General features: G+C 45.7%; 1 protein-coding gene across 9 annotated transcripts; it reads right to left on the bottom strand.

Annotated features, from left to right (window-relative positions):
• Positions 1-1,393: 1,393 nt before the first annotated feature.
• On the bottom strand, positions 1,394-103,380 carry LOC144718682 (protein phosphatase 1 regulatory subunit 12A-like). Of its 9 annotated transcripts, XM_078594131.1 has the most exons (27): positions 102,644-103,380; positions 71,078-71,208; positions 67,932-68,050; positions 56,851-57,010; positions 56,048-56,192; positions 55,428-55,502; positions 54,639-54,718; positions 53,013-53,140; positions 51,243-51,286; positions 51,030-51,116; positions 48,994-49,311; positions 47,627-47,763; positions 45,474-45,569; positions 42,203-42,394; positions 36,757-36,847; positions 35,335-35,517; positions 32,948-33,113; positions 31,977-32,104; positions 26,771-26,863; positions 17,183-17,199; positions 16,050-16,118; positions 13,882-14,044; positions 12,873-12,977; positions 10,045-10,095; positions 7,690-7,740; positions 6,440-6,451; positions 2,805-3,001 (listed from the first exon to the last, which is right to left on the bottom strand). In XM_078594131.1, the coding sequence occupies exons 1-27, from the start codon at positions 102,896-102,898 to the stop codon at positions 2,915-2,917; spliced, it is 3,183 nt and encodes a 1,060-aa protein (XP_078450257.1). In that variant the 5' UTR covers positions 102,899-103,380; the 3' UTR covers positions 2,805-2,914. The 9 variants fall into 9 exon arrangements, with proteins under 9 accessions (XP_078450252.1, XP_078450257.1, XP_078450249.1 ...); XM_078594123.1 differs by having other exon boundaries at positions 51,030-51,286; XM_078594127.1 differs by having other exon boundaries at positions 26,783-26,863; positions 51,030-51,286.
• Between the last annotated feature and the right edge of the window lie 3,876 nt (positions 103,381-107,256).

The raw sequence follows: 107,256 nt of genomic DNA, 5'->3' as shown, positions 1-107,256 counted from the left end.
CAAAACGTTTGGTACCGTCACGTTACATCTCAAAGTCTCCCTTTCTCAAACACGCCTTGGCATTGTGCCAGACCATCAGTGGAGCGGGCAACCCATAGATCTACGATCAAGACGAGGCGCTAAAGACGTAACATTGTGTTATAAGGGCAGTTGTTGACCGCCACGTTTTTGGGATGCGTTAGGATGCGACGGTTGGGTTGTGGACAGCATCAGCGACAATGGCCTTGTGCGGACTATGACCACCCAGTGACGCCGTGGAAGCTCCACATTTCACTCGATATTGGAGAGCCGACACTAAGCACGACCACTGTTCGACTTCCCCCAGGTAACGCGTTTTAATAACCAGAGGGATTATGGGATGTGTTCATCCCTATTTGGGATTTGTAATCTACCAAATAGTCGAAGCGCTACCTCTGCTGATCATTTATCCATGAATAATGCAATAATAATAATAAATCCTATTTTGTTGGCCAGGAATTTGTCCAGAAAAAAGTTATTTCTGAAGGAAATCACAAACTTCAAAATGATATATTTTTTTACTAAACATCACGTGGCTAATGTTGACTTTTAACAAGTGATGGATAGCATGCCCAGGCAATAATGTTGCGTAGCAGACCCCATCTATTGCCCGTCTTGAGAACTGAACTTGGCCGACATGAACAGTTCAGTCACACCAATGATACCAGTGTTCAGAGCAATGCATTCACACAGCTTGTTTGCACCGTAAGGCCGACAATCTCTTTTTTTTTCGAACCGAATGCAATGTACCACACAGACTGACTTCATGCCTTGGCCTCCATCTGTCAGCAGAGCCAAATTTTTTTTGAGCAGATTCTCCAATTTATATTGGAAGATTGTCAAACATGCAACAACAACAAAAATTGGCGTTTGCATTGTTCCCACCAAATGTTGGTGGAAAGTTATTTTCTGCAGACACATACACTGAGCTCCCCCCTCCTCCCCCCTCTCATACACCGAAGGTAAAAAAGGCAGTGTGTCATTGTTTGTTGGAAAAGTAGCCAGGACAGCAGTTTCAACCAACCCATGAATCAGGCCCAACGTGTTTTGGGAAAGATTAGATACAAAAAATAAACAAACAAAACCAAACTAACAGCTAATGAGGTCTGCAAAGAGGCTGCTGTGGAAATGTGGTTCAAACTTCATGTGTGACAACACATTTATAAATCTGGGTTTCTTAATTTAAAAAAAAACGTGGTTTTCTTCTGCCTAATCTGGCTCAACTGGTGCATGCATTTCCTAAGTTGCCCATGGACACGCAAGCGCATTCTGTTGCCGGGTCACCGATGTCAAAGCCCTTTTGCCCTTTAGAAATGTATTGGCGGACATAAGAGGTCAATGCACCGACTGCGTTAGCATGGCAATCTGCAGGATATAATGTTACGTGCCTTTTATTTCAAGTCGACAAAAAAAATATATAACATGAGCATTAAAATAACGTAGCAGATGTAACGCTCGCAAGCTGGGGGGCTTTACTCGAGGCTTCGGGGTTATTCTCGTTCACACTCAGCCGAGCAGATTTTTTTGTTTTATTGAACCCTCACAACCGTAGGCCCGACCGAGTGGCAACGTGCCGAGAGGGGGGGGGGGCACGCTCGACCCGCAATGGGAAAGTCGCAAAACTCAAATCCAGATCGTCAGTTGAGACTCGGTCCCATCATTCCCCCTAGAGTCGATAAGAATTCAAACGGGTACCACTTTTGTGGGAAGTCAACAGAGGTCACACATCCTCCTATAGGACAAATCGGAATAATGGTCACGTCGAATTTCCCCCAATCAAGCAGGGCCACCAAGGAGAGTAAAGTGTCAACTAATGCTCTTTTGAGCAAGGAGATGCTCAGACCGTAACGGTCTCTGGTCACCCAGCCCAAAGTGGCTGTGCGCGCAAATGTGAGCTTTACACACGAGTTGGCTTGGCGGACATTCTCACACGGAGCCAGAGAGAAATGCCCCCGGCCACCTCTTTAACCTGACCGTACGAGTGCACACTTGGTTGGGTAACATACACAGTGTCGTGACCTCCTCTCGGGAAGGGGGGGGGGGTGCACGGGTGAGTAGATAGTGGTTCAATGCCAAAGGTGATTTGGGAGCAACCGTGCAAGCCTGAATACGCGATGCTGTAATAAAGCTGTTTCGTTCGTTTGCTCATTGCCCTTAAACAAACAAGTGACCATAGATGGGACAACACGACACGAACGGTGTACTCAATGGAACGGGGGAGGGGGATTTGGGTATAATATTAAAACAAATAAAATATCAATAGTGATAAGAATGGTAAAATGAACGGAATGGCACACACAGCCCCTTTCCTGTCCCCTTCCCTCTCTCTCCCAACCTTTACGCCACAAGCTGAGAAACACAAATCACATGTACCCCCCCAGCGGCTACACAGAGCACACACACAAACGCCTGCACAGGAAAAAGCAATCGCAGTCTCAGACCGCGATGACCCCCCCCCTCTCCGTCTGTCCCCCCCCACCCCAATCACTCGGTCAACACCGCGCACACTCGGCAACGCAACGTGGTTTCTTGTAAGGCTAATCGTACGCATGCACGCGCATGCGGCTGCATTAACCGGCATGGACTGTCGCCACTGCCCCCCCCCCCCAACCGTCTTCGGTGCGGCAGGTTCTACCGCCTTTGTAATTGGCAGTGCAGAGTGGCATCCGGGACGTGTGTCCACGTCAAGTCTCTGAGCCAGGGTGGAGGGAAGTGGAGGGGGGGGTAAGCAGTAGTGGTGGTCAGTGGAGGACGATGTCCACCAGCGCCGGGAGCAGCCAGCGGACGGGTTCACGGATGTGCTTCGCCATCCGGCTTGCGGCTGTCTCTCCCGCTCCCCCCTGCGTGAGGGCGACTGGGGAGACTGGGGCGACTGGGGCGGGGGAGCGGATCGCTGCTATTTGGACAGCTTGCTAATCACCCTAATCAGCGCAGCGTTCTCGTCCTTGAGTCTCTGGTTGTCGGCCCTCAGGTCTCCGAGACCCTGCACGGCGGGCGAAAAATAAAACACAGCGACAAGACAAACAAAACATTGAGAAACGTCAGCGCTTCGAAAAGCTCCGAGCTCAAGGCATGAAGCGCAACGAAAATTTTACGAACAAAAAAAAAAACTGTGCGTCCAAGTAACACACAAAAAAACGTGGCCGCTTGGAATTGAAACCGGGCCGTTTTCATCTCTTTGAAGGCGCTCACAAATCACCAATCGGTTTTTGTTGTGTCAACATTTGTGCTCAGAAGGGCTTTCAGGCACTCGACGAAAGAATTCCGGAAGAAATGTTTGTTGCCTCGGCAAAGTCCACGACGTGAGCGGCGCTCGGACGGATGGGATCAAACGGGGACACAACAACAAAGATGACTTTAAGCGAGGAATTAGCAACGCGGCTTTGCACCGTCGTCGTGCTTCAAAGACCAAGCACGTGCCACACAACAGTTGCCTCAATAATAGTGTTCGACGTGTTTTCCATCATTGGAATCCGCAATTTTGTGCCGGAGACTCTGGAAAGTTAACAGGTGACAAAACACTCGTGTAAATTACAAACCAAAAAAACTGCAAAAATTACACTCGAAAGCACGGAAAATTAAGAAGTCCACGATGTTCATTCATCATTTAAAAAGCACCCAGAAGAACCACACAAGGTTAATCACACGCAGCTTTGATCAGCAGTATGGACCGGCAACCAATTTCCCATGTGGCTACATCAAGTGCTGCCAATAGGTCGATTGAGCACCAACTTTTATTTAACAAAATGAAACCAAATTACACTTTACAGTGGAGCCCCTGGAGGAAAGGCCCTCACTAACGACCAAAAGGCACATGGACTGCATAACGTTCGAGCATGCGTGCTGATTATACTAACAATAGAGTTAAACTATCTGCCTGTTTAAACGATCATTGTTGGCCGCTCCACGACAGTGGTGGACATGATGCTTTCCCATGGTGGAGGGATAGTCAGCTCCTGTTGGCTTCCTACAGTGACAGTTTACTAGCCCTGGATAGATAGCCCGATATTGATAATCAAATCAAATAACCAAAGCGATAATAATTGTCATTTCTCTCTCCTTCACCATCACCCTCTGCTTAAAAAAAAGCTGATTTATACTTGGTTATATTAAGATGGGTATACGGAATTTCAGGCTTCGAATAAGCTGTATACGCGATTGCCCAACCCACCACCTCGGCTCGTTAGTGTCTACTTAAGCCTCCTGCAATTGTGGGGAAATTTAAGACTAACAATGTTCCTTGATTTAGTTGAAAGTCGAGTGTTGTCATGAGTTAAGGGATAATGCAAACAACCCCCCTCCCCCACAGGGATGTAGTACTTGCGTTAATTCATAGACGTCCCCGGCCACACTCCAACTCAGAACCTATGAACTGGAATAGTTATTCATGGTGACGGGTGGGAGGGGACCGGTGGAGCCCCCAGCCACACCAGGTGACCCCTCCACCACCATTCTATCAAGTCGCATTTCTATCAACAGCTGAACACGGATGAGGAGACCAACTCTTCCACCCTACATCCTACACTGACAATGGTCCAATATGATCAACATGAACATTACCAACTGGTAACTAACACTTTCTCTAACGTGCGTGCACATGTGTACCCATGAATACAGAAACACCGCTTGCACAAAAACCTTTGCGGGCAAAGGAGCATGCTGCGTGATCGCCGATGAAAATCTGGATTAACCCAAGTACTAAATCTCTCTTTTTTCATATGGCGGTCGGGGGAGAAGGGACACACAGTCTGAAGCGGAGTGCGTGAACCTGTTAAGAGGTCCCCTGCACGATAGGCGGCAGGGAAGTTTCTCGTTTTTTTAAATAATTTATCTTCCGTCAATCACATCGAGCTTGGCGAAACTTGGGTCAAATGGGATTAGCCAAACGCAGCTGGGGAGACACCGCTCCACGTGGGAATGGAGTTGGTTTGGTCACACCTGCTGGCCCCACCAACTAATTTCTGCTGATCAAAGTGGGGGTGTAAACAGATCCCCCCCCCACCCCCCACTGCACACGGTCCAACGGCGGCATCGCAGCACGAGTGCCGAGCCGGTGAAGCCGTGCCGTTCAGGACTGAACACATTGGACTTGGGGTAATTCAGCAGTAGGAAGGGAAAAGGGGGGAAACAGGGGAGGGGGGGGTAAAAAAATACAGAACAATTGGAGACAAGGGATGAATTTCACTCCAAGATAGTTTGCAAAATTGGTTATCCCAGACTTCATATCTGACACACGTGGGGCATGCCTTCAAACCGATGTTGCAGTCACAGAGAGTTGGTCTTAAATATTACAGTAAATATTCTTTATCTAGGAACAAAAACCGTGTCTTATTTAGTGATCTAAAATTCCCATGAAGAGTGCACCTTCCTTGTGCACTCCGGCTGGATGGGGTCAAGTGGCCATGTCAGCCTGGCCCAACATAGCGGAGGAAATATTTGAAGAGAAATTGGATTAATCTACGTTCATCGAGATACATTTATCTTATTTTTCTGATTCATTATTACGGATGCCTTCATTTTAATATCTTCAATTCCTACATGTTTTTATTTGCAGGTTGAGGTCGTGCCATTCTTTGCCTCGATCTTTCCCTGGGTTCCCTGGCAAGAGGGTGTGGGTGCGAGCTGGGCCTCCCAGCCTCTTAATTCATTGTACGTGGACAAGGACAGTCGTTGAGATTAATGATTAAGGAAAGTGCAAATGTGTTGCACAACACAATGAAGTTGGCACTAATTAACATGGAATAAAACACATTTCAACACTGCAATCAAAAGTCAACTCAGGAATGTTACACCATTAATTTAAGCTAGAGAGTTAAGGTTATGACTGTGGATAGGTGGAAATATGCCATAACTAAACTGGATATTCAGTTTGCGTGGCCCCAATACATGCGGTTTCCAGAACAGCGCATACAAATTACGGCGCTCCATCTGCAGTTTATCTTTAGTAAAGTTTCCATTCGTAAAGATCCCAGAAAACAGTTGAGAAGCAGTGGGCGTACGCGAAACAATGAAACAAAGACGTCGTTATACGCTGCACGCCCACGAGGGTAGCCCTCTTTGGCGCAGTGGCATTTGAAAGCTCGAGCCTTGCGTGCGATTCACGTAAAAAAGGGAGCACGCCTAGCCCCGGCTCCCTGTTTTGCAAACCAAAGTGGAGTTTAACTCATCCCTTTGGCTTGAAGAGTTGATGCAAGACACCTGCCTTAGTCGGGAGGAGGAGTGGGGGGGCAGGGGGCAGGGGGCAGGGGACAGGGGGGGGGTGGGGGGGCTAGAGGTCTACGGGGTGGAGCTGCCGCGGCTGCCGCTGCTGCGGCTGCCGGGCCCAGGAGCCCGACAGATTCGCCACGGCGCGCGTCAGGGCCTTGTTCGCGGCCAGCAGCCGCTCGTTGAGCTGCCTCAGAGCCCGCACCTGCTGCATTACCTGCTCCAGAGGCTGCCCGGGTCAACCGCCCGCCCCACCGTCGAGACAGGGGGAGACAAGACGGGGAACAGTGTGCCAAGCGATGCAGCCACGACAAAGGATACGGCGCGGAAGCATGCGCACGTACGCAGACACGCGCAAGCACGAACACACACACACACACACACGAACGTTGGCAAGCACGAACACACACACAACCAGGCACGCACACGTTATTGAGGCGCACGAATGCGTACACAGCCACGTGCGCACATGCAGTCACATGCACAAGCACATACACACACGCACAAGCATGCGCTCGCACAAACATACATACATGCGTGCGTACACGTATGCACGACCCCAAAACATGCATGCCGGTACACAGCAACATATGCACGTGCATCCACACGCACGTACACGCACAAGCATGAGTACGCACACACAAATAAGCAAAAACGTACACAAACGCATATGTATGCGTGTAAACACACACACACAAGCGTGCACACACAAAAACATAACATGGAGACACGGCATCCACCACACGCATGCATCCCCACAACACCAGCAGCCACACAACACACATTTGCGCACAACCACCAGTGAGACATCGAGCGGAGGCAAGCGAAGCCAGGGGTGCCACAGAAGGACGAAGAGACAAATACAAGTACAGGAAGGGGGAATTGCACAAACAGGGAGTGCAAATAAGACGAGGCACGTATGAAGAGGGAAGCAGAGCGGTGGTGAGAACAGTCACAGATGATGAGCATTGATCGGGGTTGGAGGAGGAGGAGGACATGTAGCATTGAGGAGCAACACCCCACGTGGAGGGACCAACAGACGGAGGAAGCATTTAGAGGTGGAGGGGCGGGTGAAAGAGAAGGAAGTGACGAGACATTGGCGGGCAACGTCGAGGAGCGCAAGGGTCGTCATCGTGGGAGTGGAGCGTGGGCCAGCGCAGGGATCGGCCGGGGTGTGGACAGCGATTCGTGAGCGTTGGCAGGGAACAGGTGCGGGGGGGGGGGCAGGGGGGCAGGGGGTGAAAAGCAAAGAGAACAACATGAGGTCGTGATCGTAGTTACAAAGTACGCCAATTTAAAAGGGTGCCCGTAATAGACAAATAGCAACAGAGTGTGGTATGGGGTGAAGGAGGTGGGAGGGGCGGGAGGGTAGATAATGGAAAGCAAAGGGCGAAGTGTGGATGCACAGAAATGTTCAGATGAACATCGATGCGCAAGATAAATAGAATAATAAATTGAACGGGGTACCTTCATCTCCTCCTCCATCTCCGAAACTTTTCTCTCCAGGGCTCGTTTTTCCTGGTTTTAACGAACAGGGGACATTCATTCGTGTCGTCCGGTTTCTGTAAGTCTGTTCAACCAAAACTGCATCCTTTGTTAAAACATTTTTTAAAAACGCCTCCTTCTAAAATGCACACAGGGTGGTGCTTATCTCCGATGAAATCCGCAACTCAGTGGCGGATATTCTACTTTTTCTTTGGCAGAGGGGAGCCCATCAATAAAACAACCACTGCTGACTTCCCAAAAGCATGGTTACTCCATTGCGAGCCTCAAGGGAAAAGGTGACTAAATGAAGGTGACTGCACTTGATTTGCGCAAACAAATCTGGAAAAATAATGTAGAAATATTAGTTCTGCTCATTTCTGTGATAATGCCCAAGGTTAAATTGGTAGAATACTACGCTTAAACTATTAGTAATATAGATTTTTTTTTAATATATATTACCAGGTAAGGCCCACTGAGCTATATCGATTTTTGAGAAGCGACCTGGCCACAAATTCTAGATTTGAAGTTTTCATGACTCTGCAAGGATCCATACTCTTTGGTTCTTTCGGTAAAGTCACGTAGAAAATAACTAAATCTTAGTTATTTTCATTCTATTATTATTTTTCATCTACCTGGCCACAAATGTTGGCCAAACGAAGTGGCTTTTCACGTGGACCTGGTTCAGTGAAGCGGTGATGCTCAAAATCAAGAATGTGCAGATAAACCTGAAACTTTGCACAAGGTGGTTTCCCACCAATTCATGTGATGGAATAACAACTATTACTCTTAGTGGTAAAATATGAATGCAAACAGCAAATAAGTGAGACACTTCAAGTCAAGTATCATGACTGTACCATCATGATCATCATCATCAACATCATATCATTCAACAACTATGCACAAATCACATAGTGTTAACATACATATCAAACGTCAATAAAATGCAGAAAGCTCATGTACATGAATGTAACCAGGTAATACCTACGTATTTTCACTGCGTGGGAAAAACTATTTTCTCCAACATTTAATTACTTGTTAAATATTTCTTTAAAGAGCGAATATTTCGGAGGCATTTAAAAATGTCTATATGTAAATGACAAATGATAACGACTACATATTCCATAACCTCAGAACGACGAATGTGAAAAGCCTCGACATCAACCGACTCTCAAAGCGCAACTCTACCGACCTCCAAGCACGCCTAATTTCGAGGCAGAAAGAACACTTTTTATTTTCTGAAGAAAAAACAGGCACGGAAGCAGACATACAAGCTCAAACTGATTGAAGCAATTACGATAAATATAACCACGTGCCCGATTTAATGACAAGGAACCTCTGTACTTAAAAATATGTTTGGTCGTACTCATCGCCGTCAACAGCCCCAAGCCAGGTTGCACAAATTCAACATTTCTATGGCAAAGGGCAGTCACAGCGGAGAAGAACCACTCCCAACTTCCCACAAGATAGTCACCATTTTATCGACCCGGGAGGGTTGATGGACAGTTGGCACCTGCCCTTGGTTCATTATTAACCACACAAGTAATTATGTAATTAATCACGTGGCCATCATCACTCCTGATCCAATGCATTGAGTACCAATTTTGTTGTTGTTTTAAAATCCACATAAAGAGAGTGCCAACATTATGGGTTGTCAAAAGTGATCATCCAGTGGAGAAGGCTGGGACTCTTCCCCCCCCCCACCCCCAAGCAGCGAGGAATTTACAATGGGGAAAAAAAACAGGTCACAGTGCGCCACGGGCTGTCCAACACTTATTTGAAAGTACGATGGCACTCCAGTGGCGGCACATTACATTGCTGTTGTAATAACGTGAAAGGGAGAAATAACACGAGTGTGAAAATATGAAGAGAGTGACCTTTGGCATTTTTTTTTTTATAAAATTGTATATAGAATAATGCACGGACTATGTATTTATCTAAAACATGTTTTTTTTTTGGGGGGGGGGGCCTTCCTGAAAGGAAGGAGACAGACTTTAAAGAAAAAAATTCGATTTAAATAATTGGCCGTGCCCACAGTGACTGATAGCTATTGCTGTCGGGGGATGGCGAATCCATCCAACGAGTGGCCCTCAATCCACGCAGGGTGACCTTCGCCTTCTGGAAACCACTTTCCTTTAAATAACTTTTTCACGACGACGCCCCCAATATTGAGCGAAGACCCCGTCGGTCACTTTAATGGAGGCGCGTGCGAGCCTGCCGTTCCGTTATTTACAAGCGCACAGACCGAGTTTATCCGTTAGCTTTTCTTTACAGCCTCCTAAATAAGTTAGTGCACTGTTTTCACACGGAGCAGGTCCCGAGCGAAAGCAAAGACCTTACCCTCTTCTCTGCCTCCAACAGCGACGTCTTGTCAGCAAAACGCTCTTGTCTCTGTGACAGAAAAATAAAAAATAGCAGAGGGGAGGCAGAACCATTGAGAGTCACCAGGTCGTTTGCAAATATGCCTTTAACTTTACGGGTAATCTGTCAACAAGGAGCAATTCATCGATTCTAAATTATCTTTCTGTTCACGATACATACATCGAATTGTGGGTCAAAACCATTATGTTTGATGTGTACCTCTAGACTAATCGATATACCTTAAGGCTAATGAATGGCCTGTAGGATAATCGAATAAAAAACAGGGCAAAACAAAGAGAATATGCACGAATATACAAACAAGACAATAATAAAGGTTTTTGGGTTAGATAACGTCATTTATAAATGTGTCGCAACCCTCCACCACCCGACACAGCCAATCAGTAAAAAATGTGTGACGTTAACAAAAGACAAAATAGTTCACTACTTTAGCCCACCGGCGTGTTGAAGAGTGAATCCACAACATTTAGTATTTTTGACTACGACGTTTCGCTGGTAATTACATCCAGCATCATCGGGCAATATTCTGTTAAATTCCTCGATGATGCTGAATGTAATTACCAGCGAAACGTCGTACTCAAAAATTGTAAATGTTGTGGATTCACTCTTCAACACACTGGTGGGCTAATATAGCGAACTATTTTGTCTTGTCAACGTGACACATTTTTTACTGATTGGCCGTGTCGGGTGGTGGAGGGATGCGACACATTTATAAATAACGTGATGATCTAACCCAAAAACCTTTATTATGAATAATATTGGTTGCGAAAGCCTACGTGTTAAACATACAAACAAGACAGTTCTAACAAAATAATGGAACCGTGCAACCTCATTTGTAACTCTTTGGGTTCTTTCGGTCAAGTCACGTAGGTAGAAAAATAATAGATCACGACGCTTTGATCGCAACACAAGCAATCGTCATCAGGTGGGACAGCCACAGCAAGAAAATAAACTGCTGAAGTAGGCAAATCAAGATTGAACTCATTTGTAACAATTCAACAAATTACGAGGTGGGAGGGTGAATTGTCACACGATTAACGATTTGTTATTCAAGTGATTGATTTGGACGCGATGACTTCATGGTGACAGCGTGGCATACAAACTACACAGTGACACGCTGCCTTCAGCAACGACTCATCACATCGCCCGCCGAATGCCATCGACCTGCCCCACTCGAGGGCCAATAGCGAGCAAGTTGCGACATCGATGGAACGACACGCTAGATTCACAACAATCAGACCCGGCCAACGTAACACATGAACGAGAGAACAACGCGTGATGGCCGAGGCATTACAATAACAATAATGGGAAGTCAAAAAGTCAGTGGTTCAGATGGTTAAGTGGCCAATGAGTGAAATGTTTATATATTTTAGCAATGAACAGACACTTCAGATTTTTTTGTTTCGTCCAACAACCTGTCAAAGCTACGTAATTATCTTGAACACTATTCCTACAGCACATCTGGCCAGTGCAATCTTCCCTCTACTCATGTGCCCACCTATCTCGTGGAAAAAAAACATTAAATGGTCACATCCTCTAGCCAGCAGCTAAATTCTGAGACGTAAATCAACCTACCACTCCAAACAAACCATAAAGACAAAAGCTATTATCATCATCATCATTCCCCAGCACCTAAGAATCGCACGGTTGGCTATGTATGGTGCAAGAGAAGTTCAACATACAGATGTAGAGGTTTGTATTAACCCTTTCCCCATTCCGATGACGTACGTGTATGTCAACAGTTTTTCTTCCAATTCCATCCCGATGACACACATGTACATCAGGCGTAGATGTGGTGACCACGCTTTGCGCAAGAGCGCAAGAGCACAGAAGCGTGGTCACCACATCTATTCCTCTATATAAGGAACGAAACAGACTTCTCCACAAATCTGGCTGCTGCCTGATGAAGCTAGTTGTTAGTACTGGCGAAACATCGTACTCAGATTGCAAATGTTGTGGCTTGGCTCTGCAACACACCGGTGTGCTGTACTAGTGACGAATTGGCCACGTTCTGTTTACGTGACAACCCTTACTAGTTGGCTGTGTCGGGTGGTGGCGGGTTTTAACGACACAATTTATATATGTGCGCGATCTAACCCAAAAAAACTGTATTATGTGCGCGACAGTTCTCTGCGATGAGTACAATGTCTTTAAAAACAATGGCGCTACGCCTCTCTAAATAAAACGTAACGCTAACTGCTTGCGCGTTCTGAAATTCAGCAGTGAACAGGACCCACCCCGCAAAGCTTGCAGACGTCTCGGAATGGGAAAGGGTTACACAGGTCGACTTGACTCAGAGTTGAAGGGCTATAGTAGAGACTTTCCACCCACCCCATACATATTTTTAAATCCTTTATATTAAGTTCACTTGCGCGCTTGCTTGCTTGCTTACGACCGTGCAAATCGTTCGGTCGTTTTTTAACCCACTTCCCGTGATCCAATCGAGCTGACATTTTCCACACAGACTCGTTGTGCGTGACAATGAATGTTCGTGAAAATTTTTTTCAAAATTTTACACTTTTTAGGACAAAAAAATTATATTTAATTACCAATTGCTTAATGCTGGCATGCAATCATCTGACCCATAGGTGGCAGCCATCTCAAGCCAGAGGACGAGAGGACTCTAGCTGCCACGCATATAAAGGATTTATAGTGAAAAACTTTGTTTTTACGGGTTAATTTTTTGCATTTTCGTCTGGCACAACAAGTCGTGCCACTGGCCACTGTCCTCTGAGCAGGGGTGTGAGGAGGGGTGTTGCTTCAGTTGATGACGCGTCACCCCCACTCACCTGTGTCACCCTCTCCAGCTGCACCTTGGTCTCGGCCAGCTGCAGCTGTGCGTCCCGCAACTTCTTCCTCATCTCTTCGTTCTCCTTCCTCATCTGCTCATACAGCTACGAGCAGGGAAGGGAGACACGGTGGGGGGGGGGGGGGGGCTCAGGGTCCGACGCAATTGACGGGCCGCAAGCGAAGGCCTCGCTGGGCTCGTTGTAGCGAGGTTCGATGGAATACACCGAAATCATTACGGGCTCCGAGGTTTGCCACACCGCTTGGCTAACACAGTGGGAATGTGATGGCGGTGCAACGTGTTGGCTCCAGAGCCATCCGTGTGGACCAATGCAAGACCCTCAAGGACAAGTCTTAAGGCTCAGCAAGGTATTTTTTTGCACAAAAGAAAGGACATTATTAAGATAACATCAATCAGTCTGGAATTGAGTATTTCACTGGGGTAAAACTCCACTGGGAATCCGAGGATAAAATAAAATCTCGATTTTAAAATAGAGGATGTGTAAAACAAAACAAAAAGTGCCACGGTAATGCACAACCACTTGTCATCGATACACTGTGGTGTGGGTGCATTCGGTAGATGCAGTGTGAGGTGTTTCCGATCGATATTTAGAGTACGGCAGAGGTCGCAAACGGGGTTTGATTCCTTACCCGTACCCGGCCGCACCAGGGTCGCAAATGGGTACCTGTACCCGTACCCGGCCGGGTACGGGTACCCGTTCCCTACCTGTACCCTACCCGAAATGAGTGACAAACGGTTACTCACTAGTGACTCACGGCCTACCCGTACCCGGCCACACCAGGGTCGCAAACGGGTACATGTACCCCATATGGGTACGGGTAGCCGGGTATCGGGTACCCGATTGCGACCTCTGGAGTACGGTGAGATTGACGTTTAGATAGGGGGAGGCAGTGTACCAACAGCGGACAGTGGTGCCCTATCGACAGCATGCGGTGTAGTAACAATAGACAGTGCGTGGTGTACTGTTTGCATCGTGATTTGGCCGTTACCTTGCGGTAGTCCTTTGTGTCCGGTAGCTCCGTGGGCTGCGGGGCGGGGGCCAAGGTGGGCACGGGCCGCCCAGGCCGGGATGCCGTTACGCTTCTCATCCGATCTGCGTACCGTTCGCTGTAGTTCTCCGAGAGGCTCGTGCTCGTCGCTACTGTGTTGAACCTGCGTGCAAGTGTGCGCGAGTGTGCATGCATTCCAGGAGGTGTGACATGCGAGTGTGTGTATGTGTGCGTGCATGCGTTCGCATTGTGTGGTTGCGCACATGTGGATGCGATGATGTGGTGTGATTGTAATGATGTTGTGTGGATGCAATGATTGGCACCAATTATTTGGACTCAATGGTTGATCGCTGCGAGCATGTTGGTAACGGATGCCTCTGAAATGCCGTTCAAGGCACATTTAGATTAAAGCAAAACCTCTTATGTTTTTCTCATTCGGAACACACATAAACTTGTACAATTTCGAGTTAAGGTCTGTAGCTATGTTTAGCCCTGAGTTATCACCCAAGTGATGCCCTTTTGATGTGGAATTTTTCTCCAACAAAGGGTAATCAGAGTTCATCTACATCAATTTTGATCCAATCCACACTTTCATCTATGAGCGTTTCTGGTCCCAATTAGTTAAAAACGTCACGACATTTGTATTCGTTTTAACCAACTGCAGCAGCTGGTTTGGGTTTCCGTTGACCCAATTCAATTTGGTAGCTGCCATTCGCATCCACGGCAGGCCCCAACGATCCTTTCATTGACCAATTAAATCGAGCAGCGTTAGCTGCGTACGCTGTAGGAAAAGTTATCAGGACTCATGATGTCAACAAAGTGAATGCATTAAATCTGATGAAGTCTCTCACATAGCTCCACTCACTGTAGGACAGGCCAAAGGACCATGTGATACAAGGCAAAAATAATCATCAGTTTTACGGCAGCCAATCAAATTGACACATTGCGATCTTTGGTTTTTCAACGAGCGTAAACCCAGTTTTTACGTGTGATGCTCATCTGTCCCGAACAACCTCTTCATGTGAGACAATGGTTCAGGATTGAGTAATGAAGCTGAATAAAGTGTTCTTCCCATTAACGATATATTCATTGCAAATACCAGCTTAAGCACCAGCTTAACCAAATCAGAAATTTTAAGAAAATAGCCATCGCTACTCATTTTGATGATGTAAACAAAAAAGCGGCTCAAATGCATTTGGGGGGTTGCATTTTGTTATTTGGTTTTCGTTGTTGCAAACAAACCCAAATGCATTTCATGTCGTTGTTACCACGAGACCCATGTTTAATTTGCGAGGCCCGTTTTATTCTTCTCCCCAGGGTTAATTCACCGTCACCGTTATCACGGACGTCTTCCACTCGCGGTAATTGGTAAGAGAATCGTCAAATATAACGAGATGCCTGGAATTCAAACGCTTGCAAAATCCTCAAAGCAAAACAGCCCGAGTCTGCATGTCTACGGATGCTTTAAAAAAACGCAAAATCAAAGTTCCATTCCATGACCAATTACGCTCCTGCGGAGAGGAAGACGAAATGCTGATCCTTTAGAGCATAAGCAAAGAGCTGCTGCTATGGATAAGTCGTAACGACGCTGTCTGCGCGCTGTGCGCACTGCTGCCTGGCCCCGGGGAATTTCCATTGGCGGTAACGCCAGCAGCACAGACAAGCCCAAAAGCCTGTCCTCGAAAAGCAATGGCAGGGTCTGACATAAAAAACGTCAGCAAGCTCAAAACAGTTTACCTTCCAAGGTATTTTTTTTGCAGTTGTGTTTTAATTTACAACGCTTGCTTATCTCACGAGTGAATTATTGCGGGCTGCAATAACGTCTGCGGGTGCTTTGGGGTGCCTGGATAAACAACAAATGCATCTCGTGCTCTTTTATGGTGCTGGTCATCAATGCCAAACACAATAAGCAAAAGCCTTCCAAAGCCCCTTCAAAAAATTGAGGCTTAATTTTTTTTTACTTCGCCCAACATAGCAGATGGGACTGGATGGATGCCCCTTTGTGGAAGGTAAACTGCTAATTGGCCCAGCACCTGGGCTAACACAGCCCCTCTCAAAGGCTGTGACAGAACCCTGGATCGATTTGCAAGAGGTGGGGGGGGGGGGACAGGAAAGCGGCAGAAAAGGTAATAAAAAGGACTCGTTTATCCCGGGCTCAAACCACTTACAACCCACTGCCCAACAGGCCAGGCCAGGGAGGGCGACGGACGGGGATAGGGCCCGAGTGGAGGATGGAACTACAATGGGGGCACAGCAGGCAGAGGTGGGGTGGGGGGGGTCACACAAACCATGGTGCAAACGTGCAAACGCGGTGCCGGAGAGCCACGGTGAACAATTACCACAGAAACACGACACTCCCCCACAACACCCACCCCCCCTCCCGCACAAACAGGCTTGGTCGCTTGAGGTTTAATTCCAAACGATAGGAACAATAGATTTCAGGCGACTGTGGTGAATTATAATGAAGATACTTTTTTTACTGCTTAGCAGAGATGCGCAAAAGTTAATTTCGAAAAGGGGCAAATTAATTGATGCGGGTTGCCGCTACACTTACTCCCACAGGGATAATAAAAATGATGAATACATAATTCATGGGCTCGGACTGGCTGTGAAGCATTCACAAGTCTCCTCTCATGTGTCTTGGCCATAAACTTGGGTGTCCTGGAACTAAAGCATCAAGCCACACAGTGGCTCCCCATACCCTTTAACACTGAAAACTATTTAGAACACAAGAAAAAGTTGGACAAAAGGTGTTCCGATTTGAATACAGCACTATATATATATTTTCAAAGCGAATGTTTGATCTCGCATTCTTATTCGATCAAATGTTGCAATTGTAAATTCCTGCAAAGTGGCAAACCCTACGGTGTGCCAGTTCTACATAAGCATAGTAAACGATAATTGTAATCTTGACTTATTGATTTCGTGACTTCAGGAATTTATACTCTTTGGGTCTTTCGGTAAAGTCACATAGATAGAAAAATCGTAGGTAGAAAGCGTAGGTAGAAAAAGCAATCGTCCTCAGGTGAACACATATTTTTTACCCAAGGACGATTGCTTGTGTTGCGATCGAAACGTCGTGATTTTTTAAAATGATTTTTCTAACTATGTGACTTTACCGAAAGACCCAGAGAGTATGGCAATTGTAATTTGAACACAATCAAAACAATTCCACACTGATTGGCGAAGCGTCTCTTCGTGGCAAAAAATTTCAACTTTTAATGAAGCAGCATCGTTCCAAGTTTTTAGAAAATCGTAACTACTGCCAAGTAAGAAATTAATTCAGAAAATTGAAACGTACCTTGTGGTTTTGTCGGGCTGCAAAACAAGACGGGATAAAAACGTACGCGTTAGGTGATATACAGTTCCATGTGAAAACAAGCATAACAAGGCCACACTGTAACAACGCAGTACAAGGGATCTGACAGCGCAGACGGTGAGAACCCATGTGGGCCTCCCGTTGTAGACGACTCAAGAGGGATCGACTCGTGACAACTTTGAACAAAGGACAAGCGCACCCACCATCATCCACTTCCTCCTCGGCGTTTACTTTCCCACATTCCTCTTGGCGAGCACGTACACGGTTTAGACGCACGGAAGTACACGGACATGTGTACCCTAGCACAAAAATATCCCCTGTATAGCCTTAACAAACTGTTGGGCCAAGTGCTGCTAGGGAGCACCTCCCTCGTGAAGATGTTTACACACCGCACCAGGTACTCATTTGAGGCCGAGTTCGCCCTAGGAGGCCCAGAACCGGTTCAGATAATCGTCACTGGTGTTGGCCGTGAGCGGGAGTCGAAACCGGGACGCCGGGTTCTGAGCACAGCGTGCTAACCGCTACACGACACTAGGCACAACGCACACACACACACGCGCGCACGTGCGAGCCCGCGCAAGCGCCGAAAGTTTGTGTTTTTTTCTCTCAAAGCAACAACGTGACAAAACGCGAAAAGCAGATTTCTGAACAGATATGGACAACAGAGAGACAGTGATAGCACATAGTGTTGTTGTTGTTATTATTATATATTTTTTTACCTTGGCGATAGCAGGACAACACACGATCGCTTGCGCCCCTCGGGTAAAGGGATCGCTATATACCAAAAAAAATGCCTTTCTTTACACGTAATCCTTCGATAACCCTATACCTGTCACAGTCACGGTGACATTAAGGAACGAAGAAAAAAAAACCTTTCGCCATTTCAATTCCCTCCGCCGCGTCACCTGCTGCCAGAGCCTGCCTGCAACACGGGTGACCCGAACCCGCCCATTGTGCTCCGTGACGGCGCCTCTGGCCATTTAAGGCAAAGGGCGGCAAGAACAATGCCCGAGACATGAAGCAGCCATTACCTAATGCGGGGGAGTGGCGGCCCATGTGGTGTGTGGTGGTGGTGATGGTGATCGTGATGGTTGTTGGTGGTAGTTGCCAACGGAGCAATTAAGCGCGACAAAACGTGTCATGGCCCAGCACTTCACAGGGCCTCTCTCCGATAAGCCCCATGACAATGCGGGGGGGGGGGGCTGAAAGAGCCACGGATTCAGCTGGAAATTTTCAGTTTAGGTTGCGTGCGTGCCCCACGCGTCCGGCTTGCCTGGGCATGGCCTTTCGCTAATGCCGCAAGGAGCGAGCGTCTAACTTTTGGAGTGCAATTCAGCACGGCTATTTCAACTACAATAATGTGATGTCAGCTTCAGGATTACAGTCAATTACGGCGGAGAAGTGAGTCGTAATCTGCCGGATTTACATTAATGCAAAAGTTTATTTTCAAGACCCTTTATTATTATCATCTTTCTGATAAAAAAATGTCATGGGCTTTTTACTCAAAAAGTACTTAAATGTTTCTGCTGAGTGAACAGTTTTGATTGAAGCACTTTCCTATCGCCAGATTTCAGTGCCGTCACTGCTTGTAAAACAAATCCTCATTTAAATCACTCTCAAGTTCTTCACGAGCATACCAACACCTCATCTCCTCCACCGCTCCCCCACCCCACTGCAACCCCGCAAGGCTGGACGGGTTTCTAATGTTCGCAACCATTGCTGCGAAAAGCCACCGACAATAAACCGAATAATTCAACACGGTTAGGCGCGACAGCGCAAGCCTATTACAACTCCGTTGCGGCTGGACTGCGACATGGCGAGCCGATGGCAGTAGAGCAAGTGGGTTCCTGCAGTGTCCGTGTACTTGTTTGAGAGTTTTACTCTGCATGAGCAGGTTGCCGAATACTTAGACTTGGTCTCATCAGGCCCTCGTCTGGTTATAAAAAGGGGAATTAATGGATTGGTATGTGTGGGTTTCCATTCACGAACTGGACAAAGACTCCAATGTAAAACCCTCCTGAAAAAATACAGTCTAGAGAGACTAGGTGAGGCTCTCCTGGATAAAATAAATGTATTTAGTTTCATTCAATTCTTACATCATTTACTTTTATCAACTACATTCCTTTAGACATTTTGAGACCGTTGCAATGAATTTCTGAAAAGGAGATTATAGGGTACGTTTTGCAAATAAAATTAACCATTCTATCCAAAATTGCTTGAAATATACCACCCTTTGGAGAGAGAAAACAGATCACATCCAGCTGTAATCAGTAGCTTTAACGATCTGAAAAAAAAATCCAGTTGATGTATTCCATACTTTCTACCAGAGCACCTTAATTGACTTACAAGCAAACAAATCCTAAACTTTTAACTGCACACACCGAACGCACGCCAGCATTCAGCAGCAACCATGTAACGATGCCTGCCAACAAAACCTCTGCTTGTGCTTGGACTTAAAACTAAACAAGGCAGTTGCAATGGTAGCATCAAAGCTCTCTCCGCTTTGCGAAACATTCCCGGGGGATTCTGTTCACTATCAAATTAACTCGGTATAAGCACAGACGTTTACTGTAGTCGCATTTTACAAGCAACGGAAGTAACCCCTTCTAGCCACGCTTGGGTCCCCACCCTGATAACTGTAAACCATCTTATAAAGGTTGCTGAAGCCGCACTTTACCGAGAATAAGCACCTTCATCACACAGAGCAATACACAAGACAATGATGGCTCTGAAAAAGAACAATCCATCCCTGAAGTGCATCCTGCACACACCTCTGAAGGACACTGCAGTAGAGTTCACAGATATATTTATTTTTACATCACGCAGGCACTTATGCACGTTTTGGCACGGGCCCACACACAACGCGTGTGCAGGCGAGCATGTAATATAGTAGCTGTGTACATATATTTACCTTAATAGGTCATTTATACCCTTTCAAGTAGGGTACACGTATTCAATGATTGCGTCACTCCGGTGGCAGGGGCGGAATGTACATGGAGTGCTCACGTCACAACCAGAAACTCAAAAGTTCGGCTCGGGGTTGACTCAACATATCATCTCCTCCAGGGTCGATGAATATCATTCTACGTCAACAGCTGTCATCCAGAAGAGATACCGGCCTGTGCCGTATGAACGTGGGATTTTAAACATTTGTCTACAGAGATGATCATCAGCCCAATGTTTGTTTGAGCAGGAGACACTCTGAATTGACTGTGTATATATATTTTAAAAACCAAGGTATCTTTCTAAAGGCATTCTTCTCTTAGACACGACACATTAATTTTCTTCTGGATTATCCTTTATGGTTTCTCCCTGTAGTGGAAAATTACAAGTTATTTCAAAATATTTAAGTCGGTGGCTTCATCTTTTAGTCTTCCTTAAAGTCAATAGCTCAGCAGCGCCATCTGCAGCCTAGGAAGCTAGACAGTGGGGGGGGGGGCGCAGCGGTGGGGGGGGATGCCAAGGGCCCAATCTCGAAAGGCGGCATACATTCTCCGGTGTAAAGTATTCCCTTTACACAGTGTATGTTCGCATACACAGCTCAAAAAGGGTTGGCATCCAATAAAGAAATTCGAAGGAGTCATTCAGGAGCAGTCATTTCCACCGGCGGTTCTGAGCCAGTGGGGGAAATTCCACATTGATGCCAGAGGTCAGCTTATCCAAATGAAAGTCATTGCTGACTTCCAAAAAACGTAACTCATTTACTCGAGCCCTGAGGAATGACAGGCTCTTGTAGCCGGTGTGGGAATTGACCTTCTGATTACGAGTCGCGCACTCCGACCTCACCACACTATCCATATATATACAAACAGTGACAAGCAGAGAAACAAACAGCAATTGAACACCTCCACAAGGCCTAGGCCACAACACGCAAACTATCACAAAGGGCGGCATGTTCCTCATACTGTAAACAAGGCTCACATTTAAGAACTTTACCGAGACACAGCAACATAACAAAATAACTTCAGCATTACTCGTCTACGATACGAGACACGCTTGAGTTTCTTCAATCGGGTGTGTGTGGCAATCTTTTACGAAAGGGCACTGCCAGCGTGCAACTTGGATACTACGAGCAGTCAGTCACCTGTGAAAGATGCTCCTCATGGCGCTTGGAGCTCACACGATGAGACACACGACACAACAGCAGACCGACGCCACGACACTGCGCACACCTATTTCCTGATCAAAGAGCTGCGCCTTGTTGGGACTGGGCCCCAAATCGCCACACCACCGCCAACGCCTACACACGCAGAGCACACACCCTCAAAAATGCTCGCGACAAAAGCGAGAAGCCTCCAGAGTAAAGAGCTAAAGCAAGCTAACAGACGTCATGCGATGGTAGACTGTAAGAGAAACCCTATCCGCAGCGTGGAATGGTTTCTTGCCAAACCCCAAGGAAAATTGCACACAAGCGAGCGTGTCAACAGTGCGATCAGCAATTACGAATTTGACTTTTACGAAAATAATAAAAATGATTGACAAAAAATTCAACAGTCAGCTGGAAAAAAAAAGACGTGTCCCAGCAACAAAGCTACAAATACTGCAGAGCTACGCTACACACAGAAAATATTATATTGTTTTGTGTTACTTTGTGCCAAATTGCACACGTACTTAAGATCTAAATGGAAAATAGCCCGAGCCGTCTTGAGTCTTGACAGCTCCATGCGGTCAGCAAAACAGGTTTGCAACTGCATCAAGAAGTATTAATTTCACCCTGCCAAGCCCTGCAGAGCCATGCAGACTCCTAAGCTCTACGGGGTGAGCAACGTGAATGTCACAGCTTCACCACGGTTCCACCACGTGTCTTCCAAATCTCACAGCTGCATGGCCACGAGTTGGAAACATTGTTGGGTGGGCAGGGAAACAAGTAGCTTTTCACAGGCGATAACGTTCCCAAAGTGACAGGCAGCTTAAAAAGTATTAAAATACATTCAATATTATTGCAAACAAGTCAGCCTATAGAGATTTTTATTAAGTAACTATAGTTGCAGGAGAGCTTTTAATATTTAAAACAAATACAATACCGTTGCAAAATGTTTGTACGGCGAGATCTCACTCCATATAGGGCCTGGGTGGATGAGTTGATCTAAAATTGAAGCTCATGGGCCATGTGGTCATCAAAACTGGTTGGGTAAAACCAGTTTTGCAAAAATTCGTCAAAATTGGCGAGATGAGCTATGGGCGTGGTTCTCCTCCAGTGATCCCTCTTGGCCTGGGTAATTACTTCCCAACTAATTAAACTCAGTCTATAGATAAATATAATACACGGTAGCGTGTTTTCACTTAAAAATTTCTTCCTGTGATATCCACGGGGCTTATGGCAAAAATGTTATGAACTGATCGTAGGCAAGTTTCACAATCGGTCTTTAAATGACACCGACACTTTTAAATGTCCTTTCTTTTGGCAAGTCGTCACATCAGACTATTTTTATTGCCATCTCCAGTCGCGGTGTTTCTATGTCCACTATCCAACAGACTTTTGTAACCACCTGGCAGCAGTGACATTCGAATCACCAACTCCGCTTAAAACATTAGTTCCCAACTCGTGGTTCACGGACAACTAGTGGTACATGCAAGGTCGTGGGAGTGGCCCGTGGAACTGTTGCACAGATGCTACGATTCAGAGTAGTTTTAATTTTTTTAAATGTTATCGGTGCGTGGAAAATTAAACAATTAATGGATGCAAGCCATCAGGAAACGGCAACATCAGGATTTGCATTTGGATGGGGTTGTCTAGAATGAGACCCAAGCATGCTGCCTCGCCTCGGCGAGAGATCACTCCTCTACACAGGATGAGGCACCAAGAGCCTTTTCTGCTGTTGGGACGGCCGAATCGTAGACTGTAAACAATGCACCCTCTGCATCATTCTCTCATAAGGGCAGGGCTGAACTCAGTACGGCATGTACCAAGCCTGCAATGCATTGCTTAGAATTAGCAGTCAAAACATCGGAACTAAGAAGACAAATGTGGTTACGCATGGTACTTCATTAAAAGCTATCGGATGCCAACGTGAATACGCGATCCTCACCAGTGATCCGTCACAATGATGCTTCACACCATCGTACAAGCATTGGCCAAGGTAAAAACAAAAATTCAAACACAATGCCGCTAATGCCACCACATGTTGCAATTAAGTTCTTCAACCAGATCCCACAACTGATGAAGGTCACAACTGCTTGAGCTACAAGGACCACATCGACAGTATGCCACCATCTAGCTATAAGTTTACCCCTATATGTGACACCCTCTGAATGCACACACCAATGCCCGTCTCTTTAGCCTTTGCTTCTGCATGCTGCACACACACGTCCCATCGATGGCAACCAACCTTTCCTCACTAAATCTACAATTCCTGCCACGTACCATTTCGAATCATATCCTGCATTAAATTTCGAGCAATCTCTGCATGCACGTGTACGTAAAAGACCAAAAGCGTCCTTTGTAGTTGTTTTATCAGTCCAGCTCTTTGACCAACACAATAATGCAGATAAATACTCCCGGACCCAGGCACCGCTATCTTTATACTTAAGTTATGATTTTATTCCTCCCAAGCGTTTTTATATAGTCCATCAAAAAAACCTGCCCTCCTAAAGCAAGACATCTCACTTGACCTACTTCTCAAAACTCCCGACACATTACACACATTCATAACCAAACACACAGAGTCGTCCATTACCGACACACTCACTTCCTCCTGACAACTGCTCCACCGGTGTATAGTCTCATGCCTTATAACGGTCATCCCATTGAGTTTCTAAAAAACGAATCTTAAGGCTGCGGGGGTGTCCAGTCTTCGTGCCTAACACGCTGCTGAAAAAAACGAGAAACTCCCTAGCGCCGAGGTTCTAGCTAACGAACCTGCGACACGGCTGAAACCCGGCAGAGATTTAGGAAGATGGAATTATACAGAAAGATAATGCAGCTCACCGTCAACGACCACTGTGATAATAATGCCCAATCATGGGAACGGCATTGGTACACATTGCGCGTGTCTTTAAATAAGATGAAATATAATTAAGACGAAAATCTCTGACCAAACAGGAGTGCTGGGCAAAAAACACCAAATATGGCAGTAAATCTGAGGCAGTGTCGTCTCACATCTGGTTTAACTTTACATCAAACCATAGTGGGACAGAGCAAATCCTTTTTGCTAAAAATAAAAAATAATCATTCACAGCCCCTTGGTCAATCCATTGCTCAAGGCAGTCCAATGCCATGTGCGTACGTATGTTGAACTTCTTTCACGCCGCACGTAGCCAACCGTGGGTGACCGGGATTTTCTTTTACCATACTTCTGAGCTCAGGGACTTGCGCAACAGCTACACCTTTCCCTCGAAAATTACAGAAAATAAATACATCACATCTGTCATCAAAGTCAATACAAATGCAAGCGATTATATGAAATGAACTGGGTGTAAATGTCATGATCTGGTAAGCAGTGGTTTGTATGTTAATGACAAATGCCTCTGGAGGTTTCCCAACATGATGGGAAGTAGACAGAGTACAAGTAGGCAGCTGATCTGTCTATTCAACAATTCTCTATGCAACAAATAGCACTGCGTAGGTGTTCAACTCGAAACCACTTTAAGATGGTTGTGAAAATGTCCACATTGTTACGACAGGGGCCAATCTATGCACAGAATGATCACCGTCAACCTCTCACAAAGAGTTTCCCCCCCCCCCCCCCTCTGTTGACCCGCAGGGAAATGATCACGTCTGCTGAAAAGATGTGAACTCAAAACCTTCAGATTGTGAGTACTAATCATGACACAAACCAGGCCTATCTGTGAGCATGAGGGTTTTTCAGAGTTAGCCATTCATGTGCAGGTTTTTTTCCCTTCCAGTTTCGTCTCACGAGGAACTGAATAAACATCTCAAGCAGGGTCACTCCTAAAATAATCTTGAGACCCGATTGAGGCTTTTTCTGACCAACCGCAGGTCAATTACAATTAGGAGAATTTAGCAATATATCTGGACCCGTGGAACGATAATTAGAGCACGCAACCCACAAATGGTACGTTTGTAAGTTAAAATTATCTTCAGATGGTCAATTATCATCGCTTTGGGGTTGAAAAATTAGGACTACTTGTAAGTCAATAGTGGCAGTTCAACAGAGAGATTTTTCCCCCAATTATAGGCAGAAAGCATTTTGACCACTGGTTGAGAACCAGAACAAATAAGAAGGCCGTTCCAACTACATTTGAGCATTGAAACATTTTGAAAACTACTTAAAATTTTGTACAGGATGGCTCTGACGAGTGAAATGTTCCGAGGTTAAGTATCGCTGGGCAACTCATTCAGTCACCTTGCATTTTGGCAACCTTGACACTGCAGCAGAGTAATGCACGTGAGCTCGCCCCACGCATCGAGATTGGTGCCATGGCACGAGCCATTCGCGCACTGTGCCCGCTCACTCGCCAATCTTACAGCAGTCGCACGCTGCCACCACCCCTATTAACACAGTCGCGTACGTACGCGCGCACCCTTGATTTCACCACGAGATGAACAACGAAAAACCCATTGAGACTAATGAAACAACATTCCCTCTTTTGCAAGGACGACCCTGGTTCCTTGTGTCATCATGCCAGACTGGGCTTTGCATCCCTACACCAACACAGGGATGTGCCTTTCCTGCATCGCTTAAAGACTGCACGCTGAGAAGCACGGTCCATTTAATGCCGAGGGGCAGGGAGGGCAGAAGAGTAGGCTTTGTGCCCGTTTCATTTAAAACCGTGAAAGTAATTTCAGACTTGGCTTCATAAACACGACGATCGACTCTGCTACCGGGCGTAAACACCAGCAGCGGTGGCAATCCCAGACATTAAAAGTTTACACCCCTGTTTTGAATGTGGGACGCAAGACCCAGTCTGGCGCTCGCGCCGAACACAGAATACACGAACGTCTCGCGATAGGCTCTTTCACCTTAACAAATTGGATTATTGGCAAGGCGAAAGTTAATCATTGGGGCCTCTTGAGTGCCAGACTTTTAAATGGGTACGCTGGCACTCGAGTTTGAACCACGGGCAGAGGCAATTACGTACTTAACTCGGACGCATATCTCAATGAATCACTTGAGATTTGACAAGTCAAATGGTTGCTCGTGACGTCCGAGTGGCAGACCTATGCGCCTGGTGTTGCGAGGCCTTCCAAGTGATAACTCAATCCCCAAAGATAGATTGCATTTATTTATTTCAGCAGGAAGGTTCCCAATGGAGGTGCTAGCCTCGATTTCATGGGCATCCTATGACGGTATAGATGTTGTACAGTCCATATCTTAGTTACACAAGCATATTCTTGGTTCTTTCGGCAAAGTCACGTAGAAGGGAAAAAATAAAATAATAAAAATATTAAACAATAAAATGATCACGACGTTTCGACTGCAACACAGCTGACCCTCTAAGACCTGCTCAGAGCTAAGCACATCATATCTCCGGTGCTGATAAAACGAAGTACCATCACTGTGGTAGGCGCAACAGTGGCAGCACTTTGAAGACATCGGCGGGAACTGTGGAGCAACGTAAGCAGAGGAATAATGAGTGTGAAGTGTGTTCAGGGGAACGTGCTAGCACCTTTGGACGCACCTCTTTCACTTCCTTTTCCACCTCTTCACTCTCTTCTTCTTCTTCATCCGACAGATCGTGGTCATTTTCGTCGCTCTGAGACTGAAGCAACAGCCCACACACAGATACAGAGAGAATTACACACAGATGCACACATGCAGACAACAAACACACAATAAATAAATAGGCCTATCTGCATTTTCATCTTTTCAGGGGACGGTAAAATGAACACCACTTTTTTGCTACAATGCAGACAACATTGATCATGAAAACTAAATGTTAATTCACCGATTGGTTTAAAATTGCGATGCCAGGGGTCTCAGAGGGCATTGCCGCCACCTTTAAATTTTAATGTTCATGCATACACTTTTATTTTTCAAATAACCGATTTCAAACAGTGAATGTCACTCTTCAGTAGACTTCTGAAGGTCACCGAGACCCATTTTTCAAACATCTCCAATTCCTCTAAGAACGAAAAATTACAAAGATACACATCTTGCAATACTCTTGCTGGGTGGCATTATGACACATTCTCAACGAACAATTAACATGAGTTTAAATGCCGGTTCAGGGTAAACTCAGAATATCATCCCTCTATTGTCAAAAAAGTGAATAGCACTTGGGTCAACAGAGCAAATCTAAAATCAACTATGGCCCAGTCACAGGAACGTGGAATTTCCACCACTTCAACAGCATCAGAGTTGACTGCCTCAGAACGTCCAAAAGGGAATAGTGTGCATCACCGACTTTGGCGCTTTCGACGCGAAAATGTGCCGTTCAACGCGCCGAGCGGCACGTAAAGGTTAAAACAATCACGAAAGCCAATTACGTTCATTAGCGCCGCGATAATGGAGCGCCTTCATTGCAGAGACAATCTAAGAGAACCGCTCACATTAAATCACTGCGTGGGCTTAACGGTCGCTCGGCACGGCGCAACGTGATTTACAAGAAGATGGGGGGGGGGGGCACCTTGCACCCATCAGTACAGAGCGTGCCCAGCAGAGGGAGGCATGTCATCATGGGACAAAAAAACCCGCTGCTGGAACGAGACGGCATGTGCCTGGGCATGACCAAAGACATCGAGCAAATGCCACTTGGTGTCTGAGCAAATTAACACATTTTGGACGACCTAAGTAAACGGCAGGCGTGACGCTGGGCGATCAAACTAACGGCGGAGTGGCAGCTGAACGAAGCAACGGGTCCAACAGGAATGTTAGCACCGTGGAGATGGGGAGTGATGAGATTTCCACAGAAATCAACGGATTTTGTGTCAGGTGACGCTTGAGGAGTGGCGACAGCATGGTGAGGCCTTCATCCACAGTGGACAGATCATGGCTTTGTTAAATGCGCATGCGTATGTATGCGAGTACACAAGCTACTAATTGGATAAAAAAATATATGGCCAAACTAATTGGATAAAAAAAAAAATATGGACAAGTGCAATTTCATTGGAACCAGAATGACCGAAACATTATAGTACAATGACTAGTTACCGAATGGTTACTTCCTGATAATGTTATCCTTTAATTTTTAGCAACAATCTGCACTTCCATCGCCACATAGATCACCATCCATGTTTTTCCTTGCGTTGCATTGATCATGATCATCGGCGTTGTTGCTGAAGTCATTCCACGTCAAGTTATAATTCCCCCCCCACCCCCCCGGCCTGCGTGGAGTTACGGTGGTGGCAACGCGGCTTGTGCCACGGCGTGTCGCGCAATGCCGCTCAATCTGCCAAAGCCGATTTTTGTTGACTTGATTATGTTTAATAATTTATATTCCTGTTTATGTATTCATGATTTCCTTGTACAACATCTCGAGATGCTTCTGAATGCTTACAAGTGCTACTATACGAATACAATTATTACTATTACAATTATGCAATTTGGTACCGGTGCGGACAAAAACTATATTTGCATGATCATCTTGCATGGAGTTGACCAACTTTGAAGATTACGAGAAAGCCCTTCGAATATCATACTACCCTACACTGGGGAGGGGGGGGTCTCTGGTTAAATCATTTGCGGTTGCCTGAATTTGAGCCGGTGGGTGCCAGCAGGACTGGCTCAGTAGCACTGACACAGCAATTATGAACAGAACAAGCCACTGGGTCACCTCATTAATTCAATTCTTACCACGGGATGTGTACAATATACTCCTTAACAATTTTACATAACTGGCTGCAGCCTGTTTACCACTAACAAAGAGCAGCCTTGTGTGAAAGGGGTTTGCATGATTACAAAAGTCTGCTCAACTGCACGCACATTCCCTTGTAACAATTTAAACGTCCTTTATGCTTGTTATTTTTTTGTTATGCGGCTGGCTGGCACTGTACTCGTAGGCACTTGACAACAATTGAAAGGCTGCGTGTTCAGATCTCAGTCAAGGGTCAACGCAGGACATCACATCTCCAGGATCGAAAAAATGAGTACATTTTTGCGTGACGTTAACAGCGGTTGCTGTGAGGAAGAGACTGACCTCCACCATGCAAATGTGGAACTTTCGCTGGTGAACATCGTGGAGCAGGGTGGCTAACAGATATGAGGACAGCTCTATCCCTCGCTCAAAGCCAGGCATTTCATGTTTCATTGCCTCTCCGTATGATGGCGAGTGAAAGAGTGTGGCAACAGCTAACAGTCGTTTGAAATGCACATCAAAGATCCTTGTAACTTCTATTACCCTTTCAGATTTATTTGATTGAAAAAAAAAAGTTTGAAGTAGCTCAGAGAAGCTGTGCCTGTTATTTCCCGGTCCATGTTACAATGCTCCTGGACTTTCTCTTATTGTTATGCAGAAATTACCATGAGGGCAATGTGGCCACTAGACCCAGCTTCTGTTCGCATGGCCAAACAGCTGCTAAAAAGAGGCTCGTGGGTTCCAATTATAGCAGTTATCTGTCCGTCCCGGCGCGTGATGTCACTCCACATGAGGCTCCCCCCCCACGTGACGTCACTCCACATTCGGCCCACCCCCGTCATTAATATTCATGAGTTGGTGGATTTTTACACGACCGCAGAGGAAAGTAGAGCTGAATTAAATAATTTACTACGCAAAGTCACTTCAAATATGAAATTTCTTTACAGAAAGTGACGGTAAAAAATAAATCTACGCAGCATAGCGCAACATCCGTGCGTGACGTCACTGCAAAAGAGGCCCCCCCCCCCCCCTCATTAATATTCATGCCCGCGTGGAAATTTACACTAACGCACAAGAAGATCGCGCACTCCACATTCCGCACCCCTCCCCAATAACCATTGGTGGGTGACGTCACTCCACATGCCGCACCCCTCCCCAATAACCATTGGCGGGTGACGTCACTTCTCATGGGGCAACCCCCCCCCCTCATTAATAATCATGAGCTGAACAATTTTTCGATTAAATATTTCAGATTTACTGCAATATACTCCCGTCCTTGGACGGGCAAAAAAGCTAGCCCAAGAAGAACCACCTTCAAAGATTCTAGCAGACAAAATGCTATCCATTTGCAACTTCTAGAAAATACATGGGAAATGTTTCAATGCATGCATGAGTACAAATGAAAATCCCCTTATTAACAGGCGCATGATATACAATTTAAAACCGTCATCATATTAGTTTGGATAGTCTCATGATGATTGGAATAAAATAAAAATCTAAACAAGCGGGTAACGCATGTAATCCCGTTAAACCATCAAAGCATAGTTATATTAACCCCATAAGTGCATGGGTCTTTTGGACCAATGTTTCCCAATATCATTTATCAAAATAAAGAAACGCAACTTGCAGTTTATTAATTGAATCATTTAGTCGCACAAAATCCACGCGGGCAGGGCAATTATTTCTGAAAATAATGATAAAGTAGAGTCGGCAGAGGCATTATTGGCCTATTTTCTTAAGAATTTTCCTGTTCGTGTGTTAAAGAACCTCCGTAAATAATGAACAACCACATCTCCAGTAACCTTTAATTTCAACCAGTTGCTGTTCACTTTAATTTCATATATATGTGTCATTAAGTCTTGGCTTTCGTGACTGTAGGAATTCATATTCTTTGGGTCTTCAGGTAAAGCCACGTAAATAGAAAAATAAAAAAATAAAATGTTCTGCCTCCGCAGCTATCCCGCTACATTTTTTCACCTGATGACGATTGCTTGTGTTGCGATCCAAACGTCGTGATATTTTTTTGTAAATTATTTTTCTATCTACGTGACTTTACCGAAAGACCCAAAGAATATTGGTTGTCATTGTTAAAGAACATTTATTTTTATTAAAGACACGTTTTATAGTTTATTTCTTCAGTTAAATTCATACTGCTACCTTTGTTTCATGAATATGGGATTACCGCTTCCCAAGAAGCCTTGCAGAAACTGGATGTTGATTCATCCAAGTGCATTGCGGCATTTAAAAGGAACCAACTGAATTGGCACAAAACGGGTGGCGATTTTCCCATTTCTCGGCCCAATGCAGTGACGGGGGCTGCCTTCCGCCTGCCAACGCATGACTCATACCCCCCCCCCCCCCTGGTCGATCGTGATAAATGCAACACAATGTGGATTTATAAGCATACCGGTGTAAGCGCATCTAAAATCAAGGGAGAATGCGTATCGAGAGGCCTTATAAAGGTGGGCGATATTTGTGAAAGGGGAGAATTCATTATTATTGTTGTTGTTGTACAAAGAAACTGGGTATTCTGTGAGAGTAGGGGGGTATGGATTGGCAAGGGAAGACTAGTTTGATAAGCGACAATAACAAGGAATACGCTGGATTTTAAAAGTTACTGAGTGTCTTAGGCAGAGGGGAAAAGAAAGGTGTCAAGTCTGCACTTGCCCAGGGGGAGTTAGTCGGCAGTGTAAACGGTCAACGCGAGGTAGTCCCACACAACAGGAGACTTGAGATGGGCAGCAGCTACCTCCACCACGAATGCGCACTAATGGCGCACGTAAGCTCTTCGGGACAACGCCGAGCAGAGGGCCACTGTGGATGTGACCAGCTGTTTGGTTCCCCTTATAAAGGCTATCCATGGTACATAGACTTATTAGTTACCGAGCAAATGAGTGAGTGAATAGTAAGCGAGTGATGCGCGTGATGCGAGTGAATGATTTGTTAGCAAGCGACCGATGCGAGTGAATGACCGATTTGTGAGCGAGTGAGCGACGAGTGAGTGGGCGATTTGTTTGTGAGCGAGTGACTTAAGAGAGCGAGCGAGACAGAGAGAGGCATCAAGTAGTCACACACTCACGTCGGGGCTCATGAAGGACACGCCGGTGGACCTGCGCTTCTCCCGTGGGCGGCGCCGATCCCGCACCACCGACAACTTGTTCTTGCCCTTGTCTCCCTCCGTCTGGCTGTCCTCCTCGCCCGAATCTCCTGTGGCACAGCAGCGACCGCGCGGTCACTCGCAGTTCCACGGTGACAAGGCAACGGAATTGTGAAACCGTCCAATGTCACTACTTGGGGAAGCAATAGGGGCAGTGATTGTTAACAGACGTGAAGAAACGCCAAGGAGGCTTCCTTTTGCGGACAGAAACCTTGACTGCATGAGCAAGGACCCCTTTCGTAAAATATTTTCACAGGCGAATTCACAGCAATTTCCCCAAACAAAATAAGTTGGGGAGGCAACTCATCTCAAGTTCAGAAACCGATTGCCAGCAGAATAAACTCCACATTGCTATGGTGGGGGCAGGTTTATTCACAGGGGTACCACTTCTGACTTCCCTCCAAGCAGGACTTATTTTATTGATCCCAGAAGACTGAAGGGATTATTTTAACCCCAATCAGGAATGTAACTCGCAACGTTACGATAGATATGAGATAAATATGATATCATTTTAATAGGAACAGACGTACCATTCAAGACAGATGCTCAACATGTTTTCTATACATCTGTACTGGGGGAGGAGGGGGTGCAGGACTGGTTCTGACATCACTCGCAAACTGATCTTAGGCCATGGCCAGGAATCGAACTCAGGTTGCTGGGTGAAAAGCGTAGCGCGCTAACCATTGTACCACTACTCCACCCAAAATATATAAATACGTACAACGCAATAAGATTACTGCTGCGCAACACGCGAAACAATGACATTCAACCGCACGCATGTGTTATGCAGAACTTATTTCGCACCGTACGTAGGCAACCGTGCTAATCGGATGTGCGAAATGCATAGCAAATACGGTGCCCCCCTTCCCTGCCGCCCGCGGTGCCACCATTACCCCTCTCTGGCTCCACGACGGTGACCGTGGGCACACGGGTCGAACCAATGCCGCCGAGACCCGACCCCGTGCTCCCTCCGCCGCCCGTCCTCCCCACCGGTGACCCCCCGCCCGCCGGCGCCAGCGACGCCGAAGGGCGCAACCTCTGGTAGGCACCGTCCTGCGTCTGACGAGGCAAAAGGGGAAGGGGGGAGGGAGAAAAAAAAAAATAACACGAGTCGATCGTCGAGATGAATTGCGCGCAGATTTCGTGTTCGTTTGGGTTAAGCCGCGGCGTATTCCAGCTCAGATGAGCGAGGTGTGGCGCTCATCTGTCGGGGGCCTGAAGGAAACGGTGGAAATCCACATTCTACAATTCTTATTGGATGGCCACTGTGAACTGACAACCATATGATACTGATGTTGCCAATCACAGAAGAATGATGAGCAGAGTCGATCCCCAAACTGGAATTTGAAATCGCGGATGTTTTTCTGATCGTTGAGCACTGCAGCACCACGCAAGATTATGTTCATTGGTCTGCCAATTATATTCCAACCAACTATAACCCCATGAACACTGCAGAAATACGGCGACAGCAAAAACATGAAAACATTGACACTTCAGTTACAATTTTAAAAACATTCCACATAAATAAAACAAGTTATCCACATTTCTGCCACGGCAATTTAACCCATTATCCCCCCAAAACCTCGATTAAATGCATACCATATTGAATGGTGGCTGGTTTAATAGAGCACTATTAAAGTGAAAGGCCATCAAATGTAATGTGCTTGTACATGTACAGCCCTTTTGTTAATGTGTGCTGGATGAAGCCCCCCCCACCCTCCGCGGGTCATGGGGTGTATTGGACCATACTTCACTACACTGGTCACTGCGGGTTGAGGAAGGTGGGGAGCATAGATGTGTGAGCATAGAAGCATGGTAAAAGCATGGATTTTGCCGCACTGCCATCTGCTGCACCTTGGTGGTTGATTAAGAAATAGAACATTTAACAGTTTTCTGCAACGTTTGTTCATTCAAGTGAGCATAAGTGACATTTGTGGCGCAGGGTTGGTGCAAGGCAACGTGGGGGAGTGGCGCCAAGTGATGTAGGGTGGCATAGGGAGGCACATGGATGGTATGGGACAACACAGCCTGTTATGGGGCAGCACTGATTATGCAGCATTAGGTGACTGACATGAGGCTGGTATTTGGGGTCACAGGGTGATATAGGACAACACACTGGATGGCATAGGTCGATATAGAGGGCCCATTGCGTGGCATGGTAGGGCACCAAGGGTCCAAGTGGATTCACAGGGTGGTGATGGTGAGAAGTTTAAAACGTAGCAGGCTTTCGCGACCAGCATTACGTGTCGCAACCCTCCACCACCCGACATGGCCAATCAGTCAAAAATGTGTCACGTTAACAAAATACCAATTAGTCACTTCCTCAGCCCACCGGTGTGTTTGAAGCGTGAATCCACAACTTTTAGAATTTGAGTACGACGTTTCGCTGGTAATTACATCCAGCATCTTCGGGCAATTTGCTTCCGGTTTTAAATAGTGCAGGATGACGTCTTCATTGTTGAACCCCATTAGGTTTCGAGATCAGAGGCGGATGTGGGGGGGGGGGTATTGCAATAATGTAATAGAACAGTAATCAGCCACTTAGCATGTGACTTCTCTATAAGGAATTGCAATGTATTGTGAATTACTTAATAATACGTTTCCAGGCTGCGCTGAGTCTGTAGCTATCACAGCGATTGGAATTATTTGTATCTAATTAGTCTTGGCCAGAAAAAATTAGTTTTACGTAACACTTCAACGGTATCAAATCAATTGAATGTCCTTGTTGGCAAGCATGCTCTGCCACTACTGACAGTTGTGTTTGAAATAATTTAACATCCCTTTGGTGTTCTTTTAGTCTTATGATCATGTTATGTCCCGTCTGTCCAATAAAGCATTTACCGCATAAGCAATTGATCCAATATACACCTTCTGTTGATAACTTTGGTAATTCATCTTTAGTACAAGACACTATTTATTTTGTGTACCGTACCAAATCTCACTTTAATGTTTTGCTTTTGCAAAACACGGACTAATTTGTCAGTAACTCCCGAGATATATGGTATTTTAATTGTTTTTATAATCTGATCACTTTCAGCAATATTGTTGTTCGGTCTTGGTTTGGCATTCAATGCTCTGTTCATTTGAGCATTATTGTAGCATAAAGAAAATTATGAATTATTATGATGGTGAGAACACAGGAATTGTGTGGTAGAGCGCCAGACTAGAAAGGAATTGCAGATGATGCCATTAGTGGACGGAGTGGGGCAATGGCAAGGTGGTGCGGGGGTTCAGTGCAGAGCGGCATGGGGCGGCGCGGGGGGGGGAGTGCCCAGCTCACGTCGCTGCCGTAGGTGCGGGAGGGCCGCCCCCGCGCGTCCGACGCCTCCCGCGACTCCGTGTCCTTCTTGTCGTCGAGTCTCTCCGCAGACTCCTTCTCCTCGGGCTGCTCGCGGCCCCCGCGCTTGTCCGAGCCATAGCGTCGGATCTTCTCAGCCTCTTGAAGGTCTGTCAGGGTGACGCCCTGCCCGACGGCGTGGGAGAGGGAGAAAAGAGACACAAAGGGGGGAGAAAAAAAATTGTTGCTTCGTTGCCATGGGTGGTGAAATAAAATTTAAATAAACACGAGTTTTTGGTTTCATCGTCGAATTGAAATGGCATTAACCGATAGGCATTATGGGTCAATGTATTGCAGTAGAATTGTATTAAAGGCTAACTTTATACAGTTTCATATTCTCCTGAGTCTCGTCTGCAGGGCGTCTCAATCACCAATGCTACACCATGGATTCATTTACAAAAAAACTCAACCGAAACCATTTTTCAAATCAAAGCCAATGTATTTACATGCTCACACAAGCAATGGAGTGGTAATTCATCTCTGCTGGTTTCACTGAATCAACAGCGGAAATGCCACATCTATAATGGCGGCTATTATCTGCATGATCACAACCACTGCTGATATTTCAGCAAGTGTGACTCATTGTATCAACCCAAAACAGGTGGCGGACTGAGTTGAGTTGTGTCCCAACTGATTGCGAGTCAAGCCCTCTGACCAGTGTCAGTATCCTGTACTTGGTCCTCTGGCACTCTCGTCATGAGCCCCGTGAGTCTCCTGGACACCAAAACAGGCAAATAGTTTGGAGATGGATTGCGATACCAAGCGAGGCAGCTGGGGGGCAACGTTTGCCCTCTTTAAGCAGCACTGACAAACGTTAACAGCAAAATTTTGCACCGGCTGACATCACAGCCGAGTTTATTTCCTATTTGGGCCTTTTTATTCCTTAGCTGCCTACAAGCAGCTACATGGGTGGCACTTCCACCGTCACCAAGTTGTAGCACTGCAGGATCGGAGAAACTGGCTGCATTCACCACGTGGTAATAATTACATATACCGACGCATTTTTCTCCTGTCCACGGTACCGTGCAAACTTTTCTGTTCATTTTGTAAAACGGTGTCCGACGAGGCAATGCCCACAGAGAGATATTGACCACATCACAGTGATGTAGAACTCCGTTGCTAGCTCAGGGTCTCCATTGCAGGCGAGAGCCAGCTCATGCTCATATTTGAAATCGATAATACTGTAGGCTCAACAGACTTTGTCGTGGGCAGAATTTCCATCAACGTACATCAACACCCATGATGGGGTAAAGTGACTTTCGCTTGCCCTTCCCTGTGGACAAACAATTGGATGTCATTGCACACCATCGTCCTATGGATGCCAGCCAGGACGTGTGAACATTCATCGCTCACGCAAAGTCTCACCTGGGTCGACCTACGCGTTTGTCGGGCCTGCCTGGACCTGGCCTTCCTCTGCGACTCCGACTCCTCGTCGCGTACGGGCGTGAGGTATGACCTGCGACCGATATCGCACGCTCGCTCTGTGTATCTTCGTAAGTCAGCCAAGAGGGGTTGAGGGTGGACGAGACTTTGTTCGCACGAGCCTTGTGGGTCGCTCAAGTGTAGCACCGTACACAGTTTATCGAAAGTAGCAATTCGCATAAAGTAACGTGTTTTGAGAATGCGGAATGTCTTAAGAGGATTAGGGGATCTCAAACGAGATAATCAAAATAATTGCAGAGACTTAAAGCCAAACATGTTTGAAAATAAACAGATTATCAATGCTCTAATTGTGCAATTAGAAAAAAACAATTAATCCCGAACGTGACAAATTAAGATGTTTAACCACTCAAACGGTAATTGTTGTCATTATCTAACGCCACAATAATGGGACTGTTGAGTCCGTCGCACCCTTAAATGCCGGTATTGGTTTATGGCAGAGATTTTTCTAGCAGAGAGAACAAACCAAATATGGTGGCATTTATTGCGGTTAGAGGCTCCTGGAAAGCCAACTCCAGCCAATGCTAGACAACGAATCTGTTGAGCGGGCTGTAGAACACCGCAGTGGAGTTGTTACCAGCAGCTCAAGCTTCTGCCAACGCCACCTTATTTGGTTTCTCCAATGGCTCAAGAAACCCCCCCCCCAACCAAGGGAAACGGATGTTCAAGAATAACCAAACACATTTCACGCTTACATTTTGGCGACTGCAAGATGCTCATTTAAATATTAAACATTTCTTTTTTAGAAGGAAAAAAAAATCATAATTAACGGGGTAGAGAGTTCACTCATGGGGGGGGGGGATGCAACACGAACATTTAATGCCAAGCGTAAGAAACACAATCCACAACAAGCACAAACTGGCTCGCTCAGCAAACAAAGCGACACAAGCAGCAACCATTACGACCGTAACACGGAAAACTGACGGCTAATCTAGGCCAGAGGTGTCAAAATCGTTTTGGCCAGCGGTCCCGTATCCTTCAAGTCTCAAATACAGGAGCATAAATGGGATATTCGACACAATATAAATTTGCACCTCTCGTGATTCAGGTAAGACGCGAACCAATAAACACGAGAGCTTTCTTACCGAAGAGACATACTTAGGCAATGGGTCACACCATGTTGTCAAACACGGCTTTGAAGTTTCATCAATGAGAAAGAATCAAATTCAATGACTTGTTACGTGGAAAATCCCGTAAAGAGCAGTCACCCAGCTAGTTTCCAAGGGAGATTCCGTGGTGCATCGGCACAGGAAGAAAATCCGACATCAAAAGTGATACGTATACGGAAGAAAGAAGATCACTTAGTTCAATTGAATGGAGTCGTTATGTGGAGCGCTAGTCGTGTAACTCTGAAGTCAATGGTATAAAACGTATTTGCGTAAATGCAGTGACGTCACTAGAGAGCTTGACTTGATTTCCAAGTTACAAATTAAGCCTCAATATCATGTTGGCAACTCCAGGACACAGCCTAGGCATGTACCAAAGAGATACGAGTTATTTATCATTGGATTACATCTGGATTGAATTACAGACTAAATATATTATTTTTAAGTGGATTTTCCCCTATTGCCATCTGCATTAAGATTTAGAATAACTTTGGAACTCTCGGTGAGTAGAGCATCACCCATGTGTTATAGAATGGTCGGGAGGATGAGATTTCACAGAAACGTTTCTGCAATCTCCCATCCGACACTTTCCCACAGACCCTGCTACAATGAAAAATGTTCATTGCGTGGCAGTCAAACAAATATACTTATTTGGCAGAGCTAGAATTTTGCAAATTAAGTACAAAACCAAAGTGAGGTCAGTTAAGTGCTCTGTTTTTAAAACCCATGAGAAAACCACTGACGAATACTTCTATAGCTGCATTTACATGAGGGAGCACATTCTAAACATGTCCACTTGTTAAGGACACTAGGGAAGTGGACATCGTTTAAAACAGGCACAGACTCCTGACTGGAACACGAGTGAAGACAAACCAGAGGGGAGTTCGACTAGGTGTCATCAGTGACGTCCACGAAGAAGGATGGACTTACGTTGGGCTTTCCATTCAAAGATTAATGTCCAGAGGTCATCACGGCAAATGTCGCCGATGCAACCACACCTTACGATCGCTTCGTTCCTTCTAGTAGACTCCGCGACTATTGCAGGGTCAACACAAAACCTGCAAAATCTGCTCTTACAGAGTGTGCACATCTGTTTGGCCATCTTTACTTAGAGGCCAGAAACGTATTTTATAGTTGTTTCATTGCGAGTTTGGCCCACTCCCACAATACATAGTTTATTTCATAATTGTCTCTAGAAAAGACTTACTTGCAATATGTTTTTAATAAGTAGTCTGCCAATGCCTTCAAGAGTATTTCGCATTTTGGGGGAATCAGAATTGCCTGAAGCAGTTCCATGAGGCCAGGTCAGATCAACTCACATTGGTTCATGATGTTAACTGCCAGCCTGGTATAAAAAAAAAAACTCTTCAAGTTCTACAGGCCTCACAATCAGGCTTAGCACCCAGATGAATTGGTATTGGCGAGTAACAGGTCTGCCAAATCCATGTCCGTATGTACAGAGTTAAACTTTAATGGATGGACAATGTGGCCTCCCCTATAGTTGTATGGCAGGGGTCACACGGGAGTGGTGAAAGGTCACTTAAAGATAACCAAACTAGTTATGAAACGACAAAGTAGGTCCTTTTAGGCAATTAACCAAGAGGGCGGAGCACTCGAAGTGTGTTGAACCATACACCGACAATCCTGTTTTGACCCACTTGTAGTGTCAGACTTAAGAATGGGACACTAAAGTTGTAAGGCTAACGGACTTATAATGCTCAAATGAACTACTCATAAAGGTAATGGCCATAAATATAATTGTGTTTCTAATTTAGCAATTGATACTTCGAAAGATTTTCCAAGTATGAGGGTAACTGATAAAAAAAAATCAATGGAACTGTGAACCTGTCGAATTTTGTGGTTGGATGTGAAAAATGTAGCAGCTTATAATCCTACAAAAAAGCTCTTTATTACGAGTGATAAACTCACTAGAATGACTGGGAGTCGGTATGTGGCTGAATGCATGAAGGATGAGCAGGTCCCATGGGGGAAAGACATGGATAGGGGAATACGCGACATGTCAACGCTCATCCATGCGTATACCAACACCGATGGGGGGGGGGGGGGGAATAAAATACACCTTCAGTTTACACAAATGGCCGCTGGCCACAGGATAAACACCTCTGGTCTAGATTGCAGCTTCATGGTAAATGGGTGGGTATGGTGAGGCAGGAAGGGAATGGCAGGTGGGATGGGTGAGTGGTTCTAAGGTTAAACGAGTGCAGGGGGTCACAACAAGGCAACAACTTAGCACAACCGCAACATTTTGACTTTTGCAAAAATATCTCAATTAACTTTCATTGCGATGAATAACAGCTTTCAGTAAATTCCACATTTCAAATCAGTTTTTATAAAGTATACATTTTCTGCAAAGAACCCAATGGTTAGTGTTACGGTTAGTGTTATTAGAATTGTGAAGCACAAACAGATTAATAGACACGCAAATTTGATTACCAAAACCAGTCCCAATGAAAGTGAACGTTGACCGTTATGGACTCCATCTCCGTGAGAGTTAATGACGATCCACGTTCTCGATTTTGGGAACTTATCCGACTGAGAAGCGAACGGTGAACGCTTCCTCAAAAATTGTTTGCCCATCTACAAATACAGCGGTTTTGCTAAATTCCACCTTCAAGCGCCCCCTTGCACCCACTCAGTCACACACACACACACTCACGCACTCGCTTACACGTACACTCACGCAAGCACACACACCTGCGTCGCTCTCTGTTCTCCCCGGACAGGGCCGCCCCGCTCTCCAGGGACGGGGCCGAGCCTCCCGACACCGTGGGCGGGACCGTCACGGTGACGGCGGGCACGGTGCCACCACTGCCGCCACCGATGCCCTCCCTGCTGCCCCGTTCGGGGGCCTCCTCGACCCGAGAGCGAAAGATGGCCGAGCTACTGCGAAGTGGAGCAACAAGACGGGATTCTCCAGCATTGGCCGGGGCCAGGGGGCGCGGGGGGCTGACTTTATGGCAACATTCTTTTCCATTAAAAAAACAATAAATCGAATTTTTACGAAGTCAAGGTGCTTCCTCTAGTTCAAACGAGCACGAGGTGGTGCTCATTTTTATTTTGTTTAATTGGTCCAGTGATTTAATTTGAACCCGCCTATGTTGGGGGCTAGTCAACGTGTAAGATGACCAGCGGTGACGATGGACTGAATGGATCCACCAACAGGCATTTGAATTCGTAACCTTCCGAATGCGAGTCGCTCACTCTAAAAGATTGTGTCATCTGGCCACTTTTCAATTCAACGCAACACCTACTGATACTATAATAACAGGGTCGCACAAGAGAATGGAATGAGTGCTCGTTTGGGTCTAACTTTGGAATGAGTCATATAATGCACTACCTAAGAGGTGAGAAAAAAAAAGTCATACAATTTGGATAGCCGAGTTCCTTACGTACAAAGCGCAAACCCATTTGGGGGTTGTTTCTCCGCAAGATAAAAAAAATGGGGGGGAGGGGGAGAATTTGGTAAATGTCCATGGGAGTCTAATTGTACCAGAGAACAAGGACTGGTAAGCCTCGCCAGATGTCCCAAAAGAAGTTAGGAGAGCGCAGGAGACCGGAACACGGAGGACAGAGAATGTCCGCAGACGACATGCACACAAGTTAGAGTGCAATTTCTCCAACTGCATTCCTTGCACCCTGCCTCGGCACACTCTTCCACTATAGCCACACTTCTCTATGCAAATATAAATTAGGATTAGAACATGGCGCACACACTCAAGTACAATGTTAATAATTGAAATCCTTTATATAGCCAGTAAAGGGTCATAACTAAGCCCACCTAACCAGAACGGCTATCTGCTGAGCATGTTGGGCCAATTGGTTATGGAGCATTTATATGTCCAGGTGGAAACCAAAGTGCCTGGGAAAAAGGCCCCTTACCAATAGGAAATAACGTTTCAAAATTCAGACAGCAGACATCACCTACTGGTATCAGGTTGGCGACTCGTGGTACCTAAAAATCTCAACAATCCACCAACCCTGCCTCCGAAGTGTTACGACAGGTGTGCGCTACCACGCCTGGAAAATGTGTTCTCCAAGTGCTCAGCTGTGCCGAGCTGGTTGCTAGAACTGGAGTTAGAGAAACCATGAGTTAAGGGAGCCGACCTGCGTTTGTTCTCGTTTCCAAAAGCGCACAGCAGAGAGCAAGCAAGCAGGGGGGGGGACAAGCAAGGCACACGCAGGACAGGCACGATGGCAAAGCGGAGGGCTTGTACCCACAAAGCCACCCACCCACAGGGTCTTACCTGCCCACTGAGGGGGCTACGGCAGAGACTGGGGCAGTGCTAGTAACGTTCATAACGTCGTCCGAGACACGGACTGTGGGCACAGGAGTGGTGGACGTGGAGGTGGAGAGGACCGGAGGGGGTGAGGAGGGCGAGAGGCCTGAGGAAGAGTCAGAAGAAGAGACCTCTCCACCGTGCCTCCCGTTGGGGCTGCTAAATGACGGCGTCGGCAGAAAGACAGGGAGGAGAAAAAAAGAGAGATTACAAATGTAAACATACAGGTATTGGGGATGAAGGAACATTGAGAGAGCAAGTGCGACGATCTGGAGAAAGGAGAGGGACCGGCAGCATCCCAGGGGATGAAGTCATGAAGGAGCGAGGAGGCGAAGGTACAAGGCATGCAGCAGTCCTCTCCTGGATGGATACAGCAGCGGGGATTTTATACCTGTGCTGCAAAATGTAACAATGCGCCGTGATGCAAAAAAGTGATGGGGAGCCAAAATGAGATGAGCTATATGGTAATCACAATCTCCTCGGGAGTTGTGATCGATTGCAGGAACCTTTGCCGATTGTTTCCCCATCCACGTCCGATTTAATACGGATAAAAACTATTTTTGGAAAAATTAGGTGGCATCTGGAGCCAGCCAGCAAGATAAAGATGGAGCAATGGGAGTGCTTTACAATGACTTCTGATCAATGACAATAGCCAAGACCGAATTAGGTATAAAATTGACTTCTTACTCGGTGTTAGGGTCAGGGTAAAGGCTACCAACGCCAATTACATATTCAGCGAGAAGTCATTAAAATTCTCAAATGCAATTTCATTTTGAAGACTCAAAGGTGTAATGGAAATTAAATATGGATGACCTATTGAAGAGATAAACAATTAGCTTATTCCTTCAAAATTGAGATCAGGTCTCCACTGCCTAGCAGCTGAAACTGGATTTACACCCGTATCCCTAAAAGAAAAAATTCTGGGAATTTATGTAATCAAACCATAGTTTTGATTATTTACAAGGGTTCAAAAAGTCGAAGTCATTTCTTGCTCAAAAGAACACCGAGGCAGTGATGGAAATTCCACATTCCGATGGCGGAGGCAAGTCTATCCACAGGACAACCACTGTTTAACTTTGCCACAAAGCGGTACTCATTTATCGACCCTGGAAGGATGATGGGCTGCGTCAAACCCCTAACCAGGATATTCACCTTTTGATTATGAACCACTCACTCCATTACTGAGCCACCTGACCGGTTGATGATGACGCTTACTTGGTTGTTTTGTGTTTCTGCATAATGACCGTGACATTTTTTGCCATTGCAATTATTTTTGTGTTTGTATTTTACCCCAGGCCATCCTTTACAAAAGAGGCTTTTTTGTCTCTATGCACTCTCACCCGGTTATGAGTAGATCAAATTGATTTGACAGCTTGAAACAAGAGGTGAAAGAAATTACGTTTGTTGGTCACCACTTTTTTTTTTGCATCACGTCACACCCTCATCATGGACGCGCGTAATATCCGCGGTCACTTCACACAAGCCCTGCCCACCCCCCCAGCCTTAGCGGACTGCAGGTACGGGGGGGGGCGCGGTTGCCTTGGGCGGGGCGTTTGAGCGGAAAAGGGGAACAACCTTGGCATAGAGGGAAGGACGGCATTCATGCTCACCCCCCACCCGCCACACACACTGCCCCCCCCTCTCCCATCCCGCATGCCAGCACGATACTTGAGCACAGCGATACTAAAGAACCTCTTTGCCATTTGCCACGTAGTAAGGAAGCAGTCGAGCCTGCAGCACGGAGCAACCGTAGGGCATGCAGAGTTCTCTTCGGCGGGTTTCACCTCTTGGATCATTCCCTTGATTCTTCGGTGTGTGATTAGTCACCTACTTCATCGTTGTTACGATTAGTTAGAGAGGTGCACCGAATATCCACTTTACGACCATATTTCCACAACCAGATCAACATCATCATCACCTATTAAGGCCGCACCACTCCCTGATGTCCTGTGCGGTGAGAGGTTAGTGGTGCGTGGTTGGTTTTGTGATGCAGTGGCAGGGTGTATATTATCGGATGAGGGGTCTCCGATGAGGGGTAGCCGGGTATGAGGAGAGGGGTGTGTAGGGAGATTCAGGGTGTTTGGTGAGGTGTGAGGAATGGAGCAGGGTGTTATCGTGTGCGGTGAAGGTGGTGTGATGTGTATAAAGAGACTCTGGTATGTGAATGTGCAGTGTTGTGATTTGGAGGGTGCAGTTTAGTAGTTTGGCCTGGAAATATGGTTTGTTTTATTTCATAAAATATAGATACAGATATGACTAACAACCTTTGAATCCATATCCGATTGGACTCGTAACTTTGCATGATAATAAAAATGTTATTCGGTGCACCGCTAATTTTTATGCACAACTGTTTCAGTGCCGGAAAATAAACACCTTTGCCAAATACACAAACTTGCCTTGCAGTAAGAACTTCAACATCGCCTGTCCCTTTGCCACTGAATACATTAACATACAGGCAGCGGAGTGAGAGTGCTCACGCCACCTAGAATAACAAAACACCGAGGATGCCTGCTTTTATACAGCACACAGACTGATTTATATTTCTCCTCCCCCCGCCCCCGAACATCGTGCAACATTTACTGCCGCTAATAACTGCCCACATGGGCTCTCGTCTCTATAAAAAAAAAGCCTTTTCGGGAAAGTGATTTTAGCCTTTTGGTAATTATAACCCCCCGACAAACCGCAGCGGTAAAGGTTCCGTAAAATGAGAAATCTAAGCTGGAGTAGCCAATAATTGCAAGGTTTAGAGTTTTCACAGTGGCAAATTAATTCAAAACTCCGGCTATACCTGCCAAATGCTCATCATAGGTAAAATACATCCGCAGCTTAGTGCACGTTTGGCACCAAATCGCTGACCCCTTTATTGCAGAGGAGCTATTATGTGGTTTTAAATGATTTTTGTATCTCATTATGTGATGCCTGTGCGGGTTCCTAAGTACGGGGTACGAGCACAGCGCTGAATAGGATGTCAACACAATGAGAAACCTCATTCCACTTCTATCAGACAATCTGAATATTAACATATGGGAAAACATGTTTTTTCCACAGTGACAGTAGCAAAAAAAAAACCCTCATTATTTTTCACTAACCTGTTATTTTACGTGTTAAGTTCACTGAAGCAGTTACTTAGCAAATTAAACTCAACATATCATCCAGCGATGTACGAGAAAAAAGTGCTGCTCTTGTACTTCAGGGAGAATGTGAACGACGTTAGTAGACACCAATGGCAGGGGGGTACCTGCGCTGGTACGCGGGTGCCGTGTTTTCGCTCGAATCATCGAATCTCCGTCGGGTGTAGGAGCTACTTCGTGCTAAAAGCATCCCCACCGTGTCCCTGCAAACACACACACACGTGCACACGGTACGCACGCACACACACACACACAATTCCGCTATAAGCAGACGTACACACACACACTGAACGCAGGTTGTTTTAGGAGCAAACCTCTGGGCAAGTGTCGCAATCGTAGCATATCTAGCATGTGATTGTCAATTAATTAACTTTGATATATACAAAAAAATCCTGTAATATGCAGAATTGATCGCTTGTTAGGATAGAAGGTCAAATACATCTGAAAGAGCCCAGAGTTTAGCAAACAAGAAGCTAGAGCAGCATTGCCGGTACGGAGCCACGAGAAGGATCTGCCACTCTGGCCTGCCTCACTTTGGCAAGCACCAATGGAAAAAGGCAGAATGGAAGGGAAATCACAGAGGCCCCCCTTGTGTCCCATGCTAAGCTGAAGACATGAGCACCTTGTACCCGTGGATGTCAATCTTAATGTACAACATCCACAGCTTGCTGTTTTCTCGTAAAGATTGAATGGGGTTCAAACAGTGAATGTGGGGGTGGGGGGGAGTGCATGCTGCAACACAAGTGAAATGCTATTTAGTTTTTATTATACTCTGGCTTAAACTTAAGAGTCGACACTCGCGTGTTTGATGGCTTCTGTTCTCATGGCTTCAGCAAGTCTCTGTAACGGACCACCAGTGTTGACTTACAACAAGTGGTACTCATTTTATATATCACGACAAGAGTTTACTTTTGACCGCTTACGGCCAAGTTAGCAGTTTGTTTGGTCACACAGCTCAATTCAAGTTCTGTTTAAAAAAAATGGACATTCACGGCATGTGTGCTTTTATTGGCACACTGAAGTTGCTGCTCGCTTAAAATAAATATGTTTGGGAACCTTTGGCTCGGTGAAAGAACACAATGCAAAATATAAGCTTTCCGCTGGCTAAGTGAAAATAATAATGAGCTATTTTTATACACTGGCCGGCCATGCGCATCACCGTTTCCTCCACGAATAAAAACGATGGGAATTTAAACAAAGGCAGAGAAAAAGATAAAAAACTAAAAGTCAAGTGAAGAGCCACGGGGGTGGGGGGGGGGCGTTCTAGTTACCGATCACTATCCCACCCACAAAGTGAACCCAGCGAGGATATTAAAAGTAAAACATCGGTGTTTTTGTTTCTCTGCGCAAGCGACCTTTTAGGGTGATGCTCGATCGCATTGGTGGCCGTGAGACGGTGATGGAAATGTATCATTCCCACAGCAGGGGTCAAACAATCAAAAGCACAATTACGGTCGATTTCCCACAAAGCTGTACTCGTATAATCAAATGCAGAGGTAGGTAGATGCCCGGGTGAATGCCCAACTAAGATTTGAATTTCCGATTGAAATTCACGTACTCTAAGCAAAGCGCCACCGAGCAGGAAGGTAATCACATCTATATATTTTTACATACAGAATTTGAGTTTTCTGTCAAACACAGCAGAGTATTTGTATTGTAGACCAGCTATTGAAGGCAGAAACGAAATTACAATATGTAAAAAAAAATAATAAGAGACAGATGAGAGCAGGTTGGAGTTCTTTTGAAAAGCTGGACTTGATAACGAAAAGCAACATACCAATAACGGCTGCCGGTCAAAAGCAATAAACAAGAGTGGCAGACAAGGAATGTTACACGTCTCAGACACGGAGATGGAGCATTTCCATCATTTTTGGTGCAGGTGCAAGGACATCGCAGCATCTTGAGAGATGGTGGCAGATTTATGAAGCCTTCATCTTGCAATGGATTGCACATGGCTGATGATGATGATGAAGACGACATAAATACAAACTCATGATATGTGGTTGGGAATCATTAAGGGCAAGAGCTCATAAAGAAGAACATTTCCCCTCCCCCCCCACCAAATATAAATCGATATCGTTTCGTTCCTTCAGTCAGAACTGGTCCAAAGTTTATTTGCTTACACAAAATTCCGGATAATATTGGTCTGAAAAGCGAAAAGGGCCGATCGACTGAAAATACGTATTCACATGTGGTCGATACAGAACCCTGTTTGCTTATATATATTGTATATATTGCCGTTATATAAAAATTCCCCCACCTATTCTCCTTCTCCTCCGGGTCGGCAGTCCCAGGCTTGCGCGGGAACGTGAACTTGTTGTCGCTGATGGTCGGAGGGACGCGGGCGAGTTTCGTGCCCAGGCTGTCCCTCTCTCCTGCCGGCTGCGCCAGCAACGCCTGCACGCCCCGGCATCAACACAATGAGCACAGGCTGCCAGGTTTACAAAGCAAAGCCACAGCGGGTATGCGTGAAGGCCAAGGCAACACGTGTCTTCCACACTTCCCAAAGGCTATAATCATGGAGGTGGCGAAGCAGTGTGATAGAACGCTTATGAAAAAGTGTTGTCGTGAACTGGTATCATCCCGAGCTACAAACTCTCCCCATCCCTATTTTCCTATACATGTGTGTGGTGGTGCCTATTTACATACACATTGCTGTACCCAGTGAGGGGGCGACGGTGTATTTGGGCATTTTTCCCACAACTAAGCCCGTGCCAATCCAACTGAACGTTCAAAATTCATACAGCAGGAATCAGTCCATCCATGGGACGTGCGAGGACATTTGATCAACTATATATTAACATGCAATTATGTCTCAGCTGCTCCATAAATCTAAAAATATTGTAATTGCGTTCTAGACAAGTTTGCCTTTTGATCGTGTAAAGAACTACATACTAGATAAGGCCTATATATAAAGACCCATGACATTGCACCCATTGTGAATTTGGTCATGTGTGTACGTGTTGGGTAGCAGCTATAAAAATAGTACCCTGTCCTTTTGATCTGATGCAATGAGCAGCCAACTGCAGCAAATCACACGTACACGGCACGGGCTACACGCTACACGCTACACGCTGGTGGAAAACCAGCTTCTTCCAGTGCAATACTTCCAATCCTTTCATATGACATCGCATTTTTAAATAGTAAATCAAAGGCTCTTCACACCCAGACAGCATTGCAACCTCTGTACCACCGCTCATGATCGTAAGAATCACGAACGACACGGAAACTGAACGCATCGTATGTATGCATGTATGTATGTAAAACTTTTTTCGCACCATACGAAGCCAACCGTGCTCATCAGAAGTGCGGGGGAAGGACAACAATCAGAATCAAAATATAAATGTATACGGGTAGGAATCCAATGAGCTATACATCTTTTGCACAGATGACCAGAAGAAACTAAACACAGATTTAAAAGTGCATAGCTCAAGCGCCATCCTAATATCAGAAGGAAGAGCGTTTCAGACGCCCGCATGAAGCGCATCTGAAAGCGCCACGATGCACTAACCATCTTCGTTCAACGGCTATCCAAAAGCCGCTGCTGCTGCGAGGATGATCGAGTGTTGAGCCCAGTGTGCACGCACTCACACACACACTCACACACACACTCACACACACACTCACCCTCTCGCGTTCGCGCGTCTCGGTGGTGGTGAGCCGGGGGCTCGAGGCCGAGCGGGCGATCCCCGAGCCGGCCTGCGTGACGTCGCCCCTCTCGCGGAGGGCGTCGCGCGGCGGCTCGCCCGCTCCCGTCGCTCCCGCCGCCGCTGCCGCCGCCTCGGGCAACGCACCGTGACTACCGGTCTTGCGCAGGCCCGAGCGCCATGAGGCAGGTGCGCTGGCAGGGGGCGCAACGTCCACGGTCTTCTTCTCCTCCTCCTTGGGAGCGGCGGCGCCTGCGGCGATGCCGCCCGCGCCGGCTCGTGGGAACGAGCTCGGGAACTGAGCGAGGGTGGGGGGGACAAACACCCGGGGGGGGGGAGTCGGTGTGAGTCCAGGGGCAGCAGGCACAGGGTGTGGAGGGGTCGGCTAAGGAGGTCTGGGGAAGGAGGCGCATGTGAACGACAGCAGACGCATGCGTACGTGCATGCGCGATGGTTAGCAGTGGGGGGGGGGGGGAAGTCGTCTGAAGCGAGGGATTCTGGGTAGAGTGGGTTACTTTAACAAGTTGGGGATATTTCCTCTATTTTTTTTTGGCTGTCTATTTCAACTGACCCCCCTTTTATGAAAACATTGTGGTTCTTTCAACTTGGACTATGCAATGTTGTCAAGAGATTTTAAAAAATCTCCTAGCTTTTCGGTGCACAGATATATATATTTTTGTTTTAAATAAAGTATTATACAAAAAAATTAAGTCTAAAGGCTGCCAGGAGGTCAGTGAAATATTTAGAAAGAGGAGTCATAAAAGTGCCAAGGTAAAACGTGGACATTATGCTCAACAATGTATTATCTAACTTTGTATGTATTGGGAACACACAAAACCAAACACACACACACAGGTAATTTCTGAGATGGGATTAATGGGCTCGTGAGGATTTGTGGGGATAGAAGGGAGAGAGAGGAGGGGGAAAAACTCCAAAACACAAAAGGATTTAAAAGAGAGAGGAGCCACCACTACCTGCCCTTTCTGGGGCACAAGCGGGATTCCGGTTTTACGCAGGCCCTGCCGCCACGTTAGCGGGTTTAGCGGTGCCACTGCAGGCAAGGTGGCGGCTACAAATTCAGGCTGCGCACGCCACACGGTCAACCGCAGGCAGGCAGCAGCAGCGTGGGCCACGCGGAGGGACGGCAGAGAGGACAACGCCCGGAACAAAGGGAAAGAAAAGCAAAGACAGAGACAGAGAAAGGCAAGGCACAGGCAAAATAATCAACAAAGGAGGCGGAGGAAAAAAAAATTAACGAAACAAGACATACCACACTCGGATGCAACACAGGAATACAGTCATTCATTTCAACATCAGCATCTTCCTGGAAGCAGAAACACTTGAGTGAAGAGGCTCGGAGGGAGGAGACGAGAGAAAAGGAGCACAAGCAAAAGTGTTGTGTGACTGAAGGCCAAGTGCCTTCTTTAATGGCTGACCCTTTGATTTATTGAGAAGAGCTTGAAGGCTTTTTTAGGAGAGGGTTCTCGTGTATCGGGAGGTTTGGCCAATTACATTAATCGCAAGTGGGGAAAACCAGGGTACCTAGAAGAATGCGAGGATGACGTTCAAAACTCAGCACAAGCTGATAAATTCAAATGTAGTCCCTTCAAAAGGCCTCTAACCAAATTGTGTGCTTGTGGCATGGCAATTATACAAGTGTGTTATTTTTAAGAAATTGAATATATAAAACTACGTGACAAACCAAACTCACGACAAGAAGTTTTACTGTGCAATCTGGTGACCAGGCTGAAGACATCAGATCAACACTTGAACCCAGTTTCACTGTTACAACCACAAGTGGCTGGCAACCAGACACCAACTCAGGAGCAGCGCCAGCGAAGCGACGGGGATTATCCCAGAGCCACCCGGGGCCATCTGCTCCATTAAAGTAATGCCATTCATCAATTAACTGCTGGGTGAAGGGCTTCTTCCACACACCTTCCTGCCACCTACGAAATTATAAAAAAAAAATTGTTAAAGCAAAATGGCTGCGCTGAGCGGGATCCCGGCCCGTACCTTCCTGGAGGGCGACGTCGGGGTGGTGGCGGTGGCGGCGGGCGGCTGGGTATTCGTCACCGTCAGCGGGGCCGGGGAGGGCGTGGTCTGCGTGGGGGCAGAGGGCGGCACAATGAGGCCGTGCGAGGAGGCCCGCGACGTCGGGGGGACGCCAGGCCCGGCGGGCGTCACGCCGGACGTCTTGTCCGGCATCGCCTCGTTGTTGTTGTTCACCTTGTTGTTGTTGTTGTTCTCCTTGACGGACGGCCGGTTTTTCCCTGCGGGTCAAAAAGAAAGATTTTTTTTTAGATACAATTAACGTCACGTACGTATGTGTAATCGTATGTATGAAGGTTAAATGTCAACTGCGTGGACCAAGGGGACTAGATAAGTTAAGGTTAGAAGAAGTTAGTTGTCGACAGCACCAGGTTACTCAATTAAGGCTAAGTTGACCGAAGGATGAAGGCAAAGGGCAGGTCAATTATACATTTTGCAACTGATGTGCATGACTAATTCCATGACGTCAGCATTGTCATGTTATCGTCACCGGTAGAAATTACAGGAAGCAATCAAATGCTGTGCTGTAGTCCATGTTAAGCAGTGAAACCTCTATTGTGTTCCCATTTCACACATTTTACAAAATGTAAACTTAATTCCAATTTTTTTTTTAATGTACATTTACAAAATGTTACAATTCACCATCAACTAGCGTGCTTCGCATTACACACCAGTGAATGCTCCGTGGTTGCGACACATATCGCGCCTCAGTTATGGGTCATTAGTCACACGTCACGAGCAAATGTGTCACTGATGAGCATCGGCCCGCATCAACCAACTCTAAAAACAGCACCGCCACAGATGATTTCAGTGCAGAGAAGATGAAATTGCAAGGCAGCACGAGAGAGAGAGAGAGAGGTATGTAATACGAGCAACAGAAAGAGAGAGCAGCAGAGATGTACGGAATGAGATAACCAGAGAGAGATGCAGCATGGGAGAAGTATGCAGCGAGTGAATCTCTGGAGGAAGTGAAATATAACGTACCACCAGTAGCAGTGGGAGTGAAAGAGAGAGAAGCAGAGTAAGAGAGACAGACAAAATGAATTGCATTTGTTTTTTTATGGCAATAAATACATTTATCCCCTTCAACAACAAACATTCCCATTGTGTTTGACGTTCTAATTTGAAAAACGTATGGCAAAAGTTGTCTCTGTATAAAATGAAAAATCAGCAACAGGGCCAGTTGGGACCGCCAGGAGGCATCAAGCATGGGCAGTTGCCAACACACTCAGATGCCCATTGGCGATTTCCTGTCACTCTTTCATCTATTTCCGCTGCATTACTCTAATATCCTATGCAACGATGCAAGGGCATTCGTATTTAGACGCAAAAAAACAACTCGCCACATTCATCGTTGAAACCGCTGAAGAAAACTGACGATATGCTAACAATACATTATCATAAAGACAGGACTCACTCATGTATAATAAAGCAAGCCAACCAACGCGAAGAAAAACATTAGTAGCCAAACCCAGGGAAGTTTTTCCCAGTGTCATGTCAGAAAAATGTGGCAGAGTTCTTCGCGACTTGGTTCTCAACAACTGCTGACTGAATAACATCTGTAACCTTGACAAAAACAATCTTTCTTTCTTTCTTTCGTATGGCTGCTGATGTAGAGCATCAACTACAATTTCATACTGAGGTAGTGAAGCCCAGATAACTGCGTCAGGAGCAGCGACGTATATCGCTGCAAAGTCTCCTTCATATTTGTGGATCGGGCAGTGCATCATTATGTCGTTTGAGGTGTTCTGGATACCCACAGTCGCACGCTGGACAGTTTATTTTATATCAGTGCATTGGGTTATCCACATCTGCCATGGTTTGTGCGGATGCTATTTAGGGTGGACCATGAGCTTCGTGGACAATGACAATGATCAGATGGCAGTTGAGGCCACAGCTGCATTGGGGAGCTCGTTTGGCAGAGTCTGCGCGACCGAGCGACTGTACCTGTGTGGTTCTCGGGCTGCGACTCGGCCTCAGAACCCTCCTGGTCCTCCTCCTCGTCCTCGTCGTCCTCCTCCTCGGAGCTGGAGCTGCTCGTCTCGTCATGCTTGCTCTCGCCATCACCCTCCTTCCTGCTCGCAACAGCCGACAACAAGGGGGCAGTGTAGAGGCCCTCTCTCTGTTCATTAACTGGGTTGCGGATCATTGTGGGCTTATGCCAAGGAGCCACTGCCAACATTCGCAGGTGGCCTCTGCAAAAAGCTGAGCTCCACACTCCAGATGATTTAAAATGCAGCGGCCAGAATTATTAGCACTATCATCGGTTTTTGCAGTTGTGCTGTATGGAAAAGGTCAAAGCGCCCAGCAACTGCAGCGAAACATCAGGCATCGTACCCAGCACCACGCGGTACAACCTGAAGACACATCAGGATTTCTTCTGTTTCTATGCCCAGGACCGATTCCTGCCACTCGATGTTTGTCTTTCTTAGATACATTGCATTACTGTCTTCTCACATAGCTTTCAAAATAAGTTGTGCACTAAAAAAAAAGTTATTAGTATGCATAGGCAGCCATTGGTATGTTCCTCTTACAGCCTGAATACCATCTGGGGCCTGGCTTGGCAGAGACATAGGAAAAACAAATCTCTATCTGTTCTTCATGTTTAAGGGCCCCTGGCCACATCAGATCACACGGCTTGTCTGGGGATCTGTAGTGTGTGCCAATGATCAAATTCAAACTGTTGTCAATTTAACTTTAGCGAGGAGCTAATCATAAATGTAATATAACGGCCTCATTAAAAATATTGCTCACTTCAACATGGTTATATACAGCAGCTTATGTTTTACAATTCAATGACTGCCTTCATTTGCCATCAAATACAACGGGTATCATCATGCCATGTGTCCCTTTGGCTTAAGAGTTCATGGTACATGTCATAACCAGCAAGCGACCAGGGGATTCCATGACCAATCATGCATCGCTTTGTCAATGTTATTACATGTTTAGTGGCAACATGTTTTCCAAAACACAGTAACCTTTTCGACAAACCATACTTCAACCTCTATCTGTGCATGGATCATTTGCTTCCACTGCTCAATGCTTGACCGCCACTCGACCCGTGAATTTACATCATCAATGGCAGTTCCGCTGCCAAATAATTATTATCTTCACTCAGGACATGCGCGGTGATTGTCAGTGCATCATCGACGAGGAAGCGACAACTCTCAGTGACGGAATATGAACAGTGCTTTGTCAAAAATATAAGTAGACGACTGGATGGCCTTAGGGTGTTCCATCACACTGCTCAAGTAATGAATTATGAGACAATTGAGCTTGAATTCAGGCTCCAGTCCCCGGTGATTAAACCAAATTCTGAGACTTACAGCAATGGGAGACTTCAGAGGAGCTCTGATCTTAAAAGTATCAGTTATTAGAAAGACCGGCTAGAGATTGATCGTCAATACGACTAAGAGCATGGTATTGGATTTTATTAAGTAGCCTTTTTGCTTTGACTTAGATGCACCACCCCCACTCATCAGGGTTGTACTCTGTGTTGGATGCCACTCACGGTTTAAACATGCAGGCTTATACATCTGGAAGTTAGGCGCTTGGCAACCGCGAAACCCTTACCCTCTAGATTTGATGGAGTTGGTGTCATTCGACTCGATTATCTCGCTGTTAATGGGTTGCTTCTCCTTCTCGATCTTCATCTGTGACGAGAGAGAGCATGTACACATCCACACAAAGACAATGATTCCCCCGTATATAGCCTTCCAGGCTGCAGGGGCAAGTGTTATTAGAGAGCACCTATGAAGGCGGGCACGGTATATGAGCGGGTGGGTGGTCAGCACCACTCCCGGCCGACTTTCTCACCCCATAGCTCATGCTTACACACCGCATCAGGTACGAAATTAAGGCCAAGTTGACCACGGGGAGGCCCAGGACCAGGTTCAGATATTCGCCACTGTTATTGGTCGTGAGCGGGAATCGAACGCGGGTAGACAGGTTCGTAGTGAAGTCCGCTAACCACTGAATTCAGGCCTGTTCATCAACATTAGCCACGCGTGTTACAAACCATATGTCAGTGGCGAAGATGAAATGCAATGTATGGATTTTAAAAGCACTAAAATGTTGATAACACTCTCTCCAAATATCAACAATTCATAGTACACATTTTAAAGGAGAGGGTGTTTAGAAAAAGAGAGTACCGCGGGCACGCCTTTGAAAACTTCAGCAAAGTAAACAATCGTTACTTAAGGGCGGTATAAACACCAAAATTGAAAATGGTACAAAATCTCAAAATGCCATATTTGGCAAGAGGGCAGGAGCACAGTTGGGGGGGGGGGTATAGAAGACAAGCCAACCTAACACCATCCCCAAATAGGGGGGGCCCAGTAGGTGGCTGCCATACCCACGTACCGTTTTCTGCTTCGTTTGCAGCTCTTCCAAATAGCTGAGCACATCTTCGTCGGACACATCAAACGCCGTCTGCCCCTGCATCGCAACAAGGCACGCGGACAGCGGAATGCGTGGTGAGACCCGACAACAGTGTGAGCTTCAAGCGTCTTCTATTCCAACAAGTTGCGAGCTGGCATGCATTGTCTCATCAGAATGTCTCATCATGAGACAATGTGGGCTAACACACTCAATTATGAACCCTGTTTCCAGGGGGTCAATGAGCAGCTGGGACGAGGAGGGTGACAATTTTACTCGCAGGCCCCCTTCTTTAGATGAAGGGCCTGAGCTGGAGGCTACTTAGCCCACGGGGCTAATCTGGACCTGGGTGACAGCCCATTATGTCAAAGTGTCCCCCCATTCTGCTCAAAACGAAACAACGCGGGTGACCACTCACCTTCGCCGGTGGCCCCCCGAGAGCCAGCAGTCACAATATTTACAACGTCCCCGTGGCAAAGAGGACAAAACCCACTTGCAACTTCCAACAAAGTGACCCTCATTTTAATCGAACCCGACACAATTAAACGCGGACGAACAATCAGCGTGCGCAGTGCTGCAGTGGCGCCGCGCGCCCGGCCACCGACCACTTTGTTGAGCGCCTCCATGTTGCAGAAGTTCTCGACAAGCACGCGGCACGCCTCATCCTTGCCCCAGTGCGCGGCGGCGTGCAGCGGCGTCCAGCCGTCGTTGTCTCGCACGTTCACGTCGAAGCCCGCCTGCAGCAGCAGCCTACGCGGCCACGCAAGCAAAGAGAGACATGCCCCTACAGCCATACAAAATGTCGGGGGGGGGGGGGGGCGCAGGTGCTAATAATGAGCAACGATTAAGGCTGACAAGCTCCGGAACGATGAGCGGGGCCGGGTGATGCGGGCCAGCGCCCTGAGAACGATTGTTTAAGGGTTCTTTATAAATTAAAATGTATTATTATTAACACCACACCCAGGACACCTTGGTCTCCTCAGCAGTGATGCTTGCATAATTAGGTCACTTCTGAAAAATAATATCTCTGTGGGCTTTGCCAGGTAGGATGGGGACGGTTTCGTTTTATTTGTATGTTTTTGGATAATTTGTTTACCTTTACTATACTTTGCACTCCTATCGTGTTTTTGTATTGTTTGTTTTTCTAACGTCCTGACCCGCCCCGGCTGGACATCTGTGCAAAAGAGCATTATAGTTCATAGGATTCCTCCTCCAGTATAAATAAATATTCTGATTATGAGCCCAGAGGAGGCCCTGGACCAGTTCATATCACGGATGTTAGCCGTGACCAGGAATCGAAATGTCGCCTGCCAGGTTCGTCACGCGGTGCGCCAACCGCCACGCTGACGTCTAACGCTCCCACCAGTGCAACAAGTGGCCGCCGTGGCCGCCGCGGCGGAGCGCTCACTTGATGACGTCGATGTAGCCCTTGGCGGCGGCCACGTGCAGAGCGGTGCCGCCCGACTTAGGGTGCCGCACTTCGTCTATGCGTCCACTGTTGAGCCACTGGCGAGCGTCGCGCATCATCACCTGCTCCTCCTCCTTGCGTGCCGCGTCCTGGTCTACGCCTGCTCCCAAGTTGGGCGTACGCACGCACACACACAGACACAAAGACAGCCTGGGTCAGCTTTACTCACCATAGTGGCAAAGGCCTCATTTACTCAAGCAAAGGGAACAGCAATAGGCGCTGAGACATTTGCCTGGTTTCATGACCCATAAGGCTTTGCGGCATCAGATCCTTTCGCTCTGACCCCTACACAACCTCCTTCACCTTACATGGCTCGAGGGTGGGGGTTAGCGGAAGAGATGTTCATTCCCATTCTGCTGTAATGTACACCGATGCCTTCTTTATTGAGGGCGATAATGGCACGTAAAATAAAGATTGATTGATCCAATGTTCTAAGCGGTAGGTCTATTCACAACCAGGAAGTTAAACATGGCTAATTCTGAGATCAACCTGATTCTAAGCGCGAGGTCTGTTTGAAAAGTCAGCCTGAGAGCCAGGTTACGGGACCCCCCGTGGGATCGGTTCGACCCGATCGGACCCTAGTTGCCAGGAGCACATTTCCCACTGGCTGTGGGACTAAGGCATTAGACTGCACACACACACTAAAGCTGGTGTTGCATACAGGCGAGATATGGCCAGCACCATGCCTGACCACCTTGGTCTTCCTAGTGATGGTATTTACACAAGAAACTTGATCAAGGATACTTACCTGCACACACACATGCGCCCACATAAAAGCACATAAATTTAAATACAACAGTTACTGGCTTTCCAAAGTCATCACACAGTCTAACTGCGGCAGTGAAACTTGTGCTCTTGTCAAACAAGCATGAGTGATTTTTCTGTTGGAAAAAGTGTCGTCTAAAAGTGTTGGGTGAAAATCACTCCCGATGTTTGAACGTTACTGCGTGAATAGAAGTGCTGCGTATCATAAATGTAGTATAAATGACGTGCCAGTGATTTATGAACAATAATAAAATACATCAACCATTATAAATGTCTTGCGCACACACACACACAGGCAACGATCCATTTTGCAACAGCTGTGCAGATGGGTCAAATTCTAAAAGTCAAAGTGACCTCGTATTATCTCTGCTGTTGGCCGTCAGATAGCGGTTACAATTCCACATTTCCATGGTGCGGGGGCAAGTGTCTCCAAGAGACCGACTCCAAAGACTGAACCACTCGGTGGTGGTCACAAATGTCAACACGTGGGAATCAAAGTCACGCTTGCAAGAAACATGAGGTCTCAACGAGCTCTCACCTGGCAAAAATTATGTCTTTGAATTCATACATTAGTTTTAATGAACCCAAAATTATTATGAGTTAAGTGTATCCATAACCAAAGAATGAATTGTGCACATGTAAAAATGCACTCATGAGATCACTGCTGTCCGAGACAAATGATTCATCATTACAAAGGATGCAACATTACAATAAATCACAAACTATATATAATATACGTGTGTCAAAAAACATTTTTGAATTCCAAAACACCAGAAACTCAATGCAGACCTGTCATACCCTCATCGAGACTGGAGAAAACATAAATCCACAGCTGAAAAACCCACCCCTTGTCACAACGAACACAATAATTTGTTACGCGCGTGTGCGCTCTGGCACCCGCGTGTCACCGCAGCCGACGTTGAAGCCATCTCACAGTCTCGACGATGATACCGAGACGACAGATGTTTCGCAAACCAACACGCGCGCAAGCGTGCGCGTGCTGGGCTGAGTTTGAGATGCAGGGTGAGATCAGGCTTTGGAAGCATTGGGGGGCAAGCTCAGGCACCTTAACCCGATGTACCAGGAGGAAAAAAGAACAAACGTTAATTTTCGCTTCACCACTGGGATTGACGCTCGTCGATTGTGAAATCTTTATCATCACCAGCGGCCTCAAGTGCTTTGTTAATTGTAGAAGAGAGAGAGAGAGCGCGTGCAGGGCTTTGATTGAGTCCATGTCACCTAAAGCAGGGTGTGTGGTGGCACCTATTTGCAATGCAGCACCTTAGAGGCAGGGTTGATGGATTACATAACAGATTACGATCGTGTGTTGCACACAAACACATAGGGCAATGGAGGTGGCCTGCGAAAGGTAGAAAGACAAGTATTATACCGGCCAATATGCAGAGATATTGTTCGTGTTGTCCCTGTCAGCCATCCCTCTAAGGTGGATACAAATAGTTACCATTTTGTGGTAAAGCCAACGGTGGTTGCAGTATGGAGAAATTGGCATGCACTTATAAACACTGGATTTTAAGTTGTCAATGTAGTTGAATAATGCCCCAGTGGAGGAAGACCTGAATGCTAATTGGAAGTATTTTAGTCCCAAAACCTTTGATTAATTTTAATCATGGTGCACAGAATGCAACGTGCCTCAGCTGCACAATGGTTTATCCAGACAACATCCATTCAAAAAAACTGACTTACATAACCTGAAATGGGTCATTAAAAGGACACTGACGGACAAAGCTTGTATTCAGTGAAAAACTGCGAGTAAATGTGCTTTTAAATAAAATTGCCCCATTTAAATAATGGCCAAGTGCAAATACAAGCCTCTTCTGTCATCGGCAACATGGCCTCTTACAAACATCACGAAGCCACTTTCCGCCGAGCCAATTTTCTGCTCACCCATGTGAAGCCAATAAATCGAGCTAACGCAGGATTAATTTCCACAGAGCTGAGCCCCACAGCTCACCGGCGTGGCTTTATGATTCGCGAGGCCCAGACGAAAAACACCACGGGGAAAACCAGATGCGACGACAACGGACCTGAAAGAGCGACGCCCGGGCCACCTGTTTCTGGATTTATTTCACTCCCCCCCCCATGCACTTTACAAACCAAAACAATAAACACAAACCATATGGCACAGTGCAAAAAAGCAGGCACTGGTACGGCATACTAATGTTGTGATCATGTTGTGCACGAGATATTAAGTTGCAATTTCTTACGAAAAAGCAAGTTTTCTGACTTACCTGCACAGACTTGTGGATGTTATAAACCATCAAATGCATTGATTTTATCGGAGCAATCCAGTTTCCTCAAATACCCATGAACAATCTCTGGATTGTAAGGCTTTCCTGGATAAATGAAGCAAATATTGCCACGTTTTATTTTGGTCCAAATGTCTTTTAGAAAGCAACCTTCATTTACCCTCAGGACAATTTTTCTAAACATCTCCTGATCTGACTGAGTGACTGTGGTTAGAAAAAGTAACCCACAATTAAAGGATTAAAGTTGAAATCCTAGTCAGGGGGGGGGACTATGCCAATCATCCCTCCATGGTCAATAAAACGAGTACAACTTTGTGGGTGATCAACAGTGGACGACCTTTCATTGACTGGCACCCACGTTTAAAATGTATTAACACTCTGACTTTGTCTGAGTGTTAATAAGTTCAAACAACGTAAGGCCTATTTAAGATAAACCGCACGTACAAAAACAAAGTGCTGCACCAGCTATAGCTTGTTTTATTAGCGAAGCGTGTACGTTTAATATACCGCTTTCATAACCTTTTGTCAATCGCTTGTGTGATGCAGAGCGATGACAATTCAGCAGCTTATGGATTATTTTTAAGCATGTGGGATACTGATGACATACCAGTGAAGCGAATCAGTGATAGGGGAACCAGAGTGGATCAAAGTTGTAATAATTGCCCATGTTCAAGAGCACTGAAGCAGTACCACTGGCTTCCCCCGAGTTTCAATTCAGAGTCCAGACACAGACGAGTGTAAAAACACAACCGCATGTTCTGGTCACCAAAAACTGGACAAAAAAAAGCTTGAAATGAATTTGCTGCCACTGACAACTACATCACTTTAGTTTCATTGTCATGCAGATAACACTATTTGCATTACACGTAAAAGTTTGCATCTTGTATGAGACCAGAAGTCGTTCTGTAGCGTCTTCTGGCATGATGCGATGCCACTTCAGAATTAAGAATGCAAAGTGCTTCATCTCTCGACATGCCACTAATCGCACGAATGGGAACAAAACTGGGAGCAAAACAAAAGGCAAGAATATAAGCGAAGCAGCGCGTTGCTGGCCCGCAAAAACGTTGGATTGGATGCGGTAAAGTGACCCCCCCAACCACGCAGGAGCGCTCCGTTCTCTGGCAGCGGGGTCGACAATGAGATGTCACTGCCTAGGCGGAAGGGAGCGAACCAATGAGCGAACGGGCATCAGGGAACAAACGTGCACACACCGTTGATGTGCGCGCTATTTATACAGCGCGCGCCGTGACTTTGTGGGCTATGTCCAGTGGCAGGGAGGCCACACGGCGCCCACAGGGTGCGCGCGAGCACTCCGACCGCAGGCGATGCTGACACGGTCTCACCCCCCCGCGTGGTTGTGAAGGGCTCCACGGAGAGAGAGAGCACGTGGCGCTATCCGCCGTGTCGCGTTCCAACAATTGAGCATCTATCCGCGCACCTGTCGCAGGCAGAATATTGTGTTCTCTTCCTTCTCCCCAGTGGCCAGGGAGAACTGCAGTCATTCGAAATAGCCAAATGTGTAAGAATTTTTTTTTTTTACACCTCCAGCCACTTTTAGAGAAGCACACTCTGTTCGGGAACACGGGTTGCGGGTTTGGGAAAGTGCCATGGACAAGGCAACGGAATCCTGAAAAACATAAATGTAACAATGGGTCCCCCTTTGCATATTTGTGTACGTACCGTGTAGACATTGAATAGCAGATTGACAGAAATGGACCCGCAAAGGTTTTCTGAAAAACCGACGGCATTATATGTACCTGTACAGCACGATTGTGAATCCACTGGTGGATGAGTCTCTCTAACACCATGCAAAATAAAAACCTCAACAAAGGAGTTAGACTATAACATCCTAAGCAGGACCCTTCCAAAACAGGCATGAGACTGTTTTGGCTGCCTAGTCAAGTGGCACTATGGATAAAGCATTCGGCTAAACACGGACTTTACAGTTCCATACCGCTCAAGCCCATCATCTCTCCTGGGTAATTAAAGAGGCTTCACACGGTGGTACGTGAGAGGTAGCCATATAACTAAGAGGTCAGAGCGCTGAGGCTACACCACCGGTATATCCAAGGTTGGACATCTAGGCCCATGATTAAAGCAGGTTATCCTGTAGTGAATCGATGGTTTCAGCTCAGTGACAAATGACTGCAAGCAAAAACCACCACGTGAAATATGGCTTTATAATTAATTTGGATAAATTCCAACTCTGAGAATGTTAAATATTGGTTTTACTGTCGCGCAATGAACATGCGTGCTTTGTGGACAAGGGGGTCACTTGACAGGAGGTAGATCTGTGATGTCGTTTCGATGCGCTGTTCTCTTCACGCGAGAGATGCAAATGGAGCCCGATGCAAATCGCACAATTGGGATAAAATTGAGGGAAGATACAAAAAAATGACGTGCCTGTGTGAAGTGAACTGTGGTCACATCCTATGCAATGCTCACTTGAGAGCAGGGAGACTTTGTGAATATTAAGCATGAAAACTGTTTTATGATATCAATTGCACGGAACAAAATAAACACATTTGCAAAGCTGATTATTTGAAGGTTCGTAATTTTAAAATAACTATGAAAAAAAACAATGGAGAGCTTTAGTCGATGAAAAAAATAGTATTGACAAGGGAAAGCGCCAGTGGCTTTTGTTTCTGGCACTTATCAGGAACCGCAGGGCCGTAGCGAGGGAGGGAAGAAAGCCTTCTGCGGCAGACTCCACAATAGCGCCCGCAGCTCGTTGTCACTCAACGAGCTCGCCATCCTCTTCCCAAATAGTTTATGCGACCCGCTCGAAAATCCTTAACCTTAAAGCCACAAATTTACACCAAAAAAAGAGACAAATCTCCAATGAAATGCCAAAACAAACAGAGATATCCCCGTTTGGTCATGAGTACCAGTATGTGAGCCCAACAGTACATGTCCGATCGAGACACTGGTCCACCTCTGTGAGGAATTAGGAATTTCCACAACTGGCTCAGTCACCAATGGATGTGAGGAAAACCCAAAGCTCACTTGAGCAGTGAGAGTTTCTCAGCAAATACCGTTAACAATCACCTTTTAAGGCCTGCACTGCACAAGCGAGACATATGGTCTGATTCACATATGCCTGACCACCTTTGTCTCTCCAGTGCTATTTACAAACTGCATCAGGTAATAACTCTTATGGCCAAGTTGACATCTGCGAGGGCCACAACAACAAGTTCAGATATACCATCAGCTGGCAAGTTGTATATCCGAGAATGGAACCCAGGTTAACGGAATCATAGCACAGCAAGCGAACCGCTGCACCACCACTCCTCTCTCTTACACACACACACAGTTGCATGCACAACTAGGCCTGTTAACATACATATATAATACAAAAAACTTCCACAGACAATTGCACTTTGGCCAATGCAGCAGAATTCACAGGCAACCATGTCCAAGAGTGAGAATTCAGAAAAAAAATAAGAATTACCATTAAAGGAAGCCCCCCCACCCCCCCGGCCACAAAATTAATGCACACACAGCCGTATTTAATTGTTTAGAGTCAACGTTCCTTTGGTATTTTATGAGCAACATTTTCCACTCCATGTCTGGGCTGCCTGGCAGCTGCCCCAACCTCGCCGCATGGCAGTGGGTTGTCATAGGGTAAACGCACGGTCTATTTATGGCCATTTTCCCCAGCTGCCCGCCCACCCGCACACGAAAGGGCTCCTGTGAAAGCACATTTGGCCTGGGCCGATGGGGCAAAAAGGGAAGAAGCCACTTGTGCCGGACAACGGCATTTAGCGCGGACACTGTACATAGCAGATTGCATTGTAACAAAAAGTAACGGTGCGTTGAAACTGAATCGTGTGAAATTGATAGGGCGAATAAAATCATGAATCAGCTCTTGAACCGAACCGTTATCACTAATCGTGTCAATTGACTGTACCCCAGGAGAGGGAGTGGGTGAATTGTCACATGCCTATTAAAATGAACTGAAAATAACGTAGCGGCAAACACGGTGGGTTCGTTGGGGTCACTTTAAAGCCGCCGCCGCCGCCACCACCACCACCACCCATACCCCCCATCGAGTACCAGAAATTTACGCGAACACAATTTAGATTTTCCCCAGTGCTCTTATCTCATTCCAGGAACCAAAACGAGTTTGGTTAAACAACGCCAACCAGTCCCATCACTTTCCCTTTGACCTGGTTATTATAACAACACGAGCAGTGCAACTATTATGCTGCCTAGGTGTAGTTCCCGTCCAATTTCTTATTAGACACCGACAATACTACATTTTGACTTAAAACTTTCGTGACTGCCTTTTGGCTTCTTTGGTTCTTTCGGTAAAGTCAAGTAGATAGAAAACTAAAAATGAAGTTAATAAAAATTATAAAAAAAAAACACTGATAGAAACGAGCCTGGTTCTTAAACGGAGTCAGTGTACTGGCAATCTCGAATGTGGACTGTAGCCTGGTTATTAAGTTTGGTGAGTGTACTGGCAGTCTATAATGTAGACTGTAGCCTGGTTCTTAACCTTGGTGAGTGTACTAGAAGTCTATAATGTAGACTGTAGCCTGGTTCTTAACCTCGGTGAGCGTACTGGCAGTCTAAAATGTAGACTGTAGTCTGGTTTTTAAGCTGGTGAGTGTATTGGTAATCTATAATGCAGACTGTTGCAATGGTTAAACTGAGTGAGCGTACTGGCAGTCTATAACTTTACCAAAGGAACCAAAGAATACTGCCAATACTGTTAAAGGGTTATAACCTGCATAGATGGAGTGGACACTGCACCCCGAACTTTAATTTGCCGACATTATAATAGCAGCAATGTGAAATGCACACGCAAGCGTTACATTGCAGTTGAGGACACAGCATGCATTGCGTGCAAAGCTCAAGCACATCACAAGAATACGCTCGAGACTGCGCACGAATATAAAACTATACATAGCGACACAACGACAGAGCCATCCGTTTAGCTGGACAGATTCTTTGCACAAGCAACAAAAGCTCACATTCGTCAATAACACTGTGGCCTGAAAATAAAATATATAATCGGTGACGTTTCGGGCAATGTCCCTTCTTCATCGCACTACAGGCACATGTGCGAGTACTAATAAGAACAAAAGAACGACAGCACATGTAAGGAAGGAATTATGTGATAAACACGACACACTCCCACCCTCATTTGTCTCCCCACTGCTGATATTGGAATCACTGTTATCAGGCACTTATTTAAAGTTGTGTCGACCCAGAGAACCTAGCTTATATATCGATCGATGCATTTCCCCATAAGTGTAACGTTAAACACAGTCACACAACTCTGGACGACGCAGGCATTCCCTGCATACATTACGTTACATACGTGGGCACACATTTGTGCAATCACAATAGTTCACGCCCTCCCACAAAGTGGAGTGGGGGAGAAACAAAAAATGTCTAAAACAGGACAGCTAAAATTAGCATCTTAAGGGCAAACAGTAAGGTTACAAAGTAAGCAAGCCAGGCCAACGTGCACTGCCTACGAAGCTCCATGGTTCTCAATGCTCACACACCTTTAGCACAGCAGAGATACATTCACGATTGTTTTAAAATAACCCCAATACACAATGCGTCCTGAACCGTGGGACCATTCAGAACTGAGAAGAATCAACAAGATCAAGGTGTGTGCAGGGAAAAACCAACACAGGACGGACAATAGCTCAGGTCAACAGATGGTGGGTGGGAGGAAAGTTGTGCACAAAACATCAAGAAAGAAACCTTCGAGCCCGATGATTTCCAATGCGGTTGGACTGCTGTGATTGACACACTGTTGAGCTCGGAGTTTGTGCCAATTCACAATATTAACCACAAAGAGACTCACTGCTCGAGCTTGCATTGGGGCGTGGTGCTCATCTGCAGTGGAAATTCTATACTACTACGGCAGGAGTAAACACAGTCTTCTTTACGATCACCACAAACCGACTTTCCGAAGGGGCCAACACAATTTTGTTTGGCCGAGAAGTCGGAATAGGCTGGACGTCTTCCAACTGGGATTTGAACCTGCTATCTCCTGACTGGGAGTCGAGCCCTCTTGCCACATGGCCTACCGAGGTAACGTTCAAGGCCAAAAATATACGGCGGCGTCAACATGCTAAGCACGTATTTACCATCATCATCTCAATGACTGCATCCCCAGCACAGATGACCGATGTAGGAAAATGCATCGCATCACCTGGATGCCATGAAGATAACACGTGATTCTCTTCCCCGACCCCCCCTTTTTTTGGCAACGTTTCCATCGTGAAACCAAAAGGCATGGGGGGGGTGTTCCCAGGAGACACCAGGGAGACGCAGCAGACAGTAGTGCTGCTCAAAGAGGACACATGTTCTTCTGGAGCCGATGATTTACGACCTGGACATACCGGCCAGGATGTAAGCTGCACCAGGCCACCACACTGTCAAATCCCCCTGTCCGAGGCAGGCTGGTGGCATTACTAGCACAGCTCGAAAACATCTTCAGAGATCGCCTTCATTGACAACTGCCTTAGACGAGTCACAAATGTGTAGAGCTGACTGTAAAATGCTCATCAGTCACCGTCTAAAACATTAGCCTACTGAGTGCTGGGAGCACACTTTTTTAAAGTAGTAATTCTCTTGACAACGAATTGCTCTGCAATTTCCAAGTAACAGCTTAATCCAGTACTTGGGGAATTTTCAAGTGATTTTATTACTCAATACTTAACTTTCCAGCACTGCCTAAAGGCCACCAACAGAGATGAGTGCAATCGCATTGCTCCTGTGAGCAAGGAGATACTTTATTTTTGGCATCATGACCAACAGAAGAGTGTAGGTACATACTCAATAATGTACACACGTTACTTATTTGGAATATGAGTGTTCTTAACAACACAACAACACTCACACCCACGCGCGCACACCCACAGTAAAAGCCAGTTTAGCAGCGTGCATCATTGCAGTTTTGGTCAATGAGGAATATCCCACCGAGCTCAACAGATGCCACCAAGCTACAGCAAGCATTCAGGAAGGACCGATCTGGTACAGTAGCTTAACGCTCGCACGTAATTTTCCAAATTTAGCCTCGACTCCAGAGATTAGCAGCCTCCTCCTGGACACGGCATCTACAGAATATTCTGCATCAAAAATCAAAGTATCTCGCTCTTCATATGGGAGACACTCAACTATGCCGGCTGTCCTGCGCCGGTGGTGGTAATTCTACATTACTATGGCTGGGTAGGAGAAGCAAACATGACTTCTCAATGTGATACTTATTTTATTGACCCCAGAGAAATGATTGAGTCAACCCCCCCCCACCTGGGGTTTGCGACTTTCTATGTTTGAGTTGGGTGCTTTAACAACACACCATAAGGTTGAATTCATATAATAAAACGCTGGTTACCCTGCTGACATTTGGGCTGATTAAATATTTAGAAATGATCTAAAGAAATTGTGTTTCCGAATTAGTAACGGTAGTAAATGTACGCAAAGCAAATATGTGTTTTGATAACGGCTCTTGCTTAAGAGTTATTCAACACCTTCATGGTTCTGTTTAAGCCATTTGACCATCTACAGCTGCACCGCTTTTGAAATTGGCTCTCCGTGCATCAGGCATTAAACATGAACCCTGAAAATGGCCCTGAATGTCAGAGCATTGAGCTGAAAAGGCTGATATTCTGCAATGGAATTCAGGCAGCCGCACATGATTAAATCAGAATCTCAAGTGGGGTGAGTGCATCGTCTCAGCACAGCCAAAAATGACTGAATGAAAAGGACCTTCGCATAAATAAATTTGGTTATGCACCTATTCTATCTGCATCACACATCTGGGAAGTAACTGTTTATTTTTATTTGAATCAGAATCAGAATATTTGCTCATGCTGGAGGAATCTGATGAGCTAAAAACTCTTTTTCACAGATGTCCAGTCAGGGACGGGTCATTTGAATAAGTCTGATTGATTGATTTATTCTGTCAGCGAGTTGTTTCACTGAGCGAGCGAGGGGAGATGACAGCGCAGCACATCACACCATGTTTGCTGAGCTCCTCCTGCAGCATGTCCTCCAGGGCCTCATCCTCGGTGATGTCCAGGGGCAGCTCGCTCTCGCTGTTGACCGCTGCCACATTGGCGCCATGCGCGATCAGGTACCTGGCAACAGAGTCCGGCGAACAAGGTTACTCACTGCCCACCGCGGCGAGAATCATAGCCACCAGGTGGCTTCACGTATGAAGACTTAGGTGGGCAAGGGCTGAGGATGTATGGGACTAAACCTGGAGGGCGAGATGTTCTGGGTCGCTAGGATTTAAGTCTGGGTGGAGCTGAGAAACGATATGGCTTGAGGAAGCAGAGGGCAGTGGAGCTAAATATATTGTTGCAATGCACTTCTATGCTCCCAGGTCTATGGCTCCCCACCTGTACCAACCTGCACCTAACTTCATGGTCAAAAATAAGCTTCACAATCTGCACAGCGTGGGGATGCCTTCATCCAGAAATGGATTGACAAAGGGCTACATGCATGTTTAGTGTTTAGGTTGTATTCTGGTACAGGTTTAGTGGACCGTTTGGCTCATTCCATATTGAATAGTCGGAACGTGCAGGTGTCCTTCAAACATTCAATGGAAGAGTAGTTAAAATGTACAGATAGGTGTGCAACCTACTTTCTATACTGCTATCTCCTAGACAGATGTAGTAAAACATTTAATAAAATGATATACGTATAAATATTAGTTGAAATCGACTTCAAGATATTATGTTATGTAAAATGGGATCTCAGTTTGCCTGGGATGTTAAAACTGAAATCTGAAGTGTCTTCGGATTGGTAATAAATACAAAGGCCCTTTTTGCATTGTAAATAGGCTGCAACCATACAAGCGCAATCGTGAACTGTGCATGCATGCAGTCTAGGCCCGATAAAGCTCTTACAAAGCAAAGCTGACAACATTGTCGTGTAACCATAGAGATATATTCGCAAGTGCCAGGGAACTTTTCTTGCAAATAACCGGCTCGTGAAATAAAAACGTGTGAAAAAAAGACTCTTTTTAGAGACACGCAGGATTCTCTGGCGAGAATCATCTCCGTTGGCAGGCCTGAGGCCCAGTATTGGAAATTCCATGTTTCCATAATGGAGTCAGTATATCCATTTGTTTGTGTTTAGTTTTGTTGTCCTTCCCCGCACCTCTGATTAGCATGGTTGGCTACAAACGGTGCTAAAGACATTCAAAATATGAACATTCATACAGGCAGCTGATAATTTCCAACAAAGTTGTATTCAAATCTTGACTTAAAGCTTTTGCGACTGTAGTAATTCATATTATTTGGGTCTTTCGGTAAAGTCATGTAGATAAGTAAAAAAAAATATCACAAAAACTACAACGTTTCGATCGCAACACAAGCGGTCATCATCAGGAGAGCGGCCGTCATCAGGAGAAATGACGACCGCTTGTGTTGCGATCGAAACGTCCCAGTGTTTTTGTTATACATATTAGTTTTTTGTTATATATTTTTGTATCTATCTACGTGACTTTACCGAAAGACCCAAAGAATAAAAGTTGTATTCATTTTGTAATGATAAAACATTCATACCTATTGGATTTTGAATAAAATAAGGCTTTGTACATGATAAAGACTGCATTTTAATTATCGGTGTTACCACCCACTGGACGTTCTTGGTATTATTAATAAAAGCAATATTCCCATTCAACTAGAACTTCCTTTCTTCCACTTATATGTTACGCCATGGCTATAGCTCCCTGTTGAGGTGCAGAGAAGGAGTGAGGCATGATGGGTAACGGGAAAGGCAAGTGGCGGGGCACTACACGCAGCCCCCAAAAAACCCTCTCTGCATCCTACTAGGCCCCAAGAGTAACCTACTGGGCCCCGAGAGAAATATTGATATTATTAATAATACCAAGAACGTTCAGTGGGCAGTTACACCAAAATCAAAAAGTCCTTAAACTATCCCTCATCAATTGAAATTCCTATTACTCATTTCCCTATGGCGGTGGGTTGTTATGTTAAGCTTTAGAACGTTTGAAATCACTCAAATCCCATGAGCTACTGCAAAGCTTCCTTGCAACGCGTGCAACCATTTAAACCATCCGATCGTACTGCATGTGCAACACGAGCAAGAACATGCAAAATGCTTTTAGGAGCCCCCAAAGCATTGTACACATGTCCGGAGTTAAACATCCAGGATTAGGGTTAGAGACAGATTCACCTATCTGCATAGCCCCCCCCCCCCCCCACTTAACAGGGGAAACTCTGCACCTATGAAAGCAGATACGATTATTTCCGTACACTATTAGGAGTGTGCGCCCCAAGGCAGTAGCAAAGAGAAGTCGGGGAACAAATACTTTGTCACGGGTTTGAAATCAACCCAGCTGTTTGAATCCGGCATAGTGCAAAACTGCCGGATTAACCAACCGTAACCTCATTAGCGACGTCCATCAGAGCAGGGAGTTAGTGTTTAAAGAGTGCCAAACTGCACCTGGGAGAGGGGTGCGGAGCCAATTCAATCACACACATGCACACCGCTCCTTATTTAGATCATCCGGAAAGTGGCAAGACGCCAATCCAAGAATAAAGCACCCACGCGGCCCTCCGGCTTTGAACCCCGATTAAGCAGGGGGGGGGGGGTCCACACTAAGCCCAGAGTGGTCGGGAGCGTTAGTGGAGAGGAAGGCGTGGGAGTTAGGGGTGTAGGTTGACAAAGTGCCACCCTCTCACTTGACAAAAGCCACCGTCATTTTAGAATGACATTTCAGTCATGGCAACAGTGGGGCAAAACAAGTAAAAAAAGTCAAAGTGTATCTGTCCTCGAATTAGCAAGGGGGTGGTGGTGGTGGTGGTTGTGTGTTGCTGGCCCCGAGAGCCGTGATGAAACATGGTGGATCGTGGCCTTCCCATAGAACAAAAACTGTTGAATTTTGAGGGTTGACTCAAAACCGTTATCCTCCCTGAGGTCAATGGGATTACTATCACTTTATGGGAAGCCAACGGTGGTTTGTCTGCTGAAACTAATTCTTTTGAAACAAAAAAGTGGTCCAGAAAAATCACAGACTGGTGGGATTTAAAAGTTAATTTACTTTTCAAAGATGAAACGGAGGCCCTGTCTTACAGATTGGCTACTCCGATGCGATGTATTTATAAACGGGAGGTGACCCTGGCACTACTCACTTGGCAATGTCGATGTAGCCGCAGGAGGCAGCAGCGTGCAGAGGAGTCCAGCCCTCGTTGTCCGCCTGATTGATGTTGGCGTCGCGTTCCACCAGAAATTTGACCATGTCGAAGTTTTCATCAATGCAGGCCTAAGGGCAAATAATTAAACAACAACAATGACCACGGGGATCACTAAAACGTCCTTTAAACATCAAGAGGTCATCCCAACGAATGCATACAATTCCAACACACAGCTCAATCACTTATTTACGCATTTAAAAGATCCAACTTTCAATACCTGCCTTCGAAAGTTTCCCACCTTCTGGATTTAGGTTTTTTCTGTAATTCCCCAACCTCCAAGTACCACTTAAATGCCTGTGTCAGTAAATTGACCTCATCCATCCTGCCCAAAAACACCACCCATTTGAATATATTGCTTCTCGCCTATATGGCCTCTTAATTCTAAATTTGAAGCTTTCGTGACTGCAAGGATTCATACTCTTAAGTTTTTTCGGTAAAGTCACATAGGTAAAAAATAAATAATAATAATATATAATAATAAATAATAGAAGAAATAATATAAATAAAATAATAAATCATGACGTTTCGGAGGCAACACAAGCATATGGCCTCTTGTTACAGCAGCCCTTTTGCCCACTTCAGCAATTGTTTCTTGCTGTGGTTGTCCCACCTGATGACGGACGCTTGTGTTGCGCCCGAAACGTCGTGATTTAATTTATTTTATTTTTTCTACCTACGTGACTTTACCGAAAGAACCAAAGAGTATGTTTTCCTGGAATCCATTGCAGCTAGCATTCACTCGCCCGGAATGTTTTTTTTTTCCAAGCATCATTATCTCTTAAAATAATGTTATTTTAACATTGCAAATTAATGTCTTATTGCCAATATTATCGCACCATTCCTCAGTCAACAACAGAAGAATAGGTCAACAATGAACATCGACAAAGCAACTTGACTAATTTAGGGAAATGTAGAACCCACCACTACATGAGGACGAGCAATAGAGATGAGCACATGAACATGCTCGTCAGAGGAGCGCTACTTTGACCCCCGGTGACTATTGTTTGATTAAACGTTCAGACCCCAGGCTGCAAATTCTCTACCATGTCAGAGAACAAAAAACTACCACATGCATCTCTTCGTCTTCTCACAGGTATGGCATAACGAGAGGTGTTTAAACAAGGTCAAAAGGTCATCACGGCCAATGCCATCAATGCCAATTGACGTGATGACTTACCCTTCCTTCTGCCAAACCCCTCAGCTGTTTCACGGTCAATACCAGACCACCAAGGGTCTGCCCTTACATCATCCCATTGTCTGGATTGTGGTCTTCCCCTGGGTGCTACACTCTAATGACTTTCTCAGTAACCACCTCTTCTCCATCCTGTGCATGTCGGTCTGTCTGCATCGGAATCTCATTTTCCAGATTTTATACGCAAAAAGCTTTCTTGCAACACTTTATTTCCAACTAGCCAGTCACTTTTCCAATACGGTCACGACGTTACCAAAATCCTCCCCCAAAGCACCAATACTCTCAGGACAGAAGCTGATTTTCTGGTTGCTTTGTTATTGATGCAGCCTCTCGCTCACAAGGCCACTGGTGCATCAGCACACAAGGGCAGCGGACATAATGTTCTAAACACGCAGCGGCACTAAGCAGCAATTATTGATCAAAGGCAGACCCCACCTCCCTGTCAGGTTGGCAAAAGGGCGTTGGCAAGAGGGGAAAGAGAATCTCTTTTCTTTTTTATCCAGGATCAGGCTTGCATAAAACACCACACCACAACGCAACCACAAAATGCAACACAACACGCCTTTTTACAAACACAGAAAGGGGAAGTGGCCTGACACAGCAAAGGGGGGGGATCAAAATGATGATGAATGATAACCTTATGAGACATCTGTGAAGCAGGACCATCACTTGGATGAGAGTTTGTCAGCGTCAATCAAAGTGCTCTTTGTGAATGTGAACACAAAACAGGATCCATTTCGGTTGATAATAAGGCCTGCGGACGATTCACTCCCCCCTCGTGATATGAATCACAATCCCAATTTGGGGTTGTGATTTAATTCAATTTTTTTTAAGACAGCGGCGAATGCAGAGGTGTCTAGTAGAAGCAAGGGTCACGTGGACCCCTTTCATCCATTTACGTTTTAAACTCACACTCGTCCAAAATGCAACCTTAAAAATGGAAAGAAATCAATGTATATAAGAAGTGACGTTTTGGGCAACGGCCCTTCTTCAGTGCATCACATATAAGCTGTGTGATGAAGGCACCTTCCTAAACCTTCAGGGTCACAGGGATTTGTTTGACCTCCTTCACCACCCTGACTACTGGCGGGTTGGTGGTGGCAGCGGGGAACACAATGGTTGAGATATCACGTACCACTGATGCTAGCCATGGCCAAGAATGCAATTCATATCAGGAGGTTTATAGCATAATGTACGAACCACTGTACCACAAATTCCACCTCCATATAAAGCAAATACTAAATTATTGATTATTACTTGCGCATAATAACAGATTTCTTTGGAACGGGAGATCTGGGATTAAATATTAATATGTTTATTTTACACTGTACAATAACATTAAAACAATAAGACACTAATACAAACATTTAATGGTGATAGTCATCGTAAAAATGTTATTAAAATATTTCTAGTTAAATTGTTTTTCATTTTAGACTGCTCTTAACCACAAGGGGGGGGGGCCCTAGGGGCCAGGTGTGACAGTCATCAGCGACAACACGTCCACCACAATCCACTACACCTGGGAACGGAAACATTACTTCATTCGAGATCAAGGTCCAGAGGTTACCACAGCCCACCTCCACGATCACCGTTCTCTCTTTTGCCAGGCCCCCGGAAAAGCTGCGGTCGGCACCTGTCCTCCGCAAGGCTGTCGTTAAAGAACGCCAGCATCTGGCTCGAGGTATTCTGCTTCGGTTGCCAACCGTTGGATGCCAAGCCATTTGCTCCTCTCAGTAACAGGCCCTTCTCCTCCAGACGGAAAACGTGCCCCGCCAATCACAACCTCGTCCTTCTAACTACGTCTATAAAGTGTTTTTTTTTTACCACGGTTCTGTTTTAAACTGCCAAGATGCTTACCCAATCCTCCCATGAAATTCCGAGCATGCCCCACTTATATTCAAGCTGTATTCAAAGGCTGGCTAGCAGCTGCTCTTGACCAACACTAAGTGGGGAGAACTTCATCCAGCAGTGGATTGACAAAAGGTTGTTACACACACCACACACACAGGATGTTCTTCACGTGACCACTGCTGTCACTAGAAACTGCCATATTCACCACGGTGTCAAAAAAGAGATTCTTGAATCAAACTCAAATGTGATAATTCACTCCACGGGAAATGAATAGCTGCAAGAATATTACCAATAGAATAGATAGTTTTTCTTGTTAATTATTACTATTATCAAGTGAACCAGGTGTGTTGCATTGTTGCTGGTTTCAGGCAGCAGATCCTGGGTGTGGATTACCATAATCTTGGTGAGGGGGTCATGGAACGGTGTTACGACACCCTGCATCTGGAGCCCTGGCTGCCAGGTTTATCGTGCGTGCCCAGGGTCCACGTGTCAACAAAAAAATGCAGTGCATTTCACAAAGCAGGAACTTCACACAGGCGCGTGCACACCACGTTGAGACAGTTCCACGCAGCCTTTGCATTCCACGCATTTCACTCGCGCAAAGTTTACACAGTGGTGCGAGGAAAACCTCTCCCCACTGGTCTGGTGCCCAACAATAAAAAGGAAAGCAGATTGGGCTCAGGACGGCGCCCGGTCAGCGGGGGTAAAACCGTAGGTCGAGCGCCACCCCCCCCCCCCCGGGCAAGTTGCCACACGCTTGCACAGCCGTCTCCCGGAGGAGACCAAAGCCTCGAAGGACCCCCTTGAGTAGGAGGAGTGCGCGAGGGCTACAAGCCCAGAGACGGAGCCATGAATGTCACCGGCTTCACAGATTCAGCTGCTGGGAGGCATCGACTTAACCGGACAAAACGCGGCCGTCATTTGGCTCGAATATTATCGTGACAATACCGGCTGAGTGGCACTGCGGGATAACGGCGCTGAATTCACAATCGGAAAGGCTGCAGGTTCAAATCGCAGCCTGGGGTCAACTCGGTCCTTCACCTCTCGAGGTTGATAACATGACAATCGCTTCTTGTTCAATCAACGATAGCTGTTAATGTGAAAAATCACAGTTGTAAAAAGCTGGACTTTTCCACCACAAGCCCAAGGCCGCCACTTGATTTGAATACTGCTCACAATACTGTATATAGTTGAGTACGAAGAGACCAAGACTTTTAGTCAATGTCCATTCACATGAACGCTGCCAATGACGTTAATGCCTCCGACAAAAAAAAATAGTTTTAGCTCTCAAAACTGAACCACTAGCTTCAGAGCAAGGTGCTATAATGACTCTAAGGAGTAGATTTAACAATAAACTATCCTATATTGCATTGTGCATATGACATGGCACGGATGCAATTGTTTGCATGAAGGTCCACAGTAGTTCATGATATTCACTGTGGGCATGAACGCATTTTGAGGTTGCATAGTTTCGTTTTATATTGAGCAGGTGTGGTGTGCCGTGGTTCAAATGTTTCACACAATCAGAAATGGTATTCGTTTCAATCCAGGTCAAGGGGTTTACCAAGCATATCGCCTCACCCAGGGTCTGCAAAGCAAGCACTTATTATGAAGAGGGTCATCAACAGTGGTTGTCCTATACAGTGAAAGAAGCCACCACTGACTCTGCAGATGGGGATGACTGAAACATGCTCATTTGAGCAGGGGGGGGGGGGACTTTATTTTTAATTTTTGGACGCCTTGCTGTGAAACCGAAGACTACACAGCAATGGCAGACAGCTCAAGTTTGTTGGGGTAAGTACCGCTTCCCGATTCTCACTCAGACACGCCGCCGTGCAAAGTTGTGAAGCGGTCACACCCCAGTGACGTCACAAAAGTCGAAAGGGCAGCACAATTCAGCCTCGCAATTACCTCAACAATGTGCACTCTCCACAGCAACCACACTTCCAACGTGTGTTTTTGTAAATCTAGATTGAAAATTTATTTCTTCACAACTGCTTTTTGCGTTTGGTTTCTCGTCCCCCCCCCCCCACCTCCGATTAGCACGGTTGGCTACGTTTTGCGCGACAGGAGTGTTCAACAAAAATAAATACGTATGTCCGTGTCAAAACGGCGAAAAGCACCCAGCACAAAAGGTGTCCCCGCGCATTACACAACTTGCGCTTGCCTGCCATGCAAGTGGCACCTTCCTTTCGGCCAGATGCCGCAGGAGTATCTTTGCTCGGCTAGCCCCAATGCTGCAAATAGACGCTCGGTTGTTTGATCATTGTCCGCGCACGCGCGCGTGCTAAGCAGCCAAGAATTTCCATTGGAATGGTGGGCGAGGATGCCGTCATGCTCGGGCCAAAAGGCGCAACTCCCCTGAGCTGGCCGGACGACTATAGCGATGATGATCGCGCCGATCACCAATGGAGCGGGTTTGCACGGAGCAGACAGCCCAATTCCCACTAAGGCCACAAAATAACGGCTTGTGGGGGATTGCCAAACCACACTGCCTGCTGAGAAGTGGAAGTCAAAGGCACCATGGTGTAACTTACAAAAGTATGCCCTTGCGTGTCTCTATTATAACAAAAAAGCCATACATGAACACCACCCATAACTAAATTGTAAAATAATATTACCTTTTACACGATGGTGGTGGTGCTGCGGCAGGTCACATTTGGAAGGTTGTGTGTTGTAATCTTTGTCGGGGGTTGACTCGAATAATTCCTCAGGGGTGGATATCATTATTATCACTCTGTAGGAAGCTACCTGGAAAGACTTGTCCAGGTTATGGGAATGCCGGTTTTCTGCCATTGGCTGACAGCCACCAATAGGGAAAGAGGACTACCCATAAGGTTGACTGACCGATTGACGCAAGTACCGACAGCCACCCAAATATACCTGAAAAGAGGTCATAACTCACCAACAGCTGTCACCTGGTGAAAGGAAAGCATGATGACTTACAACGCTTTAAAAGGGGTGTTATGAGATAGCACCATGAACGGACATCTTTTTCATCATTTGCAATGGCTCCACGAGCAATTCACATCTGCCCTTCTTCCCAAAACTGTACTCGGGTTAAGATCCTCTCCTTGGGAGATGTACGCTTTCATGCTCGGTTGCCAAAACAACTTTAGCTTCTCATAAATATTGCTCACAACACGTTCAAATTGTGCATGTAGAAATCGATCGCTTGTGATTCATGTCTCTATCTATAACCACTGGAGATTCTACGTACACCATATCAACATGCACGGCTACACGTCCGAGACCTCCACACCGATGCACCCCACAAGCAACCAAATGCCTTCTGCAGGGTGAAGGCCTCCTTCCCAAGTCGTGACCACCCATCGCGATGCCATAATGCACCAAATCCATCACAGTACCCACTCATGAGCAGATTCCAAAATAACCAATCTGTTTATCAAATTTTGATCCTCTCGAACCATGACAATTCATGGGGGGGGGTTGATAATTTTATGCCCAACCCACATCTTTATGCCGCACGGGCAACATGCTGGATTGCGGTTTTCGCATGCGCTAGCACGCGACCGTGCGATCGCACCCGGCGGACTCTCTTGGAACTCGTGACGGGGCCGGCAGCGGGGGCCCCAACCGAGCGCCACCGTCGGCAAGAGACCCGCCGTGACGTCGGCACTCCCCGGTTTCTTTGCCCGTAGTTGGGAAGGCTCCCCTCTTTGCCGGCTGCCCTCCTCGCCCGCCCACTCGCCAAGCGTAAATATCGGACACGAGTCTATGGGGGGGGGGGGGGCTCACGTGCACAAATTCCTCACCATATTTGGAGCACTTGTCCGACAATTCCTTGCCGAGTCTTGACGGCACAGGCCATACGTCACTCTCTTCCCCGCGCACACACACAGAACTCGCGTCGGCTTCTGATGGGGTCGTCACCTTCCTACCACCCGGCTACACGTCCGAGGCCTCCACACCGATGCACCCCACAAGCAACCAAACGCCTTCTTCTTCCCCGCTGGCACTGTTTGCAAGTCCAACCACTTTGTTCGCCATTTTCGTCCTTTACTTGATTTGAAAGTTCAGTCAAATTGCCGAGCGCCATCACAACCAACCACCACTCGTCAGGTATCATTGATTTGCACCACCCCCAATTGCTTGTTTGAGCAGGGGACACAAGTCTCCTGATAGTCATGTTAGTGGATATATCATTTAATAGGTGGGAAAATAAACACTTCCGTGCTGACAAATTTTCATCACGGAATTGTTCTGTCATCACACAATACGGTGGAACCATTCCTTATTGTTACGCCAAATATCAACACCCAAAAAGAAAACATCCACCCTTAATCATTCTGGTTTGAAGAGAGCAAAAGATTCACGCAGAAGACGGTCTTCACAAGGAAGTATGAAAAAAAAGCGGTGCCCGGGTGGCTCAGAGGTCAGAGTGCTGAGCAGTGGCACTGCTGAAATCCTAGGTTCAAATCTGGGTCCCAGCCTGCGATCAAACCAGGTTATCCGGGATCGTGACTCGATGGTTCTTACCCGGTCGCAAACATCCACGTAAAAAAAAAAACACGTTGAATTAAATTAAATTATAAACTTGATTTGGCTCAATTCCAGCTCTGAGAATTAAAAATATCGGGTTGGTTGTCGTGCAACCATACTCTTGGCAGAGTGTATGGGAAAGTATGACCACGACCGTGTGTTGAGGGATTTTTCAGAGTCTTGTGAAAGATCTCTTCCCACAGGTCACTCAAGCAGAGCGATCACAGCTCCGAGATTTCCAAATGTATCTAATTGCACGAGGCCAAAGGCACAATTCAATAATTTTGTGGGGTAAAGACAAACACAACATAAAAAGTACCGGCATCTCAGCTTATTTGAATATACTCGACTTGTGTAAGTTTAATAACTTGACCACTTCTGTGTGCTGCTTTCCAATACAAATTTGTTTCTCTTTAATGGTCACTACTGGCGCCATGTGCTGTGATTTATGTGTTGTTTTTACAGGGACATCCTGATTATAACTGCATGTAAATGGTTGGGATAAATCACGTGTAGCTTATTTCAAACTTGAACCCTGTGCACTGTGTCCTAAATGCATTTATTTAAAAAAGATAAAGGACTTACATGTGTTTATGATGTTAGAAAATACGTACGATACTTTTTTTGGGGCAAACAATGTATCCAATCTCGAATATCCTAAAGATTTTCACTCAACTTTTATTTGAATCGACGGCACTTATGCAACTAAAGAAGTGAATCGTAACACCGGTAATCACCGTTCACATTGTACGCACTGCAATTCAATTGAGATGGGAGAAATTATAGAGAAAGACAACCAAGTCGTCTAACCCCCACATGAGTAGGGAGGGAAAATTACAGGAAAGAGAAGGTTTTTTTTTTTAACATGGGAAGGTTCTTCTTAAGGCTGGGGAAAAATACATTAAAAGTGTTTTATTTAGCCATCACATTTTTTTTTTCAAACTGTCGTCTCCTAAACATGACAGCGGAGGGACGACGTCATTGTTTGCTCTAAGAGCTAAGCAGCTTTGCAGCCTACAAGCAGAAAGACCCGGAAGTTAGGTCAAGCGGCAACACGTCAAATCAGCTCTGCTCCGTAAAAGGAATTGGAACACTGGGCAACACGCGGGTGCCCAACAACACGCTTCCCCCTTGCTGTGCGGAAAGTGACGGAATACTGCGAGATCTACAGGGCACAGGCTGTAGCATTAGCACCGATTTCATCGATATAGAAGAAAAAAAGGGGGCAAAAGACACCGTGAAAAAAATCTGATCGAGTCCACTTGCGGTAGGTCTTAATTATGAAATGATGCGAATGGGGCATAATCGGTTATTTTATTTCGTGTTAATGAGATAACATTTACAGAATTAACACGTGTAAAAGTACACGCACAAAAGCCAGCCTTTCATGAAGGTCAATGAGCGATGGACTGTTTTCACACGAATCCATATGTAAGTGGGGGGGTGATACTACATATACACGATAAAAATGATAAGCAAACAATAACGATATTGTCACGTATTCTTGGTTCTTTCGGTAAAGTCACGTAGAAAGGAAACAATAAAATAATAAAAATATAAAACAATAACATTCTCACGACGTTTCGACTGCTTGTGTTGCAGTCGAAACGTCGTGAGAATTTTATTGTTTCATATTTTTATTATTTTATTATTTCCCTTCTACGTGACTTTACCGAAAAAACCAAGAATATGAATCCCTGCAGTCACGAAAGATTTAAATCAAAAGATATTGTTACAATTCCCTATGCAAACTCACATTACATTTCTTTGTAAAGTCAGAAAAAATTAGATTTTTCAGGACCATATTTATGAAAGAATACAGAACTTGCACTTTAAAGGATGTAGTACTTATGCTTACAGGACGCACGAGCTGCCCGTTTGTCGATGACACGCTCCCCGACGTTCTAAAAATTCCAGAAGCACAACTGACAGACAGTGCATCTAACCTTTCACTCACAGTATAAGTGCCTCCCTAAAACAATGAATGTATGTATGTATGCAGAAGAGACAACCGTGCTAATCAAGAGGTGAGCAACACTGGGTGGTTTTCATCTCCGCTGAAGGCCCCATAAGCAAGTGGTGGAAACTCAAGTCACATGACGGGGGGCCAGTGTCTCCAGATGACGTAACCTCGCCGCAATGTGCAACGCAGATAAACGCACTTTTTTAAAAACAAATGTCACATTAATAATGCCCTGCTCAGCCGAGATGAAAAATATGCACTCATTAAGCACGTTTATGCTAGTCTCACTGAAATACTCGCGACGGTTTTTTTCATCAACATTCCAAGCGGGACCAACCTGAAAAAGTTTGTAATTCAGCATTGCTCTCGTGAACACAAGGTTTCGGCAACATTCATAATATATTATTTGTTCATGTTGTCAATATCATAATGTGAGGGTCTGAATAATTAATACTATACATTATAAAGAGGCATACAAGAAGAACACAGTCCAAAGAGACAGGAGGTGGGAAATAAAGTGAGCCAAAGTGTTTCCCGTCTACACAATGCAGCGGTGTGCTCCTCTGCGTTGTTATCCCTCAGCCAGCAGTGCAAATTTCATCTTCCCGCGGCCAGTCTCTCAATAACGCAATGAAATAAATAAATAAATAGCTCTTCCATTGCGTACCTACACATACAAATATATATTGGCCCATAGGCTCTCTAGACTTACATTAACTGGCAACATTTGTTTGAGCAAAGTCTGGACTGGTTTCGACCTTCTGGGTCTCGTCAGCATTGTCAGGCTCGCTAAACACAAGGTTGCCGTCAGCTAAAAAAAAGTAACATTGTACATATAACTCCTAAAGTCTTGTGGTGGACTATTCTCCAACCCTCTTTGGACTTCCCACAACTTGGCAGTCACTTTATCAGCGAAGGGGAGTGATGGGTTAAGTCGATCCTGACCGGGAATCTGAGCACGTGGATTTTAATAGCAAGCCAAACCTTCAATCCAGAGCACCACCATACCAGATGTACTATGGGTATCCATCAAAAAAACATTTAAACTTAGTTTTGTGCTACTTTTTGCAGCATTTAAAAAAAACTTAGAATGCCCCATCTAGATGATTAATAACATTGTGTGTATAAAGCATGATGTGATTTTCACGCCACATACAAGGTGTTAGGTGTGATTTAAATTTAGGGGTGTGTTGTCCAGCACACACGTGGCCGGTAGAAACATTATAAATAGCAACACGTTTGATCGTGAGTCATCATAGCAGCCAAAATAACCTGGCTTGCAGACAGTAAGCCACTTTTTAATGACGGATTCGACTTAGCATTTGAATTTCCAAAACACATACGATACAGTCTGTTAATTTTTTAAAGGGAAACAATATTTATCGACCGAAATATTGCAGTGCCAATTGCAGCGCATACTATGAATGTGGTTTCCCATTGTGCAGTGCAATAATAAGCAGACACGAGAATACAGTGCAAAGGCATTCAGTGACCTTTGCCGAGCGCTGCCGGATGTCAAACACCCAAAACCACAATCATTTAGCAGCTTCGTGCACAGCATACGGTTTACACAGTCTACACTGTACTGAACTTATCTGGTAATCCAGCAGCTGATTGGCATACGGCTTGAAGTCTACACTGCACTGAACTTGACTATCCGCTAAGAAAATAACGACACTTAAATTTAGATAAAGTCTGCTAGAAATGTAAACATGTTGAAATAATAATTGTCTCCAATTATTGCATTGCTATATACAATACTGTACAGTCCATTGAGATTTCCGTAAATTAAAATAACAGTTAATTATTGTGCATAGGAAAATAACTATCTGGGTGACATGGTGATTTATATTCATTTATGTAAAAAAATTAGAGTTAAAATCCTTAGTTGGGGGTTTCTCAGCACACAATCCTTCTGTCAGGATTAATACAAATTTGCAGCAAATTGTGGAAAGCTAACAGTGGTCATCCAATAGAGGTGCCCGTCAAGAGAATGTGGCTCATTTGAGCAGGGAGAAACTTGGGTCTTGACTTTGTAAAGGAAACTTTCAGTAAACTCGAGTTGTTTCTTTACCCCCAACATTTATTCCAAGTGCCCGTGTCATTTAATTTTAACGGATTTAGAATAACAAACAAAAACACCAAGAGTTCATCTCAAATCAATAACAGTATATCTGCATGACAATAGGTGCAGTTGGTTGCTTGGAGTGGTTTTAAATTGCACAAAACCTGCGGTACCAAAAGCTTTCTATTTTGTCATGCAAGCAGTCTGACTGATGAAACGCATGTGCCCTTTTAAAGTTGTTTAAAACAACCTCCGTTCATCACACACGCCTTTGCAAAGGAAGCTAATTGTATTTGAATCATTAATGTGTTGTAATCTTACACTATCCTATGGGAACCAACGAAGTGAGATGTGTCATAGCACGTGTGCAAGTTACACAATTTACAAGATGCCATCGATAACAACTTCAATCCTTTAACTTATCCTGCAAAGCCTTGCTACAATCTCTATACATTTCTGGAGGAGCCTGCAGTGAGATGCTTGAACTTTTGGAAGGAGGTAAGTAGAGTCATCCAGGTGAAATAAAAGACGCACATGTGTGACGGGATAACACTTCGTAAAAAAAAAATCTATATGGATGGAAAGATGATGAACATTTGTTGTGCTGGTCCCAAATGAACTCCGTGAGTGCAAAACATGGAAAAAAAGGATAGGCACAAATTTTGTATGCATCATAAGAATGTCATTTCTGAGAGAGGGGGGGGGGGTCTTCAGCCGTTCCATTTACTGGGTGTTCAGAAAAGAACTGTTGTTAAACACCATAAACGGAGCAATCATGTAACACAAACAGATGGTAAACAAACACAATTGTCTCAACTACTTTGTTGGGTGGGCTGGCCGGCTCGGGGAGTCAGAAATGGCCACGTCAGTGCGCTTCGCCATTACCAGACGACTTCCCTGGGATCGAATCCAGGCTGGTTTTTTTGTGATCAATTCAAGTTATCGAGTGTAGTGTGATGATGGTCTCATCAAATTCTCTCAGTTGTAGTGAAGTGAAAACAACCAAAGAAAATGTTTTTTTTTTAGATAATCCAGGGTAGGCCAGTTGTTAGGCCAACCTGTAAATATATCACGTCATTTACCAGCACAAATATTTATGAGGATTAAGGACTTATATTCTTGGATCTTTCTACGCGACTTTACCGAAAGAACCAAGAATATGAATCCCTGCAGTCACGAAAGCTTTAAATCAAAGAATAATGAATTCTGATCAGCATCTGTTGAGAAGGCCTATTGAATTGAGTTCTGAAGTAGTTCCTATATATTTTGGCGGCGTTATTTTTTTCCTGGGGACTGCATCCGATCCAATGAGCATCTGCCCGTAGGAGATTGGGAACGACGTGACGGGACTCCAACAACAACACGTTTGGAAATAGCAGTTATTGCCAATAACATTTCCAGAGTCTCCCCTGCTCAAACAAAAGTAATTGGGTGGCGGTGCTCATCTCAACCAAAGGCGCTCTCCGACCCATCGGTAGAAATTCTACATCCCAAGGTGACGATCGGTTTCTCCAAAGGGGGCCAACAACCACTGCTGCCGACTTTGCCGTAAAGTGGTACTACAGTGGTACCTCGGTATGCGTCGTTAATTCGTTCCAGAAGGTAGGACTTATACCGAAAATGACGTATTCCTAAGCGGTCGTATACCGAGGTATGACTGTACTTACTTTAGGAAGCCAATCGAGTGGACGCTCTGACAAAACGAGAATGCTCTAAACACACAGGTTCCACGTGTAAAGTAGTAATAAGTGAGATTTGTTTTATAACACAACTTCAGTGTGCAGTAATGTTGCAGGTCTAGCCTATGGACATACGCACTGTCCACATACAGTAGCTGCCACCCATCCCACGCGTGTGTGCGCGCGGCAAAGTTAATTGAGAGTAGGCTTGGCGGTGGCGGCCCTATTCAACGGTGTCGGTGCTTTCTCCTGCAGGGAGGGAGGGGACACTGCCTGCCAGTCAAGAAGATGGCGTCAATGTCGCCAATCGAAACACAATGCCAATGGCGAACAGACACAGACGCTTGGCATGCCACTCACTTCTCATTCCCAACTCGTGGAAAGGTAGAAGCCCGGAGCCTAAGAACCAATCAAGACTGTTGGCCATCAGAGCTGGTTTGCCAACTGTCATTGTTGGGAGGGTCCCCCTCTGATGACCAGTAATCTGTCTATCATTCGCAATTATTCAACGTTTTCGAAGTAACTGCACATTTCGTACTTAAAAGTAACAATATTGATTGCTTTACTAATAATTTATTGGTTTAAGTATCAAACATTACATTCATTTAACCTTTGTAACAATCTAAATGCACTGCCTGTTATTTCCATGGCTTGAACCCAAAGCTTGCTGACATGATCATTCCCCACATTTAAATTAATTACTAAAATCTTGGTCATTTTAAAAACAAAATTGATCATCAAAACGCATTTAACTGGTATGTGGTTAATGAGGGTAAAAACCTTTACAAACTGAAAACAGAGCAGTACGAGATCATCCGTGCCTGGCTTTTATAATCCGATTACAGTAACAAATGACTTGTGACGCATCGCTCCGAAAGATGTAATGAAAAGACAAACAAGTGTTGGAAAAAATACAAGAAATTCAGTTGCCACTGCTCCGATAACTTCTTGACACCATGCGGTGCTAGTGACGGGATCAACGTCATTGAGTCAACCAAACAGTGTCGAGGGCACACCCTGCCTCGACTGGCTCAGAGGTCAGAGTGCTGAGTTGTCAAAGCTGAGTTCGAACGCAGGGCTGTTTAATATCGATAATCATTACATCGCTAACAAAAATACGATCAAATCTCAAAGCATCCCGCTGCTCAAACCAACGGAGAGTGGCCCCCCACTGCGCTAATAGCTTTGAGCCAGTGATGGAAATTATACAATGAATGCCAACTATTGATTTCCCACATAGTAGTGCGCACAAATTAACTCCACTCCTGGATTTGAACTTGAGACCTTCCAATTGTGAGTCACGCACCACCGTAGTCACAGCTTTACCGGCCCAATGAGATATAATAATTGTAATTTACAAGCATATAAATATTCAAGGGATCTTAGTCGAGCTAATGAAACAGTTAATTCATGAGTCACTTAAAACAAATACTTTTGTCCATATTTTTTGACATATGCTCAGCATCTCTTCAAGAAAGCCTTAATGGCTCAAAACTTCTACAGGAGGGTCCTGCCTTGGGATGTTATTCCAATTCCACGTGGGAGCAAGCCAGAATGCCTGGAGGAAACTTAAACGTACGATGGGGGGGATGTCAACAGTCAGTACAAATGGATTCAACAATTACATTTCAGTACTGCCATCTCCAGGTCATGTCAGAACCCAACACGTTTGAGAGTTTCACAAATCTGCATAATCCACCTTCCTAAGCGCTCAATTCCAAGTGTGCACAAACACAACCAGCATATGAACAAATCCAACACGTTCTAACATGCTACCCAACTTTGCCGAAGCCTTACCGGTAAATAACCAAGGAAAACGTGGTAAAGTTTGGATAAATAATTACCCCGATGACCCACACGGCATGGAGAGGGCCCCATTCAGACGCGGACTGGCAAATGGGTCGCGCACGTTCATTAACGTAGTCGAGGACTAAACGCACAACGTAAAGAGGAGAATTATGTACAAAAGCGTGGAAATAAAGGAGTATTCCCGTCTTCTTCCAACCCACTAATGGTTCTCAACTGGAGTAGATATTTTATTTCTTATTTCTCAAAGGGATGACAAAATATACTTGCTAACCAATCGTACGTATTAAAACGATTGGCCCAGTCTGTTCAAAGTAAAAGAGGAAATAGGATAACAACTGCCAAACTGAAAGCTGCATTTATTAAATAGGACCATTGAAATAGATTACAATGATAAGAAGTGGAATGGTACATTTATACAAGCTAAGCGCTGAGAATGACGTGTGCGTGTCATTAGCATTTGTTTATGTTCCAATTTCTCCTGTTCCCAGCACCATGTTCTATTTTTAATAAGCAGCCAAGTCAAAATCCCATGCTCAAATGAGCAATGGAATGGTGCTCATCTCCTTTGGATGGGTCCCTAGACAGCGGTGAAAATTCCACATTCCCATGCCAGGTGCCAGAATCTCCCTCGAACCACCACTGTTGAATTTTACACCCAATTTGAAACATGTCGTGCTGTATAACCGTTAGAGTGTGTACAACGTGTGCGTGCAAGCTCCTGACCCCATACCACCGGGTTAATATTGACCAACGTAGTCTCAGTAACCAGCATCACCATCAAACTTTGGAAGGACTAGTACAATTTTCCTACAAAGTTCGACAAAACGATATGGTTTTATCGACCCGAAAGCGATGTCGATTATGACCAGCATTTGAACTCATGCCAACAGCACAATTAATGTAGGGGTTGTTTTATTTTATATTATTCCTTCTAATCTTAACGCACGAAAGCCTCACTGAGCCCGATGACTTTTTCAGGAGTGTCCTGTTAAGTTTTCGCAGTTAAGGGGGTTCAATAATTGCAAAATATAATCCCAGTTGAGTCCTTTGCGGGTTTTAGAGTGGGATGAATGGTGAAAAGTGACCGACCGTCTCCCTTGGTCGAGGGAACTTTTCCCTGTGAACTCGTTCAGAGTATTCGACCTCGGTAGCTTGGGTGCCCCTATGGGCTGCCTTGTGTCCCTTGCGTCCCTTTTCTCACATTTTTCCCCCCACCTCCGTTGCTACCTTAAATTGCTGTGCCTATCTTTTCTTCCACCAATTTCCTGGCGCTATCGTTACAACACGCGAGTTTCCCTTGCGACACAGTTGCATTCAAATCGCCAAACAAACAACTCGCAAGCTTTCAGACGGGAATATGTGGCTCAAACCACGGCATTACCAATCCAAGATAAAGAAACCCACAGTGCCATTTTTTTTACATTTGTACATCAAATAAATTGATGCGACCCAGTCTCTGAACTGCGTTGCACTGTGTTTGCACTGGTCACCGAAAAGACCAACAAATGCACTTTCGTCGCCATAAGCAGCACCCGGCACAGCCCACACACCCTCCTCCTCCCAGCTCCGGCGCACTGTCCTCGCGTGGGCCTGTCCTCCACGTGACCTTATAAGGAAAGCCAAGGCATCACTGGATTCCCAGCAATTTGGCAGCCTGTGGTAAACGAGACCTGCGCTCCAGTGCTTTTATAATTGGTAACAGAACTTACAGGCCAAACTGTACTGGGTAAACAGAAGGTTAAGGGCTGGGCTAGGGGCGCCAATTCTAACGCAAAGGGGTTGAACGCAAGACACACTTTGAAAGGGCCGGTGGGATCCGGAGAATACCTAATCTAAAAAACACAAATAATGCTGGCCGCTAAAACGGAACGTCGGCCGCTTTAATGTCTTGCGCACTCGTTTTTTTTATGCGGATGAAAGATGCCGTCGGCGATTTGTTCGTTGGCAGTGCAGCGTTTTTTTCGTTACTTTACACGTGATCTTAAAATTTATTTTTGATGTGTTTTGCATAATGTCAAAAAGCCACTCGGATGTCTGCTTTTTATTTTATCTTTCAGTTAACGAGGCAAAACACGTATAATAAATTATACAAATTTTTTAAAGGTTTTACCCTTTCTTGGAATAAAACAGGCGTTCAGATGTTCAAACACCAAACAGATACCTTTTTCAAGGTGCCAAAGTCTGCATTAACCACACATACTTGTGCTAAAACATGCAAACAAAAAACATCCTCCGATGACGCTATCCTTATTTTTAATCATTTTTGACACTGGAAAAAAGTTCCCATGCACGTATAATAAATTTGGGAAATCTTATATTTTGGTGAAACATAACTTTGGCGTAACATCTGAAAGGCGATAGTTTAGCCACGTACGTTACCGCTCGGCTTCTCAAGCTGCCAGCGACACACTCCTCCTTCCATGCAGTCGTCAATGAATTCCGATGGACAGAGTTAATTGAGTACATTACTGCAAATGTTAAGCGTGTGTGTGGGAAACAAAAGGTTTTTGAAAAGTTTCATAAATCAGCGGGTTTTAAAACCCTGCATAAATGTTGCCCTTCAAAGGCACTGGATGCTCCTGCTCCATCTTTAAGGCATGGACTGGGCCAGTTGTGTTTGTATCGCAACTCGTTGTCCAGACCTGCTCACACTAGACCAGGGGTCGGCAACCTACGGCTCCGGAGCCGCATGCGGCTCTTTACGGGCTGCTTCTTGACGATATGTACGTATGTACATAGATGCATTGCGGCTCTTGAAATACTGAATTTTGTACCGAATTGGAAAGAAATGGCTCTTCTTGTTATTTTGGTTGCCGACCCCTGCACTAGACAGACAACACATCATCTCGCACGGTCGATAACAACGCAACAATGCCCCCCCCACCACCCACACCCCAATCCACGATGAGCCTAGGATGGACTTTTATCAGCCACATCTCACACAGGCAGCCACAGCAACCACAGTCAACCAATCTCACTATTCTCATTTTATTTCACCGTCAATGATGTGACCACTGCCAACTTGTATTTACACCGTACACTTACCAATGTAGTAAAGGCTATGCAGGCACAACTGGGTGCCACACCAGGTCACAACCTTCAAGCCAGAAGTTTGGCAAAGAAAGATTGTGTTTGACCGAAATTGACAGGACACATTAATCAGTGGGTCAAAGCTCACTGGAAAGATACATTTACCAGCCTCGCTAATAGGAAGCTGTCAAAGGCGTGGTTGATGTATGACACAGTATATCAACACCAATGCATAAAACATACTTGCCACCGAGCATTCAAAATTTAAATTTGAAAATATATATATACACACTGGAGGTCCATGGTCCAACGTCAATCAATCCCAATAATACATCAAATAGGGCACCTTAAAACTGGTTTAAAAATGTCATGGACCCCACATCACAGCTGGGTTTACTGTGAATAGAGTGTACAACTGCACAAAAGACTGGCGGTTAAAATCCCGTAGGTAAAAAATGTAATAAATGAAAACAACTAAATTAAATCGACGTTTCGGAGGCAACACAAGCTTCTGTCTTCAGGTGGAACCGTTTACAGCCAAAGTCACTGTAGCAAGTCACTGTAGTAAGCAGAGGTGGGACAAAGTCATTGTTATGCAAGTCCAAGTCGAGTCGCAAGTCATCAAATTCATGACTCGAGTCCAAGTCACATGACTCGAGTCCACATCTCATAGGTGGGACAAAGTCATTGTTATGCAAGTCCAAGTCGAGTCGCAAGTCATCAAATTCATGACTCGAGTCTGACTCGAGTCCAAGTCACATGACTCGAGTCCACATCTCATAGGTGGGACAAAGTCATTGTTATGCAAGTCCAAGTCGAGTCGCAAGTCATCAAATTCATGACTCGAGTCTGACTCGAGTCCAAGTCACATGACTCGAGTCCACACCTCTGGTAGTAAGTGACTTTGGCAGTAACGGTTCCACCTGAAGACAGAAGCTTGTGTTGCCTCCGAAACGTCGTGATTTAATTTAGTTGTTTACATTTATTCCAATAATTTTTTTACCTACGCAACTTTACCGAAAAAAACAGTATGAATCCTTGCAGTCACGAAAGCTTCCAATCTAGAGTTAAAATCCCACTCGTTAGTTGACTCGGTGCATCGTCACTCTATCACGAACGTTGTGGAAACTCAACAGAGGTCATCCCGAGAAGAAACAAGCCCTGCAATGACATGTGAGATGTCCACCAATGGCTCAGGGCCAGCAAAGCAGGACAAGCTAACCCAATTGCCCATGTGAGCAGGAGAACACTTTGTGAAAGGGCTCTGGCGCCAGTTCAGAAGCCATTGGTGTAAATTGAGTAACATAAGAACGTAAAATGAATTTGAAATGAGAGCGGATCATTTGGTCCATCGAGCTGCTTAGGTTATTTGTAGATTATCGATTTAAGTGTCTCATCGAGGTGTTTCTTGAAGAGCCCCAATGAACAAGCATCCACAACACATAAAAGTTAAAGGCTAATTGATAATAAATTGTATCATGCTCACAATGTTAAAGGCGGCAGGCACCTTTGGTCTTCAAAACCCTGACAGTCATTGTGTGGATATATTAAAGGTGTACACACAGAGCTTTAGAAATTCGTATTCTGGAGTAAAACAACACAAGGTGCCACCCTGCCCAAGGCAAACACATGATCAGATCGCCAAGTGACTGGCCTTGTTTGAGCATATTTCAAAGGACAGGTCTCCAAATTAACCACGGTCACAACACTCAGCCCGAAACAAAAGCAACCATCAACATGTTACTGGCTGCTCCAAATGGAACGCCATGAAGTGCACCAATAAACTACTCCTTCCTTGCTGCTGCACTTGAATTGTTTCGTATTGTGTTCTTTTTCCCTGCTAGAATAACTTAACTTACCAAGGAAATAACTCAAAAATATAGCTGGGACAACGACTGTAGTTATTCAATTGCTTGCGAATGTTTAATTAACTCAAGAGTATTTTAGTTTTAACCAAATCACCCCAAAATGTGCACGACATCAGATCTTGGAAGCTTGGCAGGGCTGAGCCTGAACAGTGCTCGAATAAGCAAACCATTATGCATTGAACAGATGTTGTAAAGCTATGTTGCCAGTAAAGGACAATGCAGAAAAAATCCAATATTTGAGTATACCATGCACCATCTACGCTACACCTCCAATTAGCACGGTTGGCTACGCACGGTGCAAAAGAAGTTCAACATACCAGCAAACCCGCAAATATCCCCCATGAGTAGGAAGGCCCCATTGTCTAGTACAAAAGTACTATTCATATACTTGTACAATGTAGTATAGTAGCACATGGACATCTCCTGACTTCACCACACGCCTTGTAGTTCTAAGACTGAGCTATAGTGAACCAATGATCATGCTGTTCACAATTGCACCCAATAAAAACTAAATTCCAGTGATTTATTGGCTAGTGATGTCATCCTGACTGCCTAACATACTAAAAAACGTCAAAACAATCAGTCTTCTTCGTGACATCATCCCCTTGCTGGCTTAGCACTACTGACCTGGATAAACAGTTCACGGAAAATGTACAAGGGTCCATTGATTAGAACAATGTGGACAAGCCAACTATTACACATCGAGATTTTCACTTCATATAATTTCAGTGCTAGAAAAGGCTAAAATATATATACACACAGTAATTGCAATTTCATGTTGTACAAAACGTTTTGCAGTTCATATAAAAGTCTAGGTGGGTGATGCCGTGTCAAGATAGCTATATGTATTCAGAATCATAAGGTTGCAAAAATTTTAATCACAGCCAGAAATCGACTGAGCTCAAATAAATAATTTGGGGTCAATAAAAATACAATGGCAACCTTGTGAGAAGCCAAGTATCTACTTGCTCTATGGTGAAAACGGCCTCCAAGTCTAAGCATGTGGAGCTTCTTCTCAGGGCCAGCAACATCTTTCCACCTCTTCATCGAGGTCTTGAACTTGTCCAGTGGACCTGCATCCTTGTCCTCTCGTCCACGTGACCATATTCAGTTTTCAATGTTATGGGAACCACTTCCTGTCGCTTTATACTCCCTAAGAGCAGACTAAAATACTTTTTTTTAAATATAACATTTTATTCAACCGTGCCAGTGCATGTTGCCACTGCCCAGCCATGCAGATTCAAGTATTGAAAAGGCTTTGGACAGTGGCTGCGATAATTGACTATCAGCAGCATGTGAAAATACCATTTTACGAGCTGCTAAAATGACACCTACAAGCATAGGCACATGGCACGAATGTGCAGAGAATGGGGACAGCACAGCACCAAGATCCTCAGACGCGTTTGAGTGGTATTTCGCTCGCCTCAGCTTCTTCACACGGCCGAGTTTGTTGCCTCGCATGCAAGGCGCTATCATCAAGGAGAGGTAGATGGCAGTCGGGAAGTTCACAGCTTCTAGCGTGCGCAAAGCAGCACGTGTAGAAGTAGAGCTGGCCACTCAAAGAGGGTTGCAAAGCCCCCCAAAAGCCTCGAGGCTCTTAATATCCATGGGAAGATCCCCCCCCCTCCACGCCCAGCGTTGAAAGCAAGGTGGACCCAAAGTGTCTAGGAAAGTGCAGTCATGTCGCCAAAATATCCCGTCGTGCCAAAAATCCACAAGGCGGCATAAGGGCAAGGGACACGTGGACTGAGAGCCAGGCAATGCCAGGCGATCATCCTTCTATCTCCCTGTTGGCTCAATTGACCTTTTGAACCAATGTCGCCAAACCGAGTTCAAGGTTTACACGTTTCCTGTTGCTTTTTACAGGCTTCCAGTTTTGTTGCGTTATAAGATCGCCAATTAGTTTGAGTTACCAAAGTACTCTTATGTCCCCACTTTGACTGAATTCAGTCACATGGGCGAGAGAAGAGGAAGTGTGTTGAGGTTCAGGACTGTTTTTCAGTTCCGGATATTATATGGCAGAGCAGGCCCCCACAACCAAGTTCAAGAAGACAAGTGGTGGGAGCGTGTCAATGACCGCTCAAGAAACCAAAACGTAAGGCCACCAATCTCTCCTTTTCCACTAACTATGAGCTCAAGGGATGTCAAAGTTTATGAACAGCACCTACGGCGACACGATGCTTGAGATGAACTTCTTTACCAAATGGCAGTCACACATTTTCTCTGGCGATTTTCCGCAATGTTGGTAATGGACACGTCTGGCACAGTTTCACCAAAAATGAGATCAACTGGAGCGTTTGTCAACAAGCGAATAGAACCGTGTAACTTTTTAATTTGTAGAAAACTCAACGTTTAATTGCAGGTTTAAATGCCATAAGAATTGAAAGCTAAATGAGCCGTGGAATTAATTATGACAAAAATCATCATATTTGATGCAAATATTCAAAAGTAATAAAAACAAATTTGCTTTGTACAGTCTTCCAGTTTGACACTTAAGGCTCACTCAATACCACCCCCTCCTCCTTTAGGAATGACATTCATGAACACCATGACAATAATGAATGTATCCGAATTGGAAACATGACTCATGTAATTTTCACAAATGGTCCTGAGGGAAAAAAATATTTAGGAAGGAAAACTAATTTTAAGTCAGTAATTTCCAAAAGTTTATTTTAATGAAGCGAATGGCATTTGCGAACACGATGAATGTTAGCTGTTATCGTTTGCACGTAATTTATTATCACCGTCAGCTGTCAGTGTCACTGTATTTATGAAAAAAACTACAGACTACAATCACACACAGTACTTCATGCACAGCCAAGGTGTTTTCAAAAAATAATGAAGACTGAATATGCCACACAAAGGTCAATGTTTTTTTTGTATTAAAAATTCAATCATATCCAATGAAAATAGGTTTCTGGGAGATATATTCTTTGGTTCTTTCGGTAAAGTCACGTACATAAAAAAAATAATAAATAAAGTGAATAAAAATAATAAAAATAATAAAAACAAAAAACCACGAATGTAAACTGCAGCCTGGTTCTTAATCGGAGTGAGTGTACTGGCAATCTATAATGTGAACTGTAGCCTAGTTATTAAGTTTGGTGAGTGTACTGGCAGTCTATAATGTAGACTGTAGCAATGGTTATTAACCTGGGTGAGTGTACTGGCAATCTATAATGTGAACTGTAGCCTGGTTATTAAGTTTGGTGAGTGTACTGGCAGTCTATAATGTAGACTGTAGCAATGGTTATTAACCTGGGTGAGTGTACTGGCAAGCTATAATGTAGACTGGAGCCTGTTTTTTAAGCTGGTGAGCGTATTGGCAGTTTATAATGTAAGCTACAATCCACATTATAAGATTTCTAGTACACTCACTCCGATTAAGAACCAGGCTAGTCTACATTAGTGATTTTATTTATTTTTATTAACTTTATTTTTTATTTTTATGTCTACCTAAAGAACCAAAGAATATGAATTCCTGCAGTCACAAACGTTAAGTCAAAAATCTAAAAGCACGTTCTGTAGCTAGGAAAAAATACTAAATAGAGTATTTCCCAAGCTTAGACAATTACAAATATGAACATACCTTGGAAAAGAAGATAAAACTCATCTGTACATAGCTTTTTTACAGACCAGAGGATTGTGTCCAAACGTCATCTTTTACGGAATGTCTTCCAGTTTTAATCCTGGTTAGAGGTAGATAAAATGAGTAATACTTTGCTTGATGTCAATATCCATAAAAAATTTGAGCAGATATGAAAGGGAAACTCCAATGTGGCAAATAATTAATTTGCTTAACAAACTTACGAGCTATCAATAAAACATGATCAAAAACATCAAGACAACTCACTCTCTGCCTTGGGTTAAGACCAAAGAAATTGTGATCAAGATATGGCCGCATGCACTGACCGCAATTCATGTCATAAACAGTTTTAAAAGATACTCGCACATGTGTATCAGAAGGGTGTGCGCTGTAGCCCATCGATATTGACAACTGAAAAGCACGTAACAAGTGAGTGAGCAATAAATGTATCTCCGCAGGTCAAAGTATACCCCTTTTCAAAATACCAATGGGCCAAAGATTATCTTTGCGGGTGGACCTGAGCCAACAACCCTAAAACTAGCAATGCCGAAGCATCTGCACGGGATACTCGGCCGCTCGGCCCGGAGGTTGTGTGGGGGGAGACGTGCCATCAGCACGCACGAACCCGACCCAATGGTGTTGGATGCAGGTGATGTTACCACCACGCAGTTGCCCGCCCGCATGCCAGTCAGCCAGCAAAAGTGTTTTTTTTATAATATATAAAAGCACAATATGATTATATTCCAATCGTGCTGCATGTATCCTGTCGCAGATGAAGTAAAATTCATTTGCATTTGGAACTGTCACAGTGAGAGGTGACAAAAAAACAAGTTCAAAAGTTTATTCGATAGTCATCATTCAAACTAGGAGGCAAAGCCACACGCCCTACAATAATTGGTCATTGTGAAGCCGACACGCATATCCTAAGCTTTGCAAGTAATCAATTTTCCTGCGGGTTGTGCTGTTGGTAGAATGCGTGACTTGCAATGTGGAAGTTGCAACATTAAATCCCGACCATGTTCCGTCAGGGTTGATAGCGCAAGTACTACTTTGTGGAAAGCCAACTTTGGTTGTACGACAAGGTGTCCAGCATCCACCGTAGCAATGGGAAATAGACACCAAAGGTTCAGGGTTGTAGATGAAGACAATCAATGCCACACAATCAATTACTTAAGCGGGAAAGCATTGTTTTACATTATTCATGTTAAAATCACATTTAGGTTTTTCAAAGAAACATGGGCTTGTTCCAAAAAATGCTGTAAACACTTACGTGACCAATTACTTGACGAAGATGGGCCAAGCACATTATCGCTGAGCAGCTATCAGACTAAGAAGTTCAATGTCAAAAGAGCAATTTGGTCAGGCTCAAAAGTCATGGGGGGGGGGGTTGCAGGGGAAGTTGTTTCTGAGATGAAACACCCAGGTCCTAAAAGGATAAACAAGCATCTGAGCAACAGGCATCACAGATATCTTCCTCTTTGAATTGTTACGGGCATGAAGACATACGAGTGCATTCTAGCCTGAAAAAACGTTTGCTTAAAATAAACCTCAGACGGCTGGAAACCGCATTCTCGTCAGCTCAGCATAGCCTGTGACAGTGGACCCTCGATGAAACGGAAAGCCCAGCCGCTTTGCGTGCGCCGCACACGACGTCACGCCAACACATTGGTTCCTCGTGACCGCCTGGTTATTGTCGTGCATACAACTGTAGTGCATTCGACGTAACATAATATAAAACGCCCTCTGCCCATCTGCGATTAAATCAAATAATTAAAGATGTAATGGAACATGCTCGCGCAACGTCAGCGGTGATGAGGTGACGCGTGATGTTCTGCACGGCCGTCAGGTGCTCGCCGCGTGGTTGGGATGTGTATTTCAAAGCTGGGACATTTCACGGACGGTGACCGATTAAAATGCCACTTTCCGCCCCGCGTGAAGTTTTAAAGCATATCGCATTTTGGGGCCAGAATGATCGTGCATGCACCAACAACTCTGGACGGCGATGACTACGTAAAGCTTTAAAAAATGGGCCCAAGCGTGCTCTGCTTACAATGACCACTTCACCGGTGAAGTAGTTTGACATTCCACAGGACAGCAGAGTCAGGAACAAGCCAAGTCGTCTCTATGCTCAAACCAGCCACGGGGCAGTGTGTATATATACTCTGGTGGCCCTGAACCAGCAGTTAATATTACACATTCCCATGGTGAGGACAAGTCTCTCTGTGTATGTCAATGTTGACTTCTCTGCATCCAGCGGTCCTAATTTTATCTACCTTCGTGGAATGATGGGCCGAGTCCACTCCAAACTGGGATTAAGTCGCAATCTGCCGAGTGTCATGCAAACAGCTTAATTCCAACAGCATAACCGAAAGGGGATTTGAAAATTGGAATCAAATTGCTGCTGAAGTGAGTCAGGCTTAAGTTGTCAACTCGAAGAATAAATACAAAATTACTTGTGCAATCGGCATTTGGCAGGTGATGAAATGACCGAGAATATATTGGACAGAGGGAAAAAAACTAAACATGAAATTGGTATTTTAAGTCAATAAAGTGATGAATACCTCGACCATACACCATATGCATTAAAACCAATCTTGAAGGCTTCAGGATGATTACGACACCTAACCTATACCCTATCTGGAACATCTAAATTCCAGAAGTGACTGTCAAATAAAGCGGCTATTAATCATCCGACGCTTTGTGTCACTTACACTGGAAAGTAATAAAGTGCTAGCAGTTATTTAAATGAGTCAGGGAAAGGTTCACATTCTATAAACATTGCCTGACCAACGTCTGCACTCACTCACCCAACCAACCCCCCTTTATGGGCTTGTTGGCTGGGCGAGCAGAACAGGTGGCATTTGCCTTCTTCTGCAAGCAGCTATTTCCCTAAAACCGTAAAGGCATTTTGCACCAACTTTACAACAACATAAACAACATCAACAAAGAAGAGAAGTGGTGAAATTCGAATGCTTCCATTTCTTCCAGTCTGGTCTGTCACTTTGCCGAGCGTGATCTGCAAGTTGCGATCAAGACTGAGGGTCCCCTCGTCGTCATTCAGTTTTAGTTAATTTCGATGCGATGCCAACGCTACTGCCTGCCAGGTCTGCAGGTAGAACCCAGGGCCTGCCTCCTGAGCCACTCCGAAAGCACTAACTGTACGCATGGAATTAAGCCAAGATCTTCCTGCCTTCTGTTGGGGAAGAGATTTAACGAGACGCAAGGCCGCCACTGCAGCAGTGGACACTGTACCCGATTCGGTGGGCATTGGCTCAATTTCTCAGACATACGCACAAGAACAACTCGTCTACATTTAGCTTCACAATTACCACAAGTGTCAATGGTCGACAAAGCAAACAGTTATATACAAATTAAGTATGATTTTAATTAAACATCCGATTCAAATACTCCCCTGTATATTATTTGAGGCCAAAGCTGTCAGCATGCACATATGCAGGCCAGCACGGCACACAAGGGGGGTGGGGATATGGTGAGATACATGCCCTACTGCATTTGCCAACGTTTACAAACCGCACCAGGTAATTATATAAGGCCGAGGTGACCTAGGGGAGGCCCAAAGGCCACTTCATATATTCACCGCTTATGTTGGCAGCGACCAGGACTAACATTCAGGTCACCGGTTCTGTATTGCAGTGCGCAAACCAGTACTTCACATACGACACAAAGGCCAACATACAAAGATCCCCCCCGTATCACCTGCAACAGGCTGTTAAGGCAAGACTTTACCGAAAAAACCAAGAAGAAGAAGGCAAGTGCTGTTAGCGAGCACCTAGGAAAGCTGGCACGGCAACACAAGGTGACATTTATACACCACACCAGGTACTCATTTGAGGCCGAGTCAACCTAGGGGAGGCTCAGGACCAGTTGAAATAATCGTCACTGGTGTTGGCCGTGAGTGAGAATCAAACCCGGGTCGCCGGGTTCGCAGCGCAGAATGCCAACCGCTACACTGCCACTCCCCTGACAACACACATTGTAACACACATCACACTCTACATATAGATACATGGTATAGTATCAAATGTTCATGACCACAAGGCCATGTGAGAGAGATTGCACATTGCTATGTCAGGAGGCAGTACAAGAACTGCTGCTGGCTTTCCCCCACAATAGAAACTGTATCTAAACACACATGTACAACTGTTCATGTATGCTGAGAACAGAGCCCTACTTTGCATCGTAAAGCACAGAGTTGCTGTTGCCGAGAAATTAAGGTCAACGTGGCACTTGTGGAGTAGTAAACGCCATGTATACCTGGTCGCCTTAGTCTCCCACGAGATAGGAAAAAGTGCAAAAAAATATCAATAATAATTTACATTTCTTCCTCCCCACGCTGTGTGAGTTCATGGGGGTTGATTGACTATACTTCACCATGCAGGTCACAGAGGATTGGAAGCATATAAGACTTTTACTTTAGACTAAGTTGATCTTGCGGAGGCCCAGCCCAAGTTCATAACCATCACTGCTGTGGCCAGGAATCGAAATTGACGGATTCAATTATTATACTTCTTTGAACTCATAATGCAACGTATCCGCACATTTACATACCTATTGAGTATAATTACATGAATACACAAAAGTGCAGGTGTGCGCCTATGCTTTAACGAGCATTGAAACGCTCCAGTGATGGGCCATAACAGTGCATCGTTCAAATTACGAACATTGGGGGACAAAGTTACTCCAAAAAACAACGAATGTTGACTTCCCTTCACTAAGTGGTGGGGGATTATTTTACCAACCCACAAAGAGATGACGATGCGGCTTAGTTGGCCTTGGCAAGGATTCAAACTCACTTTCTCAACTGGTCAGCCTGCTGCTCTAACGCCACAGCAACACTGCGTGGCTTACGTATTGTACAAATACGGTAGTATTATAGACGGTAAAATGTAAAATTGACAATCGTAACTACGAAAGTGGGATGAAGCGGTGGCAGCCGTGTATTAGCGTTTAAAGCAAGCGACCAGAGTTTGATGCCTGGCCACGGCTAGCGTAAGCGGCAGTGATATTTTAACTGCTCCTGGACGACCACCCTCTTCACCAATCTGCACTTACGAGGCAAGGGGGGGGGGGCAGGGAGGCTTTTATCCACCAGTCGATTTGACAAAGGGATGTGAATTTCTTTAATTACGAATGTATGTGTCCAAAAACATAACGCATATATGTGAAGGAGCAGTAAGGCTACCAATTGTAAACCAATTCAGTGCAAAATATCAGCCAGGGTCAACTAGACCCCACTACCTTCACAGTAAAAAAAATCTATAATAACTGGTAAGGCTGCCACTACTCCATGTGTGTTATTCACTTATATGTGTGATCAACACAGTTAGCGCGCTATGCTACGAATCCGGCTACTCGAGTTCGATTCCCGCTCACGGCTAACACCAGTGACGATTATTTGAACCGGCGCAGGGCCTCACCTAGGTCGACTCAGCCTCAAATGAATACCATGTGTGGTGTGTGGGGAGACAAAGGTGGCCGGGCGTGGTGCTGGCTACAGACCCCTCTAATGTACCATTCCGGCCTTCATCGGTGCTCACGAACATCACTTGCCCCAACAGTCTGTCAAAGCTATACGGGGGATCTTTGTCTTTGTGTGGGTTCAATGTTATTAAGACTCGCTGAGGCTTTCTTAAATAAATGACGACTTGCTTGATGCAAGAACGTTCAATGTGGTTGGTGCACTCTACATGTTAAGGGCATCCTTTTTCCCCCCAATGTCCAAAATGTTTTAATTCCAACCAACGCTGCTCGTCAACTAAAGTGCAGCACTTATGAACTTGCATCATTTTACAATCAAATTACAGGAAGTAATTAGATACTGTACACGACTTTATTGACAGTGCAGTGATGGCTAATAAACCAATCAATCCCAGCCTCATAAAGCAAATGACCCTGGCTGGGATTTCAACTCGTAATCTAGTTTTGAATAAGGTGCCGCCTTGTTACTTCGTCAATAAACCATGGAAGTGCCTCTTGCCCATCTCTCTCGCACACAAAAACATACATTGTGTGCATTTACATTTATATAGATGAAACATTTGCAACTGTGCACAGTACAGAAGACGAACAATCTCATCATCCAATCCACCAGGCCAATGCCAGTGAAGTAATGAATTCTAGAGGCCTACAAGTTCGCGCCTCTCGGCCACCCCTTCCATTCTTCCACGGGGCTCACACATCACCTCACTGAACTTTATGCCACCACAACACGGCAATGACAATACTAACGGTGTGTGGGATACTGATGCTGGGATCGAGCCAATTTTACCTTGGTGAGGATTCAAATAATCTACATTTTAGAGGACACGTTGCTGCTCTGCACTGTACAATGCAAGCTCAACATAACATTTACATATCCACAGATGTGTATCGTGTATAGACACACAACTGATCTGTATATAAAACAGCAAATAACTAACAGTGTACTGAGTATTAGACAAAGATCCCCAGTATAGCCTTGACAGACTGTTGGGGCAAGTGCTGTTAGCGAGCACCTTTTAAGGCCGGCACGGCATACGAGGTCGTGGGTGGGCACTACCACGCCCGGCCGCCTTTGTCTCCCGTAGTGGCGATGTTTACACACCGCACTCGGTACTCATTTGAGGTTGAGTCTACCTAAGACCGGTTCAAATAATCGTCACTGGTGGTGGCCGTGAGCGGGAATCGAACTCGGGTGGCCGGGTTCATAGGGCAGCGCGCTCACCGCTACACTACCGCTCCACATCATTTCACATTTCACAATTTAATGCAAATACGGAAAGAGGTGGTGGTGATGATGATAATAATAATACAGTACTGCAATGGTGTTGATGATGGTGATGATAATGTAGATAGATGGTGGTTATGATGATAGTGGTGTTGATGGTGATAATATATATGATGGTGATGTGGTGATCGTGATGATGGTGGTCGTGCTGGTGGTGATGGTGATGCTGGTGGCGATGGTGATGATGTGGTGATGGTCGTGATGATGGTGATGATGGTAGTGATGCTGGTGATGCTGGTGGTGATGATGGTGTTGATGGTGATGATAATGGTGGTGATGGTGATGATAGTGGTGATGATAGTGGTGATGATGACGATGGTGGTGGTGGTGATGTTAATGGTGTTGATGGTGATGATGACGATGGTGGTGATATTAATGGTGTTGATGGTGATGGTGACGATGGTGTTGGAGGATGAAGCCATGGCTGGTATGAGAAGAACCCCAGGAATCCCATGTTTGGGACGAAGTGAGCTGCACGTACAGTACGTGTATTTATGTCCAACATAGGTCACATACCACGCCGTCGTTTTATCACAGCCCATAACAGTTTGAAATATTAACAAGGGGGACACTTTTGTTTTAAATGTACACAACTGTGCACATTACTATACAACATAACCACGCCACGCAAATAATGTTGTCGTGGAGTAATTACGACCAGGGCCTTGTGGGTCAGGGCCTCTGTCGGTCTCGTCCATCACTCCCCCTGCTGCTGCTGATGATCATCATCATCATAACTGCGGTGATGGTGACAATGATGATGGTGATGATGTTGATGATTGATAACGCCGATTATTCACACAGTAAGGCAATTCGCAGTGACATTTTTGTACGGAATGCCCGATGCTGCTTTCTTGCACCTAGCGTCAAAAGTAGAGGAGGGGGGGGGGGCTCATTCCTGCAACATTAACACACACACACAACTACACACAGCACAGCGCATTACTATCACTATTAACATTGGGGGAACTAATTAAAAACTACGACGACTAATACTGATGATGAACCACAGAGGCCTTGCGAGGCTGGGCCCTCTGAATCTCTCCTCGCCGTGTCCACTCGTTCAACCCCTCCACTGCTTCTGCTTCAGATGACAACGCTGCTGCTGCTACTGCCCACCATCAAACAAACAACAACCACCAACAACAACCACAACAACAACCACCTCACCTGGTGCAGCGCGCTAAGCCCGTCCACGTTCGCGTAATTGATGTCGGCGCCGCGCTCGATGAGCGAGAGCACCTCGTCCGTGTCGCCGCTGGAGCAGGCTGCCAGGAACACGGCTCCATCGTCGAACTTCACCTTGCTCTTCTTGCGACGAAGCACCGCCGTCTCGAGGTCTGTCTCGGAGCCGGCCCATCGCTTCAGCTGCGCCGCCCGCTTCTGCTTGGCGCTGTCGGCACGGGAGCGGTCGTCCGCCGCCATTTTTGGGGGATAACCCCCCTCCTCCTTCTCCTCCTGGTCTCTCTCCTCTCTTCACTCCCTCTTCTTCTCTCCTCTGTTGTAAGTGCTCGTGTGGTGGCGATGGTGAGGGAGAACGAGCTTCTTTTCCCCTCCTCCTCCTCCCTCTTCTTCCCCGCCTCCTCCTCCTCGCGCTCTCGCTCACCGCTCGTGGTTGGCTGCGGTGGGGCGAGTCGTGGTTAAAAAAAAAGAGGGGCTCGGGGTGGGGTCGGTTGTTGTAGGTTGTTGGTGGGCGGTCTCTCGCTCTCTCTCTGTCTCTCTCCCTCTCTCTGTCTCTCTCCCTCCCTCTCTCGTGTGTGTAGGGGGTGTTCTGTGTGTGATGTATGGCTGGGTCGTTGGGTCTCTCTGACCGCCCCCACCACCACCACACACCTCACGCTCTTGCTCACCACATCTCGCCCTAAGGACGACGACGGCCTTCCCGCCACCCACCTCCTTCGCTCTGTGCCGGGGATCCTTGTCCCCCTCTCTTCCACAAGTCTCAGTCTCTCTCAGAGTCCCTCCCCTAATTAGCTCTCCCCACCCACATCGACGTCTCTCCGCCTGCCACTCCACGAATCTCTCTCCCCTCCCACTGTGCTCGCCCCTCCCCTCCCCTCTAAGCCCCACCCCCTACACCTTCGCCCCTCTCCTCTAAGTCCCCCCCTACACCCTTGCCCCTCCCCTCTAAGCCCCACCCCCTACACCCTTGCACCCCCCTCTAAGCCCCACCCCCTACACCCTTGCCCCCCTCTAAGCCCCACCCCCATACACCCTTGCCCCCCCCTCTAAGCCCCACCTCTACACCCTTGCCCCTCCCCTCTAAGCCCCACCCCCTACACCCTTGCCCCTCCCCTCTAAGCCCCACCCCCTACACCCTTGCCCCTCCCCTCTAAGCCCCACCCCCTACACCCTTGCCCCTCCCCTCTAAGCCCCACCCCCTACACCCTTGCCCCCCCCCTCTAAGTCCCCCCGCCTACACCCTTGCCCCCCCCCCCCTCTAAGCCCCACCTCTACACCCTTGCCCCTCCCCTCTAAGCCCCACCCCCTACACCCTCGCCCCTCCCCTCTAAGCCCCACCCCCTACACCCTCACCCCTCCCCTCCAAGCCCCACCCCCTACACCCTCGACCCTCCCCTCTAAGTCCCCCCCCTACACCCTTGCCCCTCCCCTCTAAGCCCCACCCCCTACACTCTTGCCCCTCCCCTCTAAGCCCCACCCCCTACACCCTTGCCCCTCCCCCTAAGCCCCACCCCCTACACCCTTGCCCCTCCCCTCTAAGTCCACCCCCTATACCCTTGCCCCCCCTCTCTAAGCCCCACCCCCTACACCCTTGCCCCCCTCTAAGCCCCACCCCCTACACCCTTGCCCCCCCTCTAAGCCCCACCCCCTACACCCTTGCCCCTCCCCTCTAAGCCCCACCCCTACACCCTTGCCCCACCCCTCTACGCCCCACCCCCTACACCCTTGCCCCCCCTCTAAGCCCCACCCCCTACACCCTTGCCCCTCCCCTCTAAGCCCCACCCCTACACCCTTGCCCCACCCCTCTACGCCCCACCCCCTACACCCTTGCCCCACCCCTCTAAGCCCCACCCCCTACACCCTTGCCCCTCCCCTCTAAGCCCCACCCCTACACCCTTTTCCCTCCATTTTCAGTCCCCTCCCTCTCCCTCACGAGGTGTCACCCCCTCCACCCCTCTAAGTCCCTCCCTTTTGTCTCTCTCTCTCTGAATTATCTCTCCGAAACGCTCCCCTCCAAAGTCCCTCCCTCTCTCACTAAGGCACCTCCCTTTCTCGTCTCTCCTTTCCCAGTCCCCTCCCCCTCCTGTACCATCTCCCTCTGACTTTTCTCCCCTATGAGTTCCCTCCCTCTCAGCTCTCCCTTGCTGCTCTCTCCCCTTTTTCAGTTCCCTTCCCACCCTCTTTGCCTCCACTCCCGTGACTCTCCCCTATCCAAGTCCATCCTCCTCTCTTGAGCCCTCCTTCTGCCGATGGACGCTCACACTTGTTGTAATACAGAGTTAGACCGATAACTCATCTAAATTGTCTCATGGTTGTTATTGTTGGACTTGCATCCCACTGGGATTTTGGCACACAGCGTTGAAAGTGTTTTTTCTGGAAGACGTTTGCTGTTTTTTCCTGGATTTTTCTGTTGCGTGTAGTCACTTTAAGATGACTCTTGTTCATGTTTTTGTTTGTTGCGGTTGCACCCGATTCAAGAGCCGAATGGCTCACAGGGCTATACCTAATAAACTCAACTCTCTCCTCCAAGGCGTGCTCTTACACTGCCATGCCACCTCTCGCCCTCTGTACTCTTCTGTCAAATTGCACTCTCTCGTCCCTCTCTCTCTCTCTCCACGACTCTCAACATCGCCTTGCTCCCCCCCCCGCTCCCGTTAGTCTTTCTCTCTACCCTAAAACTTCCTTCCCTCCCACTCGACCCCTCCCTTCTGTCACACTTTCACGCTCCTTTTAGCTCACGATATAAATCCATACCGCCAATTCCTCACTTCTCGTCCTGTCCATCGAATGTCTTTCGACCCCGTGTTCTCCCTCTCTTTTCCACCATTCCCCCTTTAAGTGTCGCTGACTCCTCTACTCTGACCAGAGGTCGCAACCGGGTACCCGATACCCGTACCCTACCCGATACCCGGCTACCCGTACCCGGCCGGGTACGGGTACGGGTAGCCGTTTGCGACCCTGGTGCGTCCGGGTACGGGTACGGGTAAGGAATCAAAACCCGTTTGTGACCTCTGACTCTGACTCCCACTTTCTTTCCCAAAGATAGCTCAGGCTGTCTCTCCCCCCCCCCCCCCATTCACCACCACCTCACCAACGCGCATTGACCAGCGTGGTGAAGTATGGTTAAACAATGAAAACCCCCATTACCATTCTTTGGTTCTTTTCGGTTAAGTCACGTCTAAAAATAAAATAATAACCACCCCCATTACCAACACGGCGTGAGTCCGCCTTCATCCAGCAGTAGGTGAAGAAAGTACTGCGAGTTATTTAACTGTCCCGTCGTGGCAGAGGTCAGCCTTTGCATTGGAAATAACCCAATGTTGACGCTCTGCAAAGTGCTTATTAATTTTGTTGTCTGCAGTAGGACATCTTCTTAGGTTTTTTCGGTAGTAGTAGGACAATAATCAAGTCCGTTTATTTTGTTCAGCCAGGTTGAGAACTCAGAGACCAATAATAAAGTCTCATTTTCAAGAGTGACCCGGGACACCACAACGACTAAAAAATATATAAAACTACTGTGTTGACTTAAAGCTTTCGTGACTGCAGGAATTCATATTCTTTGGGTCTTTCGGTAAAGCCACGTAGATAGAAAATAATAAAATTATCACGACGTTTCGATCGCAACACAAGCAATCGTCATCAGGTGAAAAATACACTGTATTGCACGTGGAATATTTTCCTTCCCAATGCTGTATATACAATAGTGTATACAAGAGGCCCAGCCTAAACGTAAATGGAGCCATGGACAGAGCATTAAGAAATCCTTGAAAGTAATCCTCTCGTAATAACACTGCCATTTGTTGTTATTTGCTGTCCACAGCGTGGCATGTGTGTGTGTTACCTATTATATACATGTGTTATAGTGATGGGGAGCGGCGGTTCTAGTGGTTAACGCTTTATGTAATGGAACCCAATGACCTGAGTTCGGTTATGTTAGTTGGCGAGTAATATCTGAACAGGTCCTGAAACCCTCTTACCAACCCACACGGACCAGCATTGTGACATATATCGTCAAATAACGTACATCACTGGCACGGTATAGAGGCCTTCATCAAGCAGCAGATTGACAAAGGGTTCTGATTTTATCCATACAAGACTGTGAAATTGGATTTTAAAAAATATATATAACAGTCTTTACCAAGGATGAGTCCTTGATTTTCATATTAATAAATAAAGTGCAAACTGAGCATAGGAACAATTTTTCAAATGTTCCGAATATTTGTTTTTATTTCAGATATATCCGAAAGCATAACATCACAGGAGATGGCATCACTTATTAAAGGTGCTGTCACGTGGCGTCGGATCACGTAACTTTTGTCCGCATGAAATCGCGTTAAATCTTCACAATGTTCACGAAGAAAACAAAAAAAGATTACACATTGACCTTAAAAATCTTAGTTCTTTTTTACATTTTAAACTCATCACTAGTCCGCAAGCATATATTTTCTGTGCCTCTCACAGATTTGTGTCCTGGGCAGCCAGCCTGATTTCCCACCACGAAGGCATGATCAAGAATTATACAGTACAGCAAGTGCACCATGCACTGGCACAGACTGTGGTACTGTAGTCTATACTGTACGTATACTGCCTTCCAGACAACT

Source organism: Lampetra planeri, chromosome 5 (genome assembly GCF_965212315.1).
Source record: "Lampetra planeri chromosome 5, kcLamPlan1.2.h2, whole genome shotgun sequence".
NCBI lineage: Eukaryota > Metazoa > Chordata > Hyperoartia > Petromyzontiformes > Petromyzontidae > Lampetra > Lampetra planeri.
This window is presented reverse-complemented; position numbering and strand designations above follow the sequence as displayed.

Bases quoted from the DNA above. Each gene is read 5' to 3' on its own strand.
- LOC144718682 (XM_078594123.1), bottom strand. From the start codon at position 102,898: ATGGCGGCGGACGACCGCTCCCGTGCCGACAGCGCCAAGCAGAAGCGG. The intron at 54,719-55,427 runs GTACGTGGGTAT...CTCTCGTCACAG, and splicing joins TGCAAACGAAGCAGAAAACG to ATGAAGATCGAGAAGGAGAA. The intron at 36,848-42,202 runs GTAAGACCCTGT...TATCGGTCGCAG, and splicing joins GTAGCCCCCTCAGTGGGCAG to GTCATACCTCACGCCCGTAC.